Source organism: Octopus sinensis, linkage group LG11, assembly GCF_006345805.1.
Source record: "Octopus sinensis linkage group LG11, ASM634580v1, whole genome shotgun sequence".
Lineage (NCBI taxonomy): Eukaryota > Metazoa > Mollusca > Cephalopoda > Octopoda > Octopodidae > Octopus > Octopus sinensis.
The window spans coordinates 35,797,269-35,928,610 of NC_043007.1; the positions used below are offsets into that span (position 1 = coordinate 35,797,269).

At 37.4% G+C, this 131,342-nt stretch overlaps 3 protein-coding genes, 1 long non-coding RNA gene and 1 pseudogene across 8 annotated transcripts in view; 2 read left to right on the top strand and 3 right to left on the bottom strand.

Annotated features, from left to right (window-relative positions):
- The window catches only part of LOC115216965 (FYVE, RhoGEF and PH domain-containing protein 6), a 167,575-nt gene extending 153,409 nt beyond the window's left edge, over positions 1–14,166 (top strand). For both annotated transcript variants that reach the window (XM_029786436.2, XM_036507341.1), the window contains exons 17-23: positions 945–1,044; positions 2,632–2,789; positions 4,121–4,243; positions 5,500–5,559; positions 7,040–7,105; positions 8,930–9,030; positions 13,069–14,166. In XM_029786436.2, coding sequence (XP_029642296.1) covers positions 945–1,044; positions 2,632–2,789; positions 4,121–4,243; positions 5,500–5,559; positions 7,040–7,105; positions 8,930–9,030; positions 13,069–13,105 — 645 coding nt within the window. In that variant the 3' untranslated portion in view covers positions 13,106–14,166. The remainder of the gene's footprint in view (positions 1–944; positions 1,045–2,631; positions 2,790–4,120; positions 4,244–5,499; positions 5,560–7,039; positions 7,106–8,929; positions 9,031–13,068) is intronic.
- Positions 14,167–14,253: 87 nt separating this feature from the next.
- On the bottom strand, positions 14,254–24,784 carry LOC118765382. The gene is made up of 3 exons (XR_005001239.1): positions 24,641–24,784; positions 20,251–20,254; positions 14,254–14,263 (listed from the first exon to the last, which is right to left on the bottom strand). It is a non-coding gene; the product is annotated as an uncharacterized LOC118765382 (long non-coding RNA).
- A 9,202-nt stretch (positions 24,785–33,986) lies between these two features.
- On the bottom strand, positions 33,987–117,691 carry LOC115217176 (apoptosis regulator BAX). Of its 4 annotated transcripts, XM_036507342.1 has the most exons (7): positions 56,718–56,723; positions 51,967–51,978; positions 48,101–48,247; positions 43,941–44,025; positions 37,629–37,761; positions 37,138–37,236; positions 33,987–34,677 (listed from the first exon to the last, which is right to left on the bottom strand). In XM_036507342.1, the coding sequence occupies exons 3-7, from the start codon at positions 48,165–48,167 to the stop codon at positions 34,567–34,569; spliced, it is 495 nt and encodes a 164-aa protein (XP_036363235.1). In that variant the 5' UTR covers positions 48,168–48,247; positions 51,967–51,978; positions 56,718–56,723; the 3' UTR covers positions 33,987–34,566. The 4 variants fall into 4 exon arrangements, with proteins under 4 accessions (XP_036363235.1, XP_029642665.1, XP_029642664.2 ...); XM_029786805.2 differs by lacking the exons at positions 51,967–51,978; positions 56,718–56,723 and adding an exon at positions 117,440–117,691; XM_029786804.2 differs by lacking the exons at positions 51,967–51,978; positions 56,718–56,723 and adding an exon at positions 66,162–66,300.
- On the bottom strand, positions 69,512–69,569 carry LOC115217725 (annotated as a pseudogene).
- An 8,249-nt stretch (positions 117,692–125,940) lies between the features above and the next one.
- Positions 125,941–131,342, top strand: part of LOC115217512 (EGF-like and EMI domain-containing protein 1) — a 24,387-nt gene continuing 18,985 nt past the window's right edge. The window contains exon 1 of the mRNA XM_029787235.2: positions 125,941–126,074. Within this exon, the coding sequence (XP_029643095.1) occupies positions 126,013–126,074 (62 nt within the window). The 5' untranslated portion in view covers positions 125,941–126,012. The remainder of the gene's footprint in view (positions 126,075–131,342) is intronic.

The window sequence follows — 131,342 nt, forward strand, 5'->3', positions numbered from 1 at the left end:
AGCAGAAAACACTTGACCAAAGTGCTGTGCAGTGGGACTGAACCAGAATCCACTTGGATGCAAAACAAGATTGATAACCGCAAAGTCATGCCTGTCTCTTATGACTCAATCACAGGAAGACCAGCAGCACCCTAGGCACTGTTTCAGGGCTTCTGAGACTAGTGGATAGAATTGAGGAGGTTTTGAAAACATTTTTGAAAAAATCAGGTATTTCTAGGTTGACAATCGTCATCATCACCATCATCACACCTGTGGATGCTAATTTAGTTAGCAGATATTTTATCTTGATATTTGGTAACAAGTCTCCTCAAATCTGAAGAATCTTTCTTATTATTCTTGCAGAATATAGGATGGTACTTTTCTGTAGGTCAACAATGCAAGTTTCAATTCCAATCTGTTTTTTATCATCATCATCATCATCACAGTTACTTACTTTTAATCTGCATGTTTGTTGCAATCACTTGCCAAGACACATCCGGGACCCTAGGGCAAGTGAAGGTTAAGAGATATTGAGATATAATTGAAAGCTTGGGGAAGGGAAGTGGCAGTTGTTGTTGTTATCAGCATCAGCGTCGTTGGGAAAAATATATGAAGCCCTGTATACCCATCATGACTACCTGTAAACAATATATGCACAATAAGGTGATCACATATCAAGATAAACAGTTCATGACACTGCAGGTGGGGACCGGTTAGAATTTTGTTCAGGTTGAATAGCCCATCCCGCTCAAAAGGTCTTTGAATAAAGGTTGTTTAAGGATGTTGAATGAAACAACCATGTTTCCAAAGGTGAATTATCCAAACCCCAAAGAATTCCTCTCAACACATGGCTGTGATGCTTCCCCGCTACTTCTGCTCATGATCAGAGATGCACATATTGTCAGCTACTTTATTATTTTATTATTATTATTATTATTATTATTATTTGTTTTGTTTTGCTGTAGGTGACTTGTGGTAACTGTTCCAACAACAAAGCGCCTTTACTGTATCTGGAGTACAGACCCAGTCGGGTGTGTGATGAGTGCAATAAGAAATTATATGAAGGTAATTACAGATATATTTTAATTAAATATTTTATTATAATTTCTTCCATTTTTATTTATTTGTTTTATTACCTCTGCCTTAGCGCAGGCGGAGGTATTGTTTGCAGTCGTGTTCGTTTGTCCATGAACAAGATATCTCAAGAACCGCTGGATGAATTGAGATGAAACTTTCAGGAACGTTTGACCTCATGACTGGCATAAAGTGATTATATTTGGGGATCGATCCAGTACCAGACAAGGATTCTGGATTATTTTTCCTGCTTTTTTACTTAATTTTTGAGAGCGGTCGGATTCAATTTTAGTATTGTTGTTTGTGAGAGCAGTCAAGTTTATTTCAGATATTCTCATTTTAAAAATCATCTCTGGCTAATCGTTGAGAGAATGTTGTTGTTGCTATGGTGGAGGTTTGCACTCTATGAGTGCTATTGTTGTTGTTTCGCCCAAGTACATTTCTGATGGAGCTTATCTCCGGCACATAGACAGGTGAGTTTAACAACTAGATGTGATTAAAAAATCTAGTATTTTAGACATAAAATATTCACTACACTGTTTACATTAGTTAGCGGCACATAAAAGGCACCATTCGAGCGTGATCGTTACCAGCGTAGCCTTACTGTCACTTGTGCCCGTGCTAGTAGGGTGCCAAGAGCACCATCCAAGCATGATCATTGCCAGAGCAGCCAACTGGCTTCCATGCCAGTGGCTCATAAAAGGGCACCATTTGAGCATGATCGTTACCAACGTCGCCTAACTGGCACCTGTGCTGGTGGCATGTGTAAAAAGATTCAAGCGAGGTCGTTGCCAGTACCGCCTGACTGGCCCCCATGCCGGTGGCACGTAAAAGCACTCACTACACTCTCGGAGTGGTTGGCTTTAGGAAGGGCATCCAGCTGTAGAAACTCTGCCAAATCAAGATTGGAGCCTGGTGCAGCCATCTGGTTCACCAGCCCTCAGTCAAAATTGTCCAATCCATGCTAGCATGGAAAGCAGACGTTAAACGATGATGATGATAATGATGACAGTGGTGTTATCTTAGTTGTTGCTTTCACTATGTTTTGTTTGTATACATAATATAAATTCCTCATCTCAGAAATGTAGTATTGTATAAGATATTCTCTACCCAGCCGAAGACCATACTGCACACTCTGACATACAGTAGTTAACCATATTAGGTGCAGTATGGTTATCTAAACATGTTGTCGTTGTTGTTAGTGGTGGTGCAGGTGTCGTAATGGTGTTATTGCAGCATACTGCACACTCTGACATATAGCTGTTCCCAACCACATGGTTCTAGGTTCAGTCCCACTGAGTGGCACCTTGGACAAGTGTGTTCTACTATAGCCTTGAGCTGACTGAATGAAGTCTTGTAAATGGATTTGGTAGACAGAAACTGAAAGAAGCCGATTATGTGTGTGTCTTTGTGTCTGTGTTTGTCCCCCTGCATCACTTGACAACCAATGCTTCTGTGCTTACATTCCCATAAGTACGTGGTTTAGAAAAAGAGACTGATAGAATAAGTACCAGGCTTATAGAAAAGTACTGCAGTTGACTCGTTTGTCTAAAATTCTTCGTTTTATGTTGTTTATAGAAGTGGAACAGCAAGTGGACGAAATAAAGCTTGCAAAAGAAGAAGGCAAGAAACTCGAAAATGTGCTACCAGATGACTTACTGTCTCGATTCCAAAGAATTCGCAAGAGTGGACGCCATGGCCAGAAGAACATAAAACGGCCTGCTTGGCTGAAAGAAGTAAGTACTGGGCAGATCTGTGGTTGCTGTTATAATTTGATGAAATAAAAATAGGATGGATTATAAAACAAGTATGAGTGAAAGGGGTGGAGAGAGAGAGAGAGAGTGTATGTGTATGTGTGTGTGTATCTGAGAGAGAGAGGGAGAGTGTGTGTGTATGTGTGTGTGTGTGTGTGTGTGTGTGTATGTGTGTGCGTGTGTGTTTGAGAGACAGAAGTGAAAAGATGGCGGTGAGCTGGCAGTAACGTTAGCACGCCGGGCGAAATGCTTAGCAGTATTTCGTCTGCCGTTACGTTCTGAGTTCAAATTCCGCCGAGGTTGACTTTGCCTTTCATCCTTTTGGGGTCGATGAATTAAGTACCAGTTACGCACTGGGGTCGATGTAATCGACTTAATCCGTTTGTCTGTCCTTTTTTGTCCCCCTCTGTGTGTAGCCCCTTGTGGGCAGTAAAGAAATAAGAAGTGAAAAGATGGATAGCAAAACAAATGAGGGCAGAAGAGAGAGTGTATGTGTGTGTTTGAGAGAGAAAAGGAAAGAGAAGTAAAAGAGATAGAAAGTGAGGGAAGAGCTAGGAGAAAGTATTGAGGGTTAAGAAAGCTGATGTTAGGAGAGAGGGAGTTTAAGAGAATGATGGCGGAAGGTTAAGAGAAAGAGAGGCAGAGAGGGTTGAATGAGTGTGGGGTGAATATTACCAATAGTTTCGGGCAGGGGTCACCTAACTTTTTTCATAGCGGACCAGATAACTGAGAGAATCACGATCATGGGCCGCATGACCATTTTGTTCAATATAATACAGTGAATACACAAAAAAATAAAGACAACCAACATATTTATTTACCAAAAAGTTATCAAAGAAGGTGATGTTAACAAGATAGTTATATCACACTAAGGCGGTGCTCCAGCATAGCCACAGTCAAATGACTGAAACCAGTAAAAGAATAAAAGAAACTTTAAAATTTCAGCATTCACATTACTCTGTTATATGCAATGTTTATTTATTCACATTGCTCTGAATTAATTCAAGTATTATCTCATAGTTTGAAATTTTGATAATGTGATTGTTTATTTATAAAATGACATTGTAGGGTAGGTGTGAAAGGTTGGATCTGGCCAGCTTGAACATCAGCCAAGTAGAATATTTTGGTCAGATATGGCCAGTTTAAATGCTAAAGAGTTAAATATGGTAAAATTCACAAAACCTACAAGAGTGAAGATGTATGTAAGGCAATGAGTGGGAATGCAAATATTAACATGATGATGATAATGAATTCAATTAATGGAAAGTCTAATTGTGCTAATGCTTAGTTTTCTTCTTAAATCTTTTTACCAGGTACATGCTAATGATCAGGGTTCAACAATGAGTGGTTACTTGAAACTATACAAAGGTAAAAGATGGAAGCAGCTTTGGTTTGTACTGAAGGACAAAGTATTATATAAATACAAAGCCAGTGAGGTAAGCACTTCTCCATGATATTGTCATTGGCAGGTAAACCAGTCTCCTGAATTTAATATATGTTGATCAACTTAGGGCTATTATTCTTAATAAAGAGATAAAACAATATTGCTGGGGTCAATTTTGTCTTCCATCCTCCTAGGATTGATAGAAAAAAAAAGTTCCAGTTAAGTATTATGGTAAATTTGACTAACCAACTCCTTCTGGCATGGGTTGGATGATTTGACTGAGGACTGGCGAACCAGATGGCTGCACCTGGCTCCAATCTGATCTGGCAGAGTTTCTACGGCTGGATGCCCTTCCTAACGCCAACAACTCCGAATGTGGTATTTTTTCCTCCTGAGTTGCACAGACTCTCCTTTGTTCCTCTCACCATCATGAGGAATACAAGAAACCAGTAATTAACCCATTGGAGACCTGTGTCAAATAATGCCATTGTTTACAGAATGCATGAGGCATCTATCCTTGTTCATTACTGATTCATTTTTCACTGATCTGAAATAATATGGTATATTAACTGTAAACTGTTTTACGCTTATCACAAATTGATTTGTGATAATATGAGTCAACGATCAATCATAGATTTTCCTTGGAATATAAAAGCACACCCAGCAACCCTCAGCAATTCTCAGGACAATTTGTGGTTTTGGAATGAAACCTATTTTTCCCATATGTTTGACCATTCATTTATTAGATTCATTTAACAAAGTGTTTTTTTCTCTTTTGGAACCACATACTTGTGATAAATAAAAATAGATGTATAAAATAAATAAATGTTTAGTGTATCCTTTTAGAGACTACAGGGAACATTAGTGACATCAGGGATGGTGTTTGTAAGAGAGAGAGATTACTGTCCAAATATTGTTTGTTCCTTCTCAAGCCATGCTTGGCTCATAAGAGCTGGTTTCCTGGTTTCCTTGGCGTATAGGTTCCCCACCTGGATGGGACACCGGTACGTTGCAAGTGAGCTGCAAGATGCAGGAGGAAAGAGTAAGAGAAAGTTGTGGCGAATGAATCAACAGAAGTTCGCCATTACCTTCTGCTGGAGCCGTGTGGAGCTTAGGTGTTTTGCTCATAAACATATACATCGCCCGGTCTGAAATTCGAACCCGCGAGTTCACTGCTCTAACCACTAGGTCATGTGTCTCCACTACTGTCCAAATATGGATGGACATGTAATGGAAATAAACAATAAATTTTTTAATAATACTAAACTTCTGTATCATTGTATGTAACATTTTCTTTTTCATTGCTAGGATATGGCAGCTATAGACAGTCGACCTCTTCTGGGTTATCAGGTGAACAGAATAACAGAGGTAAGTTTGAAGTGTTGAGATCACAGCATTATGACATTCTAAACGTAATGTTTTAATTGATTTAGACATTATAAAAACCAATTTGAGACAGAAATTACCAACAGGCCCACAGGCAGGATTTGAACCGTCTATCTATAGCTTTCATGTTGACTGTGTTACCTTTTATACTACAGAACACCTGTCACTCTCTCTTTCTCAAATTAACCCTTTAACTGTGTAATCAACTTAAACTAACAGTCAAAACTATATATATATATATATATATATATATATATATATATATATATTTAAAAAAGGAGATGTGGAACACGAGTTGTGATATATAAAAAAGGAAATGAAGAAAATGCTGACAAAATAATTTAAGTAATTTAAGTAATTTAATTAGGTGAAAGTTCTTTTTACCGGTTGCGCATTTGTTATGCTTATCTGATAAGAGGAAAAAATCTATCAGAAAGGAACTCTAATCTTTTGATAAGCATAACAAATGCGCAACCGGTAAAAAGAACTTTCACCTAATTAAATTACTTAAATTATTTTGTCAGCATTTTCTTCATTTCCTTTTTTATATATATATATATATATATATATACACATATATATATATATTACAGATAAAGGCTGAAATATAATTAATTTAATAAAATCAACAAATTTCACCTCGTATTTCGGTATGGAAAGGAACCATATTCAGTAAAAGTTTATATAATTATAACAATGAGGGTCTTTGCAACAAGTTGCTTGACCACATACCGAAAATTTTAGAAATAGCAGCCAGAGGACTGCTATTTCTAAAATTTTCGGTATGTGGTCAAGCAACTTGTTGCAAAAACCTTTATTGTTATAATTATATATATGTATATATGTATGTATATATATATATATATATATTATATATATATATATGACTCCAAGAAAGTTAGAGGTTGTGAATCCAACCCCCTAAGGGATATCTATCTATCCAATATACTGCTAGTAGAATACCCAATTATTAATACACAAGTGTTTTTTATTGCATTGCAATTACATTACCTAGTGTACTCCCACCTAAAGACACATATATTAAGGAACTAGTCTTTAGGATAAATGAATTTATTCACAGAATTCGTTGGAGATATGTATGTATACTATTATAATTATCAGTTTAGTAAATAAATAAGTTACCATAATATAATGTCTAAAAGTTGATGAACCACCTATTGATCCTCTTCATTTTCTTATTGCTATATATATATATATATATATATATATATATACATATTATATGTATATATTCAGACTATATATATATATATGTGTGTCATTGTGTTTGTATGACTGCTTGTATGACTGTGACCTTTGTTTACAATCAGTGTACAGGAGACAGAATCAGGCAAGTAGATAGAAAGACACAACACACACACAACTTATATATGTATGTATACACACACACACACACTCAAACAAACATATATGTATATAGCTGCATTATTTTTATTTGCAGGAGGCTGGTGATGGCTCTGGAAGCTTAAGCACAAATTCCAACTCCTCCGATCCAAGAGCACGCAATGTAAGTATAATTATTCATGCTTCCATTGAATTTTGGAATAGTATTATTTTCAGAAATCAAATCTCTATCTCTTTCTCTTCTTGTCTGAAACAAGTAAAAGATAAAAGCCACACACACACACACACATATCATTTTGTCTGATGCGCTAACAATTCTGCCAGTTGGCCATCTTGATAATAATAATAATAATAATTTCTTTTATTGGTTACAAAGACCTAAGACACTGTGCGTAACAGCAAAGGTAAAAAATAGAGCACGCAAAGATTTGCATTGCAGCATTTCTTCCAGTTCTTTACATTCCGAGTTCAAATACTGCCGTGACCAACTTTGCCTTCATTTTTTTTGAGATTCGTAAAATAAATACCAGTGGAGTACTGGAATCAATGTAAACCCTTCCCCTAAAATTGATAGTTTTGTATCTTTTGTAGAAAGGATTATTATTAAGGTGTTGAGCTGGTAGAATCATTAGTACGCCAGGCAAAATGCTTAGTGGCTTTTCGTCCATCTTTACATTCTGAGCTCGAATTCCGCTGAGGTCGACTTTGCCTTTCATCGTTTCGGGGTCGATAAAATAAGTACCAGTTGAACAGTTGGGTCGATGTAATAGACTCATCCCCTCCCCTAAAGTGGCTGCCTTTGTGGCAAAATTTGAAACCATTATTATTATTATTATTATTATTGAGTGAGAGAGCAGTGCATGCCATCAAAGTGACACTGGGGTAAAATATACGAAGTCCAGTATACCCATCTGATAAGGGTACACCAGGCACATGCATCACAACCATATGTGCGCAACATGGTGATTGCATATCAAGATAAACAGCATATGACCTTGCAGGTGGGGCCCAGTTAGAATTTTCTTCTGGTCGAGTAGCCCATCCCACTCAAAAGGTCCCTGAATAAGAGTTATTTAAGGATGTTGAACAAAACACCCATGTTTCCAGAGGTGAATTATTCAAACTCCAAAGAATTCCTCTCAACACATGGCTATGATGCTCCCCAACTACTTCTGCTTGTGATCAGAGATGCACATATCGTCAGCCACTAAGGGACATGCTCAACTGCTTAAGGTCAAACAACTGACAAGCAAATCTGTGCTATTGATCAGAATATTTGCTGTAGCCCATCTTTTATACCAAGACAAAACAATGTACATAATAACACTTCCAATCAGTTAAGATCAGAAGCCATGAGAGCCAATGCCTGGTACTGCATCAGGGCATTTGTTATTATTAATATTATTATTATTATTATTATTATTCCTCCTCCTCTTCTTCTTCTCCTCCTCCTTCTTCTTCTCTCCTCCTCCTCTTCTTCTCCTCCTCCTTCTTCTTCTCCTCCTCCTTCTTCTTCTTCTCCTCCTCCTCCTTCTCCTTCTTCTCCTTCTTCTTCTTCTTCTTCTTCTTCTTCTTCTTCTTCTTCTTCTTGCCTAGTGGTTAGGGCATTAAACTGATGATAGCAAGATCACTATAAACAAATCATTTGTGCAGGTCGTTTGGCAAAAGGTGAACAGGAAGTCAATCATTAATGTTATCATAAAGGTTGTGAGTTTGCAGAACTGGTAGCACACAAGATGCAATGCTTAGTGGCATTGCACCCTAATTTACATTCTGAGTTTGAATTCTGCCAAGATCGACTTTACTTTTCATCCTTTCAGAGTTGATAAATTAAGTACCAGTTAAATAAACACTGGGTCAATTTAATCAACTAATTCCAATAGCAAGTTTAGAGTTAATTTTTTCACTTAATTAATTAAAGCTTGTAATATGTTCCTTTTTACTTTCCACTAACCTCCAACATTATTTCTCTCTCTTTCTTGTGTAGCAATGGTATGAAGGCATAGAACGCCATCTTTTGTTTGAACTTACACATTCAGGAATGCAGCCCATGAGATTCCAAACTGATAGTGCAGCATCAACAGAGAAGTAATTTTACATTTTATTATCTTTCTTTATTTGTATTTGCCTTTTACTTACTTATTTCACACACACATATATGTGTGTGTGAATATATAGATATATATATAGGCATGGATGTGTGGTAAGAAGCTTGTTTCTCAACCACATAGTTCCGGGTTTGGTCTCACTGCATGACGCCTTGGGCAAGTGTCTTCTACTATAGCCTCAAGCTGAGCAAAGCCTTATGAGTGGATATGGTAGACAGAAACTAAAAGAAGCCTATTGTATGTATGTATATATATATATAATATATATATATATATATATATATATATATATATATATCCGTCCAACCCATGCCAGCATGGAAAGCGGACGCTAAATGATGATGATGATGATGATGATGATATATATATATACATACACATACATACATATATATATCAGCCAAAATTGCGAAGATAATCTGGTACTTGACTGAGGAAAGAAAACTTCAAATGACCTGTCCTTGTTTTCTTTGTATTGTCTATCTGGATGGTTTGTGTTCTTGTCCCATTTTGTATTTTATGTATGTATGTATGTATGTGTGTGTTTTGAACACTTTACCGTGTAACATGAAGTGCGGTATCTCACTCTTAGTTAAAACCATGGGACTTCAATCGTGACAGAATTCATTTTCTTTTGAAAGATTATTTTCAATAGCTGTGTGTGTGTGTACTTGGAAATGTTGACATTTCATGGCTTCAGTTGTCTTTGCTTGAGCAAAACAGCAAAGGGAATGTTTGCATTTCCCTATAATATCAGTTGTTCTGCTTTCAAAGACCTGTTGTATAAAATGAAAAAGACATAATCCTTCACTTAGATAAACAATTTAGAGTTGGTGACAGGAAGGGCACCCAGTTGTAAAATGCTATCTCAAATAAGTCACATGTCTAAACCATAATACCATTGAGAAACGGACTTCAAGCAAACACACACACACCTGTGTGTCTGTATATATTTTGCTGATGTGTATTTGCAAAGGAGTGGCCAGGAAACCGGTGTTTTAGCAATAAAGTTCGGCAGTGAGTTACTGTCACTCCGTTGTTACCCTCACCATCAGAAATCCAGTAAATCAGTGATAATCTCAATGTAAAACAGAAACCAGTAACATTATTTTCCACCATTTGCAATATTAAATACAATAAGAGCACTCAGAAAGCGCAAACCTCCGCCAAGACATCAACGTCCTCTCAACGATTAGCCGGAGGTTATTTTTAAATGAGAATATCTGAAATAAACTCGACTGCTCTCACAAACGACAATACTGTGGCACGTAAAAAGCACCATCCGATCGTGGTCGTTGCCAGCCTCCCCGGTGGCACATAAAAAGCACCATCTGATTGTGGCCGTTTGCCAGCTTCATGTGGCACCTGTGCCGGTGGCATGTAAAAAGCACCCACTACACTCATGGAGTGGCTGGCGTTAGGAAAGGCATCTAACCGTAGAAACATGGCCAGATGAGACTGGGCCTGGTGCAGCCTTCTGGCTTCCCAGACCCCAGTTAAACCGTCCAACCCATGCTAGCATGGAAAACGGACGTTAAATGATGATAATGAACCCGACCGCTCTCAAAAATTATGTAAAAAAAAAAAAGAATGATCCAGAATCCTTGTCTGGTACCGGATCGATCCCAAAATGTGATCAGTTTGTGCCAGTCGCGAGGCCAAACATCCCTGAAAGTTTCATTAGAATCCATCCAGCTGTTCTTGAGATATCTTGTCCATGGACAAACAAACAAACACGACTGCAAACAATATTAAGGCCAACGTAATGTTACTGTGACATCTGATTTAGGTTGTTTTATATCTTTCATAGAAGATGCAAACGAATGTTACTCAAACCTAGAAATTCGTCATTTTAGTTCAGGTGGTAAATGAAGCTATTAACTAATCAGTCTGTGAGACTCACCTGACATTCTACCTGTTCATATTTCAGGTTGCTACAGCTAAATTCCTACATTATAGTATTTATGTAACAATATCTGAGAGTATTGTTGAGGTTGCTTTCGTAAACATACTTATTTATGATCGTCTCTGGTTATATTTGCCGACAAAAAGCTTTTATAAGAAAAAGTAAAAATATATATAAAAATATATAATAGCGGTTCATTTAGTTTCATAAGGGAGATAACCTTTGCTGTAATCTCGAGTTATCTCTCTTTGAAATTGGTTTATTTATTTTTCATTGTTTAATATCGTTATAATCGGTAGAATTTGTTCATTGAGAATGTTGGTAAGAGAAACGGTACATTCTCGGAATAAATTTCTAGCCATGTTTAGTTTCCATAGTTCTTCGTTCTGAACTTTTTTAAAATCTTTTAGTCAGAAGGCGAAGGCAATATCTATCAGTTTCTCTTCTAAGTATACGTTTGTGTACGCCCATACGTTTTATAACCAGCTCGTGCGTGCACACACACACACCACACAAACACGCACTCAGAGTTTTCATGATAAAACCGAATTTATTTAGTTTTAATTGAAGAGATTTGAGCAATGGTTAGACGTTTGGATGCACAAATACTTTATAAAGAATAACAAAATCTTACACACAAGCAAATTTCTTAACCCTCAACGAAACATTGGTGCTCAGGACCTACCAAGGATTCCTGAGATTGTTGGGTATCGTGGGGTGGGGGCCCAAACTGGAAGCTTGTCCTGAATAGTAAGCATTGAGTGTCAGGCAGTGATGTTAAACTGAGTTACGGTTTAATTCTACTACCCAAATTCACTTTTAATCTCTCCAGAGTCAGTAAAATAAGCTACAGTATTATTCTATCCATGGAACATAGGCCATGGACACTTTTCTCCAATGTTCTTAACTCTGGGCTGACTTCAGAGCCACTCCTTCAGTATGGTAGGTGGGGTACACCCTAAGGGAAGGCCTTCTTCTCTATCAGGTCTTGTTGGTTCTGAATTGTCATCGATGTTTCTATAACTTATCATTTTTTTCTTAGGTAGGGCTGTTGTTCCCATGCAAATACAGTTTTACGTCTGGAAAGCGGTGGTCAATTATTAGTCTGGTCCCTGTCTTTTGACAGGGACCAGTCTTGCATAGAAGGCTTTACCAGGATTTTGCACGCTGTTGGCATAGATCACCACACAGCAATAAGGATTGGGTTTTGTGATAGACAGTACAATTCTAAGAGCTGCAGAAAGTTATACTTATCTATCCGTGAAAGTAATTCTGAGCAAATTTTACACCCTAAGACATGAATAGAATATAGGCTAGAAACAGAAGCTTCCAACAAAATCAGGGCAATGCAGTTAGTAATTTTCAAATGTGAAAAACAAAGTTGAAAATTATGTATTTCAAATGGTACATTATGTCTTGTGGAGGTGCAATGGCCCAGTGGTTAGGGCAGCAGACTCGCGGTCGTAGGATTGCAGTTTTGATTACCAGACCACGTGTTGTGAGTGTTTATTGAGCGAAAACACCTAAAGCTCCACGAGGCTCTGGCAGGGGGCGGTGGTGATCCCTGCTGTACTCTTTCACCACAACTTTCTCTCACTCTTTCTTCTGTTGGCCTGCTTGCTTAGCTAGCGGGACGGTGTCATTTGAAGGCTAAAACAATGTGAAGCGCATTGTGACCAGCGATGTGTAGCAACATCTGATAGCCTGGTCGGTGACGGTGATGGTGACATTGTCTTAAATGACCCACTGAGATCAAAGCAATCCAAAAAAACTTTTAGTAATTCAGACCTACATCAGATGTTAATGAATGCATGTACACACACACACACATGCGTTTTTTGTTTTTTTTTACTTTTGATAAGTTAATTAAAGAAGTGCTCTTGTCTTTTGCGGTTCCTTCAAAACTGTTGATGTTCAGTCTATACATCTGTTAGATATGTGGCTATACATAGGTAGAAAAGGATTCATGAGAGGGGTTTTTGGTTTGAATGTAACAAAATGAACCCTGCTATAGGCACCCACATACTAGACGGTGGTGTTAAACTAGGTGAGGGTGTGCTAGGTTTACTATATGTACACATCATAGTAAATATCTTTTTATTCTCTTTTCAGATGGGTGACAGTATTACTTGAAGCTTCAGTGCCCTAGCAAATGGAATATATGGTGGACCAATGACAGACAGACCTAAATATATGTTTCTTGTTGGAAATAATTATAATTTATCTGTGAAACACATCGATTCCATCCTAGAAGAAGACGTATAGCTGGTCATGTGGATCAGTAGTCAAGCAGATGCTGTTTTATCTGTATATGTTTTCAATACTCAGACATAAACAATTTTTGATACAAGTCAAAGCCTGTTAAACAAAAAGCAAAAAAAAAAAAACAATTCTTTTCAAGGAAAAGCTGTGTTAAACAAAAGTGACATCTGTTCATATAAAAGCCTGTGATCAACAAAAAATTGTGCTTAAATTAAACCTTGTGTTAAAAAAGGAATACTCATGATCACAGAAGGATTGTATTAACAAATTGGTATATGTTGAAATGGAAACTCATGTTAAATGAAGGCTTGTGTGAAATGAAGCCCTACATTAAACGAAGACTTGCATTAAATGAAGACTAATGCTTAAATTAATGACTGTATTAATGAATTTTTTTTTTTTTATTTAAAGGAAAATCTGAATTAAAGACTTTTTTTTAATTGGAGAATCTTGTAAATGAAAGTCTTATGTTAAACAAAAGCTTGTGTTAAATGAAGGCCTGTATTGAACGGAGGCTAATACCTAAATGTTAGCTGTCGTAATGGAGATTTTTATTTAAAGGAAGGCCTGCATTAAATGAAAAGACCTTTGGTAAATGAAGGTTTCATATTTAAAGGAAAGTTTTGTGCTAAACAAAAACTTATGTTTAAATGAAGGCCTGCATTCAATGAATACTCATATTCTATTGAAGACCTGTGTTAAATGAAAACATGTGAAGCAAAAATCAAAAAGAAAGACACTAATGCATATATATATATAAATGTGATGTTATAAATTGAAAATCTATTTTTTTAAATATTTCATGATATTGACCTTTTTTTGTAAGGGTAGATGGGGGGAGAAGGAAAGGAGTGATGACTGCATGGGAGAGATGGATTTTTACCCTGTATTAAACAAAATGATAAAACTAAATGAATCAAAGTAATTAAAATAAATATTGAAATATAAGTTTTGATTGAGTTAACTTTTTATTCAGAACAAAAAAAAAAAAGAAATTATGGCCTAGACAGAAGAACATCTGATTTTTGCTAAGTTCTCCAAACTTCTGATATCAGAAGGCGGTGAGCTGGCAGAAACGTTAGCACGCCGGGCGAAATGCTTATCGGTATTTCGTCTGCCGCTACGTTCCGAGTTCAGATGCCGCTGAGGTCAACTTTGCCTTTCATCCTTTCGGAGGTCGATTAAATAAGTACCAGTTATGCACTGGGGTCGATATAATCGACTTAATCTGTTTGTCTGTCCTTGTTTATCCTCTCTGTGTTTATCCCCTTGTGGGTAATAAAGAAATAGATATTTGGTAAGCTCTCCAAGACTGGTTTGAGAAGAAGAAACAATATTCATGGTTTTTTTTCATGCAAACATTGATCATCATCATCATCATCACTTAACCCTTTCGTTACTGTATTTATTTTGAGATGCTCAGTGTTTCTTTCAATTACTTTGAATTCAGGAAGGACTTCAAAAAGTCAGGAATACTGGCCCCTTTGCCCATGACTTATAAAAAAAAGTGTAAAGGAATTTTCAACAATGCAACATCATCACTAGCAAGCTGAAAAAAAAAAGGATAAAAAATAAAAAAATTCTATACTAAGTAATTTTAAATGAGGAATTATCATACTATTTACAATTGATTGCACCTTCAATTAATCTGAATTGTTGATTTCTGTTCTTTTGCAATGAATAAAAGCCTTTTTATCTGGTGGTCAATGCAGAGGCTAGGGATAGATGAGTGGTTGGTGAGAGCCGTACAAGCCATATACTGGGATGCTGTCAGTAAAGTAAAGGCTAGCAACTAGTATAGCGATAAATTCAGGATACAAGTAGGGGTTCACCAAGGATCAGTCCTCAGCACCCTCTTGTTCATCATAGTCCTGCAGGCAATAACAGGAATTTAAGACGGGCTGTCCCTGGGAGCTCATTTATGCTGATGATCATGTTCTTTCAGCTGAATCACTATCAGAACTAGAGAAGAAATTTCAGGTGTGGAAGCAAGGTCTAGAATCATAGAGCCTTACAGTTAATCTAGCAAAAACCAAAGTCTTAGTAAGTAGGAGAGCAGACAAATTACAAATCTCTTCAGGCAGATGGCCCTGTTCAATCTGTATGAAAAGCATAGGTAGAAATTCCATGAGATGTACCCAGTGTAAGCTATGGATACATAAGAGGTGCAGCAATATTAGAGGAAGGATAACGGAAATATTTTTGTGTGTGGCAGGTGTACAGGTACAATTAACACTAAAAATGTACAGAAAATATACTCCATCAAATGCCTGTGGGGAAAAACTAGAAGTAGTTGATGGCTTCTTTTATCTAAGCGACCAAATCAGTAGTGGAGGTGGATGCTCCAAGAGTGTAGCTGCTAGAATAAAAATAGGCTGGGTGAAGTTCAGAGAGCTACCTCTGTTGGTAACAAAGAGCCTCTCAGAATAAAAGGCAGATAGTATGATGCCTGTGTGTGAACAGCCATGCTACATGGCAGTGGAACATGGGCAGTGACCAAGGACATGCATTAGCTTGAAAGAAATGAAGCTAGTATGCTTCACTGGATGTGCAATGTCAGTGTACATGCACAACAGTGTGTAATTGTCTTGAGAGAAAAGTTGGACATAAGAGGCATCAAATGTGGTGTGTAAGAGAGATGACTGTGCTGGTGTGGTCATGTGATGTGTATGGATGAGAATAGCTGTGTACAAAAGTGCCAATCTCTGACTGTGGAGGGAACCTGTGGGTGAGGTAGACTCAGGAAGGCATGGGCCGAGGTGGTGAAGCATGATCTTAAAATGTTGGGCCTCACAGAGGCAGACAAGTGACTGAGACCTTTGGAGATATGCTGTTCTTGAGAAGACCCAGCAAGCCAAGTGAAATTGTAGTCATGGCCAATGTTAGTGTGACATACCTGGTACCCAATCTGGTGGCACATGAAAAACACTCTTCGAGCATTGAGCAATATGCTGTGCTTGAGAAGACCTGTCAAGCCAAGCAAAATTGTAATTGTGGCTGGTGCCAGTGTCGTGTAACTGGCTCCCGTGCCAGTGGCACATAAAACGCACCCTTTGAACATTGGGGCCTCATGGAGGCAGTGATAAGTGATCAAGACCTTTGATGATATACTGTGCTTGGGAAGACCTCTCAAGCCAAGTGAGATCATAGTTGTGGCCGATGCTGTGTTTCGTAACTGAGACCCATGCTAGTAGTATGTAAAAATCACCCACTACACTCTTGGAGTAGTTGGCATTAGGAAAGGCATCAAGCCATAGAAACCATGCCAAATCAGACTGGAACTTGGTGCAGCTCCTCAGCTTAACAGTTTTAGTCAAACCTTTAAACCCATGCCAGCATGGAAAATGGACATTAACCCTTTCGTTTCCAACCCGGCTGAAACTGGCTTTGAGTACAAATGTTTTGTCTTCATAAGTTTTTAATTAAAATTTTCTACCAAACCTTAGTCACACTTTATGTTCCTAATGCCAGCTGAATGATAACTAAGTTTTTTAATTAAATTCTTTGTTATATTTAAAGTAATTCAAAGAAGCACAGAGCATCTCAAAATAAATACAGTAATGAAGGGGTTAAGTGATGATGATGATAATGATGATCGTTTACGAGGGGCGTTCAATAAGTAACGCCCCTGACCCACTTCCCATAGCAGTAGAGCAACGAAACTTGGCACAGTTATTAGTCTTTTTCTACATAGGAACCACTCAGAGTTACACATTTCTCCCATCGTTTGATGCAACTCTGGAGACCGTTGTTGTAGAAGACCCCAGCTTGGTCCTCCAACCACGACGTGACTTCAGAAATCAAGGCTGCATCATCTGGGAAACGCTTTCCTTTCAAAAACAACTTCATGGCTAGGAAGAGGTGAAAATCAGAGGGTGCAAGGTCAGGAGAGTAGGGGGATGGGGGAGGAGTTCATAGCCGCACGCCTGTGCTTCTGATCTGGCGACAAGCGAGTCGTAGACCGGAGTGTTGTCCTGCAGGAGGAGGATGCCTTTGCTGATCTTGCCCCGCCTCTTGATTTTGATAGCTTCTCTTAATTTCCTCAAAAGTGAAGCATAATAGGCTCCTGTAATTGTGGTACCCTTTGCCAGGAAATCTGTCATCACTACTCTGTCCTGGTCCCAGAAGACTGTGAGCATGACCTTGCCAGCGGAGGGCTGCACCCTTGCCTTCTTTGGAGAAGGTGAGTCACGGAGCTTCCACTGCATTGACTGGGCTTTGGTCTCTGGATCATAGTGATGGACCCAGGTTTCATCCTGTGTAATCAGTCTTTTGAAAAATTTTGACTCATCTTCTTGGCACATCTCCAAATTCATCCTCGAGCACTCAATGCGTTCTTGCTTCTGGAAAGGTGTGAGCAACCTGGGAATCCATCTGGCAGACACCTTTTGCATATGCAAATGGTCATGAATGATAGTTGCCACAGACCCGGTACTAAACTTGACCTCATGGGCTATTTGGCGAATAGTTATGCGTCGATTTTCCAAAATGGCAGCCTCAACTTGACGGACAGATGCCTCATCAATGCCAGAAGGGGGGGGGGCGACCAGATCTGGGAGCTGTTTCCACAGAGTTCCAACCATGTTTGAATTCACGATGCCAGCGTTTTACAAGGTCATATGATGGGGCATCATCACCATAAGTTACTTTCATTTCATCAAAAGTCTCCCGTGGTGTGCGTCCTTTCAAATACAAAAACCGGATCACTGCTCGACACTCAACAGGCTCCATTTCACACTTGACTCAGTTCAAACACCTGTATATCAGACACCACAATTAATTCAGAGCTGTAATTTGCCACTTAATCTATAGAGATATAAATAATTGCACATGTAAATTTTCAGCTAGATCAAACAACTGCAAGTGGGTTAGAGGCATTACTTATTGAACGTCCCTCATATGCCACCCTTGGAAATTTAACTTTAATAGTGCTAGTAAATCAAAATGAAGAATTTAAGCTGTGTAAGATGCCAGCTTGCATGCACAGCTCAAGACACAGATACTGTAAAGTGCTGACACGTCAATAATAACAATACTCCAAATATAAAATTTTCTTTATTCCATTTAACAGGAGAATATCACATATAATGCAAAATTTGAGAATATATGTGTCTCTTTCCCCACTAATATATACTACCCACCACCATCAGCATTATTATCATCATCATCTTCATCATCAGCATTTAACGTGTTTTCCATGCTTGCATGAGTTGGGGATGGTTTGACAACTGATGAGCCAACATGGCTGCAGTCTCACAACTTCAGTAATAAATCAACCAATAAACAATAAAGTCAATTTCAGCAACCAAACCTATGAAGGTGGTGCCTCAATATTGTTGCAGTGTCTATTCACTGAAATGAATATAAGAAGTACTAAATTGTTTTTCCCAGGCAATGCATGACTTTTACTTCCAAAATAGACTTCAAGCAGCTTTCCATCTTCCTCTGAGTTTTTGTATTTTACCCATCAGTAGGTCACTGTGCATCTATTTTCATGTCTGTGGAGCTCATCCAAAAATACCTTCTTTCCTTGCCTTCTCACAAAACTACATGTGTCTCTATATTTCTTGCAACTAAATCTCATTCTTTTCTATTGTTCCCATCACTACTGCGGCCATGCTGGAGCACCACCTTAAAGGGTTTTTAGTCAGAGAAATTGACCCTAGGACTTATTCTATGTAAGCCTAGTACTTATTCTATCAGTCTCTTTTGCAGAACCGCTAAGTTACAGGGGGGTAAATACACCAACATTGATTGTCAAGCAATGGTAGGGGTACAAACACTGACACAAAAACATACACACATAAATATATACATACAGGCTTCTTTCAGTTTCCATCTACCAAATCCACTCACCAGGCTATAGCAGAAGACACTTGCCCAAGGTGCCATGCAGTAGAACTGAACCCAGAATCATGTGGTTGGGAAGCAAGCTTCTTACCACATGGCCATGCCTAGCTGTTTTTATTTTACTATAGACCCTCTTTATATTTTGACTGGTGATGGAATCAGTTGCCAAAGAGGCCATAATTATGTTGATAGTGATTATGGTTGTAGTAGTAGTAGTAGTAGTAGTATTTGTAGTTGTTTTTATAAAGTTCAACTGACCTGTGGCTAAAACAGTATTCAAGCTGGTGCATTTGTTTATTGTCATATTGCTGTTTTTGAAGATACAAGTATGGTGGTGTGGTTGAGAAGCTTATTTCCAAACCACGTATATTTAGATTCAGTTCCAACACAGTTCTGGATAGAAAGTATCAAATGCTACTGATGGGGCATGAACTCATCTCTTCTGTAAGCATAACAGATGTTCTACCATTATACCAAATCAATCTTTCAAGTCTTTGTTCTTACCAGCAAGGATTACATGTTGTTTATTCCACAAAAGTTTAGAAACTTTGAGAGATATGAAAATATATTTTCATAAAAGTTTTGAAGAGACAAATTTCTTGTGAAATAAATAAGATATAAATAAATATATACATGAGCTTCTTCCAGTTTCTGTCTACCAAACCCACACACAAGGCTTTGGTTAGCCTGGGGTAATAGTAGAGGACACTTACGCAAGGTGCCTCGTGGTTACAAAGTAAGCTTAACTGCACAACTATGCATGCACACACACACACATATATAGATATAGATAGATAGAGCCTATTCTATATATATAAGAACCTACTTCCAGTTGTAACTGTCGAGACCCTGGAACCTGCCTACTTGACCAGGGGTGCATGACTAAATCTGTCACATATGAGTCAGAGGTTACAGCAACACTAGATGATAACATAACCAAAAAGAGCTACATTGGGCTAAGTGAAGGTGACTTCAAAAATCGCTATACTAACCATATATCTTCAGGGACAGGGACAAAAGGACACTGAGCTAACTAGTCACATATGGTGTTTGAAGTCTAACGTCACACCACATACAATCAAGTGGAAAATAGTTCAAAAGTCTACACCATATGTCAATAGATAAACAAAATGTAAGCCATACATAGCTGAAAGAACACAGATATTTTTCAGATTTAAGAACTCCACTGCACTGCTGAATCCCAGATCTGAAATTTTCAGCAGATGTAAACATGGATAAATTCCTATTGATGAATTGGAAAATACAACCCTCTCTGAATTGAGTAGCAGTACTACAGACTCTTGGCCCCTATCCATTAAGTCATATGATTTTATATATATATATATATATATATATATATACACAACAGGTTTTAATGCAGTTACCATCTACCAAATTCACTCATGAGGCATTGGCTGGTCTGGGGCTATAGCAGAAGACAGCCCAAGGTGACACACAATGGGACTGAACCCAAGCATGTGGTTGCAAAGTCAGTTTCTTAACCACATAATTATGCTTGTGCCCACCATATTATCAACTGTATTTATTTTCATTATTTACATTTGATGGATATTTCTCCTCATGTTGTATGCCCATGGGCATATGGCATAGTGGTTAAGAGTGCGGGCTACTAACCCCAAGATTCCGAGTTCTATTCCAAGGAGTGACCTGAATAATAATAATAATAATATCGAAAAATACCTTAGGAATGAGAACCCAGATTAAAAATTTCCCCAAGACACCTGATGAAGGCTGGAGGGTATATCAGCTGAAACGTTGTGTTAACAACAAACAAGATGAGGACAAATATCCATCAAATGTAAATAATGTACATAATTCCTCGTCTCTTAAATATAGAACTGTATGTATTTATTTTGACCCAGAAGAGCTGTGAAAATCCTGAACACTTCCCTTGTCATCTGACAAAGCCATAATACAGGAAAGTACTGCTGTTACATCCCACAGGCATCTTTGACCCCATCCAAAAAAGATCACTTAATTTAGTGGATTTGAATGAAATCCTTCTGAAACTGGACTTGGGATTCATTCTTCTGGTGTGGTGGTCAGTAAGAAATAAAGCAGCTGTCAAGAGTTGGAGGCATTTTCCTTGTTTGTTCCTTCACCCATATTGTGGACCTGTGCCTCAGTTAAAAATCACCACCACCATCATCATCATTATTATCATAATTCTTATCAGAGCACCAGATAAAGTGCTTTGCAATATTTGATTACGGCTTTTTATATTACAAGTTCAAATTTCACCTAGGTCAACATTGCTTTTCATCTTTACTGGTCTTGTGCCTAGAGCTGGCAAAATTGTTAGAATCATCATTTAACGTCCATTTTCCATGCTAGCAGGGGTTGGACGGGAAAAACGGGAAGTTGGAGAATCCGGGCAACTTCCCGTCCAACCCATGCTAGCATGGAAAATATCTTGCAGTATTTCTTGTGGCTTTTAACATTTTGGATTCTATTCCTGCTGAGGTCAACTTGGTCTTTCATCCATCATACCAATCAATTACAAATACACTCCAGCCCCTAACCCCTAGACATAGCCACTACCCTAATGGCTTCTTTACTATGCTGTTTGGTTTTTTGTTACCTCCATTCAGACACACTCAACTCACTTACCTCTCCTTCACTTATCTTCCAGTACCTACTACGACCCCTACATAATCCACTATGCAGTTACTTCTTCCCAAAATTCCAGCAGCATGGAATTCGTTCCTTCAGCATGTCTGCCTTTCTGTTGTTGATTTCAAGAAAAAATGCTGACAGAAAATTCACTATTCCTGAGAACTAGTGAGAGCTATGGACACAGCTCCTTTCTGCAGACCAAAATAAAGAAAGAAAAACACACACACTTACAAAATGAGAGAGGACAACTGTCTCCATCAAATGAGCTTTTTCTGTAATAAATCTCACTATATATAAATGGCAAAATGTCTGTCTGTGTGTGTGTCCATTATACAAATCCACAATTTTTCAGTTAGAGGGCTCGCACTTTCTATGGTCATTCAAAACCGTCCAAGGGTGGTCATGAACATCTTAACATTTCCCCAGTCACCCCCGCAAAGCCATTAAAAATCAATAGAAGTGACTTTTTTGTGAATTTTCTATCCAAAACCCAATCAAAATGCCCGAAACTTGATACGCCAATTGAATGACAGCTAGCTGTATGTGATTAGTCGGAGATTTGGACAGTACTCGCGTGTATGTGTGCAAGCACGTAGCTGTATATGCATGCACTAGCACTATGACCTGGCGTTGCCGGGTCATAGTGCTAGTCTTTAATATTCTCTCAACTACTGTTCTTGTGGCAATAATTATCATTACTATTGAGTGGGAAAGCAGCAGATACCATCAAACTGATGCTGGGGTACAAATATATGAAACCCAATACACCCATCATGACTACTTGTCTGATTAGTGTACACCAGGTACATGCATCACGATACACATGTGCAACATGGTGACCTCATATCAAGATAAACAGCACAAGACCTTGCAGGTGGAGGCTCATTTAGAATTTTCTTCAGTTCAAGTAGCCAACAACACTCAAAAGGTCCCTGAATAAGTATGGTGAACACAACACTCATGTTTACAGGGGTGAATTATTCAAACGCAAATAATCCCTTTCAATACATACACGTAACTATGATGCTCTCCCAATATTCCTGTTCATGATCAAAGATATACATATCAACAGCCACTAAGGCACATGCTCAACTGATTAAGGTTAAGTAACTGACAAGCAAATCTGTGGAATTGAGCAGAATATTTATAATAGTCCATCTTTTGCACCAAGACAAACCAAGATATACATGTTAACATTTCCAATCAGTTGAGATCAGTAACCATGAAAGTCACAGCCTGGTATTGTATCAGAGCATTTATCATCCTCATCATCATCCAACCATCTTCTCCACCCCACTATTCCTGGAAGGGTCCCAGGTACCTTCTCCAGGGTGTCCTATCAGAAGTTAACTATCATTACACTTTTTGGCTAGATTCCTTCGTGTGACTGACTGTGGGATATTATCCAATCATAATCTACCCCTAAGTCTCCTGTCAGTTAATCATCATCATCATCGTTTAGCGTCCGCTTTCCATGCTAGCATGGGTTGGACGGTTCAACTGGGATCTGGGAAGCCAGAAGGCTGCACCAGGCCCAGTCTGATCTGGCAATGTTTCTACGGCTGGATGCCCTTCCTAACGCCAACCACTCAGTGAGTGTAGTGGGTGCTTTTTATGTGCCAGATGAGGCTGGCAAATGGCCACGATCAGATGGTGCTTTTTACGTGCCACCGGCACGAGGCCAGTTAATATATTTTTTAAAAACTTATTAAAAAAAACAAAGAAAAAAACAAGAAAGAACATTTACATTTTAAGAAAAAAGTATTTATTTATTTATTTTTTGCATTGATGAGATCTTTCAAACCCTGCATTGAAATTGCAACTTGCCGGACTTGAGCAAAGACTCCACCAACGATCATCACCACCGCCGTCACCATCAACATCTCTTGTTGTTAGTCATCTACTTAAACTGCACTGCAATGAACAAGGTATGCACCTCCAGCTTCAAGACCATTTCATTTTATCTACCTCGATGTAATTCAGCATTAAACTTTAACCTTTTAGCATTCAGATTATTCTGTCGAATGTAATACTTAATTTATTCACATTTGTTTTGAATTAATCATGCCATTATCTCATAGCTTTGAGATTTCGATGGTGTGATAGTTTATTTTTAGACTGAAATAATAAGGTAGGCATAAGAGGCCAGATGTGGCCAACTTGAACATAAAACAGGTCAAATATTTTGGCTGGATATGGCCAGTTTAAAAGTCAATGCTAAAGGGTTGATATATATATATATATATATAATCATGTCAAAGGGAAATGGAATTTAATTAAAGTTAAAACATTCAATCAAAATTTACATTTCCAGTGGTCTAACGTGCAAAAAAAATTAGTCAAGAAGACTATATATTAGTCATACGATATAGTGTATATTTATACACATAAGGAATCCGCTTGAAGGGAATTCAACACATTAGAAAGAAAAGCTCAAGTGGATTCCTCATGTGTATAAATATACACTATATCATATATATATATATATATATATATATATATATATATATATATATAACTCCAAGAAAGTTAGAGGTTGTGAATCCAACCCACTAAGGGATAATATCTATCCAATATACTGCTGGTAGAATACCCAATTATTAATACACAAGTGTTTTTTATTGCATTGCAATTACATTACCCAGTGTACTAAATGGGTGAAGGTAAAGAGATATTTTACCATTAATTTATATAGCAATAAGAAAATGAAGGGGATCAATAGGTGGTTCATCAACTTTTAGACATTATATTATGTTAACTTATTTATTTATTTACTAAACTGATAATTACAATAATATACATACATACAAGATATAAAATATAGTAATATATAAGGATACCAGTAATAGTAAATAAATAAGTTAACATAATATGTCTAAAAGTTGATGAACCACCTATTGATCTCCTCCATTTTCTTATTGCTATATATATATACATATATATATATATATGAGAGAGAGAGAGATACCTTGTTTCAACATTTGCATGTAATAACATGTAGCCACATGTTATTACCATATATGGTAAATGATGCAGCTGGGCATCATAATTTCTAAGGGAGATAAACCACTCATCCAACCAGTTCCAGTTTCCTCTGTTCTGGTCTAGTCTGAAGCCAGTCTCATCCACTGTTTCGGACAATTTTTTTTCTTTTTTTTTTTTATGTCAGTTCATTTCATAAATACTCTGGATAAGCAACGCTTAGCTTAAACCCCGCTCCAAGTACAATATATATATTCATTTGTAGTACATAATAATTATTAAATTACACAGGTCTTTATGTGAGTATTTGTAAAAGTGTAACAAAATGGCTTTGTTCTACACAGAACAAATGGTTTAAAATAAAATATCAATTGAAAACAGACACAAAGAAAATTCATAAGGAAAGAAAGAAAGGAAGAACATAAACTGTTAACTCCTTTAATCAAAAATAGCAAGATCAGTGACGAAGAGAAAAAATTGGTCAGCACTAACTTTTGATTTTCATGTATATTTTATATCAGAATCCTTATTTCGTTTTGGAAATGCTTAAAAACCTGAATACGAGATCAATTGCTGCTGTCTCCACAAGAAAAAATTTTGATTTAATGACTACTGCTGTTATCGTTGTTTGCTCTAACTTCCCTTATTCACATTTGAGCACAGTATATTACTCAGTTTTGCTCCAGCCTGCCCACAAAACAAACAAAATAAAAGCAAGTTCTATTCCTATTTTCAGAGTCTGGTAATTTAGTAGCAGGAATGGCAAATTTCAGAAAAATCAAGTTATTTCAATAAGTGAACGTTACCTATGTAAAGACAGAAAAAAAAAAGGGGAGGGTGGTGCATATACATATATATATATACTTTTAAATTGGTTTAGTCAGTCTTCCTTGTGGGCTACATAAGGTACCCACCAACAACCTTGTGTACCCACAGGCGAAACTCAGAGTAGCAAGAGACTCAACTAAATTTAAAATATTATTAATCTCTACCATGGTACCAAGTATTCTTTTCAACACTAAATGGATAGGTATGTATTTATTTATTTTCATCTTGCTGTTATGTTAATGAATACGTAAAGAATCCAGCTTCGTCAACAATTAATATAATAACCTTAAGATATAATTTACTATAAAAATTAAAAAAACAAACAAAAAAACCAGCTAAAGGCTGATACTAGAAGATGGCTTGGGTAGGCTTGCCAATGCTCATCACAATTTTAAGGGAAGGGAGCTAGTTGATAACACTGACCCCCAGTACTTAACTGATACTCCATTTGATTGATTTTCTAAGAATAAAACTCAAAGCTGCCCCCCAAAAGAACTTGGAACTCAAAACGTAACGAGTCAGGAGAAATGCCGCATTTTTACCAACGCTAACAATTCTGCTAGCTCACTGCCCTAATGATGATGATGATGATAGATGCTTTTATATTTGGAGCAACACCTACTTCTCCCTGAGAAGGGGTTTAACTGGAGACTTTGAAGCTCAGCACTGCAGCACATCACTAAAACACTCATGCATTTGCTGTGTCCCTCTTCTCTTTACATTTACGCTCAAAAGGAGCTGGGTTTGCTAAGACCTTTTGAGACCACTCCAAGTTCTATCATAAAAATTCCATCTTAACCCTTTTTGTTATCAACCCAGCAGTTAGAGATGATTACACAGGTGGAACTAAAACTAAGAGTACTGCTCAGTCATAATCCATACCTACATCTCAGGATATGTATTTACAGATAGGTAAATTGAATCAATTGAGAGTTTAACCCTTTCATTACCAACTCGGCTGAAACCGGCTCTGACTCCGAGTACAAATGTCTTGTTTCCATAAAAATCTTCCACCAAACCTTAGTCACAATTTATATTAACACTAGCTGAATGATAACTAAGTTATTTTACAAAATTCTTTGTTATATAAAGTAATTGAATAAAACACAGAGCATCTCAAAATAAAGACAGTAACGAAAGGGTTAAAGTGATCTAAACTAAAATCTTCCATCAAAATTTCGGGTTAATTTATGTTCCAAACATCCACTTATTGATGAAAAATTGTCTTGCTAAATTCATAAAGTTTCAAAAATCTATTGAAACAAAAGGCAGTGTATTTCAACAAAAACATCCTAGTTATGTGATTTAGCTTCCTGGTCTTCCCATTATGTTCAAATAAACCGCTTTCAAACTAACCCACCTGAAACCACCCGTGGTTCAATGATACAAATTCAATTTGAAAATAATCTTAACTAAAACCTCCCGTCAAAATTTCATGCTGGCGTTCCAGACATTAGCATGAAATAATGACAAAATTATTTAACTAAATTCTTTATTTTCAAAATTAATTCAAATACATGGTAACAAAAGTGCTAAAAAAACATTGGTCCCCTTCCAGGCTATTTCTGATAATGACTGTGACCAGAAGATAGAAGGGCCTGTTTAAAGCAGCAAGTCAATTCAACTGTACATAACTCAGAGCTAGGTGGAGTAAGCTTTTGAAATCCAATGATCCATGCCACAGATGATGTCTATCGCTGATGCCACATTATATTAACATTTTCAGCTGATTGCTTTTAAACCAAGTCATGGAAAAAGACCATCATACCAAAAAATGAAAACTGAATAACCATGGATGAATGGGAGAGGTTAACTCCCTGTTGCCGCCCCAGATCTAACATCCTCTGCAGCCTTAGGATTAGTAAATAACCTCAACTGAAAAGTGGCCTTCCCCTTGGTGAATTTGGTGGTGGTTTCTGATAATAGCACAAGGTTATATAACTTGAACAATAGATTGAATCTTTACATACTATCATCAATTCATTTTGTTTAGTTTAACCCTTTTGTTACCAACCCGGCTCTGGCTCTTTAGTATAAATGTCTTGTTTCCATAAGTCTTGAATTCAAATCTTCCACTAAATCTTAGTCCCAATTTATGTTCCTAACTCTAGCTTAATGATAACGATGTTATTTTACTAAATTCTTTGTTATATTTAAAATAATTGGAAGAAACACAGAGCATCTCAAAATAAATACAGTAACGAAAGGGTTAATGTGTTTTTATTTACTTTTTTCCATATTGGCAAGACCCAGACGGGAGAAACTTGAAGCAGGATTTTACAGCTGGATGATTTCCCTATCATGAACCTTTGTTTTCAAGGGATGATTTATCATCATTATCCTTATTCCAGAAGAACTGGAAAGTACAGAGCCAGCAGATGAGTTATTGACCGTAAATATAAACAAATATCACTGATGTAGCTCAGTGTAGATTTGTGAACATTCACATACACATACAATATATACATATATATATATGACGGGCTTCTTTCTGTTTCTATTTGCCAAATTTCCTCACAAAGCCTCTGCCGGATTTGTTGGCCTGCAGCAAATAGTTGAAGACACTTGCCCATGGTGCTGCATGTACAGTGAGATTGAACCCAAAATCACATGATTGAAAAACAAATTTCTTCACCACACAGCTATGCTTGCACCTTATATGAATAATATTTATTTTATCGGCTTTGGTAGGGTTTGAATTCAGAAATTCTAATGATGATGACAATGATGATAACAATACTATAATTATTTACAGATATATATATTGTCTTTGAAGTCGTTCAGTCTGTGTTTGTTGCACATGAAAGATGTGTGATTAAATTAAATTCAATGAAATATGATTTTTACAAGTTGTATCAATTTACTTTTTACACTTGCACAAACATTCTACAACTCAACCAGTCTCTAATGATAATAATAATAATAATAATAGTTTCAAATTTTGGCACAGGGCCAGCAGGTTTGGAGGAGGGGTTAATAAAGGGGAGGGGCTAAATAGACTCCAGTGTTCAACTGGTACTTATTTTATTGAACCCGAAAGGATGAAAGGCAAAGTCAACCTCGGTGGAATTTGAACCCAGAATGTAAAGTTGGACAAAATGCTGCTAAGCATTTATGCCTGGTATGCTAATAATTCAGCCAGCTCGCTGCCTTAATAATAATAATAATAATAATAATAGTAGTAGTTTCCACTTTAGGCACAAAGCCAGCAGTTCTGAAGGGAGGGAGTCAGTTATTTATATCAAATCCAGTTTTAGATGGATACTATATTTTATTGATCCTGAAGGGTATGAAAGGTGGTGTTGAACTAGGTGGAATTTGAACTCAAAACACAAGGAACCAGAAGAATTACTACAAGTTTTTTTGAGTCCTTTTTTTTGTGTGTGTGTTTGTGGGTGTTTGATACTTTAATGATTTTGCCAATCTGCTGTCCTAAATAATTGTTTCTAACATAGGCACATGGCCTGAAATTTGGGAGAAGGGGTTAGCTGGGATTAGCATCCCAATTCTTGACGAGTAGTTGATTTTATCAAGCATATAAAAGAATGAAAGTCAAGGCTGACCTCAGCAGGAATTGAACACAAAATGTAAAGAGCCAAAACAAATACTGCAAACCAATGTTTCCAACAATGAAATGAGTCTGCCCATCCCCCATCTAACTAATGACAATGTTTCTAATTTAGACACAAGTCCAGCAGTTTTGAAGTGAAGGGTTAATACATATTATCAAGCCCCATATTTTTATTGACCCTGAGGGGAAAAAAGTGAGGTAGACCTAAATGGGATTTGATCTTTGAATGTAACAACAACAGTCCCAATAATAATTCTTTCTGTTATAGGCACAAGACCAGAAATTTGGAGGTAGGAGGTAAGACAATTACATTGACCCCAGTGCTCAACAGGTATATGTTTTATTGACCCTGGGGGGTGGATGGCAAAATCAACCTCAGCCGAATTTGAACTTAGAACGTAAAGACAGATGAAATGCCATTAAGCATTTTGTCTGGTATGCTAATGATCCTGCAGCACAACGCCTCAATAATAATAATAATAATTGATATGAGATCACCATGTCGCGCACATATGGTTGTGATGCATGTGCCTAGTGTACCCTTATCAGACAGGCAGTCATGATGGGTATACTTGGCTTCGTATATTTTACCCTAGTGTCACTTTGATGGCACACACTGCTCTCTCACTCAATAATAATAATAATAGTAGTTCATTCTAATTTTGGCACAAGACCCAGAGTTTTGAGAGGAGGGTGCAAGTCAGTTACATCAACCCCAGTGCATGACTGGTACTGTATTTTATCAACTCCAAAAAACATGAAAGGCAAAGTTGATCACAATGGGATTTGAACTCAGACAGAAAAGAACCAGAAGAAATGCTGCTAAACATTTGGCAGAATGAATCCAAATGTTGTAATTCATACACACACTAATATCTCCAGCCCAACCATTTTAGAATAATGGTAAGCACAAGACCAATAAGGATGAAAAGCAATGTTGACTTAGGTGGGATCTGAACTCAGAAACGTAAAGAACAGTAACCAAATACTACATTGCATTTTATCTGGTACTCTGATGATAATAATGACGGTGATGCCAATTTTTAACTTAGGTACAGGGCCACAATATGGGTGGAAAAACAGATGAGAAAAATGCCTCCAGTTCTTGACAGCTGCTTTATTTCTAACTGACCACCACTCCAGAAGAATGAATCTCAAATTCAACTTCACCAGGATTTGAACCAAAATGTAAAAGAGGATTTATCTGGTGTTCTACCAATTCTGGCGTAACATTCATTTCTTGCTAACATAACCACAAAGCTACAAATTAATAAATTATTAAATTGACCCAGTATGTTATTTCTACTTTCTTCATCGAACCAGGACGGATGGAACTTCAGGTCGATCCCAACAGGATTTGAATAAAGATCAGGAAAACAAATGGTACGAGACACTTTGCCTTATGTTTCACCAATTCTGCCCTTCCAGCACTCCATATCCACTGAAACTCTAATAATAATACATAAGCATAATTATTTCTACACTGAGCACAAAGCCTTGAAAATTTTGGGGGGAAAAGGGGGCTAGTCGATTACATCGACCCCAGTGCATAACTGGTACTTATTTCATTGACCATGAAAGGACGAAAGGCAAAGTCAACCGTGGCGAAATTTGAACTCAGAACATAGTGGCAGATGAAGTACCACAAAGCATTTTGCCCGGCATGCTAACGATCCTGCCAGCTCTCCGCCCTCATATATATATATATATATATATGAGTCAGCTCATCAACCTAATATATAAGCACAATGCCACAAGGTTGCAGTCACTTTAAATGGCCTCAGTATATTACCAGTATATTCTTCAATGTCCTCAGAAGGATGGAAGGCAATGTCAACTCTCTTCCCCACCTCCTTGACTGAATTTCATTGCAGAACTTAAAATGGTATTTCATTTGATACTCCATCAACTTTAACACTTTACTGACCTCTCACACTCTAATGATAATAATAATTCTTATGCACAAGGCTTTAGATTTGGGGTGAGGGAATAGCAAGTTACATCCACCCCAATAAGCACTCGTATTTTTATTTTGCCCTGCCCCCAAGATGAAAGGTAAATTTGATATCAATGGAATTTGAACTCAGAACACAGATAGATGTAATTAATACAATGCAGCTTGTTTTCTCTGCTACTGAATCAAAGAATAATGGTTTCTAACATAGATAGAGGTTACAAAATGGGAAAGAATAATTAGATGATTGAATCAACCCAAATATTTCACTGGTACTTCATTTTATAAAATACAGAACAATGACAAGCAAAGTTGAGTTTGGTGGAATTTGAACTTGGAATGAGAAAAAGCTAGATCAAATGCCGTAGGGCATTACATTTGGCACCCTAACGAGTCTCCCTGTCCACTATCATAATAACAGTGTTTAATTTAGGTACAAGGCTAGACATTTTGAAGGGATGAAATTAAGGAACACTTTTGACTCTAGTACCGAACAGATACTTTATTTTTATTGACCCTAGAGGAATGTTGATGTTGGTAAGATTTGGATTCAGCAACAGAATAAAGAACAGAAATATATTCCACAAGGTATTTCGTCCAACCATCTTCCAATTCTGCCAATCCCTGGTTTTCATTTCAAATTTAGACACAAAACCAGCAATTTGAAGGAAGAGAGCAGTTGATTACATTGACAGACTCTTATAATAATTGTACTGTATCATATCAACCCTAGAGGAATAAAAAAAATGAAGTCTAACTCAGTGGGGTTTGAACTCAGAATATAAAGAATCAGAAGAAATATCACAGTGCATTCTTTATGACACTAATGATTCTACCAATCCCCCACCCTAAGCCTAAGAATAATTGTTTCTGATTTTGGTACAAGGCCAGCAATTCTAAGAGGAAGGAGTTAATCAATACCACCAAGTCCAGTACTTAACTATTTTCTCAATCCCAGAAGCAAAGTTGACATCAGTGCTGCTTAAACTCAGAAAAGAGCAGAAGCATCAATAATAATAATAATAATAATAATGATGATGATGATAATGATGATGATTTTGGCACAAGGCCAATAAGTTCAGGAGAGGGAAGGGCAATTGGTATTTATTTTATGGACCCCGAAAGGATGAAAGGCAAACTCGACCTCAGCAGAATTTGAACCCAGAACATGAAGATGGACAAAATGCCGCTAACATGCCTGGCATGCTAAGAATTCTGCCAGCTCATCACCTTATTATAATAATAATAATAATAATAATAATAATACCTTTCTAATTTTGGTACAAGGCTAGCAATTTTGAGACGAGGGGGCAAGTTGATTACATCAACCACCCCCAGTATTTGATTGGTTTCTTATTTTATCAAACTTGAGAGGATGAAAGGCAAAGTTGACCTCGGCAGTATTTGAGCTCAGAATTTAGGTACAGAGCCAGCAGTTTTGAGAGAAGTTGAATTACACCGATCCTTAGTAGTTGACTCTTATCAATTTTATCAAAGCTGAAAGGAAAAAAAAGGTTAAGTTAAACTGTGGTGGGATTTTAACCCAGATATAAAAAGCTGGAATATCACAAGTTATTTTATCTGGTGCTCTAATGATTCTGCTAGTCTACCACCGTATACGATGATGATGATGATCATCATCATCATCATAATAACACAAAGAAGAAAAAGAAAAATTTCTTAACACTAAGAGGCTATTTCTGCATATTTTTTTAAGGGAGAAGGGTTTCGATGTTATGCAAATATTTGCACATGTGCACATTCACACACACAAAAACAAAAGATACTACAACAACTAATAATAATAATAATAATAAAATTAATAATAATAATTGTTTGAAATTTTTAGCACAAGGTCGGCAATTTTGAAAGGAGGGGCAAGTCATTTACACTGACCCTGGCATTTGACTGGTAATTTATTTTATTGGCCCTGAAACGATGGAAGGCAAAGTCGACCTCAGCAGGGTTTGAACCCAAAATGTAAAGAGCCAAAAGAAATGCTACTAAGCATTTTGTGTGACACACTAACAATTCTGCTTAAATAATGATGATGATGATAATAATAATAATAATAATAATTCTTTCTACTGTAGGCCACAAAGCCTGACATTTTTGGGGAGGGAAGGGGGGCAAGTTGATTACATTGATTCCAGTGTATAACTGGAGCTTATTTTATTGACCCCAAAAGGATGAAAGGCAAGGTAGAATTTGAACCCAAAACATGAAGCTGGAAGAAATGCTAAGCATTTTGTCCCAAGTGTTAATGATTCTGCCAGCCCACTGCCCAATAATAATAATAATAATGATAATACTTTCTCCATTAGGCACAGAGCCTGAAATCTTTTTTGCAGGGTGGGGAAGCTAGTTGATTTTATTGAGACTGAAAGGATGAAAGGCAAAGTTGACCTCGGTGGAATTTGAACTCAAAACATAAAGCCAGAAGGAATGCTAATAAGAATTCTGTCCGGCACGCTAATGATTCTGTCAGCCTTGCCATCTTAATAATCCTTCCTACTAAAGCCAAAAGGCCGGAAATTTTTGGGGAGGAGACAAGTCAATATCATTGACCCCAGTGTTTCACTGGTGCTTAATTTATCGACCCCGAAAGGATGAAAGGTAAAGTCGACCTCGGCGGAATTTGAACTCAGAATGTAAAGGCAAATGAAATGCCGCTAAGCATTTCATCTGGCATGCTTACGATTCTGCTGTGTTGCCACCTTAATAATCATAATAATAATAATAATAATAAAAAAGAAAACAAAAAACAAAATAAGCAAAAAAATGTTATCAAAATATCGGAACTTTTCATTTCATTTCTTTCTTTCTTTCATGCCCCCTAAAAACAAAAACAAAAAAGCAATAAATCGTGTAAAAACATTAAATAGATATTAATGTTCTGTTGTTTTGTCAAAATAAAAATTCAAAAAAAGAAGACATTTTGTTTTGTTTCTTTTTAAATCAGCAGAAATATTTTTTTCCTTAAAAATCAAGGAAAAAAAAAAGTCGTCCAACTGTTCCAATTTGGTTCCTTTACCATTCTTTTTTTTATAAGGAGGATAGGTTGGGATGGTGACAGTGTAGGGCTCAATATTTTTATTTATTTATTTATTTATTTTTTTAAGGATTTTAATGTATATTGCAAACTGAAGAGGATTCACCATACCGTGAGACTTAGCTGTTACTGCAGGGGGAAAGAGGGACAAGAAGAGGGGTCTGAGTAAAGGAGAGAGAGAAAGAGAGAGACAAAGAGGGAAAGAAAGGAAAAATGAATTAGGTGGGAAGTTGGAGGTGGAAGGAAAGGAAAAAAACAAGAAAAATTAAAATAAATTACAAGTAAAAAACAATGAATTAATTTCTTGTGCACCACCGAGAGAACAGAGGGGACAAGTTTGCTTTTAGCTTCATTTTTTTTCTTTCCTGTTTCCATTATTGTCATTTTTTTTTTCTTTAATTCTTGTGTATTGTACTGACCAAATTTTAGAATATTTTTTTTAATTATTTTTTTGTTCAATGGATTAATTCATTTTTAATCACCCAAACTCTTCCACGCATAGACGCCAACACTGATAAGAACACCGGCTATTAAAACACCAAAGGCTTGCCTCTTTGGGGTGCCAAAATATTCCACGATGGCTTCCTGTAAATACAAAGAAAATGTAAAATAATTACTGGTTTCAAATTTTGGCAACGAGGCCAGCAATTTTTGGGAGAGGGACTAAATTGTTAATTAATTAACCCCAGTGCTCAACTGATACTTATTTTATCAACCCTGAAAGAATGAAAGGTAATGTTGACCTTTGTGGAATTGGAACCCAGAACATAAAATCAGATGAAATGCTGTTAAGCATTTTGCCTTAACAATAATAATAAATAACAAGAACACTCAGATAGCGCAAGCCTCCACCAAGGCAACACTAACATCCTCTCAACGATTAGCCAGAGATGATTTTTAAAATGAGAATATCTGAAATAAACTCGACTGCTCTCACAAATGAGAATACTAAAAATGAACCCAACTGCTCTTAAAAATTAAGTAAAAAAAAACAGGAAAAATAATTCAGAGTCCTTGTCCGGAACCAGATTGATCCCAAAATCTAATTAGCTCATGCCAGTCATTAGGTCAAACATCCCTGAAAGTTTCATCTGAATCCATCCAGTGGTTCTTGAGATATCTTGTTCACGGACAAACAAACAAACAAGGCAGAGGTAATAATAATATTAGTAATGATTTCATTTATTCGCCACCAGGGTGAAGGATGAAGGGGACAATACAAAGACAGACATAAAGTGTGGAGGTTTACATATAATGGAATGATAAAATAAGGAGTATACATGATAAACATTAGAAGGGAAGTATACTTAGTATATGACACTAGAAAAAAAGGATCGTGATGAGGAATTCCCTTGATTCAGGAGGACCTCTAGGGATAATTAAAGAACCCCACCATCCAAGATCACTCTGAATACCAAGTACGGGAGCCCTCTCCATCTCCTTTCTTCTGACTCACAACTCTACACTTAGAGTGGTACCATCCACTCTTGCTATTTGTGTAACTTTCACCCACCTTTTCATAAATTCATTCAAGGGTTGCACCTCACTCTCCTTTTCAAGTGAAACTTGAAAAAGTCGATGAGAGCTTTACCAAAGAGGAATGTTTCTGTCCTCATTCCTTTCAGCCAGGTTCCATGTAATGAAATAGTAAATTGGGCATGCACAATAGTATTTTAAGGGCCCCTGAAAATTTTTTACTTAGATGTATGTATTGGTATGTATTGCCAAGAAACAGCTAAGGTCTCCCCACCTCTAACATCTAAGTAAAATTTTTTCAGCATGAAGACAGGGGTCCATTAAGACTCATTTCTCATATCGTCTATTCATCAGTCCTATAGGCTATCACAGTGAACTTTCAAGAGTGAGTGTCCTTGAGCACTCCTATATGTTGGTAATCTAGTTCTATAGCAGAATTAGAAAAGAAATTCCAGGCATGGCAACTAAATCTAGAATTAAGGGGCTTAAGGTAAACTCAAAGTGCTAGGAAGGAGGAAAGGAAACAGAACCCTGGTGTAGTCAAGGAAACTGCCTTGCTCAAAATGCAGAAAAGTTCTGTACCCATTGGACAGGTAAGAAATTTAGTGGAATCACAGGCAGGCTAACAGAGAAGGTGTTTTGCCTGTGGCAGATGCACTGGAGCAATATGTACCGTGAACACATTAGAAATAGATTCTCTTAACCCTTTAACATTCAGATTACTCTGCCAAATGTAATGCTTATTTATACAGACTGTTTTGAGAGGACGTTACCAGCGCCGCTGGACTGGCTCCTGTGCAGGTGGTACATAAAAAGCACCATCTGAGTGTGGCCGTTGCCAGTATCACCTGACTGGCCCTCGTGCCGGTGGCATTTAAAAGCACCCACTACACTCTCGGAGTGGTTGGCGTTAGGAAGGGCATCCAGCTGTAGAAACTCTGCCAGATCAGACTGGAGTCTGGTGCAGCCATCTGGTTTGCCAGACCTCAGTCAAATCGTCCAACCCATGCTACCATGGAAAGCGGACGTTAAACGATGATGATGATGATGATGATCTCATAACTGTGAGATTTCAAATGACATGATTGTTTATTTTTAGAATGACATTGTAGGGTAGTAATGAGAGGGATGATGTGGTTAACTTGAAAATAAAACAGGTAGAATATTTGGCCCTGATACAGCTGGAGTAAATACTGGCAGACAGACTAGATGTAGTTAATAGCTTCTATTACCTATGTGACTTTAGTAGCAGGAGAGTTGCTTGTTTATAAACTGCTGAAGCCAGGGTAAGAACAGGTTGGGAAAAGTTAATTACTGGCAACAAAGGTCTTTTACTTCATAGTAATGTATGATGTTTGTGTTAGAACAGTGATACTGTAAGGTAGCAAGTCATGGGCCTTGAATGCAGAAAATTAGCAAAGACTTCTAGAGGACAACTGCCACATAACGGAATGCCAAGCACTGCGAGTTAGTGGAATCTGCAGAAGAGGGAGACCATGGAAGACATCAGGGAACTAATTATCTCTCCCCAATTGAATTTTACCAAAAAATTCTAAAATATTTACTCACCCATCCACCTCGAGATAGAATCCAATCAGCAAGATTGTCTACTATAAAATTAATAACTAAGTTGATGATGGCTCGGATTAAAGGAATCCGGTCCAATGCCTGAAATATATAAAAAGAAAAAAAGGTTTTAACATTCAGCATGGGAAACAAAGAAAAAGCACATAACAAAAACAATCCTTTCTACTATAGGCACAAAGTCTGAAATTTTGGGGAGAATGGGGCTAGTTGGCTACAACAATCCCTATTTAATTTATCAACCCCCCAAAAGGATAAAAGGCAAAGTTGACTTCCAAGCAATTTGAATTCAGAACATAACTGACCCTCTGCCAAATGGAGCAAGGTTTAAAGCAAAAAGAAAAAAAACTATAAAGCAGTTAACTATAAAGTGTTAACAACAAACAAGATGAGGACAAATATCCGTCGGATGTAAATAAAGTACATAATTCCTCATCTCTTAAACATAGAACTATAAAGCAGTTGTTAGAACTCACCTTGATGGCCATTTTGTAGGCAAAGTAAAAGAACCGAACCACTATATCCCAAGTAAGGTTTACAGAGACAATAGCACTGGCAACATTGAGAAATGTATTGGGAATATCTTCAGGCTCTATCCTTGATACCAAACTGTAAGAGAATAATGGAAAATCGAGATTAAATCAGACATCAGAAAATGCATTCCTTAACATAATCATCATCATTTAATGTCCACTTTTCCATACTTGCATGGGACACACAGAAATTATGAAGCAGATTTTTGTACTACTGCTGGATGCCTCTCCTGTCACCAACACTCAACCAGTTCCAAGTAAGATTATATTTTTTTCATAGCTAAACATGTTTTTTCATGTAAGACTGGAAGGAACATCACTTATATGACAGCAATGCTTATTTGCTACCATCACATAATGTCAAAATCAGGGCACACACACACATTGTCAAACATATACTGGCATTCATTGATATTATATACTTCAACAAGGATTGTCTTCTGGTTCTTAGATCTAAAGAACACCTTTTAGAACACACTTAGATCTAAGAACACCTGGTTTTTAGATCTAAATGCGAAGCAGGTTTTCATTTACATCAGCTAGATCAGTAGTTCCCAAACTTTTGCAGGCTGCTGCCCCCTTGGCATCAATGACACATTCCTAGATACCCCTTCACCCCCACTCACTGCAAATATAAGACCACTTTCTGCAGCAAATTCAAAACAACTGTATTTCACAAATAAAACTGGATCTTTACCTTTTTGTAATTTTATTCAGCTGAAATACACGTCATTGATTGGTTGAAATTACCGAAATACGAGAACTTTAACATGAAATAACTTTGTGAATATAAGTTTTTCTCAAAAATGCTAACAGTAAAAGATATTTTATATGCCACATTCTACCAGTGTCCGAAGTTTGAAAGTGCTTAGTTACAAAAAATTATTTTTTAAATCTGTAGGTCAAAAGGTAAAGATCCATAAAACTTAAACCTAATTAACCTATCAAAATATATATATATATTTTACATCTATCACCCCATCTTGGCTGCCCCATTATCATCCTACTTTTCTTCAATGTCCCCCCTGGATCTTTCCACTGCCCCCAAGGGGGCAGTACAGCCCATTTTGGAAACCACTGAGCTAGATGAACAGTACAGAAGTATAATAAGAAGAGACTTAGTGTAAAGACATCCCCTTGCTTCACACTACTTTTGACCTCAAATGACAGTGATGCTGACCCATTTGATAACAATGAACTTTACGCTGTCATGAAGAGAGCAAATGATAGCGAGGAAATTCTTCAGAGATATGATTCATGAATTCAGTGTGATGATTCCTCACCCATGGGTGTCTCTCTATGGGAACCTGAGCTGATCAAGGGAAAGAATACAGGTGACAAATAAAGAAATAACTTTCAGATATGGACGTTTGCTGCAGATTACTATTTACTCTGTAGTAATGCCATTTTGGAAGTCTTCAGCGCACACGTGCAGAGCTGGATTTCTTCCGGGACGCCGCTGGAAGTTCCCTTATGCGCATGCTCAGAGAACTAGCAACAGCAAGATTTCCCACTGTATCGATCTCTCTCGAAGCGGACACCGAATTGAATGGATGTGTTATCATAGCTCTCCCAAGAAAGCCAACATGTAGCGAAGCTACACTATGCTGGAGCGAAACAGGATTTGGTTCACACCATTTAACGACAGTGACTAGCTCCCAATGGCTACCGGTTCGACCTGAAGGAAATGTGCCGGTGGCACGTAAGAAACACCCACTACACTCACGGAGTGGTTGGTGTTAGGAAGGGCATCCAGCTGTAGAAACACTGCCAAATCAGACTTGAGCCTGGTGCAGTCTCCATGGCTTACCAGACCCCGGTCGAACGGTCCAACCCATGCTAGCATGGAAAACAGACGTTAAATGATGATGATGATATATTATTGCGAATCCAGAAAAAATTAATATTATTTATGCTGTTGAAGATATTCGAAGTCTTGGTTTTCCTTCGACAAATAATTCAATGTAACGGGATGAGACCTGCACCCCTCAAGCGTTCCAGACCTTTCATCCTTGTTACAACTCTAATGAAGAAAAAGGAAAAAAAAGTGAAAGGCCAAAAGGAGGGGATAAACAACAGCAAAAATGTGTAATGGGGAGCATCAACCTGAAAACAATAATGAAGACAGGAGCAAAGAAAAAGGTGAATTGAAATTCACTATCCTACATAGGAATAACCAGTGCCTTATTAACACAATGACATATTTTTGCAGTAAGTACTGTAGTACTGTGCTTGGAAGTACAAATCAATGAAAAACAATTAGGTTCACACTATAAGAGATAATTCATGCAGAAAATGTTAATTAGCACCTTTTATTGCACCAGACAGTAGTGCAAACGATGGCAGGTGGGTAGAGACATGGATGGGGTGACAAATGACCTGACAAATGATTTCTCGCTCATATGTGGGTGAGAATCCTAAATGTTTTCCATATATTTTCTTCCTTTTTTTTTATTGTTTACAGTATATCTTGTTTCAGTTTTAATCTTATCTTTTATCTTTTACTTGTTTCAGTCATTTGACTGCGGCCATGCTGGGACATCGCCTTGAAAAGTTCAGTCGAACAAATTAACCTTGTTATTTTTAAGCCTCTTTTACTCTTTTACTTGTTTCAGTGATTTTGACTGTGGCCATGCTGGAGCACCACCTTTAGTCGAGCACATCGACCCCAGGACTTATTCTTTGGAAGCCTAGTACTTATTCTATCAGTCTCTTTTGCCGAACCGTAAGCACACCAGCATTGCTCGACAGCCGATGTTGGGGGGACAAACACAGACACACAAACATATACATGCACACATACGTATATATATATATATATATATATATATATATATATATACATGACAGGCTTCTTTCAGTTTCCGTCTACTACATCCACTCACAAGGCTTTGGTCGGCCCAAGGCTTTTGTAGAAGACACTTACCCAAGGTGCCACGCAGTGGGACTGAACCCGGAACCATGTAGTTCATAAGCAAGCTACTTACCACACAGCCACTCCTACGCCTAGCAATTATTCTATTGGTCTTTTTTGCTGAGCCACTAAATTACAGGGATGTAAACACACCACCACTGGTTGTCAAGCAGAGGTGGGGGACAAACACAGACACACACATGTAGATATATGCAAATATACTACAGGCTTCTTTGAGTTTCTGTCAACTAAATCTACTCACAAGGCGTTGGTCAGCCTGAGACTATAGTAGAAGGCGCTTGCTCAAGGTGCTACACAGTTGGACTGAACCTGAAACCATGAGATTGAAAAGTTTATCCCCTCTTTTTTTTTTTAAATTTATTTCTGTGTAATTACTGAAGTCCTTATTAATTCTTAAAGTTGTCTCCACTTCCATTACACAACATCTGTCACTTCTCTGTTTCTGCATAAATTTTTTCCCTCTGACTCCACGCATATCTTTGCAAACCCCTTGATTAACATTTTTCATGTTTATTGTATCTCTGTAAGCTCTTGTGGCTAATGAAGAAAAGATAATTATTACTATTACTCGTACAATTAATAGAGTTAAAGGACTACCAGAAAAAAAGAAAACAGGACAGTGAAAGCATAACCCACATTACAGTAGTACAAACAGCTGTTATACACATACATTCCAAACTACATGGAAAAATTAGGCCAGTCAAGTGATAGGCAAGCTTGACTCACCAAAACGATAAAATCTCTTTTGTTATGTTTGTTTTTTTTATTCCCCTTTTGCTCCCTTCCAATAATTTATTTCAATGAAAATAAGAAAGTGGCCCTGACTATTGCAGGCCCTTCACCCTTATTAGTGAGACTGATGTCCAGTCTAAACATCTGCAGTATAAAAACTGATAGGTTTGGATGAAAACATGAATCTGGTTTGAATGCATAGAGGAGACTAAACTCATCTAAAAAGGTCATTAGAAGGACCAAGCATTTTGATGTTACATCGAGTGGTTTGTTAAACCTTTTAAATACAGTAATCATTATCATTATTAGAAATTAACATTGCAGTATTCATCTCAATTTCATATACATCATCATCATCACTATTACTACTATTATTATTATTAAGGCAGCAAGCTGGCAGAATCATTAGCACACTGGTATTGTTTTCAGTTGTCTTTGTTTGTCAGTGGACAAGATATCTCAAGAACCACCGGATGGATTTGGATGAAACTTTCAAGGATGTTTGGCCTTGTCTCATTAGATTTTGTGATCGATCCAGTACCGGACAAGGATTCTGGATTATTTTTCCGATTTTTTTTTTACTTACATATATATGTAAAGTTTTACATAATTCTCTTGTATATGCACACACATACACTCACACATTTTCAGCATTGAACATTACCATCCCATTTCCATTGTACACACACATATGCACACAAACATACCTCTCTTTTACACACACACATATACTCACACTTCAAACGCTGTTTATCGGCTTTTTCATTCCTTCCTTCGTTATTCATCTATCACCCCTTCCCTTCTCATTCATGATGCTCTCTTTGCCACTTCATTTCGTCTTCCTCTCACTCTCTCTCAGTCATGGCTATTACTCTCACTACTTCTCCTTCACTGTATTAGTATTTCACCTCCTCTCTCTTCACCTCTCACTCAATATATATATATTTGGATTATTTTTTCCGTTTGAGAGTAGTTAGGTTCATTTTTAGTATTCTCTTTGTGAGAGCAGCCCTGATTATTTAAGATATTCTCATTTTAAAAATCATCTTCAGCTAATTGTTGAGAGGACGTTGGTGTTGCCTTGGCAGAGGTTTGTGCTCTCTGAGTTCTCTTGTTGTTGATGTCATCGTCGTTATCATCATCATTATTATTATTCAGGAAGCAGCTGGCAGCATTGTTTGCAGTTCAGACAAAATGCTTAGTGGCCATTTCATTGGACTCTGCTTTCTGAGTTCAACTTTGCTTTTCATCCTATTAATAAAATGAAGTATAGCGCGGAAAACGGACGTTAAACGATGATGATGATGATGATGATGTGTAGGAGTGGCTATGTGGTAAGTAGCTTGCTTACCAACCACATGGTTCCGGGTTCATTCCCACTGCGTGGCACCTTTGGCAAGTGTCTTCTACTATAGCCTTGGGCCGACCAAAGCCTGGTGAGTGGATTTGGTAGACGGAAACTGAAAGAAGCTCATTGTATATATGTATGTATGTGTATATATATATATATATATATATATATTATATATATATATATATATATATATGTGTGTGTGTGTGTGTGTGTGTGTGTGTGTGTGTGTGTGTGTGTGTGTTTATGTATCTGTTCCCCCACCACATCACTTGACAACCAATCCTGGTGTGTTTACGTCCCCATAACTCAGTGGTTCAGCAAAAGACACTGATAGAATAAGTACTAGGCTTACAAAGAATAAGTCCTGGGGTCGATTTGCTCGACTAAAGGCGGTGCTCCAGCATGGCCACAGTGAAATGACTGAAACAAGTAAGTAAAAGAATACCCTTCAGAATGTGGGGCTGATGTAATCAACCCCCCACCTTTCCCCAAATTTTAGGCCTTGAGTGAAGATTAGAAACAATCAGTCACATTAGTATTGAAAGGGTAGTGTATTAGTGTATTGGTAGAATCAGTACAGTGAAGGAAAACCTACGCTTTGCAGTATTTCATGTACTTCGCATTATGAGTTCATATCCCACTGATGTTGATACAAAGCAAATGTCAGATTAAACCCTGTGTCAGTGTAATTGTGTCCTCACTCAAAATGCATGTCATTATTATTGATGGTTGAACTGAATAAAAAAAACTGAGTGCAATACAGTACTTAGTTCGTTCATGTACATTTAGAAATTAATTACTATTTACGTCCTCCAGAGAGAGAGAGAGAGAGCGGGAAAGAAAGAAAGAAAGAAAGAAAGAAAGAAAGAAAGAAAGAAAGAAAGAAAGAAAGGAAGGAAGGAAGAGAGAGGTAAAGAGAGATACAGTTAAAGGAGAGAGGAAGAAAGAGAAAAAGGGTAGCTATAAAGACAAAAGAGCAAAAAAGAGAACTAGAGAACAGAAAGACAGCTAGAGAGAAAGTGAAAATCAGAGAGACAGAGAAATGAACTAGACAAAGAGAGAGAATAAAGAGAGAGCGACAGAGACAGACAGATAGACAGAAAGAGCTAGAGAGAGACTAGAAGATATAGGATGAGAGATGTGAGCTAGTGAGCAAATGAGATACGAGAGTGAGAGAGAGAGAGAAAAAGAGATAGAGACAAACAGACAAATACTACTGAAGTGAGTCACTTACTCTTGCAGTCTTTGGTCTCCATCTAATTCATCACCAATACACCGTAGAGCACGTCCTATTTCTTCTAGCTGAGACATCGGTGGACCTGGATCAAAATACAAACACATTGTACTGGTTAGAACCGGGCAATGGTCACTGCTATCTAACAATGGATAAAAACCTTAAAGGAAGTTCTGACTATGTGTTGGAATAATGTGGTAACGAAAAGTCAACATTGGATCAATGACTAATATGTTAATAACATTTCAGCAAGTGTGGGAGACAACTCTCGACATGTTTTGATCTTATTAGTTCTCATCAGCAAAAGCATAGATTTTAGTGAACTTGATGAAGTAGCAATGATAGAACCATAAAGTAGTAGACACTTAATGTTGTTATCCTTATTCTTTAGCCATGAGTCAGCACTGGCTGAGCAGACCTATGATTAAATGCCACAATCCTAATCTCCTTTCAAGCACTATACATCTAGTACTACATTATCCAATTTTTCTCTTCCTTTTTAGTACACTTTGGGTTATTTGAATGAGAATTGGCAGCAATTTCCAGCAAGATGAGTAACCACTTAAAGGTTTGGATTAGCTAATTGCACAATATATTGAAATATGTTTAATAAATTTACTTTTTAATACATTGCTGATTACTCCAACTTTAACTGAGCAAACTTATGATCAAAAGCATTCCGGCCATGGCCATCTCGTCTTTTAAGTGGTTTTTAGGTCTATATTATCTAATGTGCCCTTCCTTGTTTAAGACAATGGAGTTTGATTCAAGGGATGTTTGATTGCTGGTTCTAGCAACCATGTACAGGCTCCCACTACATTTGTGGAAGCACTCCGTTGGTTACGACGACGAGGGTTCCGGTTGATCCGAATCAACGGAACAGCCTGCTCGTGAAATTAATGTGTAAGTGGCTGAGCACTCCACAGACACGTGTACCCTTAACATAGTTCTCGGGGATATTCAACGTGACACAGAGAGTGACAAGGCCGACCCTTTGAAGTACAGGTACAACAGAAACAGGAAGTAAGAGTGAGAGAAAGTTGTGGTGAAAGAGTACAGCAGGGATCACCACCCCCTGCCGGAGCCTCGTGGAGCTTTTAGGTGTTTTCGCTCAAAAAACACTCACACGCCCGGTCTGGGAATCGAAATCGCGATCCTATGACCGCGAGTCCGCTGCCCTAACCACTGGGCCATTGCGCCTCCACCACTACATTTGTAAACCCTCTACAACTGGTGAGACTAATGCAGTTGATGTTTAGTCTGAATATATGCAGATCAATATAAGCATGGAATGGAGGGGGAAAGGCGCAGGGGGCTGTAAGTTTATAATAGATTCCGAAGTCACCTCAGGCAGTGCCACTCAAAGTGGTGGTTTGAGGACCAGCGCCAGTACATGGCAAGTTTCCGGAAAAGAAACGTTATAAAAAAATTGTCAACTTTTATTACAGTCATTATATATATTGTTTCTGGTATAAATTAATATTACTGGTCCCTGGCATACTGGAAAAAAAAACTGCCGGTATGCCACATCAGATGGTTTGGAGAAGCTCTTGACCTAAGGAACAAGCAATGGTGGTGGTGGTGATAGTAGTTTCTAAGTGACTGATATAAGGTTTGAAGTAGTTGTGTCATAGTACTGTTTTGGGACCAAGTATTATGTCATCAGATCATCTTTGTATGATATCTGCATGACTTGTAGAGGAATCAGAATGTTATCTAGGTATAGGTTGGTACTCCGACCAGGAAATTTTAAGTTCTGGAAGAGTTGGTGACCTTATAGTTTGTATGTTGTTTCTTCAAGTGGTGTCATGTTAAACCAGGCAGTATGGCAAACCAATGACCTAAATATATGTGTATATATATGTGTGTTGGTGTGTGCATACAGATGAACTGGTGATGAAAAGTTCCTGGATTCGGGCAAAAGAAAATACAGGAGGATCAGTTAATTGTGATTTTATACAACATATTCCCCTCCCAGAAACACACACTTATTGCAGCAGTCCTTCAGTTTTTCTAAACCTTGTAAAAAAACTTGAAACATTGGGACTCCAACTAGGCCTTTCACAATACCTTAAAACTAGGAACTTTTCAGCACCCTCTTGTGTGTGTATGTGTGTGTGTGTGCGTGTGTATGGTGTATGTATGTATGTATGTATGTATGTATATGTGTGTATATGTATGTGTGAGAGTATATATATATTTTTTTTTCTCTCCTTGTTTCTTTCTGTGTCCCTTTCTGTAGAAGAGCGTAGGCTCGAAATGTAAAAGACTTTTTCTATTCCTGAGCGTTATACTAATACATCTGTTTGTTTTCTATACCACCTGTCTTCGTCTTTTGTTTTTTGCATAAACTCTCCCTATATATATAATGCTAGCATGGAAGGCAGACATTTAAATTATGACGATGATGTCTAATCATATGGTTAGGAAATTCATATTACAACTACGTTTCCAGGTTTGACAAATATCATACATGTGGTATTTGGTCCCTTACAGAAGCTTGGGGTATATGCATGTGTATATCAGTGTAAAATGATATATCAAGTTGCTTCCCTTTATGTCAAGCATAAATTTAGACATTTACTAAATTTAAAATCCACGAAGGTGGTACTCTAGTATGGTCGCAACTTAATGACTGTTAACCCTTTAATATTTAATGTGGCCATATCTGGCCCAAGTGTTCCAAATGTTTTATGTTCAATCTGACCAGATCTGTCCTCTCACACCTACCCTGCAACATCATTCTAAAAATAATGAATGGCACGTAAAAGAACCATCTGAATGTGGCCGTTGCCAGTGCCGCCTCGACTGGTCTCCGTGCCGGAGGCACGTAAAAAGCACCAACCGATCGTGGACGTTGCCAACCTCGCCTGGCACATAAAAAGCACCCACTGCACTCACGGAGTGGTTGGCGTTAGAAAGGGCATCCAGCTGTAGAAACACTGCCAGATCAGATTGGAGCCTGGTGCAGCCTCCTGGCTTCCTAGACCCCAGTCGAACCGTTCAAAATAATGTGAAGAATAAGTTTTACATTCAACAGATTAATTTGAATGCTAAAGGGTTAATATCATCATCACTCAACATTCATTTTCCATGCTGACATGTGCTTGACAGTTTAAGAATGATTGACAAGCTATATAATTGTGCCAGGCTTCAGTAACTGCTTTGGAATGGCTTCTACGGTTTGTTGCCCTTCATAATGCCAACCACTCTACAGAATGTTTTGAATGTTAAGGCGGCGAGATGGCAGAAACGTTAGCACACCGGGCGAAATGCCTAGCATTATTTCATCTGCCGCTACGTTCTGAGTTCAAATTCCGCCGAGGTCGACTTAGCCTTTCATCCTTTCGGGGTTGATTAAATAAGTACCAGTTATGCACTGGGGTCGATATAATCGACTTAATCCGTTTGTCTGTCCTTGTTTGTCCCCTCTGTGTTTAGCCCCTTGTGGGTAGTAAAGAAATAGGTATTTCATCTGCCATTATGTTGAGTTCAAATTCTGCCGAGGTCAACTTTGCCTTTCATCCTTTTGGGGTCGATAAATTAATTACCAGTTATGCACTGGAGTCGATATAATCGACTTAATCCCTTTGTCTATCCTTATTTGTCCCCTTGTGGGTAGTAAAGAAATAGGTATTTTGTCTGCCATTACGTTGAGTTCAAATTCTGCCGAGGTCAGCTTTGCCTTTCATCCCTTCGGGGTCGATAAATTAATTACCAGTTATGCACTGGAGTCGATATAATCGACTTAATCCCTTTGTCTGTCCTTGTTTGTTCCCTCTATGTTTGGCCCCTTGTGGGCAATAAAGAAATAAGAATGTTTTGAGTGCTTTATTCCTAACATCAACATGCAGTATACTTAAGTTAATTAAGGAATGCGGAAAAGTGGCCACATGCTTAATAAGCTCCTGAAACCTGAGAAGATAAATGCGGTTGATGCCTGATCAATGTTTGTAGAAACAACATGGGATAAGTAGCAATCCAATAATACTATATATGTGTATGTTTGTAAGCTTTCCCAGAGTGATGAAATCAATGCAGCTTGAATTCAGTTTACACTTGTATAGATGGGTGGCTGCAAAAGAAAAAAAGCATGAAACAAGGAGCAAGTACAACAAGCAAGTTAATGCTGAGTTATGACTGAACAGATAGTTACTTACCTGTTGGTGTGTCTGGTTCGATGAGGTTGGACTCTTGCAGAGGATTTTCAAAGCCTTCATTTTCCATCCTGTCATGGATGAACTGGTTCAACAAACACCGCGCCTGGTTGCCCACATCATCTCTGTTTAAGTTTTTCCTGGGCGGTTCTGAAAAAAAAAAAAATAATAATAATTGAAGTGCAAGGGTCATACAACAAATAAGATAAGAAGAAGCAAAAAGAAGTGAAGATTTCAGTTCCACAGTAGAACCAATGGCAGAAAAACAAAACAAAACAAACTTAAAAATCCTCTCTCAATATATTTCAAACCTATTTACAATGAATATATACACACAGTCAGTAGCTGTGTGGTTAAGAAGTTTGGTTCCGTATCATGAGGTTTTGGGTTCAGCCCCATTGTGTGGAACACAGGGTAATTGTTCTTCTACTGCACCTCAGGTTGACCCAAACCTTCCGGAAGGATTTGGTAGACAGAAACATTAGCACGCCGGGAGAAATGCTTAGCAGTATTTCATCTGCCGCTATGTTCTGAGTTCAAATTCCGCCGAGGTCGACTTTGCCTTTCATCCTTTCGGGATCGATTAAATAAGTACCAGTTACGCACTGGGGTCGATGTAATCGACTAAATCCGTTTGTCTGTCCTTGTGTGTCCCCTCTATGTTTAGCCCCTTGTGGGTAATAAAGAAATAAGAAACTGAAAGAATGTATGTGTGTGTGTGTGCAATCATCATTATTGTAATGCCCACTTTTCCATGCTTGCATGGTTCAAGTGGAGTTGAGGAGGATTTTCTACAGGTGGATGCTCTTCCTGTCACCAACACTCACTTGTTCCCAAGCGAGATAATATTTCCTCATGGCCAGACAAGTTTTTGCAGAATAATGGAAATGGATGGTATTCATTTACAACAGTCATGTGATATCATGACAAGGAGAGAGAGAAACACACACACACACGTGACTGTGTGTATGTTTGTATTTCCTTGTCTTGACTTTGCACAATAATTGTCAAAGTATGTCACTGTCACACAAGCACTACCATTCACTTTCAGTACTTTATGTAAATGTGTCTGGTTATGGAGATATTTAACCTTGCTTGGAAACAGGTGTGGCTTGGTAACAAGAAGCATATCTAACCATAGAAAATCTGCCTCTATAAACAATAAGCATGTACATTATGATGATGATGATATAGTATGTTTTGCAATCATGTGATTTCATGTTCTGTTCAACAGCGTAACATCTTAACTATTTTGTGATCATATTTCTACTGAAACGATTTTTAAAATAACACTAACATTAGTAAAATAAAATAGTCATTGTTGATACACTTTTTGGTACAAAAGTTAACATAAATATTTTGTTTTTTGGATTTGGTTTGCAAGATTCTTTATATGAGTTCGTGTGTTGAAGCATATTCTGTTGTGTCTGGGGAGAGTCATTTTCTTTTTGTGCCTTATTATGTAATACACTCACCGGTAAAATTTCCACTTTTTTCCCTTATTTTTATTGTCCTAAAATTTTTGTTGCGTCTTGCAACCTTTTCAATAGTGAGTGTGTTACATAATACATGGCTCTCCCCAGACACAACAGTTAACATAAAATTTTGACAAAAAGGCGTAATTTAGATTACTTTAACCTTTTCGTTACAATATTTCTGACCAAATGCACTGTTTTTGTTTCAATTAATTTTAAAGATAACTCTTTTACTTGTTTCAGTCATTTGACCATGGCCATGCTAGAGCACCACCTTTAGTCAAGCACATCGACCCCAGGACTTATTCTTTGTAAGCCTAGTACCTATTCTATCGGTCTTGTTTGCTGAACCGCTAAGTTACGGGGACGTAAGCACAGGGGCACAAACACAGACATACAAACATTTACACACACATACATATATATATATATATAATATATATATAAAATAAAATAAATATAAGAGAGTGGTCACTATATGGCTCACTCTAGCACCAGTTAATCCAATAGGTTTCAACCACAAAAATACATGTTTCCCATGAAAGTCAGTACGATTGTTAGCTCACACGGACAGGGCAAATAAAAAATAACAAAAATACAGATTATTTTGGGACAATTGTTTCGCTATTAATGAATTAAATGTAATTTTACTTACAAAAAAATCCACTTGTAGCTCCTCAGCCAAAACTATCTGGATGAAATCCACTCAATCACACGCCAGATTTTATCATAACGATAAATACGCGTGTGGTTCAATTGATTACATCCGACGTTATAATTCAAATGCCCCAACTAACAGCGCGCCAAATTTTCACGGAAAACAAATACAGCATTTAGAAATAAATGCAGCATAATTATAATTAATTAATAAGGGTGAGAGAATTAGATACTAATTTAATAGTATATCTATTCTACACCAAGTGGCCTATTAACTGGTGCTAGAGTGAGCCATATAGTGACCACTCTCTTATATTTATTTTGTAAAAATATTATAATATATTATAAAATATTATAATAATCCAGGTTTCTCGGAGCACTAGGCCACTTGGTGTAGAATAGATATACTATTAAATTAGTATCTAATTCTCTCACCCTTATTAATTAATTATAATTATGCTGCATTTATTTCTAAATGCTGTATTTGTTTTCCGTGAAAATTTGGCGCGCTGTTAGTTGGGGCATTTGAATTATAACGTCGGATGTAATCAATTGAACCACACGCGTATTTATCGTTATGATAAAATCTGGCGTGTGATTGAGTGGATTTCATCCAGATAGTTTTGGCTGAGGAGCTACAAGTGGATTTTTTTGTAAGTAAAATTACATTTAATTCATTAATAGTGAAACAATTGTCCCAAAATAATCTGTATTTTTGTTATTTTTTATTTGCCCTGTCCGTGTGAGCTAACAATCGTACTGACTTTCATGGGAAACATGTATTTTTGTGGTTGAAACCTATTGGATTAACTGGTGCTAGAGTGAGCCATATAGTGACCACTCTCTTATATTTATTTTGTAAAAATATTATAATATATTATAAAATATTATAATAATCCAGGTTTCTCGGAGCACTAGGCCACTTGGTGTAGAATAGATATACTATTAAATTAGTATCTAATTCTCTCACCCTTATTAATTAATTATAATATATATATATATATACACACATATATACGACGGGCTTCTTTCAGTTTCTGTCTACCAAATCCACTCACTAGGCTTTGGTCGGCCTGAGGCTATAGTAGAAGACACTTGCCCAAGGTGCCACGCAGTGGGACTGAACCCGGAACCATGTGGTTGGTAAGCAAGCTACTTACCACACAGCCAATCAAAAATAATTGTCATTATCAATCTAGCAATTAAGGCAGCAATCTGGCAGAATTGCTAGCACGCCAGGAAACATGCTTAGCAGCATTTTGTCCATCTTTCTATGTTCTGAGTTCAAATTCCTTTAAGGTCTACTTTGTCTTTCATCCTTTCAGGGTCGATGAAATAAACACCAGTTATGTAATGGGGTTAATATAATTGACTAGCTACCTCCCCCAAAATTTAAGACTTTGTGCTTAAAGTAGAAAGGATTATTAATTTGATGATTGGAATTTAAAATAACATGAAATTTAGATGAAAGGTTTCTTTTAGATCACTTTAAAACAGGAAGTCTGTATCACGGTACAAGGGGCTGTTTTGGGTGGGCTGGTATTAAAAGTATTAAAACAGACAGCTTGTATCATAGAACCAGGTGGCAAGGTTAGTACCATGAGGGTTAAAACAGGAAATTTGCAACACAGAACAGGGGGCAGCCTTAGGTAGGTTTGTATCAACAGGGTTAAAACAGGAAGTCTGTATCACAAAACTAGGGGCGGTTAACTCTTTAGCACATAAACTGGCCATAACCAGCCCGATATTCTATGTGTTTTATGCTAAAACTGACCAGATCCAACATCTTAGCAATATCATTCTAAAAATATAGTCTCAACATCAATATCATGACGCTACAAGATAATGCATGATTAATTCAAAACAATGTGAATAAATCAAAATCAAAATCGATGACTGGCATCCGTGCTAGCGGCGTGCAAAGAGCACCATACCAGTGTGATTGTTGCCAGAGTGGCTATCTGGCCTCCATGCCAGTGGCATGTAAAAGGCACTATTCGAGCATGATCGTTACCAGCATCGCGTTACTGGCACCTGTGCCAGTGGCATGTGTAAAAGATTCGAGCGAGGTTGTTGCCAATACTGCTTGACTGGCACGTAAAAAGCACCCACTACACTCTCGGAGTGGTTGGTGTTAGGAAGGGCATCCAGCAGTAGAGACTCTGCCAGATCAAGATTGAAGCCTGGTGCAGCCATCTGGTTCGCCAGCCCTCAGTCAAATCGTCCAACCCATGCTAGCATGGAAAGCGGATGTTAAACGATGATGATGAAGAATGTGAATAAATAAGCATTATATTTGATGAAGTGAGCTGAATGTTAAAGGGTTAAGGCAGGTTTGTATGAAGAGAGTCAAGCAGCTGCCTCTTGTCTTAATGCCTTGTAAATGAAGTTTGGTACAGACAGAATAGCAATCACGAAATATGGATATCGATATGCTAATAAAGTCATATAAAATGATTCTGAACAAACATGCCATCAGGCTTCATTAGAGTCTTTACAAATATACATTTTGATGTAGGCCAAGAAATATTGATTTATTAGAGCTGCTATACAAATTTTTTTTAAAGAGTTCTTAATTTTCAATTCAATACTAGCCGAGTTGTGTGTGTGAAGTTTATACCAATAGAAAGGGTACACAGCATAATTGTTTTGATTCGTTTCAATTTGTTTTATTTCTGTTTTGTGATAAACACATTAAGTGATAACCACAGCTGTTTTATGCAATATATCCATATAGAAAATTGATGCATAAACTTCAAAGAATACATCCTCAATATGAAGAGCTCAATTAATACATATTGTTAAACTCAAATACTTTATTATACTGCAATAAATCCAAGTGGGACCAACTTGGATGTATATACATAATCAGCTAAAACAATCTTTAAGAACAGCACATCTAGCATAAAAAGCATAAAATTGCATATGGAGTTCATACATTAATTGTATTCAGCAGCTGTTTCATTATGATAAACACAATTAAATGTATAATGATATAACTGTAATTCATTTAATTCAAACTGTAAAACAGTGTTTACTCAAACCATCAAGAATATTATGTTATGTTAATTAGAAAGACATTACTGATTATATAATAGAGAATTTTAAATGCTGCCTTCCTGCTGTTGCAAAACATTGACACTAAGGTGCGAAACTCAAACTTAAGTCTATATATATATATATATATTATATATATATATATATATATATAAAATCATCATCATCGTTTAACATCCGTTTTTCGTGCTTTACGGATTCTCTTTCGGACATTTACCCTCTGGCTGCACCTCTCCTACCTACGGATCACTGTGGACTCTACTATATATATATATATATATAAGGTGGTTGTCTACTCCTTGTGCAGAGTTTAACCACCTCCTGTACCTGCATCTTAACACCATCATGGTATCTGATGTGGCTTTTTAAACCAGACAATGTTCTGAAAAGACACCCACATAGATTGTACCTCCAATCTGGACCACCAAGAACTGTAGGTAAGTTCTGCTCTTTGTGGATCTTAAAATATCTTTTGAGGCCTTTATTGGATTTGCAAACCTTTTGGCATACACTTCATTCAAAGGGGTGCACAGACATATAGGCAGAATAGTTGGTGGAGGTTCGTTTTCCATGCGTTTGCAGATGAGATTTGAGCCCAGCAAAAAACAGGCGAGGTCTGTCACAGACTATACACACAAAAAGGCCATTGTCATTTGCCCTCTCGATCGTTACATTCTTCCTTAGATCTCTTTTGAGTCTTACTTGCATTATCTTGGCCTCTTCAAATGCTTTCACTCTACTCCACACCTTTGTTCACCATCCAACTCGATCCAAAGTAAGGGTTTCTATATCTTCTGGAACCATTCCAAGTGACTTCATAGTAGTCCTTATGCCATCCTTATATATATATTCTAGATGTTCAAATGGGATGGGTGGGAATACTGCCGTCACCTAGCACAAGTGGATGAGTCTATTTTTGATGCTCAGAGGGGATACTGTAGTTGTCTGGTGCATGCAGGCATGTCTATTTTAGATACTGTAGTTTGTAACAAAGTATTCCTGAATATTCTGTTAATTCTATTCTATTTCCTGTATATTCCCATCCATTTCAACAATGAATATACCAGTATTTGCTTATTGACTTAAAAATCAGCGAAGAGCTAATGGCAGAATTTGGCACCTTTACTGGTTTACAGGTAAGTGTTCTACCTGCATCACATTCTTGCATTCAACTTCCTCGTTCTTATTTTGCAAAATAAAAAACTCAGATGGAATCCAGGCAGGAGCAACTATCACATCCTGCTGGTTATAAAGCCGTTGGTTATTGAATACACTAGAATACACAGCAATAGAACTACTACTAGGAGTTTTAGACCATCATCTACTGAAAGTATCAAGACTTTAGGATGAACAAAATACAATTTTTAAAAGAGGAATTGTTAAATTATCAAAACTGGAAGAATAACCAAATGCTTAGACTATTGACAACAGAAATTCTGGGAGTGTTTTATCAACAATGATGATTAATACTTTTGAAGTAAAGAAAATTATACAAGATTTAACCCTTTCGATACAAACCTGGCTGAAACCGGCTCTGGCTCTGTAGTACAAATGTCTTGTTTTCATAAATTTAGAATTAAAAACTTCCATCAAACCTTTGTCACAATTTATGTTCCTAACACTAGCTTAATGATGACTAAGTTATTTTACTAAATTCTTTGTTGTATTTCAAATTAATTGAAAGAAACACAGAGCATCTCAAAATAAATACGGTAATGAAAGGGTTAAAAATAACAGATTTCAAAAAGATTTATGAAAAGACACAATTTACAATTGCATACAAGAACTAGAATTTCCCAGAAAATGTCCAAAGCTTGTGAAGATAAAATATTGGAATTTCACAAGTTTCATAAAGACGAGAAAGCAGAAAGATTTTGAAATGGCACAAAATTGAAAACCTGGATGAAATTCCTCTCAATTTTGATGCTCTGTCAACTGTCAGTTTTTAAATGATCCAGAACTATCGTAAAACAACTGGACATTAAAAATATATTATACCATCATTCTGACTTATAGAGCTAGTAGGAATATGAGAGCATGTGCTGTAAAAGTACACCACTGCATCCACCATTTGTTGGTGATTCACAACTCTTGGTAGATAAAACCTTTGCATCACTCACATAACAACCTTTCTAGCCTAAGGGTGTGTTTGGATAGTTGTTGCTTGTGAGGGTTTTACGAGGTCACAGTGCAAATCCTATTTAGTCACCTTTTATGATATGCAGAGGAAGTATTGGGTCTATTTTTTTGACATGCCCGCCCCCACACAGTGCTAGACCAACATGAGGTGAAGTGTTTTGCTCAAGAACACAACATATCATCCAGCCCAGGAATCAAACCCACGACCTGGCAATTGTGAGTGCAGCATTCTAACTACTAGGCCATGTGCCATTTCACAAGCCTCATGAAGGCTTGTGAAATGGTAAAATGGCTTGTTGATGGTAAAAAATTACCTTCCCTTTTCAACAAAAAGATGTTTCCAAAGACAAATTTATCTTAATGTATTTTTGGTCATGTTTATCCTTAAAATTGGATGGATGAACAAGGAATGAAAATTTGGAGGCAGAAAGTATGGAGAAGATATCCTAGTGGGATACTAAACAAGCCATTTTCACTAGTTCATTTTCTCTAAATCAGTTCAGAGCTCATATCACTGAGTGAACAAAAATACTTCATAATTATAATACCCAAACTGCAATGATTCCTGGTTTATAAATGCAACCACTGGATCTGTTTATCAAAAAACCCATTAAAGAATTCATGAGTGAAGTGTTTACTGATTTCACCAAGTGAGCAACCATTCACTCCCACTGGTTGAGTAAAATATCCTAATATTACACTCATCTATGAGTAGACAAAGAAATCTTGCGAGGACTATTAAAGAAAAAGTTACTATGAAGGTTTTTTGAGAAATGTGGCTTAAGTAACAATTTATATGACACTGAAAATTATATCTATGTATAAGATTCTGAGATGAAAGAAAACTTCTCAGAATTCAAAGATATTGCCAAATTTCTAGGTTTTGAAGAAAGTAGCTGCTGAAAAGTGATTTATGGTTTAAGATTTCTTTTTATGAGTTTCTTCATTACATTTACACTATTCTTTTTTGTTTAACAATTGAAGCTTATGATTTTCTTTCCATTAAAATTTTTTCGACATTATTCTTTTATTTGCCTGTTTTTTTGGTTTTTTTATATACATAAATATGTGGTGACATGATTCCAGTTAGCCTTTTTATTAATTAAATGCCTATATTTTATCTTGTGGAGGCGCAATGGCCCAGTGGTTAGGGCAGCGGACTCTCGGTCGTAGGATCGCGGTTTCGATTTCCAGACCGGGCGTTGTGAGTGTTTATTGAGCGAAAACACCTAAAGCTCCACGAGGCTCCAGCAGGGATGGTGGTGATCCCTGCTGTACTCTTTCACCACAACTTTCTCTCACTCTTACTTCCTGTTTCTGTTGTACCTGTATTTCAAAGGGCCGGCCTTGTCACTCTCTGTGTCACGCTGAATATCCCCGAGAACTACGTTAGGGGTACACATGTCTGTGGAGTGCTCACCCACTTGCACGTTAATTTCACGAGCAGGCTGTTCCGTTGATCGGATCAACCGGAACCCTCATCGTCATAACCGACAGAGTGCTTCCAATATTTTATCTTACAGAAACCCCAAATATTTTAAATGGAAACCCTTTTGCGATACACTGTTATAGACCAAACCAAAAACAAAGAAGCATGGAGAAAAGCAGCCTGCTTATGTCACTAAAAATTAGTTCACTATCACAGCATCATCAATTTTATCATCAGAGGGAACTTCAATATGGCTGTTCAACCCTGCTAGAAATAGCAGCTAAATTTCTCTCAAAGTACACTACATTGCTTTCAACAAGGAACGTTTATATTAAATAATGTATATCCCACAAACTTCTTAAAAAGACAGGATGGTTACAGATGGAATGTCTTTGATCACAGGCCAGTTAAATCAGATCTGATCTGATGCGATGCCAAACAACACTGTCATCATTTTAAATGTCCATTTCTCCCATCTTAGCATGGATTCGATAAATCTGCGGTACAGAAAAATTGAGCAAAATAAAAAGAAAAGTAAAAAAAAAAGAAGAAGAAAAACTTCAACTACATCAGATGAGATTCCTACTTCCATTTAATTGTGCCATAATGAGAAGATATAACTTAATTAAGTCAAAATTAATTAATTTAATCAAAAGGAAATTGTTTGAACATAAGTGATCTGTATGTGAATATATTTTACACTACAGACATTAGTCACCAATATTTGAAACTGTGTGAATGTATTTCTCTCTATATGAGATCAATATCTGAAAATATTTTACTCTGTTAATTAATATACTCACCAACAGCTGAAAGTATTGTTGTCGTTCTTATGCCGCTCCAGCTGAGCTCCAATCAAATGATTAGATGTGACACACAGATCTACTTTACCACTCATAAAATACTCTAACTGAAGACGAGACTGTACACTCCAACAAGCATGGAGTAGGTACCCTACTCCATGGAATAGGTACCCTAACCCTGTTACCCTTTCCAATATCCAGTTTTCTTATTCTGTATACCTGTTGATTCTGGCAGTGGCAACGGTTGAGAAGGAAATGTAAGCTTGATCAACCCTTTTGATACCAACTCATTTGAAACTGTTCTTTGGTTCCCTGATACAAATTCTCTATTTTAAAGTGATATAAACAAAGCCTTCCATCAAAATTTCACATTAATTCATATTCCAGACACCAGCATAAAATGGTTTCAAATTTTGGCACAAGGCCAGCAATTATAAGGGAAGGACTAAGTCAATTACATCAACCCCAGTCCTCAACTGGTACTTATTTTATCAACACTTAAAAGGATGAAATGCAAAGTCAACCATGGTGGAATTTGAACTCACTGAGTGGTTGGCATTAGGAAGGGCATCCAGCTGTAGAAACACTGCCAAATCAGACTGGTGCCTGGTGCAGCCTCCTGGCTTCCCAGACCCTGGTCGAACCGTCCAACCCGTGCTAGCACGGAAAACGGACATTAAACGATGATGATGATGAGGAGGAGGAGGAATGTAAAGACAAGGCAGAATGCACTTAAGAATTTTGACTGTCGTGCTAATGATTCTGCCAGCTCACTACCTCGCATCAGCATATAATGACAGTAATTTTAACAAATTCTTCACTATTTTAAAAGTTAATTGCAAATAAGGTAGTATGTTTCAACATAACTAAGGTGACAAAATAGTTAAAGTTCAACAACAGCTGTTCCTCCATACTTGTTATTGGTAGTGTGCATCCATGCGCAACATGTTTGGGCTGGTGAAGCTATTGAGGTTGCAGCTATTTCTGCGTGTCTGTGTTATTTAACGTTTGTCTGTGACAGGATGCTGTTGCAGTAGAGTCCAGATGATTAGGGAGTGATAATTTACAAAGAACCATCAGACTGTGATCGTTGCAAGAGCAGCTGATTGGTTTCCGTGCCGGTAGCACATAAAAAGTACCATTCGAGCGTGATTGTTACCAGCATCACCTTACTGGCACGTGAAAAAACATTCGAGCAAGATCGTTGCCAGTGCCGCTGAACTGGCTCCTGTGCAGGTGGCACGTAAAAAACACCATGAGCATGGCCGTTGCCAGTACCACCTGACTGGCCCTCGTGCCGGTGGCACATAAAAGCATCCACTATACTCTCAGAGTGGTTGGCATTAGGAAGGGCATCCAGCTGTTGAAACTCTGCCAGATCAGATTGGAGCCTGGGGCAGCCATCCGGTTCACCCATCCTCAGTCAAATCGTCCAACCCATACTAGCATGGAAAGCCGACGATGATGATGATGATGATGAAGGAATGTGAGAGGTAAAATTTGCATGTCCAAGAGGTCATTTGTCTTTTGTACTGCTGTGTTGATATGTAATACACTGTATTACATAACTTGTGGTTTGTTTGGGTGAGATTGCATGTCCAGAGGACTGATTAGTCTATGATATATCTCATATGTTGTTTGTATACAATTATTGTGGTTTGTAACTGTAAGCAAAAATTTGTCATCTGTGAGTGATCTAAATGTGTTTATGCGTCAAGTTGCTTTCTTTACTACATTAGACACAAGAGTGGCAGTTGTTAAGAAGCTTGCATCTCAACCAAGTAGTCTAGAGTTCAACCAAAGCCATTTGAGTGGATCTGGTGGATGAAAACAAGAAGCCCATCACACACACACATGTATGTGCCTGTGTAAGCAATATTTCTCCATGGCCGGAAATGTTTTCCACAGAAGTTTGGAAACAAGCAACATCGCTTATATGATGGTGATATTTGTTTACAACCTATTTCTTTATTACGCACAAGGGGCTAAACATAGAGGTGACAGACATAGGTATTAAGTCGATTTCATTGACCCCCAGTGCGTAACTGGTACTTGTTTAATCGACCCCAAAAGGATGAAAGGCAAAGTTGACCTCGGCGGAATTTGAACTCACAACGTAACGGCAGACGAAATACCGCTAAGCATTTCGCCCGGCGCGCTAACGTTTCTGCCAGCTCGCCGCCTAATCCTCATATTTGATTACAACCATCACATGCACGTACACAAACATACACGTATGTGCCTCTGTGTGTGTGTGTACCTTCGTCTTGATGTCACATGATGTTTGTAAACAAATATCACCATCATATAAGCGATGTTGTTTGTTTCCAGACTTCTGTGGAAGACATTTCTGGCCATGGAGAAATATGACTTTGCTTGGAAACAAATGAAAAATTGGCAACAAGATGGGCAGCCAGTCATAGAAAAGTCTACTTCAATGAATTCCATCTGATCCCCATGCAAGCATGGAAAAGAGAACGTTAAATGATGGTGATAATGATAATGATTGTTCTTATGTATATTATGGTTGTTGTGAAGGAGTTGTATGTAACATCTAGTGTTTTTGTCTCCTGTATCTAAGATACATTTATTGTGTTATGTGTGACGGTTAGGCGGCGAGCTAGCAGTAACGTTAGTACGCTGGGCGAAATGTTTAGCGGTATTTCGTCTGCCGCTACGTTCTGAGTTCAAATTCCGCCGAGGTCGACTTTGCTTTTCAAACTTTCGGGGTCGATTAAATAAATACCAGTTACGCACTGGGATCGATATAATCGACTTAATCTGTTTGTCTGTCCTTGTTCGTCCCCTCTGTGTTTAGCCCCTTGTGGGTAGTAAAGAAATAGGTTAGTGATATTTGATGTTCTTTGATATTGGAGAGAGGGAGAGAGACAGACTGAGATATGGTGGATTTGGGTGGTGCTACTTGAAGTCTGCTACTCTGTTTTGGAGTCAGGCTTCTGAAAGTGACTGACATAGATTTGGAATAGTTGTGCTGCATTGTCAGAATAGAGGAGGGATGCGAGTTTTGATGAGGTGTAGTATTGACTGTGTAGGTATAGGTTAAGGAATTTGCTTCTCAAACACATGGTTCCAGGTTCAGTCCCATTGCATGGCATCTTGGGTGAGTGCCTTCTACTGTAGCCAACCAAAAGCCTTGTAAGAGGATCTGGTAGACAAAAACTAAGAAAGTACTAGGCTTACAAAGAATAAGTCCTGGGGTCGGTTTGCTCGACTAAAGGCAGTGCTCCATTATGGCCACAGTCAAATGACAAAAACAAGTAAAAGAGTATGTGTGTGTGTATGTATGTATGTATGTATGTATACACACACACACACACATACACGACGGGCTTCTTTCAGTTTCCGTCAACCAAATCCACTCACAAAGCTACGGTCAGCCCAGAGCTATTAGAAGGCACTTGCCCAAGGGCTACTACGCAAGATACTTTTCTTTCTTTTTCTATGCATTTTACATTTCTTAACAATTATAAGCCCATCCACATCAGCAAGATATTGTGTTGCTATGTAAGCGCGCGTGTGTAGGTACGAGAGAGAGAGAGATAGGAAGATAGGAGAGATAGCAAGAAAGAGTAAGTGGGTGTATGTGCGTGTGAAGGAGTGGGTGTTCGTTTGAAGAGGTTTTGAAGGGTGAATGTATGTCTGTGAACATATTTCTATTGAATATCATCTTTCTCGTAAATCATGCCTCAGCTATTAAGTGATCACAAAGTAATATCACCTTTACTTATAAAAAAAAAAAAACCCAAATGTCAGAGAAAAATTATGGAGAGAAAAAAATATAATTTTGCTTTGTAATTATTGATATAAAAAAAAATGTGAATTTCCTACCTTGTGTAGATTTTATCATGGTACAATGGACATTCAAGGAATACATAAATAAATAGGGGACTAGTTTGGCAGTTGGATGACGTTGGATGATGAAGAAGAAAGATAATGATTGCGATGGTGATAATGATGATGGATGGATATTAATTATTCACTTGAAGACTGGGCTGTCTCCAAAACAATTTCCATCTCACAGCACATTACAGCTGATCTATTATTTTTTTTTTCGTTACGAATAAACAAACCAGATTTTATTTTCCGTGTGCACTTTTCATAACATCTCAATATTTGGTTGTTTTTTTTTTCTTTTCTTAAGCCATTGCTATACACATTTTTTTTTTTTCTCTTTCTACTTTCACTTCAATACACTACCAACTGATATGTTTTCACCCAAGTGACAACAACCAAGCTTCTTTCTACAAGCTTCACCTTTCAATATCCTTCAGGCGGCAAGTCTTCACATGCTTTTTATACTGCAGCTAGACATGCTAGACATGATATAACTAGCTTCAACTTTCAATATCTTACAGACAGGTCTTCATATGAGATTTTACTTCAGCCAAGCTAGACACTTTTACAAAAGTTCTTTCATTTCAACAAAGATCTAGCCAACTTTTTGTTTGTTAAGTGTTTTTTCTTTCTTTTTTTCCCCCCTTTTTATTTTCCTTTTATAATTCAGTCAAGCGAAGCAAATTTCAGCAAAGCTCTTTAAACTTAAACTACTCTACACGCAATTTTACTTCAACCAAGCAGCAGCAAGACAACTTCGTGCATGCACGTTCCTTTCACTTTCAGCTTACTCCAGACAAGATCCAACCTGTTCTGTCTTCAGCCAAGCTCCAGACACGTCTGAACAGATAAACAGCTAACATCCCCGCCGCACCCAAGTTATAAACAAGTCTTGACATGTTCTGTTACTTTCAGCAGGGACTTGCACAGACTTGTACTATGCAAGCCCCCACTTCCATAAAACACGTCTCAACATGTCTGTGCAAGCCTTCCTTCACTAAACAAGTCTCAACATGTTCGTTTATTGCTATACCCAAGCTGGGAACGTGTCTGTGCAGGCTTTTGTTACTGTCTCAGCGTGCAGCTGAAAGACAAGTTTCAACATGAAATTTTAAAATTCAAAGTTGTTTTGAAACATGTTCCTGACGACACATGACGTCTAAAAAGTATATAAGTGCATATAACGCCTTTTATATATATTTTTATATATATTATCTTTTTAATAATTTTGATATATATTTTAAATAATATAAATTAATTAATCTTATGTATTGGCTTAAGTTTTTCATTGTATGATTTGCCTAATAGTGGCTTTATCTCTAATTTAATATAATATATATATATATAGTAATTATTATTTGAGGGAATCTACCAATTATATACCTTATATATATATATATATATATAATGTATATAAAGGCGAGCTGGCAGAAACGTTAGCACGTCGGGCGAAATTTCGTCTTAGTTCAAATTCCTTTCGGGGCCGATTAAATAAGTACCAGTTACGCACTGAGGTCGATATAATCGACTTAATCCGTTTGTCTGTCCCCTCTGTGTTTCGCCCCTTGTGGGTAGTAAAGATATATATATGTCTATAACGCCTTATATATATATATATATATATATAAAACTTGAATGTTTAGACCACAATGTCGTCTGCTGTGGTACGTTGAGTATACTACTACACTGCTCCACTTCACATTTCTTCAACAACTTCTAGCTAGCTAGCTAACTAACTTACTACCATCAATACCACCAACTAACTATATACCCTTACAATTAACCCTACCACCACTCCTCAGCTATTGCTACCACCACTACTCACTACTACTTCTACCACCTCTATACCCGTTTCGCTATGACCATCATTATTCTGCCACCACTACCATTCCTCTCGCTGCTACCCCTACTACATATACCACTACTCTGCTCCAGGCACTGCAACCATCACTCCACAGCTACCACTGCCACCACCATCTCTACAACTACTATCCCTATCACCAAGTATATTTCAATCACCATCAACATCATAATCATCATCGTAATTATTTTCTGCCATTTACATTCATGACCAACTCCCACTTCTACCACACTTTTGTGGTGAATGTCCACAACTGGGTTGGGAGGCCCCAAAGTAAACACACCCTGTTGAGGCCACCACCTGCATTTACAGTTGTATAGACGAGCCAACTACAGAACACCCATATCATTTAGCCTGTTAGAAATAACAGCTAAATCTTCCATAAAAACTCACCCTACTGTCTTAAATAAGGAAGATAGCGTTAGATATATTTCTTTATTGCTCGTAAGGGGCTAAACATAGAGGGGACAGACAAAGGGATTAAGTCGATTACATCGACCCCAGTGCGTAACTGGTACTTTACTTATCGACCCCGAAAGGATGAAAGGCAAAGTCGACCTATATAGCAGTGGTGATAGTTGATGTCATAAGCAAGTCAAGGAAACTATGTTCCCATTGGGGTTTTTTTTCCAAACAACTGATATTATTTGATCTACTTAGAGCTTCTAGTTTAGGGTGATCAGAGGGTCCCTAGATAGGGGTGAACTCCGTAACCACGCTTTCACAACATGTTAATGTGTTTCCGCAAAATATAAAGCAATGTGGACATGACTCTGGCCACAGCTAACGCAGCACAGGTGCAAATGTCTGGGGAGATATCATGACAAGGTCTTAGCATCCACATTTGAGGAGTCACAGAGTGCAGGGTAGTCAGATTGGGGAGTCGTAAAAAATTCCCAAGGAGAAGTAAGCTTCTCTCAGGATTTCAAATTCAGGATAGTTGGAACTCATAAATAAGTATGGGGCACTGAGCTTGTCTAAGGAAGGGAATCCCTAAAAGAAAACCAACCCCACTTCAACTGTTGAAGGATGGACATTGAATTAATTACCTGATCCTGAAAAAAATTAAAGCCTAATACTTATTCTATTGGTCACTTTTGCTGAACCTCTAAGTTACAGGAACATAAATACACTGACACTGGTTATCAAGTGGTGGTGGGACAAAGACACACACACATATGACAGGCTTCTTTCAGTTTCTGTCTACCAAATCTACTCACACGGCTTTGGTCAGTCCAAGGCTATAGTAGAAGACACTTGCCCAATGTACCATGCAGTGGGACTGAACCTGGAACCATGTTGTTGGGAAGCAAGTTTCTTATCACATGGCCCCTTTATTCCCACTCACCCCAGGTCAACTTTCGACATAGTTATATTTGTTTTATATTTTGTGAGTTGGAGTAACACTCTGTTCTCAGTTTTCCCCCAATATAAATTTACATAATGCCTAATTTGCTGTTATTTCTATTAAGGCCTTTAAGCAATTAATAAATCATCATCATCATTTAGCATCCATTTTTCCATGCTTGCATGAATCAGACAGAATATGTTGAGGCAGGTTGTGGCACCATATGAAAGCACCCACCACACTCTGTAAAGTAGTTGGCGTTAGGAAGGGCATCCAGCCATAGAAATCATGTCAAATCAGAGTGGAGTCTGGTGCAGCCAGCTCTGGTCAAACCATCCAACTCATCTCAGTATGGACAACAGACATTAAGTGATGATGATAAGGAGGTTGCCTATGGCTGGATGCCCTTGCTGTCATAAACTCTCACCTGTTTCCAAGCAATATAATATTTCCTATGATCAGACATGTTTTTCACAGAAGACAGAAATCCCACCCTTCACCAAAGGCCAACTAGTAGTTTTGTTTTATTATGAGGGTGATCTGTATGCAAGATATGATGATGCAAACTGCACATTTCATATGTACTTTATATGTACATTTTATATGTGCTTATGTCTTGAGTATATATACTTATATCTGACAGTGAAGCTCCAACAATGAGTTTGTGTCTATGGCAATACAGAATTAACTCTTAGTCACCACTATTTCCAGGTCCACTTTGATTTAGGGTGGTAGTGCCAGTCAAGTGCTTGAATATTGGATCAAAAACCAAAGGATATCCCTGTAGTTACCATATACAGGAGTTGGAGAAGGGCTGGCCTCTAGCCATTTATCACACAGGTCCTCCTATGTGTAGACATGTCTTGACATTGAATAAACTTGCCTAAGGGTTAAACAGATCATCTGCCTCAAGATTAAGCTCACAAGAGGCAACAGAATAGACTGAACTGACAAATGACAAAGGGAAACGATTTTATCTTCCCCACCAAAAATTCAGAATTTTCAGGCTCTAGCAGAGAGAGAGAGAGAGAGAGAGAGAGAGAGAATGTGTGTGAGTGTGTGTGTTTTGGTTCCTTTTAGTCCATCATACAGCTATGTTTGTATGCCATTGTTATTTCTATCTGTGGACCAAATGGAGTATCTGTGATATTAAACTAAGAATATTCATCTTTTGTTTTTCTTTCATAACTATAAACATCAAAACATTGCATAGAGTGGACAGAAGACCAAAGAGATTTATGAACACCTTCCACTCATCTCTCGTGATATTGCTCAGTCCAGCCAGGGTAAGCTTTGCCGGCTACTGCGTTCATGCTGAACAACCTGATACCACATCAGATGATGTATTTTAGAGACTTGCACACCCTAATAGCAGACACAGACTACTCATCTACACTGATGCTACTGGCAAAGACACACAACAGAAAATTGAGGACCTACCAAAGCTAGCCGGGCAACTGAGATTCCTGGCATGCTGGGCCATGACATCTTGGTTGCGGTCACTTGAAGCAGAATGTCTTCTATTTGTGTTGTGAATGTTGAGGAGGTTTTGTATACAAATCATATTTACGGACGCTGTGCGCATGTGTATGTGTGTTATGTTTATGTTGTTGAATATGAAGGTTGTAGTTGATATTTTCTCTCTCTCTATGTTGTTTGTATCAAGGCAGACAGTGGATTTGGTAGGTGCTATTTTAAGTCTGTTGTTGTGGAGCCAAATTTCTGAAGTGATTTATATCAAGTTGGAGCAGCTATACATCAGTATCTGAAGACGGATGGGAGGAAGTGAGCATGCTGTGATCTGGTGCGTACATGCTTTCTGGAAATGGGGGAATGGCTCCAGGACAGACAGCTGATGGCGTTTGGCTGAACAGGTATTTCACCAGTGGACATTCAATCAAATAAGTATTTCACTGATATATAAATGACAGAATGGATACATAGCCAAAATATTTTTCCTGTTTTACATTCAAACTGGTCAGGTCCTACCTTTCACACCTACCCTACAATGTCAGAGTAAGAATAAGCAATTATATTGAAATCTCAAACCTGTGAGATAAAGTAAGCTTAATGGATACATTTGGACACAAAGCCAAACTGGCATTCACCTGTCAAACAGAAGACTGGACAATCAACAGGTAAATTTATAGTTCCTTTTGATACATGAATAAAAGATATACATATAAGAAATTTATTAAAATCACTTTCGATCTTAATAATGTCACACTCCATTACAGGTGTGGTTTGCTTCCCAACCATGCTATCTCAGATTCAGCCTCACCATATGGCACCTTGAGCAAGTGTCCTCTCTGCAGCCCCAGGCTGACCAAAAGCCTTATAAGTGAATTTGGTTGACAGAAAATGAAAGAAGCCCATCATATAATTGTACATGTGTGTGTGGGGGGTATACCATTCTCTTGACGTCATGTGAGGGTAAGCAACAGGAAGAGTATCCATCTAGAGAAAATCTACCTCAACCAATTCTATCTGACCCAAGAAAGCATATCAATTGATGATGATGATGGTGATGATGTTGATTCAATGTTAACATTCAGTCAATCATCATCATCATCATCATCATCATCGTTTAACGTCCGTTCTCCATGCTAGCATGGGTTGGACGGTTCGACCGGGGATCTGGGAAGCCAGAAGGCTGCACCAGGCTCCGGTCTTATCTGGCAATGTTTCTACAGCTTGATGCCCTTCCTAATGCCAACCACTCCGTGAGTGTAGTGGGTGCTTTTTACGTGCCACCTGCACTGGAGCCAGGCGAGGCTGGCATCGGCCACGGTCGGATTGGTGCATTTTACGTGCCACCTGCACGGAAGCCAGTTGAGGCGGCACTGGCTTCGGCCACGATTCGGATGGTGCTTTTTACGTGCCACCGACACGGAAGCCAGTCGAGGCGGCGCTGGCATCGGCCGCCTCGACTGGCATTACTCAGAACCAATCAACATTAATTTTCCCAATTTCCCTTTCATTGGTGTTCTTTTTATTTTATTATTTTTTTTTTTTTTGTAGCAGAAGTGACTTTATGAAAGTAGTCTAATTGATAAATCAACTCCACTACTGACATACTGCTGTCTACTTCAGGTCCTTGTGATGTCAAGTGGGTAGGTCGCACCCTTGGTTTTTATTGAAATTCTTGGTTTAAAAAAAAAAAAAGTATAACCCATCCACATGTATTTGTTTTATGTTGAAACTAGCCAGATATGACCTCTCACATCAACCCTACAATATCATTCTAAAAATAAACAGTTACCTCATTAAAATCTTAAAATTACAAGATAATGCATGATTAATTAAAAACAATGTGAATAAATAAGCATTATATTTGACAGAGTAGAGGCGTGTGGCTTAGTGGTTAGGGTGTCAGCATCATGATCGTAAGATTGTGGTTTCGATTCCTGGACCGGGCGACGCGTTGTGTTCTTGAGCGAAACACCTCATTTCACATTGCTCCAGTCCACTCAGCTGGCGAAAATGAGTAACGCTGCGATGGACTGGTGTCCTGTCCAGCTGGAGAACACATATGCCATAGAAACTGGGAAACCGGGCCCATGAGCCAGGCTAGGCTTTAAAAAGGGCGCAATCATTATTATTTTATTGTATTTGACACGGTAATCTGAATGCCAAACGGTCAAAATTCTGTTTTGCAAGGAACAAAAGCCAAACTACATACATACGGATATTATTGGTTTTTTTCTCTTTTCTTTAGCACTCTCAAGTAAGTCAGACCGGGGCTTAATTTTGTAATTGCCAATGTCTATGAAAGAGCAGTTCTTTATAACTTCAAGCTATTTTTCCAAAACAAACATTTGTGGATGTTATTTTCACTTTGAGTAGTACTTGTGGAGACGAATACAGGGCTTAAGAGCATGACAGTGTATAAATATGTTAACCAAATGATTTTATCAATGGTGTTTGAGAAATGAAACCAATAATCTATAACTTATTTCAGAGCAATTAATTGTTTATTTTAGAAATTAAAAGGGAGCCAACCTCACCAAATACACACACACACACACACACCAGCACCCTATTTCTTATTGGTGGTTTCATTTTTAGTTGCAGGGTATTCTTTTATTCTTTTACTTATTTCATTCATTTGACTGCGGTCATGCTGGAGCACTGCCTTTAGTTGAACAAATCGACCCCAGAACTATGTCTTTGTAAGCCTAGTATTTATTCTATTGGCCTCTTCTGCTGAACTGCTAAGTTAAGGAGATGTAAATATACCAACATCGGTTGTCAAGCGACAGTGGGGGTACAAACACACAAATACATACATACATTATACACACACACACACACACACACACACACACACCAGCACCCTATTTCTTATTGGTGGTTTCATTTTTAGTTGCAGGGTATTCTTTTATTCTTTTACTTATTTCATTCATTTGACTGCGGTCATGCTGGAGCACTGCCTTTAGTTGAACAAATCGACCCCAGAACTATGTCTTTGTAAGCCTAGTATTTATTCTATTGGCCTCTTCTGCTGAACTGCTAAGTTAAGGAGATGTAAATATACCAACATCGGTTGTCAAGCGACAGTGGGGGTACAAACACACAAATACATACATACATTATACACACACACACACACACACACAAGCTCCTTTCAGTTTCTGTCTACCAAGTCCACTCACAGGGCTTTGGTCGGACTGAGGCAATAGTAGAAGACACTTGCCCAAGGTGCCAGACAGTGGAACTGAACCATGTGGTTGGGAAGCAAGCTTCTTACCACACAGCTGCTCCTGCGCCTAGTGACCACTTCTGTGCCAAAAAATAAGGAACACTTCATGAATTTGCATGTCATCCTTGTGCAGGGGCCATGCAAAAATAAAAAAAATCCCCAAGTATCAGAATGTGTTTCAACACATCAAAAATCTTACAAAACAAATATTTATATCTATAATCTACATTTATATATATTTATATACATAGCAGCCCCAGCCAAAGTACCTTGGATTGCAGGACGGCCTGCTGTGCTTACCTTGGATCGTTGGGTAACCTGCTGTGCTTGAGGAGACCTATTGAGTCAAGTACATCAACATCAAATGGAAATTGTAGCTGTGATACCCGTGCCAGTGGCACGTAAAAAGTACCATCCGAACGTGGCTGATGCCAGCGCCGCCTTGACTAACTTCCGTGCCGGTGGCACGTAAAAAGCACCAATCGATCGTGACTGTTGCCAGCCTCCTCTGGCACCTGTGCCAGTGGTACGTAAAAAGCACCCACTACACTCACAGAGTGGTTGGTGTTAGGAAGGGCATCCAGCAGTAGAAACACTGCCAGATCAGACTGGAGCCTGGTGCAGCCTCCTGGCTTCCCAGACCCTGGTCGAACTGTCCAACCCATGCTAGTATGGAAAACGGACGTTAAACGATGATGATGATATATACATTAATCCTCCTTACTGTCCAGCGAAGAGCACATGGAATTAGCCATCAGAAGAATTCAGAGTAACTAATAACCAAATGTAGACACAGACATTAGATACTGATGATTGTAGTTAGCCATTAACTGGAACTTAATTGAGAGCTAATATGGTATGCACCTGAAATTCATAAACATTTAATTATTGAAGTGGAAAAATTATCAGAAAAGCCATTTCTATTCATTTTATCAAATATATAATACTATACCAAGGACTTCCTATTTCTTATTCAAGAACACACACACACAAGTTGCTTAACCCCTTAGCATATTTAAACCAGCCATATCCGGCCTCAATATTCTACTGGTTTTATGTCAGAACTGGCTAAATCTGGTCTCTCACACCTACTCTACAATATCATTCTAAAAATATACAATCATATCATTGAAATCTCAAAGCTACAAGATAATGCATAATAAATTGAAAACAATATGAATAAATAAGCTTTACACTTGACAGAATAATCTGAATGCTAAAGTGTTAATATGAATGGAATGCTATCTTCATTTCTGTTTCTTTTTTAAACCTAAGTGATTCATAAGTCGACTAACTGTATGCCTACTTTTGCCTATCCCTGTATGGTTTCACACCTATACTGCTCTAAGCAGTATAGGTGTGAAGCAAATGGTCACTCTCTGACCAGCCATAACAAAAGTTTATGAATGCACACACACACACAATACTCACACATGTCACAAATGTATTTTAACTAACCTAAAGTTCCTATATATATATTATATATTATATAATATATATATATATATATATATATATATATATAATATATATATATATATATATATATATTCAAGTGCCTTCTTACAATCCAGTATCAATCACTCCCACTCATTCTCCTCCTCCCACTTTGTAATAAATAAAGAGCTTTATATACCCTCCAATGACAACAGAAATTATATTAGAAAGAGAGAACCAACAAGGATAACATCTGGTACCACTTTAGAGCATGGATTTATAATTCAAACATAATTACAGCAACTTGTTATGGGTATGAAAAATATCCATTCTCCTCACCGTTATTAATGTTTATATATATATATATATATAAACAAATATATACGCATACACACATGTAAAAAAATTACTTTCTCTCTTTATTCACCACTTCCATTTTGGTGTCATTTTTCTAAATAATGATTATTCCACCACTGTCGTCACACCTATTATCATTTTCTCACGCAGGTGATAAAACGATTATGGATGTGGTAGTTATGGAATGAACTGAATTGACTTTAGAATATAAATAACTTTGACCTTAGAACAAGGAAGAGTTGGGAAGACATTTTTTGGAAAAAATTATTTTCTATCAATAGCTTATTAGTATTGTATTTTCTCCTGTTATCAATAGGTGCAAAAATGGGTGTTGTCATCATAATCAACTTTCTGTTTGCAGTAGTTAGGAGTTTATCGTGGTAGATTTTGTGTGGCTGGATGCTCTTTCCGTTGCCAACCTTCACCTGTTTTCAAAAAAGATAATATTTCCCCCATGGTCAGACATTTTTTTGCAGAATATTGGAAATGAATGACACTGCTTGTATGACAGTGACACTCATTTACAAGGAGACAAATATACATAGTCACACTCACTCATGCACATACATACATGTGTATACAATCATGTATAGATAGATAGATAGGTAGGTAGGCAGGTAAAGGCGGCGAGCTGGCAGAAACGTTAGCATGCTGGCAAAATGTGTAGCCGTATTTCGTCTGCCGTTACGTTCTGAGTTCAAATTCCGCCGAGGTCGAGTTTGCCTTTCATCCTTTCGGGGTCGATTAAATAAGTACCAGTTATGCACTGGGGTCGATATAATCGACTTAATCCGTTTGTCTGTCCTTGTTTGTCCGCTCTGTGTTTAGCCCCTTGTGGGTAGTAAAGAAGTAGGCAGGTAGGTAGATAGATAGATAGATAAGTAGATAGACAGATAGAAAGAAAGATAGATAGATAGAGATAAATAGATAGATATACACATACACATGTACATATGTACATCCATCAAATTCACTCACAAGGCTTTGGTCAGTATGAGCCTATAAGTAAATGACATTTGCCCAAGGTTACTCCATGGCGGGACTGAACTGAAAACTATGAGGTTGGGAGGCAATCTCCTTAACCATTACAGTCACACAGTCATGCCTGCACCTGCACTGTGTAGTTAAGAAATTCCCTTCGCAGCAACCATATGATTTTGTGTTCAGTCCCTCAGTATGGCACCAGGGGTAAGTGTTGCAGTCTAAACAATGTTCTGTAAAGGAATGTGGTAGCTTGGAACTCTGTGGAAGCCCACTGTATGTGTGTGTGTGTGTGTGTGTGTGTGTGTGTGTGTGTGTGTGTGGTGTGTGTGTGTGTGTGTGCATGTGTGTATATGTAGGTACTGTTGTAATACTGGGGTCTTGAAATCAGTGTGTGTTAATGAGAAGCAATGGAAAACAATCGACCTCGGCAGAATTTGAACTCAGAACACGAAGACAGATGAAAGACTGCTAAGCATTTTGCCCAGTATCCTAATGTTTCTGCCACTCACCACCTTCTGCTATTACTTTTATTATTATTACACCTGTATTTGCTTTGATATGAAGGCTGAAAAACATTAACCTCGTTTATTGAAAACTGTGGCTCTGGGTTTGCACCCCCTATGCACATTTTATTCACACACTAATGTCCAGAAATAAAATCTTTCAAAAATGATGATATCTGTTTATTTTACGAGATGTCTGGGTACACATCAGCAATTAATTTATTTGCAAATAGCAATCATTATATTATTCCTGCTAATATTAGGAATCCCAAGACTTCATTAAACTGATTGAACACAGGGAAAATTGTAAAGGACCTTTTAAAAGTGTGCAAACAAAAACTTCAAGTTGCTTTCATGAATTTATGAGGATAAATCCCAAAATGATAACGGACGTGTTTGTATAGCTAGAAACCTAACTGGTAGACTAAACAATATACAATTCTCTTTATGCATGTATGTGTGTTTTAGGGGTGGCATAGTTAGTAGCTGACAGTTTCCTTTTCTCTCTTCCTGAATTTCTTAATTGTCTCTGTGTACGTACATTAGTACATATGTATATATTTACACATACATGCATATATACACATATTTACATGTATATACAAAAAAATATACATGAATATACATTAGATACACATGTATATACATCATTTAACCCTTTCGTTACCAACCCGGTTGAAATTGGCTCTGGCTCTGGCTCTGTAGTACAAATGTCTTGTTTTCATAAGTTTTGAATTAAAATCTTCCACCAAACCTTAATCACCATTTATGTTTCTAACACTAGCTGAATGATAATTAAATTATTTTACTAAATTCTTTGTTATATTTAAAGTAATTGAAAGAAACACAGAGAATCTCAAAATAAATAAAGTAACGAAAGGGTTAAACATCTGTCTTTCATGCTAGCAAGGGTCAGATGGTTTGACAGGATCTAACAGGGTAGAGGACTCCATTGTGCTCCAATGTCTGTTTTGGCATGGTTTGTCTGGCAGGAAGCCCTTCCTCATTAGGGTGTAATGAGTGCTATTTTCATGACACGAGTGCTAGTGAAGTCACCAAGTAACTCACAAAACCAAGAAGAGACCCTTGACTGAGTAGGGTTGGAGTAGAAGGGGAAGTGATATCATGCAAGATGGTGAGGAGCTAAAGTAATGATAGAAGGACAGGCACAAGTGTCTTGCAATAGAAAAGATACATGGTTACCCTACAGTAAATAAGAGTGAGCACCGGTAGCTGGGAAGAAGACAACAAGAGTGGCAATGAGAAATCAGACCATATTGTTGAGATTCATGAATATGTATAGAGGAGAGAATATAGACTAACAGAAAGGGTGTGTGGAAACATTTCCATCATTGGTTTAATGTCCACTTTTCAATGTTTGCATGGGTTAGATGGATTTTCTATAGCCAAACGCCCTTCCCGTCATTAACTCCAACCTCTTTCCAAGGGAGGTAATACTGTCCTATGCAGAGCCATATCCACAGATTACTGGAAATTAGGGAACACACATACACAAGGGAAAGGTTGATAGTGTTTTCAATGTTTTGGCTCCTTTACCTTCACCAGATTGTCCAACAAAAGTAACTGAGCCAAAACTTCGAAGTCATACACACACACTATATATATATATATATATATATATTATATATATATATATATATTCAGTAAAAACCCATGTAATTTGGACACCTGAGTAATTTATGCAGATGATTTTCAGGATAAAATTTGTTAAAAAAAGCTTCTACTCATGTAAAATTTCTGTTTAAAAGGTATCACATTGAAAGCTATTAAATTACAAAGTGTTTGTGTTGTTTATAATAAACTTTATCTTACATTTCTTGCCCACAAGAGATTATGTCCGATCTTTAGCATACTGCTGTAGATCATCTCAAATCACGATCACAGGAAAAGTTGTTGATAAGAATTACTAACAAAAACAAAACTGATAAATATGCACAGGTGTTGCAAATTAAGTTTAATTAACAATAAACATCAGCTTGGATGACATTTTACTCAACCGACAGAGGAAGGTGACCAATCAAACTGATTAGATAAACAGAATTCTTTTCCGCCTATTCTTGTCAGAACCTTTGAGAAGGAGTATTGAAATTTTAATCCCTTTCACACTTATAAAATGTTAAGCAAACTTAAAAATTTGTTGTTACCATTATTGTCAGTATGGGCAGAACTTATGAATCATTTACTGCAAAGGAGAAATTAAATATCTCTTTTTTTTGTTTAATCTTTTACTTGTTTCAGTCATTTGACTACAGCCATGCTGGAGCACCGCCTTTAGTCAAGCAAATCAATCCCAGGACTTATTCTTTGTAAGCCTAGTACTTATTCTATAGTTCTCATTTTGCTGAACCGCTAAGTTACAGGGATAGTAAACACACCACCATCAGTTGTCAAGTGATGTTGGGGGACAAACAGACACACTTACATACATATATATATATATATATATATATATATATATATATATACGACAGGCTTCTTTCAGTTTCCATCTACCACACCCACTCATAAGGATTTGGTCAGCCCAAGGCTATAATAGAAGACACTTGCCCGAGGTACCATGCAGTGGGACTGAACCTGGAACCATGTGGCTGGTAAGCAAGCTACTCGCCACACAGCCATATATATATATAAAATAAAATTAAGATTCAGTTGAATTAGGTACTTAAATTGAGGTACCTTGTTAGGTCATAATATGTACACCCAAACAATATTAAGTGAATTGAACAGAATTCATGTACAACTCCCCAAAAACTTAATTCTAGACCATCAGAGACAATCCTCTCTATTGTTTAGAGATATAGGTAACTGGGTCACTGATTTCAATTATTCCCTCTATTCTACTATGCTCTAAATTCTATTCTGACAAGATATAAAATATTTGGTAAATTCATTTTGCCAAAGGAATAGCAGCAGCTTCAGTGTAAATATTTTGGCTCTATGGAGTTGTGGTTATGCTTAATCAGTCGAATTGAGCTTTATGTTTGAAGTTGATGCAGTCATCTGACAAAAACGGTTTCTTTGCAATGATGTAAGGTTTTCATTAATCAATTAAAGACATCACTTGAAATGGCCGTAACGAATTGACACCTGTACTTTTGTTACATATATTGCACCTCCACATATATATATGTGGAGGCGCAATGGCCCAGTAGTTAGGGCAACGGACTTACGGTCGTAGGATTGCAGTTTCGATTCCTACACCGGGCGTTGTGAATGTTTATTGAATGAAAACACCTAAAGCTCCACGAGGCTCCGGCGGGGGGGGGGGGGGTCCCTGCAGTACTCTTTTGCAACAACTTTCACTCTTTCTTCTGTTGGCCTGCTCACTTAACCAGCGGGGTGGCATCATTTGAAGGCTAAAACAATGTGAAGCGCATTGTGACCAGTGATGTAGCAGCATCTGATAGCCTGGTTGGTCACGGTGATATATATATATATATATATATATATATATATGCATATATACACACACACATACATGCATACATACACACACATACAGAGACATGTGTGTGCAGTACACAAAAATTATATATCAAATGAAATAGAAACTGTTTCATTAACATTATGTTGGTAATTTTTAACTAAAATGAAACCTAAAATAAATGATTAATGTGCAAAAATAGTTTAGCTATTGACGTAATGAAATTAAATGACAGACAAAATTACACCTTTTCAAAATTTCCTTGACTGTTTACACATCATTACGCCTTGTAACATATATTTTAAGCTCTTGTCAAGGAAAATAGGTATTTCCATTCAAAAGTTTCTTTTCAGAAAGCGCTTGAATAAATAATCTTATTTCTGTTTACTTTTCCGAAACGAATCAGATTTTTAATTTCCTTTTATTAGATAAACATTTTATTTTCGAGAATACTATTTATTAGTTAATCAGGTGACAGTGCTGAGGGGGAAAAAAAAAAGGAGTAACTGCTATTAGCATTCTTATCTATGATGATGATTTTGATAGCAGAATTCTGGTTTAAGCACTCCATATAACACCTCGTAAATTTTTTATCTTTTGGAATTTTTAGAAAACTTTTGCGAATTTGTAGTCTACACATTAGAATTCATATGATTATGTAAAAAAAAATGTTTGTGTGTGATTTAAGGGCGATTTAGTTGTTATTTTTAGCACATCTGTCAATCACCTGATACCTTCCTTGTTTCTTTGTCACTCTAACATAAATTGATGCTTTTCAATATTTTTCTTCTTCTGGGGCGGCAAGCTGGCAGAATCATTAGCACGTCGGGCAAAATGCTTAGCGGTATTTCGTCTGCTGCTACGTTCTGAGTTCAAATTCCGCCGAGGTCGACTTTGCCTTTCATCCTCTCGGGGTCGATTAAATAAGTACCAGTTACGCACTGGGGTCTATATAATCGACTTATCCGTTTGTCTGTCCCCTCTGTGTTTAATCCCTTGTGGGTAGTAAAGAAATAGGTATTTCGTCTGCTGCTACGTTCTGAGTTCAAATCCCGCCGAGGTCGACTTTGCCTTTCATCCTCTCGGGGTCGATTAAATAAGTACCACTGGGGTCGATGTAATCGACTTAATCCCTTTGTCTATCCTCAAAAAATTCGGACTGTCCGTATTTTAAACTGATTTATTTTTTTTTTTTTAATTCAAAAAGGAGTGAAACTTTTAAGATTAATGAGGATGGTGGTTAAAAAATTTTACCCCCCCCCCCTTAATTGAATGAATTCCCATGTGAAGAACAAATTAGCAAAAATTTTCTGAAAATTCAAAAAAAAAAAGTCTTGATGGGTTATATGAGGCACTTAAACTAGAATTCCGTCGATTTGAATTAGGTAAAACGGTCAGCAATACTAAGTTGAGACATCCGTCGATTACACTGACCGGATCTTTACCTTTTGACTGAGAGATTTAAAAAAATAATTTTTTGTATTTCTCAAAAATGCTAAGCATAAAAGATGTTGGATCTTTTCCTTTTGAACGGCATATGTCAACACAATTTCTAGTTAACTAAACACTTTTAAACTTCGTATACTGGTAGAATGTGTTTATAAAACATCATTTTTTCTTGGCTTTATTGAGAAAATTCTATAATTTGTAAGATATTTCGTCTGAAAATCCGAGCATTTCGGCAATTTTAACCAATCGATTACCTCCTTTCAACTAAAATCATTTGCTGCGTCTAAAACTGAGACAACATCCTGTAACTAACCCTAGGGTTAGGTTGAGGGGTAGTGAAAGGATGTTGTCTCAGTTTTAGACGCAGCAAATGATTTTAGCTCAAAAGAGAGCATAGGATTGGTTAAGATTCGAAAACTTAAACTATGTTAAACAAACAAATTACAATTTTCTCAAGAAAGCCAAGAGAAAAAAATGTTTTATTTTGACACATTCTACCAGTATACGAAGTTTTAAAGTGTTTAGTTAACTAGAAATTGTCTGCCGTTCAAAAGGAAAAGATCCAAGATGTTTTATATGACACATTCTACCAGTGTCCGAAGTTTGAAAGTATTTAGTTACAAAAAATTATTTTTTAAATCTGGTCGGTCAAAAAGTAAAGATCCCACTGACCCCAATATTTGACTGACACTTTCTTTTCGACGATTCTCGGTGACTTGAAACTGGAATATAAAATGTCAAAAGAAATACCACAAAGCATTCTTCCGACATTTCTAATGATACTGCCCTCCACCGGTAAAAATGTGGGCGGTATAATGACTCTTTCTACTGTAAGTACAAGGATAAAAGGCGAACTCGGCCTCGGCAGAATTTGAATCTAGAACAATAATATGCCGGAAGAAATGCCACTAAGCATTTTGTGCGGTGTGTTGATGATTCTGTCACTCCATCACTCTTTTCATCAGTAATATATAACCTACTTTATATATCGCCGAGGTCGACTTTGCCTTTCATCCTTTCGGGGTCGATAAATTAAGTACCAGTTACGCACTGAGGTCGATGTAATCGACTTAATCCGTTTGTCTGTCCTTGTTTGTCCCCTGTGTGTTAAGCCCCTTGTGGGTAGTAAATAAACAGAAACGTTAGCACGCCGGGCGAAATGCGTAGCCGTATTTCGTCTGTCGTTACGTTCCGAGTTCAAATTCCGCCGAGGTCGACTTTGCCTTTCATCCTTTCGGGGTCGATAAATTAAGTACCAGTTACGTACTGGGGTCGATGTAATTGACTTAATCCGTTTGTCTGTCCTTGTTTGTCCCCTGTGTGTTAAGCCCCTTGTGGGTAGTAAATAAACAGAAACGTTAGCACGCCGGGTGAAATGCGTAGCCGTATTTCGTCTGTCGTTACGTTCCGAGTTCAAATTCCGCCGAGGTCGACTTTGCCTTTCAGGGACGATAAGTACCAGTTACGCACTGGGGTCGTGCAATCGACTTAATCCGTTTGTCTGTCCTTGTTTGTCCCCTCTGTGTTTAACCCCTTTGTGGGTAGTAAAGAAATGAATATATAACCTACTTTTAAGCATTTAGGATAAACAAGTTATTTTTGTACATTCCCTCCCACTATTGTCGGTCGCATTTGAATTAATAGGCACGTGTAGACACACACACACACACACAACATGTATATCCTTTAAACGAAAGACAGTGGCATTCTTTATCGCTGGTGTCATTTCGATTAACTCGGCTTTAGCTAAGGTTTACCACACATATACGCACATACATCTATTTAGCGACAGCGGTATTCCCTACTATTGTTGGTGTCATTTTAATTAACAAAGCTTTTGTCAAAGATTACCACACCCGGACCCACACACACACATAAACCAGCTGTTTAACAAAAAGCATTGCCTTAATTCGGTAACCCCACCCCAATCAAGGACGACTGAGCTGACCTTAGTGAGTGTGCAATGACGTTTATCTGTCGAGAGGAAGATAGAAAGCAAAAATAGAATATGTAACAAGGAAAAAATAAAACGGAAGAGGTAGGAGAAAAGGAAAGTAAGAAGAAAAGAGTAAGAAATAGAAAGAATATATGTCGAAAAAGAAGACATCAGAAAGAAAAAAAAAATGTAAAAGGCGAAATAATAGCTGGTTTGTTGTAGAGAGCAATGTGTAGAAATGAGGGTAAAAATGCAGTTCGTGTGACTGAAATACACGTGAGCAAATGGTGCGAGCGTATGAATGAATGCGCGCGCGTTAAAATGTACGTACTTGTGAGTTTGCGTGTGTATGTGTGTGGCTGAATTTGTGTATATGTGTCAGTGAGGATGTGGCGACGGCCGTGTGTGAATGGCGAAGAAGATGGCAGTGATAAAGCGTGTCGTGCCGTGGCTCCTTGCAATAGAATGGCGGGAATTATCGAGATATATATATATAATATATATATATGTGTTGTGGTGATGTATGTATACACATATATACATATATATATATAATCATCATATATATATATACACATATACACACACACACACACACATATATATATATATATATATATTATATATTATTATTATACATATATATATCACATATTATATACATATACACACACACATATATATATAACTACACACATATATATACATATATATATATATATATATACACATATACATATATATACATATATAAACAAAGATAAATGCGATACAATAAAATTAATTATAATCGCCAGTGTACCAGTACACGCCATATATTATACATATATCATTACATTCAAGGCGAAGAGTGCACTAGATACACAATAGCTGGATAAATTTAGTGAGATGAAAATTAAAACTTTTACAAACTTAACTTTTCTTATACTGCAGTTTCGCCAAATTCAGTAATAAAAATAGTATTTATTTACTCAGGCTGGCTCTTCAGTAAGATTCCTGTTATTATGGGAAGACCATATCAATAGACCCATGTGCGTCTATCGAAATGCTCTTTCTAAACTATTCAAAACACTGCGCAGTATATATATATATACACATATATTATTATATTATACATATATACTGTTGTGTCTGGGGGGGGGGCTTAAAAAACGAAATAAATACATATATATATATATATATGTATATATATATATATATAATATATATATATATATATATTAATATATATATATATACACACATACATACATACACATACACACACACATATATAAGGAGAGAGAGAGAGAGAGATCAAAATATATTATCTATTTATTATCTCTAGCAGTGAGAGAGTGGGTTTACAATTTCCAGGAATTCTGATTCGTAATTCTCTTGTAATAGCGATAAGTCGAAAGGAAACAGGGTCGAAATAAGCCGATTATTATTTAAACCCTGGTCACCAGCAGGCCTCTATGTAATCACTCGACTTAGCAGATATAGCGGTCAAATCGCCCTTGTATATATGTATATATATATATATATATATATATATATATACATACATACATACACATACACCACACACATATATAAGGAGAGAGAGAGAGAGAGATCAAAAATATTATCTATTTATTATCTCTAGCAGTGAGAGAGTGGTTTACAATTTCCAGGAATTCTGATTCGTAATTCTCTTGTAATAGCGATAAGTCGAAAGGAAACAGGGTCGAAATAAGCCGATTATTATTTAAACCCTGGTCACCAGCAGGCCTCTATGTAATCACTCGACTTAGCAGATATAGCGGTCAAATCGCCCTTGGACCACACACACCACTCGGATCTTTTCGGTTTGAACGGTAGTTTTTTCTAGCAGTGTCATATGAAATTGTCAACCATAATTATGACCCTAGTATCGATCTATTGCATTTCAATCTGTTTTAGGGTTAGGGGTGGGGGGAAGGGTATCTTTTTTTCTTCACAAATGTAAGTAAACCCAATCTGTTTCTTAAACGAGGGACATACGGCACAGAATGTTTTTTTTACCTCAATAGACGTCATTGATTGGTTGAAATTGCAGAAATTGAAGAAAAAAAGAAATACAAATATCTTACAAACTATAGAATTTTCTCAATAAAGCCAAGAGAAAAACATGTTTTATAAACACATTCTACCAGTATACGAAGTTTAAAAGTGTTTAGTTACGTGGAAATTATTTTAAAAAACTGCCGTTCAAACAGAACAGATCCCACCCACTCTCTCGTAATCACTAGGAAAATGACACATAAGATAATGTAGCCAAGGATATACAAAGAGAAAGTGGTGATCTCGACTCGATTACAGGGTTAAGTAAGAGCCAAACAACTAGCTCTGAGGTGTTTTCCTCCCCCTCCATACACACTAATCGCTCTGTAGAAGGGCGTGAGCGCCGCCCTTCCTCATCTGACTAAGCAACAGGCCCCGTCGTCATGCGCTATGCTAGGCCAGTTCAAAAGGAATTCTTACGCAGGAGATAATCGATGTGGTTGGAAAGGAATTTCTATACAGGATATAATCAATGTAAACTACAGGAGAGCTGATTTTGCTAGAATTCTGATTGGTGATTTTTCAGTACTTACAAAAAAATCATGTTTTGCCAATAACCTGGAGTTATAAAATAGCTAGTCACTCACAATATAGATATAAGAATACACTCTTAGTCATTTTTCTCACGGTATAATTACTTTAAGTGAAAAGGAGGAAATTAATAACGTCATGTGTGGGCAAAAAATGGTTAGATTAAAATTTCTGATAGACCCTGCCTTACGTTAACACTAATGGAGTGGCTGTGTGGTAAGTAGCTTGCTTACCAACCACATGGTTTCAGGTTCAGTCCCACTGTATGACACTTTGGGCAAGTGTCTTCTACTATAGCCTCAGGCCAACCAAAGCCTTGTGAGTGGATTTGGTAGACGGAAACTGAAAGAAGCCCGTCGTATGTATAAGTATATATATGTGTGTGTGTTTGTGTCTGTTTGTCCCCATAACATCGCTTGACAACCGATGCTGGTGTGTTTACGTCGCTATAACTTAGCGGTTCAGCAAAAGAGACCAATGGACTAAGTACTAGGCTTACAAAGAATAAGTCCTGGGGTCGATTTGGTCGACTAAAGGCGGTGCTCCAGCATGGCCGCAATCAAATGACTGAAACAAGTAAAAGAGTAATATATTTTTAAATATGTATATAGGAGCAGGCACAGCTGTGGTAAGAAGTTCAGGTTCAGTCCCACTGCATGGCACCTTGGGTAAGTCTCTTCTACTATAGCCTTGGGCCAATCAAAGCCTTGTGAGTGGATTTGGTAGAGGGAAACTGAAAGAAGCCTGTCGTGTGTGTGTAGAGGGGGTGCACACACATGCATCTTTTGTCTGTTCTCCTTCCACTGCTTGAGAACTGGTGTTGGTGTGTTTACGTTCTCAGTTCAGTAAAAATGACCAATAGTCTTTAAAAAAGTGCTGGGGTCGATTTGTTTGACTAAAACCGTTTAAGGCAATGCCCCAGCATGGCCGCAGTCTAATGACTGAAACAAGTAAAAGATATAAGATATGATTTTGGAGATACACTAATTGGGGTGAATGCATAAATTCGAAGTTTGAAACATAAGATAAGGAGGAGAAACGGTTGAGTTTGTGAAGAAGAGCAATCATTGTAAGAGATAGAAGGAACGATAGAGAGGAAAGTGACATAAGGGTGTTTGTTGTTCTTTCACCCATTAAAAAATAAATAAATAAAATCTGCTAAAACATGCAGAAATTAGCAAGAACTACTGTGGGTATGTGGGCAGAGAAGTAATTGTTGTATCATGTGAGATGGCAGAAAGACGTGTACGTGTTTTGGACTGAAGTTGTTATTTTAAAAACAAGTTTAAGATCAACAATAGAACATTCACCGACTGGGAAACTCAATACTTAGGGTAGAGTCGACTTTAAAAATATAAATTCGTTTTGAGTGAAACTTAAAATTTCACCAAACAATTTATTCAACTGGTTCTGAAAAGTCACAGACAAAATGGATTTTATAAAATCTGTGTGTGCGCGCACGTGCATGTGTGTGTAGATAAAACTAATATGTACCATGCATGGAATTTTCAGCCCTTAACCCTTTAGCATGCAGGGGAGAGAGCAAGAATGATCATATTAGAAATGTCTCTGAAAGTAAGTTCTGCAGGACTGGAGTTAGATCAAATGGTCCAATATTTTCTATCATTTTGTTACCCTACTCCCGTCGAAATATACTGCCTTTTATGTACTACACTTAACATATATATATATACACCACTGACAGACAAGATACTGTGATTTTCATCCAAGATAAAATCTCTGGCAGACAGGTCATGTCAAAAACACAAAATATATATCAGAGAGAGTTGAAACACTGTCCCAGTAGGGGCTAGCAAGAACACCAGCTGCATTTCAGCCTTTTTCAACCTTCTCAATGACATGTACTCACAGCCACGTGTCTAGATGAAATTTTTTGCCCCCAACAAATAAGAATCAATGAGTAACTCAGACACTGATTTTGCAAACAGCCAACAGGCTGAATTAAAACTCAGTGTGCACAACTGAAACAGTGTTAAATAAATTAGAACAGCAATCTATGTTACATACTTAATCTACGTACACTGTTGATATACAAGGCCCTACTCTTTACTCTCTTTTATGCTTTTACTTGTTTCAGTCATCTGACTGTGGCCATGCTGGAGCACCGCCTTTAGTCGACCGAATCGACCCCAGGACTTATTCTTTGTAAGCCTAGTACTTATTCTATCGGCCCCTTTTGCTGGACTGCTAAGTTACGAGGATGTAAACACACCAGCATCGGTTGTCAAGCAATGTTGGGGGGACAAACACAGACATACAAACATATATATATATATATATATATATATATATAATATATATATATATATATAATATATATATATATACATATACATGATGGGCTTCTTTCAGTTTCCTTCTACCAAATCCACCCACAAGGCTTTGGTCGGCCTGCAGCTATAGTAGAAGACACTTGCCCAAGGTGTCATGCAGCGGTACTGAACCTAGAACTATGTGGTTGGTAAGCAAGCTACTTACCACACAGCCACTCCTACCCTGTGACTTTTGTTTTCATTAATTTTGAAAATAATAAAACGTTCCGTAATAAATAATAAAACGTTCCGTAAAATAGCATTGTCTTTATTAAAGCTGGTGTTTGGAACATAAATTAACATGAAATTTAGATGAAAGGTTTTAATTCTGATCACTTTAAAACAGTGAATCTGTATCAAAAGGATTAAATCTTGCCTCAAATTCTAGCAAACAGCCATCTCACCTTTTCTAGTCAAACTTCAATTTTCAAAAGGGTTACCTTTTGTAAAGCCGTGCAAACATTTAATGCTTCAACTATCACCAAAACTGGTCACCACTAATGTTCCCTCAAATTCTATATGATTACATTTAAGTGACAATCAAATATTGTTGTCTATAGTTATTATCTTTTGTAAAGCTGTGCCAACATTTATAATACTTATTCAACTAACATTCTCTCAGATTCAAGTGTTCATATTTAGGTGACAAAGCTCTGTTGTTAACAGTCACACCTCTTGTATTAAGCTGCACTGGCCTAGTCAGCTTTCACTATATTCACACTACCATGGCTTATATAGGTGTCTTTAATTTTAGTGAATACATTTTGGTGACAAAGCTCTGTTGTACACCTGTGCAGACACTGTCGGCTTTATATTGACTCTAAACCACCATAGTCACCTTGTTCGAAAATATAAGGACACAGATCGTGTTGTATAGCCAGCTGGAGACGATGTCCTAAACCAGGACTGACATGCTATGTTGGCAAAAATTTTTACTCCAAAGTATTGTTGCTGAATACTTCTTGTTTTGAGATCTAAAAATAGTAATTTTCTAATTCATAGGTCACTTTGAAAACTATATATTTCGAAAGGGAATTTGGCAGCGCCACCTCTAGCCAAACAATTATTCTCTGCAGATGAAAAGAAATAACTTATTTTTGAAGCCTAGTACTTATCCTATAAGTCTCTTTTGCCGAACCCCTAAGTTACAGGGACGTAAACACACCAGCATTGGTTGTCAAGCGATATTGGGGGGAACAAACACAGACACACACATATATATATGGGCTTCTTTCAGTTTCCGTCTACCAAATCCACTCACAAAGCTTTGGTTGGCCCAAGGCTATAGTAGAAGACACTTGCCCAAGGCCCCACGCAGTGGGACTGAACCCAGAACCATGTGGTCGGTAAGCAAGCTACCTTACCATACAGCCACTCCAGTTAAGCATTTTATCATATTTCTGTTGAAACACAGGCTTTGTTCCAATAAATTTTGAAAATAATAAAATGATTAGTAAAATAGTTTTGTCAAAGTTATCTTACTATTGGCTTTGGTACATACTTCAGTCTGGTATCTATATTATTACCTTTTATTTATTGAACTGCTAAGCTGAAGTACATAAAAACATTCACCATTACACTAGTTTTAACAATCAGTGTAAATACACACACACAAACATGCATAGACAACAAATTGGTGTTTAGAGCATACATTAACGTGAAGTTTTGATGAAAGGTTTTAATTTAGGTCAGTTTAACTCTTTAGTGTTTAAATTGGTCATATCTGGCTCATGCATGCTACTCATTTATGTTCTAGCCTGCCAGATCCAGCCTATCACACCTATCTTTCAATGCTGTTATAAAATACACAATCACATCATCATAATTTCAAAGCTACAAAATAAAGCATGATTAATTAAAAAAACAATGTGAATGAAAAATCATTACATTTAACGGATGACTGTGTGGAGGCGTAGCAGTGGCTGTGTGGTAAGTAGATTGCTTACGAACCACATGGTTCCGGGTTCAGTCCCACTGCGTGGCACCTTGGGCAAGTGTCTTCTACTATAGCCTCGGGCTGACCAAAGCCTTGTGAGTGGATTTGGTAGATGGAAACTGAAAGAAGCCCGTCGCATATATATATGTGCGTGTGTCTGTGTTTGTCCCCACAGATACACACAGCAGCTTAGAGTAGGCTCGAAATTAGAGATTATTCTTTGTGGCTAATGGCGTGAGTCCTGATTGAAAGAAGAAGAACAACAACAATATGAGACTTTCTACATTTCTACTCTACATATAATGTATTTACACTTTAATTATTTTATTTCAATTCTTTTACTGTGAATATGCCGGAGTACTACCGTCAGGAGCTTAGCTATTTATTCATATCAGCCTTGGTACATACTTCAATCTGGTATCTATAGTATTACCTTTTATTTATTGAACTGCTAAGCTGAAGTACATAAAACAATTCACCATTACACTAGTTTTAACAATCAGTGTAAATACACACACAAGCATGCATAGACAACAAACCTCAATTCTACAAAGGGTTACCATCTACTAGCTTCCACTTAAAGTGTTGGTCAAAGTGAGGCAACAGCAGAAGGCATTTGTTTCTGCCTAAGGTGGGTGTGTCATGCAATGGGATCAAATCCAGAATCACTTGGTTACAAAATGAACTTCTTAACCCTTTCATTACCAGCCCGGCTGAAACCGGCTCTGGCTCTGTAGTACAAATGTCTTGTTTTCATAAGTTTTGGATTAAAATCTTCCACCAAACTTGAGTCACAATTTACATTTCTAACACGAGCTGAATGATATCCATGTTATTTTACTAAATTTTTTGTTATATTTAAAGCAGTTGAAAGAAACACAGAGCATCTCAAAATAAATACAGTAACGAAAGGGTTAAACACAGCTAATGCTTGGGTCATAAGGTTTTGTCTGAATGAAAATGAAATACCAAATGCGTTGTTTGAGTGTGCTTGTATGAAGTAGTAGTAGTAGTAGTAGTAGTAGTGGTGGTGGTGGTGGTGGTGGTGGTTTTTAGAAAGTGTCCTCATTCAAACAATTTCAACAAACCATTGAAGAAAAAAATTTAAAAAAACTCCTGCATGACTGCTCAGCCAACTAGAAACAGTAGCCAGATCTCACTCAAAAACACATCCTACTATTTTAATAGAAAAGGAAAAAAAAAAAAGGGAGGACACACTGGGTAATATGGAGCAATATATACTACTATGCCAGTGATTAAAGATGGGATGGTCATGGCTGGAACATTTTTAATCATCTGGCCTACTGGATCAGAGCCAAATATATTGGTGACTAAGCAACAGACAATAGCCATAGCAACAATTACACTCTGAGTCCCCGTCAGATAAATTTTACGAACTGAAAAGCTTATCTTTTCTGTTTTATCAGTGAAAAACACAAGATATAATAACATGGACACATTTTTTGTTTTTTACCAGTGCTAGCAAGGGTTAAATGAGAAGGTTTTTGAGGTAGGCTTTTTTTTTTCTTTTACAGCCGGATGTTCTAATTGCCACTAACTTTCAGCTGTTTTTCAAGTTTCCAGGTTAAGAAATTTTGATTCCATAGAAATTCACAAATGCAAAGCCAGTATATGATATGATTCGTTGACAGGATATGGGTTCAGTCCAACTGCGTGGTACCTTGGGCAAGTGCCTTCTACTATAGCCATGGGCGACGGAAACTGAAAGAAGCCCATCGTATGTATATATATATATATACCAGTTGTGTACTGGGGTCGATGTAATCGACTTAATCTCTTTGTCTGTCTTTGTTTGTCCTCTCTATGTTTAGCCGCTTGTGGGCAATAAAGAAATAAGAAACACTCATATTGGCTTCTGGTGCTAAGTGTAGTCTTGTTTATACCACTAGTGGGGAGATAAATCCATGTCACCTCCAACACCTCTGTTGCTAATAAATATTTTGTAAAAATGATAATATATGATATTGAAGTGTGTGTATGCATGAGAGGTGGGGGAGGGGCGAAAGAGAGAGAGAGAATCTATATATATATGTAAACCTGAAAACATGGCAAATTTAACTAATGATGAGCAGCATTCATTGATTTTTCAAACCTTACTCGACTCTCATCAGAACCCAATGTCTTTTTTCTAGGTTGAGCACTTATTCTATCCATCTCCTTTTGCCAAACTGCTAACTGATGGAAACATAAACCAGTGTTGGTTTGTTTATGTCTGGATGTCAACAGTAGACAAACAAAGATACACATACACATACATATACAATGGGCTTCCACAAAATTTCCTATTTCTTTATTGCCCACAAGGGGCCAAACATAGAGGGGACAAGTAAGGACAGACAAAGGGATTAAGTCGATTACATCGAATCCAGTGCGTAACTGGTACTTATTAAATCAACCCCGAAAGGATGAAAGGCAAAGTTGACCGCAGCGGAATTTGAACTCAGAACGTAGCGGTAGACGAAATACTGCCAAGCATTTCGCCTAGCGTGCTAATGTTTCTGCCACAAAGTTTCCATCAATCAAATTTACTTACAGGGCATTTATTGGTTAGTCAAAGCAATAGTAGAAAAACACTCAAGGTACCATGCAGTGTGTTTGAACGTGAAATCATGTATTTACAAAGTGAATTTCTTAACCACACAGCCATACTTGCACTTATATTCTAAATGAGTGTGTGCACACATGCAAATATCTATAACCCTTTAGTGTTTAAACCGGCCGTATCTGGCCCAGATATTCCACCTGTTTTATATTCAAACTGGCGATATCTAGCCTCTCACACCTAACCTATATTGACATTCTAAAAATAAACAATCACGTCATTGAAACCTCAAAGCTAGAAGATAATGCATGATTAACTCAAAACAATTTGAGTGAAAAGATATTACATTTAACAGAGTAATCTGAACACTAAAGGGTTAAATGTTGATATCCCACAGCTTCATTTGTGACCACTTGACCGAAACATTGAGATGTTTACGTTTCTTGGTGACATTAGGACTGGTCATTCTTCATCAGTACATCTCAGTACAGTCTCAGAGAAATGAGCAGCAAAACTATCAATCCAGTCAACAAACCTAGTAACTACAGAGAACTAGAGCTACTAATTTGTATAACATAAGTGTTTCACACTTCATTTAAAATATCAGCAGTCTGTCAACTGCTAAATATATATATATACATTCACTTTAGAGAGTTGGTATTTTGCTCAAAATATTTTGAATATTTTGTGTAAAAGAATTCAACTTACTGCAATATAGGGCAAGAAGGAAAATGAAAACATTTTGTAGCATAATTTTCCATAGAGTTTTACAAAACTGGATTGCTTCTAGAATGACAAAATGTCTAATAAAACAAAAAAAAAAACCCAAAAAATAATCAGGTAGCTAATAACTGAATAATTGTGTGACATTTTTATGGGGTTCAAATGTTGCTGGTAATTTAAAACTAAAACACTTGTTGATCTTTCAATCCGAAAACCTCACAAACTGTTAAAAGTTCAGCAAGTACTCTGTACAAGTTTATGGACAGCAAAAATCTTGTCTTACAAAACCCTTGATTCAAGGGTTGTTTTTATCATGAAAGTAAAGGATTTTGTCACACTTATAGATTTAGATTTTAAAATTTTAACAGTTTCAGGTAATGAATGCTACAAGTCAATGATGTGCATTGAGTGACTTTTACTAAAATGTTATGCTATTTTTACCACTGAATGTGGCATCGCTGTTACACAGCCAATGGACTTGGGAGTTTCAGTAATGTTCAAGATAACCTGCTTGTGGAAGGCTTTTGTCCAGGATATTGGTACGAAAATATATCTTTTACTTGTTTCAGTCATTGGACTGCAGCCATGCTGGGGCATCACCATGAAGAATTTTTAGTTGAATGAATTGATCCTGGTACTTATTCTTTTTGTTAAGCCTGGTACTTATTTTATTAGTCTCTTTTGCCAAACTGCTAAGTTATGGGGAGTAAACACATCAAAACTGGTTTTCAAGCAGTGGTGGAAGACAAACACACACACGTTGGGCTTCTTTCAGTTTCTGCCCAGAGACCTTGTGCTTGAGGAGACCTATTGAGTCAAGTACATCAACATCAAAATAAATATCAAATGGAAATTGTAGTTGTGATAACCTGTGCTGGTGGCATGTAAAAAGCACCATCCGAACGTGTTCGATGCCAGCGCCGCCTTGACTGCCTTCTGTACCGGTGGCACATAAAAAGCACCAACCGATCATGGCTGCTGCCAGCCTGCCGGTGGCACATAAAAAGCATACACTACACTCACGGAGTGGTTGGCGTTAGGAAGGGCATCCAGCTGTAGAAACACTGCCAAATCAGACTGGTGCAGCCTCCTGGCTTCCGAGACCCCGGTCGAACTGCCCAACACATGCTAGCACGGAAAACGGACGTTAAATGATGATGATATTCCATTCCCAAGGCTTTGGTCAGCCTGAGGCTATAGTAGAAGACACTTGCCTCAGGTGCTAAAGGGGGACTGAACCCAGAACCATGTGTTTAGGAAGCAAGATCCTTACCACACAGTGATGCCTGCACCTATATGAACTAAATTTTTATTTTTTGAAATACCTTACAGAAAACAATATAAAAATCAATATAAATAGGAAAAGAAATAAATAAGATTCAGTTTATTTTATGAATGTATTGACTTGAATCAGCAAATGCAAAAGCAGTTTCTTTAAATATTTCTAAAACAGATGTTTGCTTTGATATTTTTTTTTCATTGTTCATAACCCTGTAGGTGTTGAGTGCATTTTTAATTTGTTTTCTGACTTGTGTTGTTTTTCAGTACATTTGAATCCTTATCTATTATCATGGTGTTAAGAAGAACATCCAACTATAGAAACCATGTCAACTAAATCATTGGAGCAAGATATGGTCTTCTGACTTGGATCCTGTCAACCCATCCAATACATTACCAGTATGGAAAGCGGGCATAGAATAATGAAAATTATGATTTTCCCAAAATCTTAAGTTAACTTTGAGATCTTTAATCCATTTGTTACTATATTTCTCTTGAAAAAACTGACTTTATTTTAATTAATTTTTAAAATAATGAAAAATTTTCTTTTCTCAAAATAACTTTGTCATTATTAAACTGGTGTTTGGAATAAAAAGTAACAAAAAATTTGATGGGAAATTTTAACCCAGGCGTTCTCAACTGGATTCCATATAAGATTATTGGGGTCCATGGATGCAATATAATAAATTGGGGGTCAATGGTAATTTTTCAGGGGCCATGAAAAAGATTGTGCTTTAGACCAGTAAAGTTTACATGTAATAACCTGGTTATATATTCACAATACACAAAATATTTTGACAATTTTTATACAAGTCCTAATCTCTCTATATATAAACGGTAAAATGTCTGCATGTGTGTCCTTTATACAAATCCACAATTTTTTCAGTTAGAGCGCTTGCACTTTCTATGGTCATTCAAAACCGTCCAAGGGTGGTCGTGCACATCTTTACATTTCCCCAGTCACCCCGCAAAGCCATTAAAAAATCAATAGAAGTGACTTTTTTGTGAATTTTTTATCCAAAACCCAATAAAATGCCCGAAACTTGATACGCCAATTGAATGCCAGCTAGCTGTATGTGATTGGTCGGAGATTTGGACAGTACTCGCTTGTATGTGTGCACGCACGCAGCTATATATGCATGCACTAGCACTATCCGGCGTTGCCGGGTCATAGTGCCAGTAATATTTAATTATGAAAATGCAATAGGATTTCATTTTGGCTATGGGAGTCCACCAAAATAAAGCAGGAATTAAGGGGGTCCATATGTAAAAAATGGTTGAGAACCCCTGTTTTATCAAATATAATTCTTATTTATTCACATTGCTTTGAATTAATCACATATTATCTAGTAGCTTCATGATTTCAAATGATGTGATTGCTTACTTTCAGAATGACATTGTAGGGTAGGTGTGAGAAGTCAAACCTGACTGGTTTGAACTTAAAACAGGCAGCCTATTTGGGCCAGATATGGTCAATTTAACCCTTTAGCATTCAAATTAGCCATATCTGGCCCAAATATTTTACCTGTTTTATGTTCAAACCAATCAGATCTGGCCTATCACACCTGCCCTACAATGTCATTCTAAAACTGAACAATTACATCATCAAAATCTCAGAGCTACAAGATAATGCATGGTTAATTGAAATGCTAAAGGCTAAAAGGTTAGATGGTGAAGGTACCGTAGCAGAGTTTTATACTTGGATGCTTTTCTTGTTGCTAATCTTCACCTGTTTTTTTCAAGAACCACCTCTTTTTTTTTTTTTTATTCCAGAGGAATTCAAAAGTACAGATAGTTGTTTTGTTGATAGGAAATGTCAACAAACATCACCAGCTGCAGTCCAGCCACAAACAGTGTAGATTGTAAACACTCACACACATACACATATGTATGTGCATGCACCTGCTCACACACAGAGTTCGAATTAGAAACACCATGGCTAAAGAGTGCTTTCAACTGTGTAACTAATCAATGAGAGCTGACCTGAGGCTAAACACAACTTTATGGGTCAAAAAACAAGCGTCAATGCGATCACTCAAATGGCTAAAAATAGCAGCCAAATCTACCTCAAATCACATCCTACTGTTTTTGAAAAGTAAGGATGCATTCGGCAATATAGCCAAAGGTTATACAAAACAGGGGATGGTCAAAATTGGAATGTCTTTAATCACAAGTCTGATTGATGAAAGCTGACCGGAGATCAAATAATAATACACATTTCAAGATGAGCTAATAGTTAAGTTTCTACACAGTACTCTTTTACTAGTTTCAGCCACGTGACTGTGGCCATGCTGGAGCACCGCCTTTTTTCGAGCAAATCGACCCCAGGTCTTATTCTTTGTAAGCCTAGTACTTGTTCTATCGGTCTCTTTTGTCAAACCACTAAGTTACGGGGACATAAACACACCAGCATCGGTTGTCAAGCAATGTTGGGGGGACGAACACAGACACAAAAACATATACACACACACACATATATACATACAACGGGCTTCTTTCAGTTTCCGTCTACCACATCCACTCACAAGGCTTTGGTCAGCCCGAGGCTATAGTGGAAGACACTTGCCCAAGGTGCCACGCAGGGAGACTGAACTCGGAACCATGTGGTTGGTAAGCAAGCTACTTACCACACAGCCACTCCAACTTTTTAGAAACAGCAGCCTTATGTCTCCCAAATCACACCCTCTCCACCTTAAAAAGAAAGATATCACATTAAATAATGTAGTCCTAGATACATTATACTTGGCAGGAGGAGGGGGATGGTCAAGATGGTTACAAGTAGAACATTCTTGAGTGTACATAGGTCTACTTGACCAGAGCTCACCTGGAGCTAAAAAGCAACTTCAAGACAGAGCTTAGAACAATTCACGGATATTTATGTATCTGTTTTGCTGGATGACCCCATCTGAAAATGAAGGTCTAAAAGAACCCAAGTCTAAGTCTCCATAATAACAACTTCACCAATATCGGGGGTCACCTGAAAACACACAATAACCCAGAAATATTCAAAGGAAAGAAAAATTTAGTGAACAAGTATCAACTATTACAACCAGGAAATGCAATGATGTGTGGATCCAAAGACACAGTTTTCAGTGATGTAAAAGTACTGACAAGGTATACTAACACAGATTAGACATATGAATGACTTATCTGTTTTGAGTTTGAAATATTAGTTTCAAATTTTAGCACAAGGCCAGCAATTTTCATGGGAGGGAGTAAGTCGATTACATCACCCCTGGTGCTCAACTGGTACTTATGTTATCAACCTCAAAAGGATGAAAGGTAAAGTTGACCCCGTTGAAATTTGAACTCAGAACTTAAAAACAGATGAAATGCGGTTAAGCATTTTGCACAGGCTGCTAATGATTCTGCCAACTAGCCACATTATAGGCTTGAAATATTAACCTCTCTTTATATTTCACATATATATCCACCTACACAGACACACTGACATTTATTTTACCAAATTGTGTGTGTTAATTTACCAAATTGTGTACATAAATATATATATGGGTACACACACACATTGTAATCCCAAGTATATTCGGCAATATCAGTAGCATGCAGCAATGTTAAGGCATAAGTGAACTTTTACGTTCATTAAAAATTATGTTTCTGACATAAACTAATACAGACAAATTCACTACAGTTACCATGGAGAAAAAAATTCTCTCTTGTGGTGAAAGGTGCAAAAACACCATATCTGCCCGGTGTTTCCCCCATATCAGATTCCCAGCTCTTAAGCCATTATCAATGGGAAATACTGAATAGAGATAACTCTGGGCAGATTTGAAGCCATAACTTCAACTAAAACACTGTCAACAACATTGACTGGGTTGCACTATCAGACCACCAGATCAGGAGAATTTCAGTAGTATCAGAGCCAAGCAATGTTTAGATATGATGTTTTCATACCTTTTACCGTAAGAGAGATTTTTTTTTTACTCTGCAGTAACTGCAGTGAATTTACTGTTAGCTGTTGAAATGTGTCACAAACATTATCAAAACTAACCTAAAGTTCACATAAAATATATATTTGTAATCATCAGCATCATCATCGCTTAACATCCATTGAATGATGTTAAGTATTATATATATATATATATATATATATTATATATATATATATAGATATATGCATATGTATGTATGCATGTGTGTGTGTGTCTGTGTACATATACATAAATGCATCATTTCAAATAGTTTACTGAGATTCTGTGAAAAACGTCTCGAACAACTAACTACACTAGCCGGTTTGACAGCTAATAGATGCAAAAGAAGACAGGAGACAGAGAATGGGTTGAGGAGGTGAAGTTGCGGGGCATTTTTTCTATAATTTCAAAAAAAAAAAAAAAAAAAACTAACGTTGAGAAAACGAGGAAGGGAGGAGGTAAAAAGGACAAAATAAATAAATTTATATCTTTAGAACGGCCTTTTCTTTTTATTTCTTGTTTGTCTAGTCTTTCATTATCTTCTCTCACACTCTATACACTTTCATTTCAAATGTCAAGTGGAAAACAGTGGCCTTGAAATAAGTCATGAAATTTACTTTCTAAAGCAAGTGATTTGACATAAAAACAATTGATCGACAGAATTGGTAGAGCTTTTCATGAAATAATTTAGTCATTGTTTTTACTTGCTGGGGGTCTGAAGGAAAGGGTAATAGTTTTTGCTTCAAACTCATCTGTCTAGAAAGGTCTGTGAAGGCCCTCCTAGATTGGTGCAATTAACACCACTGCTACTGCTTCTGAACCTTCGTAAGTCGACATCTACATGGAAAGACGTAAACCAGGAGGGAATTTTAAGGGGCTGATGTTTTGGGCAGTAAGGACTGGGTAAAGTGATTAGTGTAAGAAGGAGCCTGAGGCAGGGATAGATACTACAGCAGTTATGAGACGAGGAGAGATGTGTGAGTGAGAAGCACCCAGTGGGGTTGGCACAAACTCAGCTATTTCCATGGAACAGAGACCCTTATAGTAGTAGTTGAAAAAGGTAATGAGCAGAGACAGCATAACTGAGGGCCAAAGACTGGAATGTTTGTGAGCAACTTTATGCCAATCTGTCTTGTGGCCCTTTTCTGGATATGATTGAGGATGTCTCTGTGTACAATGACAGCACTGTCCTAGACGTGGGGGTGGTAGTCTGTTGCAGGTTCTACTTGAACTTTGTATAGTATCTCTTTACATTCTAAGTTCAAAGCCCACTAAAGATATTTCCATTCATCCTTTGAAGACAAGTGGAATGAAAAAAAATCTGTTACTTGAAAAATAGGTAAGAGTTAAAGACAGGATGGGCATTTAGCTGTAAAACAATACCTCAATAATATGTACCCACCTAACTCATGCTAGCATGGGAAAACAAATGAATCTATATAATCAATTGATATAACACAACTGTGTCAATGTTTTCTTGATTATAATCTTTTTAGAATTTAGAAGCTAGTAATTCTATCTTGAAATCAATGCCTTGCCCAACCAGACAAGAAGAAAAGAAGTTGGAACATGAATATTACTCAACTACTGTTTATTCATTTTAGAGTGGTTAACAGATCAGTTTGCTACATATATTTAGCAACATATGACAAATGTGGTAAAAAAAATGTACATAAATTATGCACTGAAAAACAACTAAACAACACAATGTCATATGAAATTACATTTCTGAATTTGTGACAAACTAAAGATCAAATTTTAAAAATTACTGTCATGTGGTAAGAAATTTGCTTCCCGGTTACACGATTCCAGGTTTGGTCCCACTGCATTGCACCTTATGCAAGTGTCTTCTACAATAGCCTTAGGACAACCAAAGACTTGTGAATGGATTTGGTAGATGGAAACTGAAATAAGCCCATCATATGTGTGTGTTTATAGTAGTGTGTGTGTGTTCCCCTCCACTACTTGACAACCAGTGTTGGTGTGTTTACATCCCAATAACTAGCAGTTCAAAAGTGACCGAGAGAATAAGTATCAGGTTGAAAAAAAAAAACTACTAAGGTCAATTCATTCAACTAAAAATACTTCAATGCAGTGCTCCAGCATGACTGAAGCAAGTAAAAGAAAAAAGGTAGCTATCATGGAAATTTCATAAGAAAAACAGTGCCACTTTAGCATGCAGTCTACCTGGCCATTTATGCTTTAGCATGTGGTCTACCTCACCTTCTAAACTTCAATGTGCAGTCTAATCTCTACAACAACTTTGTACTATAAGCCAAGTGGACTCACTCGTAGCATGACAGCTGCTGCTCTTTTGCAATAGTTGAAGATGTTGCACACTGCAGCATAGTAGTTAGGACTAATGAAAATATTGATGTTGCAGCTATTTCTGTGTTCTGTTTTTTTCCTACCGCATGCATTTACATCTGCTTTTCCATGCCAGCATGGATTAGACAAATACATACCGACGTGCTGTTTTACAGCTGGCAGCCCTTCCTATCACTACCTGTTTTCTTTTCTTTTCCTTTTTCCAAGCGTGATCGTTGCCAGAGTGGCTATTTAGCCTCCGTGCCGGTGGTATGTAAAAGGCACCATTCGAGTGTGATCGTTACCAGCATCGCCTTACTAGCACCTGTGCCGGTCCCATGTGTAAAAGATTCGAGCGAGGTCGTAGCCAGTACCGCCTGACTGGCCCCGTGCCAGTGGCACGTAAAGGCACCCACTGCACTCTCAGAGTGGCTGACATTAAGAAGGGCATCCAGCTGTAGAAACTCTGCCAGATCAAGATTGAAGCCTGGTGCAGCCATATGGTTCGCCAGCCCTCAGTCAAATCGTCCAACCCATGCTAGCATGGAAAGCGGACATTAAACGATGATGATGATGATGATGATGATGATATTCATCCCACACAATTTTAAAAAAGTAGAATACTGGATGATTTGTTGACTGAGAAATACCAACAACACTTCTTATAACTCAGCTGTGTGTGTGTGTATGGGTGGGGATAACGGATGGAAGAGAAATAGACAGACAGACAAATAGATAGATGTACACACACAATGGGATTTGAACAGTTTCCATCTATGAAATTCACTCATGAAGCATTGGTTAGCCAAAGGTTATAGCAGTTGACATTTGCACAAGGTGACACTCAGAACAAGGGGAAGAGATAATGGCTTTAAGATGTACTCTTGGATTGGTGTATATATGCCTGAATGTTTAGAAGTGATTATTCATGAGGTGGCAAGGACTGGGGTGGGGGTGTTAAAGCTTCTTGCAGAAATGACCTGTGCCACTTGGATATAAACTGTCATGATATGTAGTGCACTGTGAATGTGCATAGCTCAGTGGTTAGAACATCGGGCACACAACCATGAGGTAGTGAGTTCAATTCCTGGACCAGGCTATGTGCTGTGTTCTTCAGCAAGACACTTTATTTTCACGTTGCTCCAGTTCACTCATCTGTAGAAATGAGTTGCAACATCACTGGTGCCAAGCTGTATCAGCCTTGGCCCTTCCCTTGGGTAACATTGGTGGCTAGGAGAGGGGAGGATGGAAATGCATAGGTGACTGCTGGTCTTCCATAAACAACCTTGCCCGGACTTGTGCCTCTGAGGGTAACTTCCTTGGTCCAACCCCTTGATTATTCATGACAGAAGGAGGTCTTTACCCTTTATGTAGTGCATTGTTTTGTGCTTTGTATAGAGAGATCATGAACTCAGACTAGACTAGGCTATTTTATGAACATATTTCTTTTGTGCTGTTTGTGAATGATCTAAAGTATGTTTGTGTATCATTTTGCCCTCTTCATTGTGTCTTTTAAGTGTTACAGATTTCGTGGAATAATTTTATTTAACCCTTTATCATTTAAATCAACATTCTATGGCCAAAATAGTCTGCCTGTTTTATCTTCAAACCAACCAGACCTGCCCTCTCATCTACCATACAATGTCATTATAAAAATAAGCACATGGTTCCGAGTTCAGTCCCACTGCATGGCATCTTGGGTAAATGTCTTCTACTATAGCCTCGGGCCAACCAAAGCTTTGTAAGTGGATTTGGTAGACGGAAACTGAAAGAAGCTCGTCGTATATATGTGTATATATATATATACGAGTGTATATGTGTGTCTGTGTTTGTTCCTCCAACATCGCTTCACAACTGATGCTGGTGTGTTTCCATCCCAGTAACTTAGCGGTTCGGCAAAAGAGACCGATAGAGTAAGTACTAGGCTTACAAAGAATAAGTCCTGGGGTCGATTTGCTCGACTAAATGGCCACAGTCAAATGACTGAAACAAGTAAAAAAGAGAAATACATCATTGAAATCTCAAAGCTACAAGATAGTATATGATCAATTCAAAACAATGTGAATAAATAAGAGTTACCCTCTCTCTCTTTCGGAGAGGCACTGAGCAGCTATACGCACATATACACACACGGCAGTAACTTCCACCTACCGAATTCAATCACAAAGCTCCGGTCGGCTCGGGGCTATAGCGGAAGACACCTACTCAAAGTGCCACGCAATGGGACTGAACCCAAAACCATGTAGCTAGGAAGCAAGCTCCCTAACCACACAGCCATGCCCGACAATAATTTGAATGCTGAAGAGTTAACCTGTAGTATTGTAATCCTCAGTGTGGGCATTTAGTATATTATATTATCAAGTGTTCAAGTGTGGCATTTGTTTGTATCTGATCTTCCTGGCGTTGCTAGTAAGAAGAGACCCAATGGATCTGGTAGGTGCTGGTTTAAGTTTTATTTCTGGAACTAGATTCCTAAGCAATTGATGTAGAGTTAGAGTAGTTGTACTGCAGTGTCTGGAGAATAGCGAGGAGGTATGAATATGATGTCATCTGTGTATATGTTTCAATGTGTGGGATGGTCGTATAGAAATATGATGATACTCCTTTCAGGAATTTACAAGTTCTGGAAATGTTGTTCATATGTTTGGCAACTTGACAGACAGAGTGCTAGCCTTAATAAGAGTGTGTTCCTATTTGATTGGGAATATAATGGGTATTAACCCTTTTGTTACAATATTTGTGCTGTGTTTCTTTCAATTAATTTTAAATTTAACAAAGAATTTTGTAAAATAACTTAGTTATCATTAAGCTAGTGTTAGGTACATAAATTGTAACTAAGGTTTGGTGGAAGGTTTTAATTGAAAACAAGACATTTGTATTACAAAGCTAGAAGCAGTTTCAGCCAGGTTGGCATTGAAAGGGTTAATCATGAGTAGAAGATCTTTAGAGGATGGAGAAGAAATAAAGGAAGCTTGATTGCATCATCCAATGCCCACCTTGTCTCTTATAACAGCGAAAACACTTAGACAACTTGCAAATATTTAGCATACCTAGGACTATGTCCCAAAGAGAGGTTCTTCTCTTTAGGCCAAATGTTTCAACCCCAACAGCTGCTGATACTCCACAAAGCTCAGGTGAGGTTCACAATGGAAATACTGCTCCCACATCTGGGACAGTGCCACTGCTCCACACACTGACAGCCTAAATTGCATTCAAAGGACCACTCGAATGACTGGTACTCCATCTCTAACAGACTCACGCCCATAGGCATACTGTCAACACCTTCTGATTTTTCTATCACTACTATAATAACCTTGCTTCTCAGATTTGGCTGATTTTGTACCACCACAAATCATGACCCCCAACCCATTTTCTCTCCATCTCTTATCACCCTTGGTGCATCCAACAACCCCTTTTCCTGGTGCTGTAACAGTAGGAGCCATATCACATCTGCTTTGATGTTCTGATGGGCTGCCTGCACTTTTAACAGAGTCGTTCTTTTATAAAACTCTATCTCTCTCTTTGCCTGTGTCATTTTATTGCAGACATTGACACAATCTACATATGTTCAGGTTGAACATTAATCAGCCATCAGTGAAAAGAAGAGAGTCCTGCAAATGACATAGGCACTGCTTCTACTCCTCCTCCTTTTACCTGTCATAAACTTATCAACTCTCAAAGTTCAAAAATTTGTATTGTGAAAACCGTTATCTATGAGATCATTGAAGAAGTCTTCTGATGGTGAGTAAGAAGGTGTGTGTGTCCAGCAACACACACACACACAGATGTATATCATTGTCATCATTTAACATACATTTTCCCTTGATTGTATGGACCACAATTAATCTATCGAAGCAGATTTTCTAGGACAAGATGTCGTTTGTGTCATGAACCATCGCCTGTTTCCAAGCAAGGTAACACTGCCCAAGACCAGACATGGTTTTCGAGGAAGACTGAAAATGAAGAACACCTCAGAATGAAGGTGATGCTCATTTACTACCACCATATGATGCCAAAACAAGAATATACACACACACACACACAAGTCTCCTTCCACCAAATCCATTCACAAGGCTTTGGTCAGTACAGGGTTATAGTACAAGACACCCAAAAGTACCATACAGTGGTACTGAACCCAAAAGCACTTGGTTAGGAGACAAGATTCACAACCATACCTGTGCCTTATATATATATATATATATATATATATATATATATATATATATATATACACACACACACATACATGTGTATATAGTTATATATACATACACATGCACTTACATGTATACATATATATATATATATACACGAGCAAAATGCCCCCACCCCGTCCAATGAACGGTGCTGAGTTGTCAAACATTTAAACCAAATTTTCTCAAAACAACTTGTCCGACCGTCCCATAGGCCTCCCTTTGAGAAACACTGATTTAACCTAAATTTGAGACACCAGCAAAAGAAGAAATAAAGATAGACTTTTTTTTCTATTCCAAAGAAAAACGATTTTATTCACACAAATATACAACCGAAGAGTTTAAAAGTACCAGTAATGATAAGGCTGTTGACTGGGAGAACACAAACATGGTTTAAACAGTAAGCTTGGCAGGAAAGAAATGTGCCTTTAAGCAGTACAAAAATAACAAAAAATGGAAGGTGCAGTTATGTACAGGTTGACGGAAGAAAAGCAGGACAGAAAGGGCTTTATCGATCGCATTCTCACCTGGAATCGAGCTTTGTAATTTTTTCAAGACTTATATACACCCTGATACCGTCGGTATCTACATGTCAAATTTGAGCGCAATCGGATGGAGGATGCCCAAGATCCGAGAACAGACAGAACGGATTTTATATAAGAGATATACACACACACGTGTGTGTGTATAATATAGTCTTCTGCTAAATCACTGCTAGACAGAACAACAGACAAGCTACATATTCTGTTAATTATAGTATTTGTGTAACATAGTTCCATCCTGTTCGTCCCATATAGTAATATCAAGGGTTGTTATTCCTATCAGGAATAAAGTGGCTTTGCACCCTCATTCATGCATAAAGCATATGTTGTACCAAGATGATTTGTCCTGATTCCTAAATATAAAGTCACTTGCTTGAAGAGGAATGCATTGAACCAATGATTGGCTTGTCAGAAACTTAGAAATAATGAAGCTATTGTTTAAAAATTATGATATTAAGTAAATAAATAAATATAGGAAAACAAACTACCAAGATATTTTATATATATATATATACTATATATATATGTATATATATACACACACCTCCACCCCTCACAGTGATGGGCAATTAAACCAGTTGTGTATATACATACATACATATGAAGGTATACATGCATATATGTAAGTATTTGTATGTTGTGTATATATATATTTGTAATTATGTACTATCTGTGTATATCCCACTGATGAGGCAGAGTATATTTTTATACAGAGTCAGAAATCTGGATCTGGGATTATCCAATAGTTTTTTTGTTAGTTTATTTGTCTGTTTGTCTTTTCACATTGTGCTGTATGAATACATGAAGTGGTTTTAGAGTCAAGTTTTGACTGCTATCTCTAGCATGGTGGTATCTCTTAGATACCCTTAATTATAATTATATATATGTGTATCATGTATATGTTGCAAGATGTTTGCTTCCCATCCCAAATGGTTCCAGCTTCAGTCCAACTGCATGGTACCATGGGCAAGTGTTTTCTACTATAGCCTTTAGCCAATCAAAGCCTTGTGAGTGGGTTTGCAAAAGTGAAACCGAAAGAAGCCCATAGTGTGTGTGCCTGACCCCTGTCATCACTGGACAATCAGTGTTGGCCTGTTTACATCCCTGTAACTTAGGGGTTCAGCAAAGAAGATAGACAGAATAAGTACCAGACTTGAAAAAACTATGAGTACTAGGGTTGATTCATTCAAGAATTCTTCAAGGTGGTGCTACAGCATGGCCACAATCTAATGACTGAAATAAGTAAAAGATAAATAAGATATTATTACATTTAAAAATATAAGAAAATTATGGGGCAAGTGAAATCGAATTTGGGGCGCTAACAGCTCCATCTGAGCAGGATCACTGCCAGAGCAGCGGTCTGGCTTCTGTGCCAGTGACACGTAAAAAGCACCATTTGAGCGTGATCATTACCAGCATCGCCTTACTGGCACTTGTGCCGGTGACATGTGAACAAAACATTCAAGCGAGGTCGTTGCCAGTGCTGCTGGACTGACTCCTGTGCAGGTGACATGTAAAAAACACCATTTGAGCTTGGCCATTGCCAGTACCGCCTGACTGGCCCTCGTGCCAGTGACACGTAAAAGCACCCACTACACTCTCAGAATGGTTGGCGTTAGGAAGGGCATCCAGCTGTAGAAACTCTGCCAGATCAGATTGGAGCCTGGTGCAGTCATCTGGTTCATCAGTCCTCAGTCAAATCATCCAACTCATGCTAGCATGGAAAGCGGACATTAAATGATGATGATGATATAGAAACTACTGAGATATGATTACTTGGGTCAATAGAACGAACTATTGTCATCCTCCAAAATTGGTGACCTTGTACCTACTTTTAAAAGCATTATTATTATTAGCAATAAACATCCACCAAGATCAACTTTGTCTTTCATCCTTTTGAGGTCAATTAGATAAAATACTAATCAAGTAATGGGGTTGATGTAATTGACGAACCCCCTCTCGTTAAAATCCTACCAAGGCTGATCATGCCTTTTATCCTGCCAAGGATGCTTTATACAATAATTGCTTGTCAAATATAAACATTTAAGGGTGGCGAGCTGGCAGAATTGTTAGCACACCAGGTGAAATGCTTAACGGTATTTTGTCTGCCGCTACGTTCTGAGCTCAAATTCCGCTGAGGCCGACTTTGCCTTTCATCCTTTCAGGGTCGATTAAATAAGTACCAGTTACGCACTGGGGTTGATATAATCGACTTAATCCGTTTGTCTGTCCTTGTTTGCCCTCTCTGTGTTTAGCCCCTTGTGGGTAGTAAAGAAATAGGTATTTCATCTGCCATTACCTTCTGAGTTCAAATTCCGCTGAGGCTGACTTATCCTTTCAGGGTCGATTTAATAAGTACCAGTTATGCACTGGGGTCAATGTAATCAACTTAATCCCTTTATCTGTCCTTCTTTGTCCCCTATGTTTAGCCCCCTGTGGGCTAGTAGGGAAAAAAAGAGAAAGTCCTGTATATTTTTCCCTTTTTTCTTTCTTTCTTTTCTTTTGTTTATTTGTCTCCAGCCCATTGAAGCAGAGAAAAGCAACACTGATGATGCTTAATTTTTCAGGACCTCAAAGATGCCAACTTCCTACTTTCTTTATTGGAGAAAGTTATCCTCAACCAGAGACCAAAGACCAAGTGTTATACCAGGTAATGGATTAAACCTTTATTCAAGAACTCAGAATGCAATCAGCTGGAACATATGCTACAAGGAATCTAACCTGATGCTCAAACTAATCTGCAAATATGCTACCCCAGAGAGGTGCTATATTTTAAAATCCCCAAAAGGGGAAAAGTCAAAGCTGATCTCTGGAACAATTGGCCCCAGAGAACAGAGAATCAAAACAAGTACTGCAATATATTTTGTCTTATTCTCTAATGACTGCCAAATTCACGATATGAGGGGTTGGGAGTCAACAAACCTCAACTCTTGTAATATAAACCTTCTGGTTCTATGACATAAAATTGTCTATTTCATAAGAATCTATATATAAATCATAACTATCCATCATAACTTATGCAAGAACCTATCTGCTGACATCATGATAAAGTTAATGATTTTTATTAAATTCTCACCAGATGTAGTCCATAAATTAGTCTAAGATAACCCTATAAAGATGAGATGGTATAGTCATGACTAGAATCAGATCAGTGGAGTTAGTACAGGAAAACTTCGATTCCAACTGAATCTCTCTATATATAAAGCTGAAGTTGTCTGTGTATGGCAGGTTTGGTAGCCTTCAACTAACACTATTCAACTAACAATTATTTACATAAAAAAGGTGCTTTTCTTCTATGAAAATCCCCATTTTTTATGATATTTTGACTGCTGTGTCGCCATTTTTCGGTGTATTTCAACCAGAAAAATGTTCACTTAAAAAGAATAACAAGCTACATAATGCAAAATTTTTACTTTTCAAAAATTCCAATTCATACATTTCCTTATATTGGTCGAATGCACACAACATCAGTATGCTTTTTAGCACCCTAACCTGTTTAAATTCTACAACTACATTCTTGTGACTTTTTAATATTATTTATCAACGATGATTGATCTTAAGTCAGAACTTATAAAAAAATAATTTTTTTTCTTTTTAAATGCAGCTGTTTTTTATGAAAAGGTTGTAGAGTAAGAGGATATAAAAGACAGACTATAAAAATACTAGGAAAAGAAAAACCAGAAACATCTTTGTCAGTTAAATTTTAGAGCAGATCAAAGTTGGAACTAAAACATCGAACACTTTGACATCTTTACAAATAATCATTTTAAAAGAAATAGATTCAGTTATATAGGCATAGTTGTGGCTAAGTGGTTAACAAGTTAATTTCTCAACCGTATGGTTCCGATTCGTGGAGGCGCAATGGCACAGTGGTTAGGGCAGCGGACTCACGGTCAGAGGATTGCAGTTTCGATTCCCAGACCAGGCGTTGTGTGTGTTTATTGAGCTAAAAGCTCCACGAGACTCTGGCAGGGGGTGATGGCGACACCTGTCGTACTCTTTCACCACAACTTTCTCTTCCTGTTTCTTGAGTAACGCTGCAATGGACTGGCATCCTGTCCAGCTGGGGGATACACATACTCCACAGAAACCGGGCCCATGAGCCTGGTTAGGCTTGAAAAGGGCAACGTTTATCGTTATGGTTCCGATTCAGTCCTACTTCACAACATTTTGGGCAAGTGCATTCTACTCTGACTGGCCTCAAGTTACCAAAAGCCTTGAGTGGATCTGGTCAATGGAAAGAAGCTCAATGTGCATGCAAATCTGTGGATACATGCTTATGTATGTATATGTTTGTAGCTTCTTGTCTTCACATCTTGTAATAGTTGTAACCGAGTGTCAGGGTCATACAATGTCATTCATTTCCAATATTCTGTGAGAACATGTCTGGTCATGAAGAAATGTTATCTCGTTCAGAAACAGGTGAGGATTAGCAACAGGAAGGGCATCTAACCATAGAAAACTTCCATCAATAAAACCTGTCCAGCTCATGGAAACATCGAAAAAGTGAACATTGAAAATGATGATGAAGATACGTGAAACCATATCTTTTTGAGATGAAAACATTGTTTGAATATAAAATTTAATAAAAGATTATATTGTAAAATATTAAAATACAAAATTTATTAAAGAAACACTACATCTGTAACATATAGGTTAAATCCAAAACCAAAATTTAATAATGTCTTGTTCTTAGAAATGGAATTGTTTCTATCATGTCCTCATATCCTGCTTCATAGACATCCTCAGATCTGACTTGATCATTTTTAGTGCAGAAAATAGATGTAGACATGGTTGTGTAGTAAAGAAGCTAGCTTCTCAATTATGCTTTATAGCATGGCACATTGGGCAGGTGTCTTCTACTTCAGCCCCAGGTCTGAGAGAACCCTTTAACATCTGTTTTCCATGCTGGCACGAGTTGGATAGTTGACAGGAGCTGGTCAGTTGAAGAGCCACCCAGGCTTCACGTCTGTTTTGGCATGGTTTCTACAGCTGGATGCCCTTCCTAATGCCAACCACTTAACAGAGCATACTGGGTGCGGTTAGGGTTAGAGTTAGCATGGGAGCTTTTTATGTGGCACCAGCATCCATAAACCAGCAAGATTAAGAAAGCTGAGTTGAAAAGGGATGCAGGGGACACCTCTGTCTTGATAACATGTAATGGTAGTAAATGAACATCGCCATCATAAAAGCGATGTTGTTCAATTTCCAGTCTTGCACGATAAAACATGCCTAGCTACAGGAAAATATGACCTTGCATTAAAACTGGTCAAAGTTGGCAACAGGAAGGGCATCTAGCTGCAGAAAATCTGCCTCAACAAATACTGTCTGAACCATATTTTAGATTAAAAAATAACTTTATCTTAATTTTGAAAAATAAAAGAAGTATAAAAAATCTGCATTATTTATGGGATGACCCAATAAACCTTATTTAACATGTTCATTATAGGCACAGGCATCGCTGTGTGGTAAGAAGCTTGCTTCCCAACACATGGTTCCGGGTTCAGTCTCATTGCATGACACCTTGGGCAAGTGTCTTCTCCTATAGCCTCGGGCCAACCAAAGCCTTGTGAGTGGATTTGGTACACAGAAACTGAAAGAACCCAATTGTATGTATATATATATATATATATATGTATATGTTTGTGTGTCTGTGCTTGTCCCCCCCACCATTGCTTGACAACCGATGTTAGTTTGTTTACGTCCCCGTGAAAACTGGACGTTAAATGATGAAATCAATCTAACAAATATCAGTGATATTTGGGAGCCCTTAACACATTAAAATATACTTTACATCTACTTGGAGTCATATCAGTACATTTTTACCAATCCCCCTGGCTTCAGTAGCCCAATAATTGGTTCAGACTGACTCCACAGCTGTGGCTAGAATGCCTTTGATCTTAGCTGTTTAATCATGGTTGATGAGAAGCTAAAAACAATAACAAAAGGGAAGGCATATTAGATAATGTAGTCGAAGATAAGTCTAAAAAATATATAGAATTGACATGGATTTTGCACCCTTTATCATGGGTGTATATGTTTAGGGTTGGTTGAGCTTGAGTAAACAACAGCTTGAGACTTTGGCCCTGCTTTGTTGTTGTAACTGCAGGTGTTACCATAAGGGGTACAAAGAGATCTAAAGATCTACAGCAGCAACACCAACCTTTCCTTTAAGCCATAAGCCACAGACAAAAGGAGGAGGTGGGACTATGCACGTGTTTGTGTGTATATATACATATACACACATATATATATCTTTTACTTGTTTCAGACACTGAGCTGCAGCCATGCTGGAGCACTGCCTTGAAGGGTTTATTAGCTGCGTAAATCAACCCCAATACTTATAAACAGAGCTGCGTAAGATCAATAGTCTTCATACTGACAACATGCAAGAATGCAGACGTGCAAGCATCCTACAATCTGATGACATCATTCATAGCTTAATGTGTTTTCCCACATTCTGTCTGTGAGAAAAATTTTCTTCTGGGACTATTTTTACAGTGAAAGATTTTCTCACGTTTCAGTATTCTTCTATTTGTTTCAGTGATTTGGCTGCAGCCATGCTGGAGCACTGCCTTTAGTTGAACAAATCGACCCCAGGACTGATTCTTTGTAAGTGTAGTACTTATTCTATCAGTGTCTTTTGCCGAACCAAGTTACGGGGGACATAAACAAACCAACGTCGGTTGTCAAGCAATGGTGGGGGTGGGGTGGGGGACAGACACAGACACACAAATATATACATATATAATTATACAACAGACATCTTTCAGTTTCTGTCTACCAAATCCACTCACAAGGCTTTGGTTGGCTTGAGGCTATAGGGGAAGTTATGATGGGGTTTTGTTTCACCAGGGTTTACAGGACATCCTCGTTGAGATCTACAGATTTTCCAGGATGAAGTTCATATTCTAGGCTGTAGTTTCTGGCTTGGAATTTCTGGAACCACCGTTGACACTGGCTTACGCTTATTGTCCGATCCCCATATACTGCATTATATTCCTTGCACTTTCCATTGCGCTGTTGTCTTTATTGAACTCATAAAGCAAAATATGCTCCTTTGTCACTTCCATTAAAGCTTTGAAAAAATGTTAAAATCGAACTGCACTCTTCAAAACTCGCACTAAGAATAAGGGCAAGGTAAAATTACTACCGGCTTTTAAAGCGAGTTGATGCAGGTAGTTTATCCTGGCCCCTCCGTTAGTTCATGCAATTGAAAAAACTGCATTATTTATGGGATGACCCAATACATGATTATGTATGTGTGTGTGTGTATTTACACACACATGTATAACATGGTTCAAGACGGTTTCTGTTTACCAAATTCGCTCACAAGCCATTGGTCGATTCAGGCTAGGCATGCCATTCAGAATGTTGTAGTTAGCCCATGACTAGAATATATTTCTTTACTACCCACAAGGGGCTAAACACAGAGTGGACAAACAAGGGCGGACAAACGGATTAAGTCGATTACATCTACTCCGGTGCGTAACTGGTACTTAATTTATCGACCCCGAAAGGATGAAAGGCAAAGTCGACCTCGGCGGAATTTGAACCCAGAACGTAACGGCAGACGAAATACGGCTACGCATTTCGCCCGGCGTGCTAACGTTTCTGCCAGTTCGCCAGAATAACCTATGCAATATGAAAGAGGTGAGTGGTACGACAATCATCACAGCTGTTTAACAACATATGTATAGCTCCCTAATCTTACTGGAAAAGTTTAACAGCTAGCCAGTCAGCCACCCAGCTTTGCGTTGAAGTTTCACCACATACCAATAATTATTTCCTTAAATTAGCAAAAAGGGAAACATTAAAGACAAGGTGAGGCTCTCCTCCGAATTCGATGTTGTTTAGTACCGTAGGTCACCTCTGACGAAAGGCGTTCCACTCATGAGCACACCGTTTTTTTCTTTTGGTATACTATATCTTATTTCTTTATTGCCCACAAGGGGCTAAACATAGAGGGGACAAACAAGGACAGACAAAGGGATTAAGTCAATTAGATCGACCCCAGTGCGTAACTGGTACTTAACTTATCGACCCCGAAAGGATGAAAGGCAAAGTCGACCTCGGCGAGACACACAGTATGTATCTTTCCTCTCTACATATTTTTTTTAAGATAAGAAAGAGCGATTTGAAGGAGATTTAGCTGTAATTTCTAGCAATCAAATAGAGCACGCAGGAAGCCCCACAAAACCCGACATTTTGAAGACATGTAATTGTAAGGTAAGAAAGAGTGATTTGAAGGAGATTTAGCTGTAATTTCTAGCAATCAAATCGAGCACGCAGGAAGCCCCACAAAACCTGACATTTTGAAGACTTGTAATCGTAAGGTAAGAACAAAAAAAACATATAAACAAAATCAAAGGCGAAGGAGGTGGGTATCACATGCGATAGCTAATAGATACGAACGGGGGCGGTGTCACGTGGGCGAGTAATCGATATTCGAAGAACACAAGAGTGCATGGTGCCAGCACTGGCAGGTCCAATAAACCGAGCATGCGCTTTCTTGTGATTGCAGTTAGCTTCCTGTGGTGTATCGATTAGATAGATATGCTATACATCAAAACCGAAAGAGTTCAGGGTCGAACGAAGTACAAAAAAAATAATAAGTCACCGACAATTGACATCGGTCTAATGACGATTACCGCGAAGCTTCAGAACTGTGTCAGGAACAAAAAGTATTAACATTCGTGTATGTGCGTATGCATATACATTATATATATATATATATTTCTATATATATATATATATGCATACACATGCACACACAATGTCCGTGCGTGTGAATGTCGAATGACCCCATTACAGAAATATGGCTCGTAAATCAGTTAAAATAACAAAATAAAGTCATATTAAGCATTAAGTATTTCGGACGAGTGAAGGTGTTTTGCAAGTAAGCCTGATGCGCATTCTTAACAGCTGACCTTATATGAGTTTAGTTGCCTATGGACAACAGGTCACCCGAAACACGATACGCTGGGCCTGAACGTCTTCGCTGGGTTTGCTAACACCCTTTTAATCTTCAAGCAGATATTGGGAAAGTGACATTAGATAATGTAGTCCCTTGATATATCGCTGAAAAGACCGAAACAGTCACAAATGGAATGACTGCTTTTAATCACACGTCTGCTCAATCAATGTTGACACAGAGCTGAACGACAACAACCTGATCACAAAATAATGGACTTAACAAAAATGCATGTAGTATAAAATAAACTAACAAGGATCCAAAGTGACTCCAATCAGATTTAACATGTCTTTCAACTGGTTAAATTTTGTAGAAATTTAGTTTAAAACCTGTAAACCTGATTAGAAAAGAAATAGACTAAATAGTAGAGATCAAAGGTTTCTACATTAGTACCGTTCACCATTAACAAGTTTGCCAATGGTTACTAAAATTTTGATAGTTGACATGAAGAAACATTGTGGAAATTCTTTTCTTTTCATTTTTTACACCTAATGTTCATTTAAAAAAAAAAAGAGGTTAAGCCTTAGTGCTTTACAAGAAAGAAGTACATAAGAAGAGAAGGAAATGAATGAAAAAATAAGCTAATTATACTCGAAAATGATTCAACCGATTATAATACCCTTTGACGTAGATTTCTAAACCTTCACAACAAATACTTGTTGACTATATATGTGAGTGTATATATATATGGAGAGAGAGAGAGAGGATAAGAAAGTAGGTGGTAAAAATTAAAATGGTTAATCGTCAGAAGTTATTAAGTTGACAATCCAGAAATAATTATAGAGCAATCTATATAAATATATTTTTTTTAAAAACTCAGATTTTGATGTCGTTTGATAAATGTATTTCTTTACAGCCCACAAGGGGCTAAACATAGAGGGGACAAACAAGGACAGACAAAGGGATTAAGTAGATTACATCGACCCCAGTTGGAAACTGGTACTTTATTTATCATGCACGAAACTCTCGGTGAAGTCACTTTTTAAGAGGGAGATAGGGGAGGAGAAAGACAAAATCATGAAAACAGTATATTGTGTTGTTTAGCCCCTGGACAGCTGATGGAGTAAACCTACTCGCAATTAAAATGAATCCACCCTCGACTATCCCTTATTTCCATATATTTTTCTTCACTTTCATCTGCTCATTCGCTTATGTTTTTCCCCCCCACATAAGTGTTTTGTCTGTCCTTGTGTTGCCCCCTCTGTGTTAGGCCTTTATGGATGGTGTAAAATATATATATTTCCAGATATTTTCTCTCGGGTGTAGTATAAAATAAGGACTACCTAATCTAATGCATCATCGTTCATTATTTTAAAGACAGAAGACGGTTTTTATGGAAATCTGACTGTTATTTCTCACAGATCGAGCAACCATATAGAGGCTATTTCACTAATTAGCAAACAAAACACGGGTAGGTAGAATATATTCTAACAGCAAAAGAGAAAAAAACACCAAGGTGCTGTTTACTAACCAAAAGAACAAAAGCCAAAATGTTGAACTAGAAATAAAATTACAGAAGACAGAAAACAAAAACACGCAAGGAGCGAGAAAGATGAGATTTTATATATAAAAAAAATATATATTGTCTTGGTAATATTACTAGCAAACATAACTAGAAAACAGGAAGTAAATTGAGGTTGATCTCATTTCTTCTTTTTTTTTAATATCGACCTGAGATTTAGATTTTTATAAGGTAGAGGGGGGGATTGGAGGTTGCGAGTAACATTTCCCAAGGACATTCTAACGATGTTGGAGGAATTAAATGGTTTCAGGTGAGAAATGAAACCGCCACACCAAATCATAAAATAATAGTTTCTTTTTAAAGATATATATATTTGTTTTAAATATTAGGGTAATATATCGTGTTTGTTGTTGGAGTCGATCTGTTCAACAATATATTAGTTACATGACCACATACAGTCACACATGGTGAGGCAACGAGGGAGGGGAAAACGAGCCTGTACATGGTCACACGAAATGCCATGAATAGCAGCCAAACCCCTTCTTAACTCATATACACTTAAAAGAAAAATGAAGATATGTTAGATGATTTAGTCTTAAGTATATAGAGAAAAAAATACTTGTGGGCTGACCTGGGGGTTTAAACAACATCTACGTTGTTAGAGAAAAGGGGCAATATAGAATAATGCATAGAATAAACACTGTAATTAGGTGAACATGGTTTGAAGCCTTTGTTCATAGACGTGTGAGATCAGAATTGGCCTGGGGCTAAATTACAACACTAATAATATCTGGTTAGTTAACTTGGTAGTGCAAAACATCATAGATAGGCATCATTGAACGAAGATAGCAAGTGCTTGTTGGCGGAGCCAGCAATGGGCGGTGTAAGATAAGAAAGGTCACCGCTGCCGCAAAGTGGTAGGGAGATTGTAAGGAGTCGAAATAGAGGACAAGCTGATATTTAAGAAAGAATAAAATCAAAAATTGACATGGGTATGATGTGGTGGGTATACATAGGAAATTCAGTGAAAAGGTGTAATGAGTAGGGAAGCTGATCGTGTCACGAGGTTAAGCGGAAAAGGTAACCATCTCATAGAAGAAATTTAGTGGAAATAAGACCTAAAATATATATATATAAATTGAATAATAAATATTTTAAATTTAGGCATTTGGCCAGCAATCTTGAAGGGAGGCATTCAGCCGATTACATAGCCCCAATACTGGAGTGATACTTTATTTCATCAACCCTGGCGGGGCCAAAAGACAAGGTTGACCTTGGCGGGATTGGGACTCACAAAAAGAGTAAAGCGCCGAAAATAAAATACTGCAAGGTATTTTATCGATAAGGTATTTTAACGATAATAATAATGGTTTCGGATTCTGGTACATGGCCTGAAATTTTAGCGGAGGAGTCTAGTCGATTTCACTGACCCAAGTACTTGACTGATACTTATTTCATCGACCCCCGTAAAGATGGAAAACAATGTTGATCTGGACGGGAATTGGATTGAGGGGTAAGAGCCGGAACAAATACTGCAAAGCATTTTGTCCAACGCTCAAACCTAATAATAACTATAATTATGATGTCAAATATAAAAATAATAAAGTGAAAATATAATAAAATAGTGATATGTGGGCCAGTAATGACCACTTAAGGGTTTTTTTTTATATCCAAACGGTAATAATTATAATTTAAAAAATACAAAATAAGGGCGTTATTTAAACAGATGTGTCGTGTGTACATTAGACAGAAGGATAAACTAACTAGAGTCAGTTATTTATTTTATTTATGAATGTATCATAAATAGTTCGAGTACTAAAGGATAGTTAGTTTTTATAAATTATACATAATACATACTTAAACACGTACACAAAAATCTAAAATACTTTTAAGATACCGTGTTTACACACACACACACACTTTACAGCGGATATTTAGCACTGTTTGTAATACAAGTATAACCTATAAATGATGATTTGTGTGTCTGTGTATGTATATATAAAGATGTGTGTTGTTTTTCAAAAACGATTGAAGATTGTGGGTGAGGTGGCGAGAATAATATCGGTGTTGTATGACGATGAGTGAAGGAAGGGCGAGAAAACTAGTAAGTCTGGAGACAAAAAAAAAGATAAATTAATGCAATTAATAAGTTAGCTTAGTGTAAACACGAGGGTGTGATACTTGGACTGCCTTAACTAGAATTCCGCCAAGAAATATATATAAAGACTATTCACTTAAAAGTTGTTGTTTCGCGCCAAGTAAACACTAATCAATCAAGATTCACCAGTGACCATCCTGTTTTATTTTCTTTTAGGTATAATGGCTGTGTGGTTAAAATGCTCTTCTCAACCACGTGGTTCGGCCCCATTGCACATTTTGGGCAGGTTACCACAGCTTCCAAAATCCCAACATCAGGCCCTAAGCGTGAAGATCTAAGATCAAAGAACTCCATCATTTTCTTATATACAGGACCATATCATTCAATGTAACAATTTTTTAAGTCGATGGGGTGTGATTTTTATTACCATATTTCTGTTGAAATATATTGCCTTTGCTTCAATTAATTTTAAAGTAATATTGAATTTAGTAAAAAACAACTTTGTTATTAATAAGCTAATGTTCAGAACAAAAATCAATATGAAATTTTGATGGAAGGTTTTTAATTTTGATCACTTCAAAACAGCAAATTTACATATTTATCTTCAGCTAGACACAAGCGGGTTTTATAACCTTCATTGAGCTTGACGGTTAGGTACTTAAAATAAAAAATGTTCATTTTTGAGACAGCCGGGCGTGATTCTAGGAAGATTTGATGACAAACAGGTCAAGCGTCACCTATTTTACTTAAAAGTACTTGTCATTGTGAGACGGACAATTTGATGGGGAAGGGTATAAGAGATTGATTAGAGAAAGCATAGGGGAATTAGGGAGGGGAAAAAAGAGAGAGACAAACAGAATAGGAATTGAAAAGTCAGCAGTTTTATTAGAAACGTTATGAGGGCAATTTCAATGGTCAGAGTAATATGAGAAATTACATGTAATGCGATATTGTTACCGCCGGTCTCCTATTTCACTATTGTAAAATAAATTAAGAAATCAGTTTTGTTTAAACTGATGCGAAGAAAACAGCATTTATTGATGTTAAAGATCATACATATGAGGAAGTTTATCGCCAAATAAGAAAAAAAATTATAAGGCATATTGTTCACGAATTGCTAGTAATATTCGACTGAAATGATTGTTGCTAAAAGTCCAATTGCGCCAAATAAATTCTGAAGGATACGAGTGAATAATGCTCGGCTCGTCCCACACTGACGACGAATTTTCTTTTCAGCGTGGCTCCACAGCCCTTCAATTCGTTGGGCATGGGTTTCTAGATCATTCGGATCAACGAAGTTCTGCGAGTGGTCGATAGTGGATTGGGGATAAATTAAACAAAATTGTTTTCTTAATTTTTTTACAACAGTAAAATAGGAGACGGCCGTTATTGCCATTGCCTGCTGGCCCGATCATAAATGTTCCAACCGTGACAATTCTGCCTTTTTTTTTCTTCTTTGAAACAGTGTAACCAAGACTACATAAATTAAAGTCTGTTTTTATTCAGCCGGTAGATTAGGGTTCGAGGGAGATTTAGCAGTGGTAGTACGAATAGTAGTATATTGCTGTTCAGAGTTCCAGCCGTGAACATCTCGTTTTTTTTTTTTCTTTTTAGACATGAAGTTAATTTGTTACTTTTTAAAGAGTGCATGTATGCGATTTGAGGAAGATCTTGGTGATATTTCTAACATGCCAAATGATCACAAAAAAATTTGCTTGATAATTCGAATTACAAACGGAAGTTTGATCATAAAACAGAATTAGAACCACGCCTTAGTCAACTCACGTATTCTGAAACAAGCCTCCCGTTCCTAATACCTTGAAATTAACCATACAGCAATATAATACAGCTGTTTATTTGCTTAGTATTGATATACTGTTCAAGGTATAGCAGATAGCAATGACAAATGACACAGAAAGACACCGTTATATAATGTAGCCAAACCGTTAGCTTCTATCACTTTTCAATCATCGAAAAGTGCTTATATTCATTCTACTCAAAAAAACTGACACGAAAGAAATGAGTAAAAAGATCGCGATCGATAGATAGATGTACATATAAACATATGCACACTTAGATGTAGAAACGAGAGAAAAGTACACGATGCATGTCGAGTTTTGTTCATTCATTTGAAGCTGAGGCTCGTTTGGAGCGGAGAGTGAAGCCTCAGCTTGGAATGAATGAATGATTACACACACACGTACATTGAAAGACTAATTTCATCTACAGAAATAGGCAAGTGAAGTCAATCATCTGACTTCCTCTCCCATCCAAGAACTCCATACATCGCCGGTTACTTTCATACACAAACATAGTACATCTATCTCTATAGACTTACGGTTCAATAAAGCAGTTGAAATAACATCTTTTCTATATTACGATTGTCAAAGCGGATTATTATTTTTTTTCTTTCTGCTACTAGCGTGCTCAAACAGATATTTTGTAAACAAATTCGGATGTGTATCTTGATTGTGAATGGATTTATTTGTCAGTGTTTGTACACAACATATACACAGATGTGTGCGTGTATATATATATACATATATATATATATATATATATATATATATATATACACACTCGCGCACACACTTAAAAAGAAAGTGAAAGACGATTGGCAACAGCGAGTGTTTAATGGCAAAATTAAATAAGTATTTGTTGTTGTGAGTTGTTGAAGACTATAATCAGACTAAATAATCATGTTACTAATCACTTGAGTATAAGTATTTTCATTGAGAAAATAGTTCTTTTCTGGTTATTTTTTTTCTTTTTTACACAGTTTTCGTTTTATACAACACTTTTTTCTCCTACCCCGCTGTCCATTTTTTTTTCCAGACGATAGTATTGGCAAGAAGAAAAGAATAGCGTAAAAAAAAAACGTAATGCAACGTGAAAGAGTAACACATGAATATAGTAAGATAAGCCTGACTGACTGATAGATGACAAGCGAAAAAAAAAGATCGACTTACTAGCCCATAGTTTTCTCTCCTCAAGATCCATGGTATTTCGTGAAAAAACGTGATGTTTTAGAATGTAAGTTTATATATATATATATATATTTCTGTGTGTACGTATATAAGTTTTCCACTTTCTTCCGATTATAAATCTATCTATATATAAATATCTTTTTTTTTTTTAGCTTCCCACTCGCTTGCTCATTAGGTACGAACCATGAATTACAAGTCCATGTGTATGCTGGAAGCTAATGCTAAAGTGCCCTATACGTGGCGCCACCACACCAATTAGCGAATACTTGCGGGGAGACAATTAATGACAGGAGTAGATAACTCGAACATATGTTTCGCTGAGTTTTATCTCTTCGTAGACAAGGAAAAAGTATTAGAGACCAGTGTCTTCTATTATAGCCCCGGGCTGACCAAAGTTCTGTGAGTGGATTTGGTAGAAGGAAAGTAAAAGAAGCTGTCGTGTATGTACGCATGTTTACATATATATATATATATATATATATATATATATATATATATATATATATATATATATATATAATATATATGTATACATACATGCATACATACATACATACATATATATATCATCATCATCATCATCATCATCGTTTAACGTCCGCTTACCATGGCTTGGACGATTTGACCGAGGGCTGACGAACCAGATGGCTGACATAAATACATATATATATTTATAATTCCAAGAGAGTTAGAGGTTGTGAATCCAACCAAGAGATAATATCTATCCAATATACTGCTGGTAGAATACCCAATTAGTAATATACAAGTGTTTTTTTTTCATTGCATGGCAATTACACTACTGAATGTAATAAATGTTCTATGTTATATATTTTAATAATTACTGGAATTTTTATATATGTAAAGCATAATATGTTATAATTATTTTTTTAAAATAAATAAATAGACATAATATAATGTCTAAAAGTTTATGAATACCACCTCCTGATCCCTTCCATTTTCTTACTGCCATATATATATGTGTGTGTATAGTCTTTTTACATGTTTCACTGTTAGTCTGTGGTCATGCTGGAGCACTGCATTAAGAAATTTTTAGTTGTACTTATTGCAGCCACGCATGTCCAGAGCCCTGTTAAGAATACTCCTGATGTGTTGGGCAATATGGTATGTTTGAGAAGCTGATGCTCCCTGGGTGGCTCCCATGACAATGGCACATAAAAGCATCAACCAATGCCAGGTCCACCTGACTAGCTCCTGTGCCGGTGGCACATAAAAAGCACCAACCGATCGTGACCAATGCCAGTACACCTTTACTGGCTCCTGTGCTGGTGGCATGTAAAAAGCATCATCCGAACGTGTTTTTTGCCAGGCCTGCCTTACTGGCTCCAGTGTTGATGGCACATAAAAAGCACCCACTACACTCTTGGAGTGGTTGGTGTTAGGAAGGGCATCCAGGTCTAGAAACTCTACCAGACCAGATTGGAGCCTGGTGCAGCTGCTGGCTCTCCAGACCTCAGTCAAACCGTCCAACCCATGCCAACATGGAAAACGGACGTTCATCAATGAGGATGATGATGATGATTATTGACCCAAGTATTTATTTTCTTTTTAAGCTTGGTATTTATTCTATCGGTTACCTTCACTGAACCACTCAGTTGTGGAGGCATAAATACACCAAAACTAGATGTCAAGCAATGGTGAGGAACAAGCACAGACATAAAGACGCACACACATATATATACGAGACACACTTCTTTCAGTTTCCGTTTACCAAATCCACTCAGAAGGCTTAAGTCGGTCTGAGGCTATAGTAGAAAACACTTCTCTAAGGTGCCATGCAGTGGGACTGAACCTGGAACCATGTCGTTGGGAAGCAGGTTTCTTAACACACAGCCATGCAGTGGGACTGAACCTGGAACCATGTCGTTGGGAAGCAGGTTTCTTAACACACAGCCATGCATGTGTGTGTGTGTGTGTGTACCCACTACAGCTAGACGACTAGTGCAGGTCTGTTTACGTCCCAGCAACTTAGCAGTTTGGCAAAAAGAGATTGATAGAATAGATACTAGATTCAAAAATAAGCACAGCCTTTAAAGTGATGCCTGAGCATGACCACAATGCAATGAGTGGGACAAGTAAATGATAAGGTAAAATATAAGATATGTGCATCTCTGATCATGAGCAGAAGTAGTGGGGGAGCATCATAGACATGTGTTGAAAGGAATTCTTGGAGGTTTGGATAATTCACCTTTGGAAACATGGGTGGTTCATTCAATATCCTTAAACAATCCTTATTCAAGGACCTTTTAAGCGGGATGGGTTACTCAAGCAGAAGAAAATTCTAACTGGGCACCACTTGCAAGGTCATGTGCTGTTTATCTTGATCATCATCATCATTGTTCGACCGTGGTCGAGACAATGGAATTTACCATGTTGCGCCAGACTTCACGGTCCATCATAGCATTACGGAGGTCCTGTTGCTGGATGCCTGTATCCCTGGAGATTACATCAGGGTAGGAGAGTGTGCGCCCTCTGGTGTTGCGAGTAGATGGCTTCCAGAGGAGAAGAGTAGAAATTACTTCTTTTTCAGCTCTACAACAATGTCCAGCAAACTGGACTCTCCTACCTTTCACAAGAGATGATACAGGAGGTAATTTCCCATATATTTGCATTTTAGTTGGATGGCGCCTCCACGAGAGATTTTGAGCTCTCATAAGGAGGCGAGTGTAGGTTCCATCCAACCGCCTCTCAAGCTTCTTTGATAACGTCCAGGTTTCTGAGCCATATAGTAGGATTGGTTCGACTGTGGCTTTGAATATTTCAAGTTTGATGTCTCTACTTAGATTTGATGACCAGATCTTATGCATGTCATTACAGGCTGACCAGGCCATACCCTTTCTAGTTAGAAAGTCTTTTCCAGATGATGATATGTATGACCCAAGATATTTATAATCAGAAACCATATTTAAAGGTGCACTGTTGAGAGTGTGGATGATGCAATCACTGTTGGACAGGCACTTGTTTATGTATTCAGTTTTGGTCTCATTGAGGTAAAGACCTACACAATTGATATGAGATGACCATGTCGCGCACATATGGTTGTGATGCATGTGCCTAGTGTACCCTTATCAGACAGACAAGTAGTCATGATGGGTATACTGGGCTTCGTATATTTTACCCCAGAGTCACTTTGATGGCATGCACTGCTCTCTCACTCAATAATAATAATAATAACAACGATGATGATAATAATAATAATAATAACAGTGATGATGATGATGATAACAACAACGATGATGATGATGATAACAACAACAATGATGATAATAATAATAATGATGATAATAATAATAATAATAATAAGAAGAAGAAGAAGAAGAAGAGTACAGGAATAAATTATGTTTATTGTACACCAACTAATGTAGTATTGTATGGTATGCCCAATCAGTGATTTTCTCACCCCTATTTCAGCATTTACAGTGAAGATCATTCATCGCTCACAATACAATAACAGAGACTAAGAAAAGATTATAAATAGGTAAACAATAAAAAGAGCTGAAAGCTAAAAGAAATCCAACAAAAAAACTACAATTTCTTGGAAGTCATCCCCCAAAAAAAACCTTCCTAGGAGTGTCCATCATTCCTAAATATTTTTATTAAAGTCAGGCATAAAAATAGTTGAGGATTGGGTCTGTCTGACCAGAAATATCCTGCAAATAAAAATGCAGGAAATACAAACCAGCCAGGTTACTTCTATTCAGTCAACCAACTTGCTAGAAATGGCAGCCAAAATTCTTCTTCATATTACATCCTGTTGGCATTTTGTTTTTTATTTTCTGTTTTTGTTGTTAAGGGACAAATAGGGAAACATTAAATAACGCAGTCCTTGATATACTGTGCCTGAATACTGCAGGAAAGAAGAAGAGATAGTCAAGGGATAAGAGTCCTTTTGACCATAAATTTAAAACAAAAAACTACCAGGGACCTTCTGTGTCTGTCTTCTGTCCATTTGTGCATTCAGTATACACTATACGTTTTTTACAATACATTTTAAATTTTATATACATACATATATATATATATATATATATATATATATATATATATATATATATATAGGGAGAGTTTACGAAAAAAAACAAAAGACGAAGACAGGTGGTGTACAAAACAAACAGATGTATTAGTATAACGCTCAGGAATAGAATAAGTCTTTTACGTTTCAAGCCTACACTCTTCTACAGAAAGGGACACAGAAAAAACAAGGAGAGAAAAAAATGTGTGTAGTGGCTAACAGTCTATCATGGCGACTAGTGCCGGACAGAAGTGTCAAACACAGGAAGGAAAGTAGGGGAGATATATTTCCATGCTGGCCACTTGATAAGATCGCTATTTAATCTAAATTAATGATCTTATCCTTATTTATATAACTTAAAATTTATTTCATCATTGTATTTACTGCGGTGATGTTTTAACCATATCGCACATGGAATTAAGAAGCGGGCATTTTAAACTGGTCATGATGCATACGTGCATATATATTTATGTATACGTTTGTATATGTGACTATTCGTATGTTGTATTTATAAGTATATGTATTTATGTTTCTCTCTGCGTATATTCCACTGATGAGGCAAAGCATTTCTAAATGCAAAGTCAGAAATCCGGGATCTGGAATTATCCAGTAATTTTTACTAGTTTTATTTTGTCTTTTTGTCTTCTCTCCTTGTGCTATATGAATATTTAAGGTGGTTTTAGAGTAAGATCCTGGCTGCTATTTTCAGCATGATGGTATCTCATACATACACTAAGTTATAATTTTAATAATAATTATTACTTTTGAAGGTTTTTATTTCCATGCTGGCCACTTGATAAGATCATTATTTAATTTAAATTAACGATCTTATCCTTATACACATACATGTGTGTGTGTGTAATTATCAGTTTGTTGCCCATAAGTTAGAAAATAGTACATTCAATATGAGAAATGAAGACTCTTCAGAATCAAAGATAGGCCCAATGTTACAATGCCAGCCAACTCAATATGGCAGTTAAAAGAGGATCCCTTACCATACAAAAGCAACCAGAAATTGTTACAACGACCTGGACCACATCTGAATGGAAGTGGTGATCATTGCAAGCTTTGGTTGGTAAAAAGGACAAATCACCCTCATCCATATGCATCACATGACCATACCAACACAGACTTCTCTCTTACATGCAACATATGATGCCTCATACACCCAATTTTTCTCTTAATCATTTACACTCTGTCATGCATGCACACTGACATTACCCATCCAGTGGAGCATGCTGGCTTCATTTCTTTCAAGCTTTCACAGGTCCTCTGTAAATACAGCCCATGTTTCACTGCCATGCAGCATTGTTGTACATACACAGGCATCATACAATCTACCTTTCACTTTGAGGTGGAGATCCTTTGTTACTAACAACGGTAGTAGCTCACTGAACTTTGCCCAGCCCATTCTTATTCTAGCAACTACACTTTCAGAATTTCTTCATCCACAGCTAACTTGTTCATGTAGATAAAGGAAGCTGTCCACACCTAAAATTTCCTCTCTAGTTCAGGTAGGGATTCCGTTATAAGAACAAGATCATCTGCATAGAGGAGCTCCCAAGGGCAGTCAGTTTTGAATTCTACTGTAATGGCCTAGAGGATCATGCTAAACATGAGGGGACTAAGAACCAATCCTTGGCAAACTCCTACTTATAAATGAAATCCATTGCTTTACTCATTGCCAACCTTTACCTTACTGACAATATCCCTGTACATGGCTTGTACTGCTCTCACCAGCAACTCATATATCCCTAGTTTCCACATTGACCACCAGATGAGGGAGCCAAGTACAGAGGGGTGCACTCTTCACTTGGGAAGGACATTCCATTTATAAATAACAATCTTTCCCACTTTCTGGTGTGACTATAGTCAATCTGGCTTGTGTGGCCATCAGATTGACGAGTGAACTGATGACTGGCTGATTTTCTTAAGTTAATATTGCAGATCATAAGGTCATTTGCATCACAGAACTCAAGCAGCCTAATTCCCTCCTCACTGTGGGAACCAACTCCATAGTTTCCATGCATCTGATAGAAGCTGTCCAGCGTGTCCATTGAAGTCATGAGCCATGAAGAGAGGGTCACTGTTATTTGTTCATGGAATAAACTGTAAAAGGGTGTCATAAAAATTGATCTTTCTGTTTGTCTGGCAGCCCTGGTCCAGAAGCATAGACAGAAATAATAGTTGCTAATCCACTTTGCAAAACCAGTTTAAGCCTAAGAATCCTATCACACACTATGACTACTTCAATTGCCTTATCAACCCATTTCTCAGCAAGAAGTATGCCCACACCACAAACCCCCATCACTATTACCGATCCTGAAGATTTTATACTTATGTTCTTTGCCTGTGAAGAATCTGGCAGAAGCTCCCCTCAATCTTACCTCTTGAATGCAACACACATCTACATACCTTTGTTCCAGCATCTCATCAATCTCATCAGAGCTACCTTTCAATGTGCTCACATTGAGTGTGCCAAATCTAAGGTGAGGAAGAGAACAGTGGAAGCAACCTGCATCTGAAAAGAAAGTTTGCATGGATGTTTACCAGACATATTGTAAAAGTTCATATATCTTATCTTGCATTTAATTTACCACCATACATTCACTTGGGACTTACCACGTCAATCAGAGGAAGAAGGAGGTGGTATGTACCACTGTTTATACAAAGATAGAGTAGATAAAATACTGCAAATAAATAGTCCCACTTGCCACATCTACCACAAGAGCAGGATGCAGTATACATCATTGCTTATACAAGATAAGATAGATAGATAAACTAGAGCTGATAATTAGCCCATGGGACATACACTTGTCAAATTACTAATGCTAACAAGCTTGCAATGCTGTTTTTATGTTGTTGCACTAGTATTGCTGTTGGTGCCCAGTGCTCTGATGTTGGCAGGGAGAAGAATGGGGTGGGAGAGAGGTTTCTGTACAAGTTTCCAATATAGAAGGTTCCAGGAGGAAAATGTCTGGTATAAGTAATGGGGGTGGGATGGGAGGGTGCACCATGACCTACCAGCCACATGATTGAAACTTCCAACAAAAATGCAGCGTCTAGAATGTAACAAAATAGCGTGAGAGAGCAGGATATATAATATATATATATATATATATATATACAGGATATATATATGTATATATATATATATATATATATATATATATATATATATATACACAATATATATATACTATTTTACTTGTTTCAGTCATGTGACTGTGGCCATTCTGGAGCTCTGCCTTTGGTCGAACAGATTGACCCTAGGACTTATTCTTTGTAAGCCTGGTACTTATTCTATCGGTCTCTTTTGCCAAACTGCTAAGTTACGGGGACGTAAACACACCAGCATCGGTTGTCAAGCGATGTTGGGGGGGACAAACACAGACACACAACCATACACACACACACACACATATATATATACATATATACAACAAGCAGCTTCTTTCAGTTTCCGTCTACCAAATCCACTCACAAGGCTTTGGTCGGCCCGAGGCTATAGTAGAAGACACTTGCCCAAGGTGCCACGCAGTGGGACTGAACCCGGAACCATGTGGCTGGTAAGCAAGCTACTTACCACACAGCCCCTCCTACACCTATAATATATTGTATTTGGGTAGGGTCACTTTTTAAATTACCAAATAAACACATGCACTATATATTTGTTCTTCACTCGTTTATTACTGTTCTTATGTTAACTCATGTCCAAATACAGGACGCTATATAATGAAGATGGACAGTGTAGCGAAAATGAATAATATAGTTTTATGATTAAAACAGGGAAAACAAAAATTCAGTTTATCTGAACAATTCATGGTAGTCATTTAAAGGCCAGGTAATCCTGCATGTGTTAAGCAAGGTAAACAAAATGATATTTGTGGTGGATCATATTCGTGTGTGTGTGTGACGTGTGTATGTATGTATTTGTAAGCACTCAAATATGTGACAAAATTATGTGCATATGTGTGTGGATGCATACCAATGCAAATATCGGAATGTAAATATATCTATGTGTTCTATATGTAGATAAACAAACACACACACATACACACACATGCATACACTTCCTTAACTCTAAATTTGACAGATTTGACAGCCACCATTTAAACCAATTGTTCTCTCCCTCTATCACCGCTCTCTTTCTCTCTGCCCCTGTCTCTCTCTCTCTCTCTCTCTCTCTCTCTCCCTATATATATATATAAATAAATAAATATATATATATAATAAATAAATATATATATATAATATATATATATATATATATATATATAATATATATATATATATATATATATATATATATATATAATATATATATATATATATATATATATATATATACACACATATATATATATATATGTATGTGTAAGTATACATATATGTGTGTGTGTGTGTGTGTGTGTGTATAGATATATAGATATAGATATGTCACAGTTTCTCTCTCTCTCTCTCTGTCTTTCCTCTTTATATCTTTCTAGCTCTGCTTCTCTCTTTCCCATTCTTTTATTTCGTCATGTCAAATTTATTCTTATTCATCTTTGCCGGCCTGGTTCTTACAAGGAATTCCTTAACAAGGTTTGATGCTTATAATTATTATTTGTTTTGCTTCTTGTGGTAATTATTATTATCATTATTATTATTCTTTTAACTCAGGTTTCATTGAAAATCCTGGACTCTTGCATGTGTAGCGGGCTGCTATGTGCAGCCTAGGATACCATGCTATCTGTTCTTTTCAGCTAATACTTTCCTGATGATTCTGGCTATGCCAAAGAGGCAAACCATTTGTAATAAACCTACTGAGCACTCTATTCTGATTTCCTTTATATTCCTTTCAATGCCTTCTGATACTGTCCACAACGACCCAACAGCAATTGACACTATCTTCACCTTCTTCATTTTCCATAGTTGGGCTATTTCATATTTAACAGGGTTATATATGTCTATTTTTTTCACCTTCTTTCTTGACTATTTGTGGGTTAAAGGAGCAGGGGCATGCAACATCACTTATATAGCATTATTTGTCATTAAAGCAGTGAGCTGGCAGACTTGTTAGCATGCTGGGCAAAATGCTTAGCAGCATTTCGTGTGTTCTTATGTTCTGAGTTGAGTTCAAATTCTGCTGAGACTGACTTTGCCTTTTATCCTTTCGGGGTCAATAAAGAAAGTACCAGTTGTGTACTGTGGTTGATGTAATTAACTATCCCTTCCACCAAATTTCAGGCCTTGTACCTATAGTAGAAAGAATTATTATTATTATTATTATTATTATTATTATTATTATTATTATTATTATTATTATTAGGGTGGTGAGCTGGCAGAGTTGTTAGCATGCCGGGTGAAATGCTTAGCGGTATTTCATCTGTTGTTACATTCTGAGTTCAAATTCCGCTAAGGTTGACTTTGCCTTTCATCCTTTCAGAGTTGATAAAATAAGCACCTGTTGGACATTGGGGTCAATGTGATCTACTCATTCCCACTGCCAAAATTACAGCCACTGTGACAAAATTTGAAACCATTATTATTATTATTATTATTATTATTATTATTATTATTATTGAGTGAGAGAGCAGTGCGTATTATTATTATTATTATTATTATTATTATTATTATTATTATTATTATTATTATTATTATTATTATCATTATTATTATTATTATTCTTATTGAGTGAGAGAGCAGTGGGGTAAAATATACGATGCCCAGTATACTCATCATGACTATCCGTCTGATAAGGGTATATCAGGCACATGCATCACAACCATATGTGCATGACATAGTGATCTCATATCAAGATAAACAGCACATGACCTTGCAGGTGGGGCCCAGTTAGAATTTTCTTCTGGTCAAGTAGCTCATCCCGCTTAAAAGGTCCCTGAATAAGGATTGCTTAAGGATGTTGAACAAATTACCCGTGTTTCCAAAGGTGAATTATCCAAACCTCTAAGAATTCCTTTCAACACACGGCTATGATGGTCCCCCACTACTTCTGCTTATGATCAGAGATGCACATATCGTCAACCACTAAGGGACATGGTCAACTGGTTATGGTCAAACAACTGACAAGCAAACCTGTGGTATTGAGCAGAATATTTGATGTAGCCCATTATTATTATTATTATTATTATTATTATTATCATTATTATTATTATTATTATTATTATTATTATTATTATTATCATCATCATTATTATCATTATTATTATTATCATCATCATTATTATTATTATTTTATTATTATTATCATTATTATTATTATTAGGGTGGTGAGCTGGCAGAGTTGTTAGCATGCCGGGTGAAATGCTTAGCGGTATTTCATCTGTTGTTACATTCTGAGTTCAAATTCCGCTAAGGTTGACTTTGCCTTTCATCCTTTCGGGTCAATAAATTAAGTATCAGTGAACACTAGGGTCAACGTAATCGACTAGTCCCCTCCCCACAAATTTCAGGGTTTTTGCCTTTAATAGAAAGTATCATTATTATTATTATTATTATTATTATTATTATTATTATTATTATAGGCAATGAGCTGGCAGAATCCTTAGCATGTATTTCACTCATTGCTAAATTCTGAGTTCAAATTCTCCCGAGTCCACTTTGCCTTTCATCCTTTCAGAGTCGATAAAATGAGTACCACTTGAGTGCTGGGGTCGATGTTATCAACTATTCCTTACCCCCAAATTTCAAGCCTTGTGCCTAAAACAGAAAGGATTATTATTATCATATTATTATTATTATTATCATCATCATTATTATCATTATTATTATTATCATCATCATTATTATTATTATTGTTATTGTTATCATTATTAAGGCTGTGAGCTGGCAGAATAATTAGCATGCCAGGCAAAATGCTTATCAGTATTTCATCTGTCCTTACATTCTGATTTCAAATTTTGTTGAGGTCGACTTTGCCTTTCATCCTTTCGGGTCAATAAATTAAGTATCAGTGAAACACTAGGGTCAACGTAATCGACTAGTCCCCTCCCCACAAATTTCAGGGTTTTTGCCTTTAATAGAAAGTATCATTATTATTATTATTATTATTATTATTATTATTATTATTATTATAGGCAATGAGCTGGCAGAATCCTTAGCATGTATTTCACTCATTGCTAAATTCTGAGTTCAAATTCTCCCGAGGTCCACTTTGCCTTTCATCCTTTCAGAGTCGATAAAATGAGTACCACTTGAGTGCTGGGGTCGATGTTATCAACTATTCCTTACCCCCAAATTTCAAGCCTTGTGCCTAAAACAGAAAGGATTATTATTATCATTATTGTTGTTGTTATTTATAGTCAACTGGGGGCAATGTGATCAACTAAAAATCTTTGAAGGTGTGCCCCAGCATGGCCATGGTGTAATGACAGAATAGCAAAATAACAGAATAATGCTACAAATAATAACAATATTATTTCTGACAGTACATAACTGTCAATCTGTCAGTGATTTTGGTGTAGCTCAGATGTTGTTGTTGTTGTTATTGTTACTGATGTTGTTACTGTTAAGTTTGGCTATGTTCATTTACGTGTGTGTGTGTGTGTGAATTTATGAGAATGTGTTTGTGTGACTTATGTATGTGCATATGTGTATATGTGTGTGCATGTGTGTGAGAGAGAATTTGTATGTGTTTGGGTAATTTTTGTATGTGTTTGTGTGTGTCTGTGAGAATCTGTATGCGTTGGTGTGATTTGTGTGTGCATGTGTATGTGTGTATGTGTGTGTGTGTGTGTGTGTGTGTGAATTTATGAGTTTGTATGATTTGTGTATGTGCATATGTGTGTGTATGTGTGTGCATGTGTGTGTAAGAGAATTTGTGAGTATGCATTTGGGTGAATATGTGTGTGTATGTGTATGTGTGTGTGTTTGAATAAGTGTGAGTTTATTTGTGGCAGTGTGTGTATTCATGTGTATGTCTGTAAGCGAGCATACATTTGTGTATGTTTGTGTGCTGTGGCCTTATGTTTGTAAATGTGTAAGTCTGTGCATATGTGTGTATGTCTGTATGTGCACCCGTTTTAATACACATATATGTATTTGTGTCTGCATATATATGTATCTGTATGCATGAGTCTCCTGTATATGTGTGCTTGTGTGTATGTGTGGTTGTCTAGTGTGTGTGTGTGTCTATATTTTCTGCGCATGCATATCAGTATATGTATGTGGATGAGTACTTGTGTATGTTTCAATGTGCATACATCTCTAAGACTTCTGTATGTTTATGAGATGTCACTGAACGTTGTTATTGTACTTTAACAATTTACACATTCTTTTGACTATAACAATAAACTCTGACATGGACACAAGGCCAAACATTCTGTAGGGAAGGAGGGGTATGGCTGATTAAACTGAATCAGCCAGTATTTATTTGATTGGTCCCTAACCCCACCTGCTGGAAGCTAATTTTTTTTTTCCCACGAGGGTTCCGGACCCCAGTAATGAACTCATTTGCATACAGCCAATCAGAGCTCACCTTGATAATCCACATAGTGTGTACTACTGCAGTACAACCAGCCAGGCATAGAAACGTGTATGCCACTCTGTGAGTACAGCATAGCAGGTTTCACGTAAGAACCACATACCCCCTTTCCCCACCCCCACACCATCCTCATAGATAAATTGAGCATCATCTCTATATGGAGACTAGCAGTATCGCCCAGCGTTGCTCGGGTTTGTTTCGACCCTTTAGAATTGGAATTCTTGGAAAGTAAAAATTTTGCATTATGTAGCTTGTTATTCTCTTTAAGTGAACATTTTTCTGGTTGAAATACACCGCAAAATGGTGACACAACAGTAAAAAAATATGGTAAAAAGTAGGGATTTTCATAGAAAAAAAAAGCACCTTTTTGATGTAAATAATTTTTGGTGTTAACATGGTCCGATTTGAATTTTTCCTTCTACGGAAGGAAGAGCAAGCCTTCTTCTATCATACTCTCAATTTTGGTCAACTTGCACTGCAGGGTCTCAGAGGAGATGGTGTTAGTTGAAGGCTACCAAACCTGCCATACACAGACAACTTCAGTTTCATATATATAGAGACAACATTAGGTACCTATGCTCAGACTGAGATTGGTGATACTGCATGTACCCATTGATATATACAAGGGGGACACAAAACACTATATTGATTACGATGTTTCCAGATCACCACCAACATTTTAAATTAGGAATGTACAAAATCAATAAAAAAAATTAGGAAACTACACTCATTTACATTTTCTAGTAAATTACTCAAATTGGCATCACTTATGGCATCATCAGTGAGCAGCTCTCCATTCGCTTTATACACTAAATTTCATATTTGTCACACCTGTTAAGCCATTTAGAAAAGTTAGATTTTACTATATCACACATTTTCCACTGAACTCAACCAGAGTACTTTCGTGACTAGGTGGACACTAGTTTGATAGTTGAGCTCTGATTGGCTGTATGCAAATGAGTTCCTAACCAGGGTCCGGAACTCTAGTGGGAAAAAAATTTCACCCTGCCCAGAAGGGTGTTTGTTTGTTTAAGGCGTGTTTTATCCATACTAGCATGGCTTTGGATATGAAGTGGCTAGAATCATGATTTATAACAACTGGATGCTCTCCCAGCCATCAACCCTTAATTGCTTGTGAGTAAGGGTTTTTTTGTTTGTTTATTTGTTTTTAACTTGTTTGTGAAGTCTCTGCAAGACCTGAGGAATTGATGATAATGTTGAAAAAGGATTCTTGAAATCGCTACTGCTTTGTTCAAGTGTGAAATATCCACATTTATGGACATTCACCTACACATACAAATGCACATTCACACATGTGCCTACACACACACACATACACATATGGATATACATACATACATACATAC

What these genes read in the sequence shown, in the direction of transcription:
- LOC115217176 (XM_029786804.2), bottom strand. Translation starts at nt 66,285, where the DNA reads ATGATTTGTATACAAAACCTCCTCAACATTCACAACACAAATAGAAGA. An exon ending in CCTACAAAATGGCCATCAAG is followed by an intron (nt 37,237 to 37,628) that starts GTGAGTTCTAAC and finishes TATATATTTCAG; the next exon opens with GCATTGGACCGGATTCCTTT. An exon ending in TTCTATCTCGAGGTGGATGG is followed by an intron (nt 34,678 to 37,137) that starts GTGAGTAAATAT and finishes TTGTATTTACAG; the next exon opens with GAAGCCATCGTGGAATATTT.